Genomic DNA, 144,179 nt, shown 5'->3' with positions numbered 1-144,179 from the left:
GGCACCCTCTAGCATCTGAAAAGAGGCTAACTGATATGGCAAGAAGGTAGTCATTGGGTGTGTGTGTGTGTGTGTTTCTATTTTATTTATTTTAGTTCTTTTTCAAAAAATATATTTTACTGATTATGCTATTACAGTCATCCTGACTTTCCCCCCCCGGCCCCACCTCCACCCGGCATCCCTCACTCCCTTCAAGCAGTCCCCACACCATTGTTCATGTCATTGGGTCATGCATATAAGTTCTTTGGCTACTCCATTTCCTAAACTGTACTTTACATCCCCACGGCTATTCTGTGACTATGCATTTGTACATGACCCCCTCACCTCTTCACCCATTCCTTCACATTCCATTCCCATCTGGCAACCATCAGAACGCTCTCTGTATCCACGATTCTGTCTCTGTTCTTGTTTGCTTAGTTTGTTTTTTAGATTCAAGTGTTGATAGATATGTATTTTTTGCCATTTTATTGGTCATAGTTTTGATCTTATTTTTTTAAAATAAGTCCCTAATAATTTCATATAATAATGGTTTGGTGATGATGAACTCCTTTAGTTTTTTCTTATCTGGGAAGCTCTTTATCTGCACTTTGATTCTAAATTATAGCTTTGCTGGATAGAGCAATCTCAGCTTAGGTTCCTGCTTTTCATGACTTTGAACATGTCCTGCCAATCCCTTCTACCCTGCAAAGTTTCTTTTCAGAAATCAGTGACAGTCTTATGGGAAATCCTGGTAACTAACGTCTTTTCTCTTGCTGCTTTAAGATCCTCTATTTATCTTTAAACTTTGGCCTTTCAGTTATATGCATCTTGGAGTGGGCCCCTTTGCATCAGTTTGGCTTGGGACTCTCTGTGCTTCCTGGACTTTCATGTCTATTTCCTTCACCAAATTAGGGAAGTTTTCTTTATTATTTTTTCAAATAGATTTCTAATTTCTTGTCCTTTCTCTTCTTCTGGCACCCTATGATGTGAATGTTGTGTCTCTGAATTTGTCCCAGAGGCTGCACTATCCTCATTTTTTTTGGGGGGGGGGGGGGGGGTTCTTTTTTCTTCTTCTTGTTCTGATTGGCTATTTTTTGCTTCCTTATGTTCCAAGTCGTTGATTTGATTCTTGGCTTCATCCAGTCTACTGTTGCTTCCCTTTAAATTATTCTTTATTTCAATTAGTGTATCCTTTGTTTCTGACTGGGTCTTTTTTATGCTGTTGATGTCCTCATTAAGTTCCTTGAGCATATTTAAAACCACTGTTTTTAACTCTGCATTTGATAGATTGCTTCTCTCCATTTCATTTAGCTCTTTTTCTGGAGTTTTGATCTGTTCTTGCATTTGGGCCATGTTGCTTTGTCTCCTCATTTTGGCAGCCTCCCTGTGTTTGTTTCTATGTACAAGTTAGAGTGGCTATGACTCCCTGTTTTGGTAGCATGGCCTAATGTAGTAGGTGTTCTGTAGGGTCCAATGGCACAGCCTCCCTATCTCCCTTGCTGGGTATTTGAAGTGCACTCTTTGTGTGGGCAGAATATACCCTCCTTATGTAGTTGAGCCTTGATTGCTGTTGGCAGGCCAATGATTTAGAGTATAGTCATTGTTTATCATAAAATGTTTCTTTCCCTGAGTAATGGACACTCATTCATTCAGTGAGTTGAGTTACTGTTCCATTTTAAGTACTGCTCTGTGGTTCAGCAACGAGCAAGACAGGGCAGAGACAGTGAGGACAGAGACATGTGGATTCAGAGAAGGGAACTTCAGGATATAGAAGGAATCAAACCTGGTGATGGAAGGGGGTGGAAAAAGGAAGAAGTCAAAGATAACACCCCAGTTCTGAGTTTGGCAGCCGGGTGGGTGGAGTGAGAAGACACTGTTCTGTGATGAGAATGCTGCTGTGAGCTAGACCCAGGCCAGAAAGAGATGGCTTCTCATAAGCACCTTAGAGACTGTGTGGTCATAATTGATACTTTCTTTCTGACATAAACCAGAATCTCTCCCCTGTGTCCCACAACATGCTGGTTCCTGGAACAGGCTGTTGACTCGGTCAAGCATGTAAGACACTTTCCCGTACCTGGGGCTGATCATGTACCAGTACCCCTATCTGTCCTGCCTTGTTCTAAATAATTCTTTGGCACCTCTCAACCTATGCAGAGAAAATTCACTTTGTCTTGCAGTCATCCGAGATGCACCTCTTATGAAAGTTTCCCTTAATAAACTCTGTTAGTTGTCAGACTGATTTGGCCTTTCTCTTTCTTCAGTCTTTCCCTACCCTCTGTTTATGGAGATAGATTTTCAGTCTCAGAGATTTTCCCCGGGGTCTATGTATACTAACAGGTGCTGTTAATATTGCCTATAATAGAGTACAGAGAAGGAAGCTGGGGCAGTGAGAATACATTCAATTTGAGATATTCCTGACTGGGTCATCCCGTGGAAATTTCCAATAGCAGTTGGTTATATGGGTCAAGACCAGAGGGCAAATTAAAAGGAGTTAACTGTGGTAAACACTACTGTTTTCTGTTGTTGCAAATGTAGTTCTTTCCATTATGAAACTGTGTACCTCTTTGATCACATCAAAGAATTACCTGATTCAGCTCTTCATTTTTTTCTTTACCTATGTAGCCATTAGTTCCTAAGCTTAAACCATCCATTGCTCACCTTAGCACTCAGAAAATCGGCTACTTTTCCTCTTCAGTCTATGGAACCAGGAACTGAAGATAATGCCTTAGTATGTAGCCAGGAATCAGCACAGAAGGAACGAAAACAGTCATCAAAAAAAATCTATGACAAGTTAATGAAGGGGTGAAATGAAAGAATTTTAAGAAATTATTAATCCAAAAGAAGGAAAGGAAAAACTTTAAATGGAACATAAAGCAGATGGGTTGATTAGTAAAACAAAGAGTAAGATGGTTTTTATAAATCCATCTATATCAATAATTAATATAAATTAACTAAATAATCCAAGTAAAAGGCTAACATTGTGATGTTGGACAAAAATAGATACATTTTAAATATAAAGAACAGGGAAAGATAGAAAGCAAGAGGATGGAAGAGTCACCATGGAAGCATTCACTACAACGAGCTAGTGTAGCTATTCAATATCACACAGAATAAATTGTGAGGCAAGACACATGACTGATCAGGGTGTCAGTCCAACCAAAAGAAAAAGAAAAAGCACAATCTCAAATCCTTATATATCCAATAACTTCACTTCAGAATATAAGAGTATAAAATTGACAGATATGAAATCCACTGAAAGAAGTCATTGATTGAGTTCAAAACTTATCTGAAGAGTAGGTTACTACTAATTCTGAACTCATTATTGCAAAGCATCCGACTTGCCTAAGCAATTGCCTCAGGGAGAGTCAGGAAGGGGCAGCAGCTGAACGGTGAACTGCATCCATTCCACTAGGTCTCTTGTTCACTGAAGCCTTTATAAAACATCTACAGGCACGTCAATTAAAACACTATGTGTAGCTGACCAATGTGACTCACTTCATTGGGCATCATGTCACAAAGTGAAAGGTCACTGGTTTGATCCCCAGCCAGGGCACACGCCTGGGTTGTGGGTTTAGTCTCTGGCCAGGGTGCCTACAAGAAGCAACTGATTGATGTTTCTCTCTCACATCGATGTTTCTCTCCCTCCTTTTCCCCTCCCTCTAAAAATAAATATATAAAATCTTCTAAAACACTGTATATATTACACCTTAACATGAGACTTGCATTCCATCTGCATTTTTCTAAATGAGTTCTAATTGATGTCCCTGGAAGATGAATGATGGTGAAGCCAGCATGGCCACTGCTAGCCTTTGGTGGGAGAGATTGTTAGAGGTGCCCCGGCCCCTAACGCGTGCTGGACCATTCATTCATTCATTCATTCATTCATTCAAAAAAACATTATTGAAGCCTCGTGCTATCTTAGATTCTTGAGATACAGAGATCAAAATGACAGGTTCTGCTCTCAATAAGCCCACAGCCCAGTACTAGATATGGTTCAAGAACCAGATTACAGTACAGAATGATCAACACAATGAGAGAGGTGCATAAAGACACGGTAGGGCCCCAGAAGGGTGAACCTTTGCAGAATGTAGAGGGGTGAGAATAATGGGGAGCAGCAGAGGACAGAAATGAGCGTGCAGAGAGAACATGAATCTCAAAGCAGAGACTTTGCAAGAAGGTGTGAGAGTCGCTGTCCAGAAGCGGACAGTGGGAGATACTGATGGCGGGGGATGAGCAGTCTTCACATCAGGGTACCACACCGTCTCTTTCGCTTTCACCTTCCCTGCATCCCAGACCCTAAGCCTTAAACTGGGGTGTCGCCACTCTGGCCTGCCCTACCCGCCAAGTACTCTCAATCCAACATCTTTTAACCCTATTTAAATAATCACCCCTGCAACTTAGCTATCTATTAGAATACAAACTAATCCGTACCATGTGAAAGTCTTACAGTCCTATTGGTCCCATCACAAATGCCTTTAAAAGGTGTTTGTTGTTACAGATGTATTTTCTAAAAATAGCTGCAAAATATTTCTGATCCTATATTCTTATCCAGAACTTTGTTGTACCTTTTTTCAGAGGTGGAAGCGTGTCCTTTCCCTCAAAATTGGCTTGGCCTTTCTGACTTCTTCAATAAAAAACAGCTACCTGGAACCACCCACCTGTGACCCCTCACCTACCCCCATCCATGTGTGATCCTTTTGGGCTGTCCCCTCTCCCTGACACGGGGCTTTGGCCCTGGAATGCAACACCACATCTTCTCCCAGGAAGCACCCCCTTGCTCTTCTTTAGTCCCTGGGGAATTCTTTTGGGTTCTAGCTACTGCCCTCTCCCAAGACCACCCTGTATTCCTGCCTTCTCTGCAGGATCCCTCATAATCTACCTCCAGCGGTTCAGGGGATAAACCCAGCCTCTTTTTTCTATGGAAGCAATAACGGGCAGGTTGTTATTAGTGAACATGGTAAGATAGTGTCTTGAGATGTTAATCTGTGGGGTTTTCTTTCCCTCCTTCCCCGTACAGTGACCAAGTGGCCTCATGGAAGAGTAAGGTTGATAGAGAGGAATTGAAAAGGGGTGAAAAATAGTCAGTGCTGAGCTTTGTGACTCCCAAACAGTTTTAGAGAATCAAAAAGTGAGGCTTGGGGCATGAAGCACATGAAGAATAATTATCTGAAATGAAATAAATTTGGCTCAAAAGCACATGAAATAAATTATCTGTGTACACTGCATGTCTTAGCTGGGAAAAATATTTACAATAATCACAACAGTGTTAACTTTTGATTTAACCAAAAAATATGATATGATTACAGTGGAAGAATGAGGAGAACAACAGTTGTTAAATTCTCATCTTTCATGGGAAGAAGTCAAGTTTATATCTAAATCAGAAAAATCAACACGGAGTCACGTTATTTAGACACATGGAGAAAATATCCACAAGAAGCAGCTAAGCCAACTGAAAGTGAGACTCTCGTTTCTCTGATGAGGAGGACCACGTGGGAAATGGAAATGTCAGACCACAGGGAATTGTTCTGGTCAAAACACCCCCGACTTTTGTGATTCTTTCCCCCTACTTTGGTGGGTTCAGCCAAAGTCCTCCCTTGAGGATTGCCAAGTGTAAACTCTAAGGAAACAAACAAACACATGCAATGAACTTCACTTGAACTTTGTTTAGTTCTTTGTTTCTAAGCCAAAAGTGTCAAAACAAATAGGGAAGGAGCCAGAGCCCACATGCTTATAGCACAGAGGGTCTGTTCCCTGAGCCTCTTGCATTTACATGTCTTACTATCATGAAGAACTGCGAGTGGGTAAGAGACAAGTCATCCAACATACAGGCACTCAGTACATGTTTGAATGAACAAGAGAATTATGAACAACAATGAACCCATTAGTTTTTACACACCATGGATGCTTAATAAATGTTGGGACCCCACAGTTTGCCTTTAGTGCTTCTTTCTGACTCACATAAAGATTTAATGGCCCAGTAGGTATTTTGCTATAGATGAAGTAGGGATCTCTAATGTGCAAGGGGTGTCCCTTGCTTCAGAGAGCTGCAGCTGTGTTTGGGAAGGCAAAACGTGAATAAAGGAGAAGTTAAATTCATGATCACAGGCAGTTGAGGATGGGTGCAAAGGAAAAAGTTATTGTGGACTTGAACCCATAACCTTAATGAGAGGCTGGTGCTGGGAGCTGTGACTTCCCCACACTGCCTGCAAAGTCCCTAGAGTCTTCTCCAACTATTTTGTTCACAGGGAGGATGGGAGAATGGAAAGAGATTGTCACACCAAAGGACATTCTTGTTGACAAAAGTCAACAAAGAGCAAATCTGTTGGCTTCCCACAAGCATTCTCATGTTTACCTTAGTGCTTTTACTGTAAGGCAAAGAAATCAGAGTTTTCTGGTGATGAAATGTCACCAGCCTTTCCATCCTGCCAAGAGGGCATATCAGTTTGCATGGACATTGCCTCAAAATTTGTAATTAATCCCCAAATGATGTAAGAGCTCTGCAGGTCAATAGACAAGAAAATAGAAATGAATATCATAAAGTATAGATTACTCAAGGTATGGCCCAAAGCCATATGCCCTTGAACTTTGTGGGATCATGTTCCTGGGCAAAGTAGAGTTAGGGTTGGAGAGAGCCCAAACAAAATGCCACCCAACAGCACACAGGGGATAGCAGGACATGGTAGCTATGATTTCGGAGGCCTCACATCCCTTGAGTCAGTAATAATAACAATATTTAGTACTCCTGAGGTGCTTTTGAAACCTTGGAAGCCCCTCAAAGCCCTACCATAGGCCCAGGGCACTGAGCTGCTGAGAAAGGCCATTGCTACAAATATCATGTAACCTGATGTCCTCCGTGCTGGTGGACTGCACGGGGAGAGGAGGAGCCAACACTGAATGCCCAGTGTCACTGTCACACCCTCCTCACTGAGCTCCCAGCATCCACACGTGCCTGTTCCCATATGTTCACAGCAGGGCAGCCAGAGTGTCCCTATGCAAACACAGCCTGATCACATCATGCCTCTGCTTAAACATTGAGGCCTCATGTCCATCTTAGAACAAAGACCAAACCATAATAGGGTCTTCAGGACTTGGTGTCGACTCCTGCCCAATGCGCCACCCTCACCTTCTCCTGGCTGTTCCTGCACGCTGGACTTCTAGAAGCTCCACAAGCATTCCATGAGGGCACTTTGCCACCACGGAGGACACAGGCCATTCTTCTGTCAGGAACTCTCTGTACAGACTGTTCCCTCTGCCAGGAACTCTTCCTCCTCTCCACCCCTTTGCCTGACTCACAGTCATACTGCAGGTCTCAGCATAAAGGTCTGCTCCTCAGTGAAATTCCTGCCCCCACACTAGTTTATCTCTCCCAGCACCAAGTACCTTTCCCTCGAGAATTTATCACAATATGCAATTATGCAGTCATATGCAGGAGTATTTGATTAACATCTTCCTCCTCCACTGAAGCTGCAATCTCCCAAAGGGCACGGCCCACATCTGTTTTGCTCAGAGTGTTATTGCCTAACGCCTGGCACAGGTGCCTCAGAGGCTCTCATTAATGCTTGATGCATGAACAAATGGTAGCATGCTGTCCGATCCTTTATAAATTTAATATTTGGGTTCACTCCCACCTCTCTAGCACAAGGTATAATCAGCATGCAAATCTCTATCCCAAACACAGTAAAGATTTACTCATACCTTATTCTCTATAATTTCATAGTATTTTAATTACTTGAATTCATGCATCTCAATCCTTCCAAAAGAAAGAAAATCATCACAAAGAACATATATGCATAACTCATAGACACAGACAACAATGTGGTGGTAGACCGAGGGGAAGGGTGGGCAGAGGCTGGGTGGAGGAGGGCAGAGGGGGGGCAAATGGGGACATCTGCAATAGTGCCCGCATAAAAATAAAGAAAAAAAAGAAAGAAAGAAAATCAGCCCTGACTGGTATGGCTCAGTTGGATGGGTGTCATACCACCAAGTGAAAAGTCACCAATTCGACTCTCAGTCAGGACACATGTCTGGGTTATGGGTTTTGTCCACCAGTTGGGGTGCATAAGAGGCAACTGATCAATGTTTTTCTCCCTCTATTTCTCCCTACCTTCCCCCTCTCTAAAAATAAAATAAAATCTCTTAAAAAGAGAGAGAAAGAAAGAAAATTATCAAAGACTGAGAGTGCTAAAAGCGACTTAGTTATTTTGACTGAACAGTTTAAACATCAGGTCAATGTTAAGCAGTCTAGTAGAGAAAACTGAGCTTCCTAAATTTTTCTACTGTTAGAGATCTTCTCCTTGACCAAGAAGCCCAAGCAAAAGCCACTTAAATTTGTATTTGCCCTAACAGACAAAGAAAACTTCTCTTTGCTCTTCGTGTACTCTCCCTCTGACTGACTGCCTCGGACACAAACACCAACCATGTGTGGCTACAGTACAGCCCTCATTCTTCACAGAGCACTCTGCAGAGTGGATGGATAGTTGGCCCCCTTTCCTCCGAAATAAACTACTGCCATTTCTGGCTTAATTCCTTTACGTAAGATAGTTTATCTTCTCAGCTTCTGAGCTGTCATGAAAAAACAAGTTTGTTTGAAGAGAAGAGTGAGAATACACTGGCTCTTCCAAATAGTAAATACATTTCAAGGCTGTGAGGAACAAGGCAACTAATGCCAAGACTCTCATTTCCATAGCCACAGTCCTTTGGGCAGAGCAACTGAGAGAAGAATATGAAATCCCCAAAATGCAAATCCAGGACAGAGGCTATTCCGGGCTAAAGTCCACCACGGCTCCTGGGATGTACTTCACCCACCTGAGGCTGCCTCTAGGCGAAGGCCCCCATTTAAGGATCATTCTCCCAGCTCCAGGATGCCTGGATTTTCCTGTATTTCCTGGCCTCCCTTGTCTTCTGGCCATTACCCCTTCTATCTGCTGAGCCAAAGCCTTGGTCTCTTCTCTTTCCTCACAGTATCTGTCACTGGCCTATTGGGAGAGTTCTCAGTCACCTCAATGGTGAGCCCCTGTTGTTCACCACTGACATCAGCACATCAGCGCTCTAGTGCGAGTGGTGCTCACTCTTCATCAAACCCAGTAGCCAAATCTTCACTCCAGGGAGAGAAGAGAGAGGTTGCCTCTCAGCTCTGGAGAAAGTTGCCTTCACACCCAGAATAGACCAAACAGCTCTTTACCACCCAAAAAGAGAAAGACAATAAAAGTTGAGCATTCATTTAAAGAGAAGGTTTATATCCTTCTCTTTATACAATAATTCATTTAATACTTACAAATATCTTTAGTACATACACATTAAAAGGTGATTATATTCTTTATATTTAAGGAACTCCTCAGAGACAGGACACTCATTGTTATTCATATGTTGTATAATGTTCAATTTATCAAACCTACAAGTTTAATAACCAAAACTTGGAAAATCAAATTTTCTTATCCATTCGAGCAATGATCATATACTTAAAGGACCTTAAGTCATTTAAGCTATAATTAAAATTTTAGTGTAACTAATTTTTGAATACTTCAAACGCAATGACTACAAAACTCTTAAAACTATTCTAAAATATCAACCCAATTCATTTTCTAATTATTTCTATACTTCTGATGCCTTCTCAAGGCTATGCGAAATGCAGCACTAGACATGCCGATGCCTTCCAAGTACCACAGAGATATCCCCGGCCAAAGGAAAAGGCTGGCAGGGTCACTCAGTGCCCCATCGGGAAATCCAAACCCACTGGGGAATGGGACTTACTATGAAGCTAGAGAGACAAGAATAACCAGCGCCAGGTATTTATAAAAGGATGAGCCCAGATGGGCAAACAGACCAAAGAGAACATCTGGATGCAGCTTCTCACACACAGGAAAACTCCCTTTATGGCAAAAGTGGCATTACAATGTAGACCAATAAATGGTGCCAGGACAACTGGGCATTGATTGGGGGAGAAAAATCACTTTTCACACACATATCCAAAATTACTGATGATAAATACCCAATGTGGAAAACATCATAACGCCTTTAGAAGAAAATAAGAGGGTATTTTTATGACATTGGAGTAGGAAAGAAATTTCCTAAATAAGATTAAAAAAAAAAGCACAAACCATGAAGGAAAAGATTAATCTGATTACATCGAACTGTGAAACATGTAGAAAAAAGTCAGTACATACGAAGCAAAAAAATAAAAATAAACAATCATAGATTGAGTGGAGACATTTGCAGTATATATCATTGACTATAGCCCCAGGACTCGACCTCTTGCTTCTTCTGGGTTTGTCAATGGAGATGCCCATGGATTGGAGGCAGACACGTGCAGGGAGTCAGGACTTCTATTCTCCTCACATCCATGGATGCCTCCATTGTGTCTGTGACTATCAACCAAAGACCAGAGCTCTTGAAAGAGTCCCTCTCAACTTAGCCTTGTTGTTAGGTTCCTCCTCTGTCCTATTAGCCTCATGGTACAATGGTCCCACTATTGGTAGTTCTTATGGCTTCCCTAAACCCTGCCCACACCTTTATTACACTTATTCCCAATTCCCCAATTTAAATTTGCCATCTATTCTCTCCTGGGGCACCCACTGGTACACCCGGTACAAATTCTGCTTTTAACATGGTATAAATCTATTAGGCAGGTTACTTAACCTGTCTGTCTCCAATTACTTCATCTCGAAGGGTTGCTGCCATGAGGACTAATTAAGATGATCTTTATAAGCTCCTCAGCACAGCACCCAGCATGGTGAGCAGTCGGTAAATAGTTGCTAGTGTTACCATGATGGTGGGGGTCATTATTGTTCTTACTACTGATAGGTCTTCATTGCTACCCAGTGATCTGAGGAGCACCTAACCACAGCTGGGCAAAAACCCCAAAGCAAAACCTAAGACAGGATAACTAAAACAAAATTTGCTATCAGACTTAAGGAACACCCAGAGTTTTCTTAAGATCACCATTATAGTAACTGTTGAATACCCTTTACCAAGTAGCAGTACAACACACAGAGTTGTCTTCTGTCCACTTGTAATGAATGGGCCAGTCCAGTGTATCCCCTGCAATAAGAGAAGTCTTCATTGTTTTTAAGTCCAGGCCACACCAATCACTCACAGTCCACAGACACCTGCAGGTATGTCAGCCACAAAAGTCAGTGATAGGCTTGCAAACGCAGGTCTCCCTACACAGCAGCCAACATAAACCAGCAGTGGAGCCTGGCCACCGCCCACTCCGGCCCCTGTGTGCCCCTCTGCTGCATGCACACCTCAAGGGTGAGCTCTGCCGGCCGATGACCGTGATGTTGGTTCTTGCACACCTATGACACTCACGTCCAGGCAGATTGTGCCCACTTAAGTTCAATTTTACACACATATTATTAAAATACTACAAGTTACAATACAGAAGGATTTAATTGGTATGACATACTAAAGTATTTAATGAAAAATAGGCAATGGGAATTGTGGGAAAATAATGTATCAATAGTAAACACTTGGTCACCAGTCCCATGGAGATGGAAAATTTTAAATTTTTAGGTACTTTCAAATCATGTATATCTGCCTTATTTTATTTTTATAAAATGTTTATTCCACCTCAATTACATGTGAATAATGTCTAAGACCCGTTGGAGTGTATCTGAGCCTTAGACCTTGTGAAAGGGAAGGTAAGCGACCTTCCCGGGGTGAGCGACATGATCTGCATCTTGACTGGGGTGCTGGTGACATGAATCTGTACATTTGTCAAAACTCGTGAAGCTGTCCATGGAAGACCTGGGCCTGTCTCTGTAGGTGTTACCTCAATTTTGATGGCAGTATAGGAACATGCAGAGGAATAAAAAAGGTTGAAAACAAGTTCTAAAAAGTTATGTTTAAAGGTAACTGTACCCATTTCTTTATGTGAGAGAACAAAATCTTGAAACACTAAGCAAATTGATCCGAACACCCCAGGAGTTTGCTAAGTAATTACTGGTGAGAGGCGCTGACTCCCAGACCTGCCGGTGGCAAAAGTGAGTCACTTGAAGATTAAGCCTTTTCTGTGAGTAAACTGCCCACGGAACTACAAGGTCAACTTCAACTATCTGTGCTCATTCAGAATGGGGTTAACTCAATGACACCCTAGACTTTCTGGAAAAGGCTTTTGCCCCTGAGGGACCTAGAGTTTTTGTGGGCATGTGCTCAAAGCCTCTGGAGTGGCCCCTGAGGGCCAATCACACTTAGACCTATCTCTACATGGATAAATCAGAAAACTATAAATTATTGATTGAGAGCTTGATGTTCATCTGAATGGGTATCCCAAGTGGTGTGCCCCAGGGCTCTTTCTCAAACATTGGAATCATACAGTTGGGATGAAGGTGTAGAAGACCTTCAGAATGTTCAGAAGCCACACACAGGAATGAGAACACCAGGAAGATGGGCTACAGGCTCACCATTGCATCACTGGAGCAGGAATAATAATTGCTGGGCCCAAGCCCAGGAGTTAAAGTAGAGTAAACTAAAAATCAAACTGCCCTTTGGTCAGAAGGCCAATTGCCAAATCCAGGGTGGGAATGGTGAGCCCCAACTTAACAACAACAACAAAAAAAGGCCCCGTTGTTCTAATTGGAGCCAATGGTCTGTGGTACAGTTGGTTAAAAACAATGCATTGACAGGCATGTCTATTACACTCCTCATTGACTACCTCTTTTGGTTCTAGATGCTTCATTTTAAGAGTAACATTGACAAACTGGAGTGTATGCCAGACAGGAGGCCCAGGATGGTAGGATATGTAGACATCTCATTCTACAGCAAACACTTTAGGGAACTCATTGTTTAGCCTCAAAGAGTAGACAGATAGAGGTTAGGTGACCAACCTTCCTAGTGTGCTGAGGACTGAGCACGTTTCTAGACATAGAGCTTTCACTTTTAAAACTGGGACAGTCCCAGGCAAACCGGACCTGTCACCTTAGCTTGAGATGAAGTGGGGTAAGAGGTGCCAAGACATATAACTGCTGATTTCCAAATGTTGGAGGGGCTGATTCTCAGTTGCACTAAAGTGGATCAGGGCAACAGTAGAAATTACCCAAAGGAAGTGCTAACCTCAAGGTAAGGAAGGACGACGCTTCCTGAGGAGCTTTCTCAGAAGAATGAGCCGCACATGGCCGATGTAAACACACACCACACATGCAGGATAGGTCAGCACAGTCAGAACCTCCAAGTTCAGGGATACTTTCAAAGGAATCCCTATTACATAGGATGGGGCAAAAGTAGGTTTACAGTTGTTCATATAGAAAATAATACAATAATTAATAATAATATAAAAATAAACTCTGTATTTCACATATTCACAACAGTAATCCTACATTCGCCCCACCCTGTACTAATCACAACAGCATCCTGATACACTTGGAAAAGGGGAAACATGTGATTTATTTTCCTAGAGAGAATGCTCGACTGCCAGTGCTCTTGTAAGTCCTCTGATTCCCACCCCAACCCCTGCCCGCTTCCTGAGCTCAGTGAATTGAGCTCAGGCCTGTGAGCCAGGGGTTCACCGGTTCAATTCCCAGTCAGGGCACATGACTGGGTTGCGGGCCGGATCCCCAGTGAGGGGTGCCCAAGAGGTAATCGCACATTGATATTTCTCTCCCTCTCTTTCTCCTTCCCTTCCTCCCTCACTGAAAATAAATAAAATCATTTTTAAAAAAAGATTCCTTTCAAATCCTAGGTTTTATAATTTATAAATATTGTACATATTTTTCCTTATAATTTATATGTAACTTGACATTGTTTCCCTCTTATGTTTATGGAAGAGTGTTTTAGGTGTGCTAGAAACGGGCATCAGAGACAATGAGGAGGCCCTGGCCAGTGTGGCTCAGTTGGTTGGAGTGTTGTCCTGTACACAGAGAAGTTGCAGGTTTGATTCTCCATCAGAGCACATAAGGAAGGCAACCAATTGATATTTCTGTTTTACATCCATGTTTCTTTCTTTCTCTTGCTCTTCCTCTCTCTCTCTCCCCCTCCATCCCTCCCTCCTTCCCTCTCTGAAAGCAATGAAAAAAGTGTCCTCAGGTGAAAATTAAAAAAAAAAAAAAAGACAATGAAGAGGATAAAGTCTACACAGCAGATGTGTTTGCAACTCTGAAAAATGAAGCTCTAACAGGGGGGTGTCCAACCTTTCAGCGTCTCTGGGCCATACTGGAAGAAGAGTTGCCTTGGGCCACACATTAAATACACAAACACTAATGAAAACTGATAAGCAAGAAAAAGGTTTTAAATACATTTACAGTTGTGTGTTGGGCCACATTCATAGCCATCCTGGGTCACAGGTTGGACACCCCTGTAAGAAGAGAAGGTCCTGAGCCTACTCTCATTCTGATGAGGAAGGCAAAGGAGGAGAACATAGAGAGGAGGGCTCCTGGGCCCCACCCTCAGCAGGAGGAAGTGCCACTCCACAGAAGCCCAGGGGGCAGAGGGTGGCTGGTGAGAAGGCAGGAGGAGCTCACAGGGTGGGAGCATTCCCAGGCGAGCCCTGGAGAAGTGGCTGCATCTGCCAAAGAAGGGGTGGGGGGCGGTTGGCAGGTCGAATATCCAGCCTCAGGATGGGGGGTGTCTTAGCTCAGGCTGCTAGAGCAAAATACCATAGACTGGGTGGCTTAAACAACAGGCATTTATTTCTCTCAGTTCTGAGGCTTGAAGGCCAAGATCAAGGGTCTGTTCCTGGTGAGGATTCTCTTCCTGGCTTTCAGACAGCCACCTTCTCACTGTGTCATCACGTGGTGAAGCGAGAGAGAATGTGCTCTGATCTCTTCCTGGACTTAGAAGGACCTTATTCCAGAACGGGGGCCCTACCCTCATGACCTAATCTAAAGCCAGTCTCCACCTAGAAGTTCCACCTGCACGTACCTTCATACCATCATATGTTAAGGCTTCAACATGTGCATTTGGGAGGGACACAAACATTCAGTCCCTAACAGAGAGATATAAGCCTTTGGAGCCAGGGCCATGAACTTGGAGACCTGACTGCAGACACCAATGGCAGAGGCTTTGAGACGAGAGTTGGAGGGGCTGAGTCATGGTGAGTGGTGGGCATGCCTCAGAGACCCAGGTGAGAAAGCAGCTCCACCACTTAGAGTCCTCATCTGTGAAATGATCTGTCCGGGACCTAGGGCGAGCTCTCGGGAAATTTGGGTTCATGCTTGCTCTTGTGGCAGGGAGCAGTCTCCTGTCCTCCCCCAGCCACTTTCCATCCTCGCCAGACTCCACGCTGCCTGGAGCTGGCAGAGCTCGCAGGAGTAACCAAAAATCTGTGGGAGGCCTGCTGAGTAAGCAGATTGTTTCCTCACATAAGAGGAAGCCTGGAGTTCAGCAGCTGCTCCGGGAGTCAGTAAAGAGGAAGCCTTCCTTCTTTCTGCTCCGGCTTCCTCCGTGCATAGCTTTTGTTGTAACAAAGTGGCTGCTGCCCCTCCACACCTAGCATCTGAATCCCAGGAGGGAAAAAAGTGAAGGGTGAAGGGCAAAGGGCGATAAGAGCACCCCAGCGGAGACAGTCCCCTTTCAAAAGCCACTCCCAGGAGCCCTTGGATGTCATCGGGCAGTGGTGCGGCAGGCATTTCCAGGACACATCGCAGCCCTGAACGACACTGGGGCTGGTTCCTAAGGAGGGCGAGGGCAGCGGATATTGGGTAGGTAGAGAGCAGTGTCTGCCTCGGCGGCCTCCTCTGGGCATACACACCGGTCACACCCCCAGCTGTCATGGCTCCTCTGGGAACTAAGAATCCACCAGAATCAGCCCTAACGGTGGGCCTGAGTGTGCCGCCCCAGACAGGAGAGCGGGGACATCGAGAAGAGAGCACGTTTGGGGCGCTGCTGTGTCTGGGCAAGGTGTTCCGTGACTCCCAAAGCAGAAGTGGTCACGGCACACACGGGACCCAGGAAATTTTTGTTTATCAAATGGAAATGGAAAAAGGATGGAGTCTTTTTTTTCTCAAGAACTTGGAGAAATTGGCATAACTGTTCAAAAGAATGTTCTACTAGTACCCTCTGTTCTCAAAATAAAAACAAAATGACTGAAGAATGGACCAAGAGGAGGCCAGTCTTGTACAGAGTGGTTAATATTATGTGGTTTATGTAGCAATTAACAAATACAGGCAAGCCTGGTAAAAGATCACAATTCTGACCCTCTTGCTTGCTGTCCGCCTCTGCCTCTAAGGTGCCAGTGGGCATGCCTTCCAGCACCCCACACACAGGCACCCGGACGAGGAAGTAGATGACAATGGCCATCCATCACCCCAGACACAACTTTCTGAGGCAGTGTCACTTGAAGTCTGGTCCCTGGACATGGACCGGCAGCACCAGCCTCACCTGGGAACTTGTAAGAAATGTGAAACCTCAGGCCCCTCTCTGACCTGCTGGGATTCTGATATACGCACAAGTTTGAGAACCACTAGCCTAGGTCAAAGTCTAATAGCAGGGAAATAGTCAGTAAAAGTAACCCGTCTATGGTTTTCTAATATGTTCACAAGAAAATTATTAAAACCAGTAAAAAGTTCAGTCGGTCTTCTGGACTCTGTACTATTTACACTTGATGTTAGCCAAAAGGCCAAGACGCAATGGGCTCTGCACTATTTAATACATTCAGAGAGAGTTTAGGGTATGAGATGAGTTGCAGGCCTGCAACTACATTTAAGTTTCTTAACTTTTTTTATTCTAATCACAGCATCTCTTTATACTTGCCTTGAAGGTTATAGCAAGAAATAATTTATTTGCAGAAATTAATCTCCTTAGAGTTCTGGCACCAAGTATGAGGATGATCTGTATCAAAAAGTTCTGCCTATTACTACCTTTATTATAGCCCCAACTGGTGTGCTAGGCCCCACTTTTAACATATCTGTTATGGGCTGAATTGTGTCCCCCAAACTTCATATGTTGAAATTCTAACCCCCAGTACTTCTGGCTGGATTTGGACATAAGTCCTTTAAAGAGGTGATAAGTTAGAGCCCTAGCCAAGTATCTCAGTTTGTTGGAACGTCATCCCAATACGCTAAGGTTGCAGGTTCAAGCCCCAGTCAGAGCACATAGAAGAACCAACCAATGGATGCACAAATAAGTAGAACAACAAATCAATGTCTCTCTCTCTCTCTCTCTCTCTCTCTCTCTCTCAAAATAAATAAAATTTTCTCAATAGATGGTGAGCCCTGGCTGGCGTGGCTCAGTGGATTGAGTGCCAGCCTGCGAGCTGCAAAGCTGCCCATTTGATTCCATTAAGGGCACAACCCTGGGATGCAGGCAACTGATCAATGTATCTCTTGCACATCGATGTTACTCTTTCTCCCTCGTTTCCCATCTCTCTAAAAATAAATTTTAAAAATCTTTTTTTCAAAAAAGAGGTGATGAGATAAAATGAGGCCATCAGGGTGGGCTGTAGCCCACTGTGACTGGTGCCCTTGTAAGGAGATCAGGCCACAGACACGTGCAGACAGAGGACCACGGGAAGACACAGAAAAGGTAGCCTCCGGCGAGCCAGGGAGACAGGTCCCAGAAGAAACCACCCTACTCCTCCCTTAACCTCAGATTGCCAGCCTCCAGAACTGTGAGAAAGTAAGTTTCTGCTGTTTGAGCCACCCAGCCTGTGGTACTTTGCTACGGCAGCCCTAGCTGACTAACACAATATACAAAAGACTCAGGACAAGGAGTCTCTGGACAAGCCATGATGAGTAACAAATTGCTATTTTAATCCCTGAGGTTTAGGCATTGTTCATTATTGCAACATTTCCTAGCTTATCCTGGCTGCTACACCAGTTTACTTACCATTTAAAATACAAGTCATCTGATTTATCAAATTTCAGCCAATAGTTTCATTTAATTCAGATATCAGGCATATTAATTAAATGATTGACCTTTTTTTGGTTTGAATTTTTAAAAAACCTTAAAATACCTGGTGATAAGGCCACCTGTGATATGATACCTGCATGCTGATAACAGGACACCAGGCCTCTTGTAGAAGGTGGGGAAATCTCACTGAGATCGGTCCCAAAACAACAACAACAAAAAGGCAATGTAGCAAGCTGTTCCGCACTGGGCAGGCACAGCTGAAGGAGAAAGTAGCCACAGTGGCCCCCGCTGGCAGTTCTCTCTGGCCATCGTCCCACACCCAGAATTTTTCACAGAAGAGACTGATGCCAGTTAGGGCTAGAATGGACCCCATTCCTCCCGCTTCCCAGACCAGAGCCCTTTGCACTATACTGTAGTTATTAATCTTTTAAGAATGAAAAGAATTTCATTTTTGCCAACAACAGTACCTCCTTATCCTCAAGCCTGGTCATAATTCTGGTCTGTATCAGCAAAAACCAGTTTTGCACTAGCACATGTTTTCAAAAAATAATGTTCATACAGTTCACCTCACCTGTGCGCTGCAAACTCCCTTCAGTGCGCAATTACTTCTGAGGACCCTTGTAGAACAAAGCCCATTTCTGGGCTTCGGGGTCTTCCAGTTTCTTGCTTCACTTCAGGGAGCCCCTGGCCCCTTCCAGTCAGCCTCCCTGCCGCCCCGTGTTTACTCCTCCCTATAATTTATTCAGGCCACCCCTCTACCCTGGAACAGTCTGCCCTTGATGTTCTCACAACTCGCCAACTCTTCTAATCCCTCCACGATTACAGCCTTTCATCCCAATGTGAGGATCCACCCGCTGCGCTGTTACATTCCAAGGTACCCAACCAACCTCAGGACGTATGCAGGTTGTCTAGGAGATTGTGTCCTCTATTCATCAGTGCTTTGTTCTCACTATTAGACACATGCCACATCATGTACCCTGTGGAAACAATGGTGAGGTGGGAAAAAAATACGTGGGTTTTCTAACACACGGTCTGTTATCTAGGCTGCCGATTGTGGGCAGATGCCTTCCTCTGTGGTGTGTGCAATTGGTTTGGGTTTGCCGTGATAACAGTCTCTGTGCATTTGACTGGTGAACACCAGTGTCATCAACTGCATTTAATTAGTCAACCACTCCAGGAAGTTCATGGTTCGCAAATATTAACAACTATTAGGGTCTTTCCTTTGAAGAACATAAAACTCTAAGTATCATTGCCAGAAAAAAAAAACAACTTTAAAATCCTTAATTTCACTCTGTAGTGAATATAGCATCTTCTCAAACAGGAAAGAATAAACTGTAACTTTAATTAAATATTCTTTGCTTGGGAAATTATAACAACCCCAATTTGTAATTTATTTTACATCTCAGTTTATAGATTACCAAGTAGAATGTTAGTTCATTCCTGGAATAGCAAACATACTCTGAAGTAATTGATGGAAAAACAAAACACCATGCCAAATTCACCAGAAAATGGATAATTGTTCTATAAAGATGTTGTATTCCTAACCAGTAGGACATGCCAACAATGAGGGCTTACTGTGGAACACTGCAAACTCCAATGCGTGTAATACTGACCATGTTCATTTCATTACATCTAAAATAAACCATCTGTTGGCAATTATGTGTCAAAATGGGCCTGTCAAATCTGCAAGAGAAGAAATTTTTCTCAAAGCCCCACAATCAAAATTACTTTTAGTTTTAAATGTGAACACATGATGATTTTACAAGACTTGCTTCATGATCATAGATAAGTAGAACAAAAGACTGTATAACAGTTGTAGGCTTCTGCTCCAACTTAGCAATAGCTCCACATCAAGAGTAGGTGAGCAAATAGACTGTTCACACTGTCTACTGTTGCTAACGACCAGTGTTGAGATCACCAAATAATTCCAATATGGCCTTTTTCTTTAGAAGCCACCAGTTTCTGGCTAGCCCAAATACAACTGGTGCAGGGTCCCAACACCCAGGCAGCTGAGTTTCTTCTGGTCCAGAGTCAGCCTCATGTGGCCTGAGGTCCAACCTGGCTCACTGGGTTGTGGAGAGAAATGTCCCCACATCAGAACCAAGGCTTTATTACATTCTTCCATGTCTCCCACACTGACCAGAATAAAATGACACTTTAGCTAGTGGTCACAGAGAAAGCCTACCATTCCTCTCTAAAAAAGTAATCTTTCAATTTAGTACTAAAGATTGAGTGGCTCCTTCAGTATTCTTCTCTTGAAACAAAATAATCCCAACTCCCCTAACCACAAAGTTGGGTTTTCGAGCCCTTAATTGGCTTTGCTGCTGTAATTTAACCCCTCTGGTCCATCTGGAGTGTCTGATAAGAACAGATACTACATTTGACCTTAGCCAAAAGGGCGAGAAACGATGGAGTGTCTGGTTGTAGAACGTGAAGACAGTGCTTGCAGGAAGGGTGGCCAGACCTGAGTGTGGCTTCCTTCCCTGTCCCTGACTAGTGATGCAACCTCGGCCGGGTCACTTAAACTCTCTCTGGCCCCCAGTTTACTGCTCTACACTGTGGCAAGTAAACAAAGTGACTCTGTTACAGAAAGCACCTAGCATTCTGTCCAAAACACAGCTCCCCAAAATATTACTTTTTCTTTCTTTCCCCAAATCATTGGTGAAATTAAAAGTCCATTGTCTGTATCATGCTGTCTAGCATGGGAATCACCAGCTACAAGTGGCTATGTATATTTAAATTAATTAAAATTAAATAAAATTAAAAATTATGTTCTTCAGCTGCTCTGACCACACTTCAAGCACTCACTGGGTAGCCAGGTGTAGCTAGTGGCTACCATATTGGATTGTGCAGACCTAGAACATTTGCATCAGAAAGTTCTATTGGATAGTGCTGGTTACATTATTCACTGGGATTTCGAGCCTTCCAAACACATCCCTGTCAGTCCCTACCTAATAAACTATGTCATGTGAAATCTTTCCTTGGCTACAGGATAAATGCAACCACTCTGTTTCCTATCACATCTTTTTTAGAAGGACCCTTGTCTCCACTTCTGCATTGCAAAGAAGTCAGGCTAGAAATGCTCTCGCCACCTCCTCACAGATTCAGAAAACTGTCCAGACCTGCGTTCTAGGGCCCTGGGAACTGCTGGCAGTTGAGAGTCAGGTGAGGTGCAGACATGATGCTAAAAGCTCCAGGCCCTGAGTCTTATTCCCAAACCAAAACACCATCTTTGGGGACCTGCTGCAGCCAGCAAGGGCTTCGGGGAGCTCATGGGCCCAGGGTTTAGGACGCAGAGAATTCCCCAAGAGCCCCAAGCACCAGTCAGGAAATGGGATGTTCTAAGAAAGTAGCTCACTCATCAAGTGGGGCCTCTGTTCTTTCCCTCAGGGGTTTCAGGACAAACATTACCAGCCTCGGACACAGCATGGAAGATATGTAGGTTTACAGGGCTTGCTTAACCGAAACAAAGGCAGAGCATGCAAGACACAGAGCCAAAGAACCAGGCCAGCTGCATTTTCTATCAGCGTTCCTATTCCACGGCCAGGAGATAGCAATCGCCTTGGTCACACCCGAGCCAGGTGAATCAGCCTTCAACAGTCAAGGACTGATTATTCACATTCTTCTCTCAATCCCACCTACCTTTCCCCCTGCCAAGGAGAAGAATAAAAAAGGACTATAGACTCACATTTTCTGACTTGCTAATAGTTCCAATAAAAGACCAGTTCAAGGAAGCTAAAAGTAATAGCTAAGATTTTTATTTAATGGCCTGGCCGTTTTTAGTTCTTACCATCCCCTCGTATCACTTGTGAACAAAAAATCCACAGCTGATTACATTCTTTTCAAGATTACACCTATTTTTTTTTAAGTTAATAGCAATACTGATACTCACAATCACATACATAGGCATTACCACGTGCCAGGCACTGTCCGAAGCACTTCCCATGTGCAGAGATATTGGCGCCCCTGAACCTCACCTGCGACTGAATGAGGAAGTTTTCCAAAGGTGTGCATGTGGGTAGGGTGTGCAAGGTGTGTGTGTGTGAGTCACCCACCTCTGCTCACGCTGGTGGAGCTGCACTTCAAACTGCGCAGCCCAGCCTTAAGTCCACGTTTTGGCCCGCTGTGCTACCTGCAAATGACCATAGGAAAGAACCACATACTTTCAGAGTGAGCCCCTCCCTGCCTCAGCTCCCTTCAGGAGACAACCGCTTTCCAAGCCCCCATGGGGGTGAGGTTGGGGGGGGCGGGGCGGGGGAATGAAAAGTCTTCAGTGCGGGGAACTCCAGCCTTTGCAAGATAATCCCATCCACTCCAGGGATGTTGTCCTCTCCCCTAGATCTGCCTCCGAGCCACAGCCCAGGCTCTAGTCTCTATCTTAAGGATTCCTTCTCCTCCTGCAGGGTTGGTTTTCCCCTCCTGCTCCCCTTGACCCTGCTCTTTTCAGAGAAGAGCCTGAGAGAGTAGAGCAGTCACTTCTCATTGGGGACTCATGGCCAGCGCGGCCCCTCTGTCTGCTGAGGTTCTACAGCCACGGCTGGGAGTTGTTTGGAGAGGGAGGTCTTTCACCCCCTGGTTCAGCCCAAAGTTGGTAGAGTCTGTCAATATGGTCTTTTCAAAGTAGAGGCAGCTGAGGTGTCCCCAGTACTGGCGCAGGCAGACCCAGCATGGGGCAGCCTTGTATCTCTTTGGGTCCTGCCAGTAGTATCTGCTTCAGCGATCCATTAGGACTTTTTCATCTGGTGTAACAGAATCATGTGGAAGTTGGTTGAAACAATAAACTTGGCTTATCGGTTCTCATAATAAAAGTCTAGCTAGAGCCGACTTCAGGTAGGTTGTGAGCCAGCAAGTGAGTCATATCCCCAAGGACCTGGTTTCTCTCCCTGCCTCATCTCTGCTTCATCCTGAGCGCTGCACGTGGCACCAGCAGCTTCTGGGACCAGAGGCTTCCTCTCAGTGGCACGGCCACGGAACCTCATCTCACACGGTGGTGTGGTCTCAGGGAATGGCTGAGGCACAGGGGGGCTGCGGCCCCTGACACCTGCTCCTGAGTCCTCACCTGCACTCTCTGTGAACCCGGAGAGCTGGAGACAGCCGTGACAGCGCCGTCACTGTGCCCTTGTTTCTCCACACATCGTGGCCCAGTCCCGTCAGGCTTTGCCCCCTTGAGCCTCTGGCATGGGTCCTTCATCCAGCCTCTGTGTTCAGCCACCTCCTGGGAAGACACATCCCAGTTCCTCCTTCCCTGGAGGAGGGGAAAGAATAGCTAATGCCTCTCAAAACCCTCCTGCCCAGCTCTCTGGCCTCTTATTACTCAACAGGTAGCAAGGGGCAGGTGTGGAAGCTCGAGGCTGCTGAAAGCTTCTACGTAGCACACTGAAAACTTGCCAATGCCTGCAATCTATTCAATCAGAACTCAGTTTCCTAGGCTCAAGGCTTTTTCCGTATTTAAATGATACTATTTCTAAGAAGAGCAATGCAGTGAGCCTTGGCAGTCCTTGACAACACAGTGTGATTAGTACATCAACACCTTTCCCAGGCTTTTAATGTGGGGAAACTGACTAGGCCTGAGGTGAAAGAAGAGTGTGGAAAGGTAAGGCTCAGAGGGAGGAAGACCAGCCTAAATGACTCGCTAAATAAGCCTGCGGGCAGGCCAGCCCTGGCCTTGTGAAATGATAAAGTTGTCAAGTCCATTAGAAACAGTGGGTCTTCCTCCCCAGAAAAGAATGGATATGAAGTGCATTCATACACACCATTTGACTTTTTTAGTTATTTAGAATGGGTACCATGCGTGACAAAGAAAATAACCACCACAAAGGAGTATGTGGTGAAAAGTATTTGTTAATTTCTTATAAACGATCTCAGAGACATCTTTGCATATTTCCAAAGGTATGTATGTGTGCTTATGTGCATGTTACTTGTTTCTTTTCAGATAAGCAGTAGCATACAATTTGCCCTACACTACACTTGCTGATTGTTAACAACTTATATCTCAGAGATAGTTCAGCGATGACCAGCCTGGATCTCACCACTTCTTATTGGCTGCATAATATTCCACTAGTTGGAAGTATGACAGGATAGTAATAAGCTAGGAAAATTCTTGGACAGATGGGATGGGGAAACTGGGGCAAGAAAATTAAACAAGACCCAACAGTTTGAACAACTTACAGTCGGCTGGTAAATTGCAATATCTTATCCCCCCTAACCAAGGACATTGGAGGGGGAATGGTTTATATCTCTCCTCCCCAACCAGAGCAGACACAGCCCAAGCCTCCTTGGTCTGGAAACTTCCTACGATTCTTCTCCTTGCAGTTGTGACAGGGCACAGGCGTCCGAGGAAGGGAGGAGGAGGGGGCACCAGGAAGCTGGCTACAAGCATCAGACCCCTAAGAAACACAAGATAAACAATTATCTTTTATTGAGCTTATTCCCAGGCCTTTTAGAAGGAGAAAAACAAGACCGGGGTGTGCCTGCGACTGGGGTGGAAATTACCACGACCATTTGTCAGCACCCTGTAGCCAGAGAAGCTCACACCAAAATGGAGGCGCCTACTCCCAGTCAAACACCTGAGCGTCACACGCAGGCACGACGTTCTGGTTCTGATCCCCAGAGCATCTGCCCTCTGCAGAGCTGAAATAAAGCTTACTCTCATGATTGGCATCCCCGAACTGAATTCTTCTATTTCAGGAGACAAGAACCCAACTTGGTTCTGGGTTTGGTACAGTAACAGAGGTATCATAATTATTCAACTATGGAACTTAGATTTTTTTTTCCCCCAGCCTTTTACTCTTCATTCTTTCCCCAATATTATGTATTGGTGCGTATGGTGTGCCGGGCGCTGTTCTAGGAACGAAGAACAGGACATGAGATATTGATATCTGAGAAGTGTGCAAACCACATGCAGACATGAACACTCTCATGCATGCTTCTTTGTGTACATGTGTGAATTTATTGTTACTATAAACTCCAGAGGTAGAATTGCTGGGTCAGAAGGTATGTACATTGCTAATTTTGATGGACATTGCAAATAGCCCAAGAAAAAGGCTGTGCCAATTTGTTCTCTTACCCTCTATACTGAATATCTTTTCATATTATTAAAAGTCATTATAGTTTTTTATACCAGTATGTTTCTTAAACACAAACCATGTTCTCTGTATAAAAATGATCGTGATAACCTGCACAGTGACTAAGGAACTAGGAAACGTGACACATGAGACACACTTGGTGGGGATACATCTACCTCTGCTCAAAAGCCGGGGGCCAGCCCCAGCCCAATAGGACCTTCCTCTCTGCAGCAGGGAGGCATCTGCAACAACCCAAGGAGGGGAGACCAGGGCTGGAGGCGGTACACGTGACCCAAGACGCCAGGCCCTCTGGACAGAGGGCAGCGCAGTCAGTATCGCCCGTGCACACGGCACTTGGCGAGGTGGAACAACCCGCACTGCAGACGCTGTATATGGACGGAGAAAAAAGCATCAGTGATACCCATGGCAGACCAAGGCCGCTAGTATTTCAAGGGCTTCTGCAAATCAATTAAAAATAGCAATTACCCCACAGATAAGTGGGCAAAGAACAGGAGACAATTCGTAGCAAAGGAAACACTCTCCTGTATCCCAGAAAATGTTCATAAAATGGATGCTATAATTTAAGAATATTTCAACATGTTTTAAATTATAGCATCCCTTCTATGTTCCTGACCAACATTAATGGCCCCAGTGGTAATCATTATTGCTGCGTAAAACACTGCACCTTGGAGGAGCCCCCGTGCTCAAGTGGCAGCATGTGTTCGCCTGGCGTTTCCTATGCATCTGTCTTCCCTCCCGTATATGACTTCCGGGATTCTCACCACCTCGTAGGCCCCAGTACTCCCAGGAGCCACTCCCACACATTCCCACGCCTTCCCGGCCTCAGTGACGGAGGTTGCTACTTGCCTGCCACCACCCACTCTCCCTGCAGCTACCCCACGAGCGCTCTGCCTGGATCCCCGGGACCCTTCCCCTGGGTTCTGACCCTACCATCTGGCATGCTTTTGCTTCCAACCTGAGGCACCAGGGACTCCTCAGGAGGTCTGTCCTTGTGTCCTTCTGTCTCTTTGTACCCACATGAAGAGAGCCTGAAATGCCCAGGCTTTGTCACCCAGGGTGGCCCTTAGCAAATCACTGACACACATAGAAGTATGCAAGCCCAGATTCCCTGCCTGGGGTTGGGGACATCTCTATGGCATAATTTATTGCATTATGAAGCTTTCCTGAAGATCAAGTGAAGTTTCCCTGCATGTCTGAGATCCTTGTTTGCTACCCTTCTTCTACTGATTTCTCCTCAGGGTGTTTGCTTCTTACACCACCTGTGCACAATCTTTGTCTCAGGACCTGCTTCAGGGACACCAACGTAAGACAAAGTCTTCTTCCTTAGTAACAAAATCCTGACTTCTATCCTAGCACGTGGCTTCCTGGAACAAAGGCTGCATTTCCAGCCTCCTTTTCAACCAAGAATGTAACTCGTTTCTTGCCAATGAGATATAAGCAGGACTGCATTGTGGGGCTCCTTGGAAGCCCATAGCTGATAGCCGGAGCTCATCTTGGACTCCTAAGACGGGGGTACACCCTTGGGGTGTGGGAGCAAAGATCTGGAAAAAGGCTGGGCCCCTGACAATTTTAGGGACCTGGCAATACCAACCACAGATGGACGGCCACCCCCACCCCAACTTCTTTTATGTGATAAATTTCATCTCTTTTTAAATCTAGTGTCATTTGATTTTTTGTTTATGTAGCCAAACTTACAGTCCAGACCACCATTATAGAGGCTGAAAAAAAAGGCAGATACTTGCTTTCTAGCCTCCCTCGCAGCTAATTTTTGCCAGAGTGACCCAGTTCCAGCCAATGAGATATAAGGGAAGGTCTGTTGGGGAGAAGAGTTGCAGGGAAGAGGTTGTAGAAAAAAATTTTCCCAGATGCTAAAAAGCAAAAACAGGTGCATGACACAGAGCTCTCTTCCCCCCTTGGCAACCCACTCCCTGCCACCTACCAGATGCGATGTCTAGAGCTATGGCAACCATTCTATAATTGTGAAGCAATAAGTCTTATGAACAAAAAACCAACAGCATAAGGATGTGAAGAAGGTTGGAAAGAGCATTAACCCTTCCAAAAACCACCAAGAAACCAAACTATCCCTGTGACCTCCCACCCCACACCACTGAATAGTCCACGGTGTTAACTGGTTTTCCTGTTATTTGCAGCTGAAAGCGGTCAAACACAGACGGCAAAGCACTAAAATAAAAAAAAATTTTTTAAAAAAGGAAAATTTAATCTTTGTAAGACCTGAATGTGGTAGATTCTCAAGAAACCCGCTATCACCACCTCTTGGAGAGGAAGACGATGGATGGCATTTGGAGGAGATAATTATCTGTGTTAGGATATGATTATCTCCGAAGGCAAGAAACAGAAACTTCAAGGAACTCAGTAAGTAATAGGCTCCAGGATCCGTTGATTTGGGTGCTCAACAATGTCACCAAGAACCCAGGCTCCTCCCCTCTCTCTGCCCAGCCATTCTTTAAATGGGCTTCATTCCGAGGCTGCTAGCAAGTTAGGTGTGTTCTTCCAGGTGGCACACCCAGATGTGACAAGGCCTATGGGGTCCCGCAGGATCTCCCCACCCCCCATGATCCCCTGACTTCTCATCCTGATGCTCTTTCCCTCGTATTCTCCCTCCAGCTGCACTTGCTCGCCCTTCTTCAAACAGGCCTGGTGGACGCCCGTCCCAGGGCGTCTGCACCTGCTGCTCCTTCTGCCTCCGGGGCTCTTCCGTGCCTGTCCAGCTGGCTGCCCATCTCCTTCAGGTCCTTACTCGGACAGCACTTCCCCAGTGAGGCCTGCCTTGACCGTAGTATTTAAAATGATAACCACCTCCCAACTCCCCATCCCTCTGTGGGCTTGAATTTTCTCCACTGCATGTGGCTGCATCCAAATCCAACACAGGACACATTTCCCTGCCTGTGTCACTCACTGTCTGGGCCCCACCTGCCTAGAAGGTGGACTCCAAGATTGTCCCCCCTCATTGTCCCGAGGGCCTAGCAGAGTAGGTGTCCCATAAATATCTGCAGAAGCAAGGAAAGACAGGAGATGGTCCACATCCATAGGAGGAAGTGGGGGAGGAAGGATATTTTCAGAGATGGCACCCCCATCCCCATCCATTCATCATCGCCCAGCCTTCCCCCAGCATCTCATCCACAATGACACACGCGGGGTCTAAGGGAGTCCCAGGCAAAGAGAAGAAACTCCCCTTAGCTCCACGGTGGCGCGGAGGAGTCAGCGGGTGTTGGGGAGCGGTGGACCCCTTAACAAAAAGGAGATGGAAAAATGGATGCTGGGAACACCCAGCAGCACCAGTTCTGCCCTCTAACCTCTGCTTCTCCTGGGCGTTCTCCTTTGTCCTTGGGTTAAAAACAATGGCCATCTCATCCCTTCACTGCCACTTGTCTACAAAGAGCTGTCAACATTTCCCTCCTGCCTCCAGTGCCCTGAAGCCCCATCCACACCTCACACCTCTGGAATCCGCCAGTCTTTAAATCTGCTTCGCACCAGGGTTATCAATGACCCACTTGTTTCCAAGTCCGATGGGGCCTCTTGGTCCTCACCTGACTCTGCCCCGCTGACAACTTCAACCTCCTCTCCAGCCCCAGCTCTCCAGCGACCTGTCCCACTTCCATGGTCATGGTGCTACAGTGACCCCCTCAACGCCCCAATTTCATCCTCTGGGAAGTCACAGCGCCAGGCCTGGAAGAACTGACAGTGAAACCCTAAATTTCAAAATCGCAGCAACTGCATGGCAAAAAAGTGGGTCCACGAGCTGGGCTGGGGGCGCGGCGCGGGGCGGGGTGGGGTGGACGCGGCGTGCAGGGGCGCCGGGTGGGCTGCGCTCCTTCGGGGGAAGAGTCTCCACTGCCAGCTTCGTCCCCGTGCCTTCGTGGCCCGGCTCTGACACCTCGGCCCCGCGCCGCCAAGGCGCCGCCGCCTCCCGGCTCCCAGGCCAGGCAGCGGTCGCCCAGGCAGAGCGGGGCGGGGTGAGGGCCCCACGGTCCGCAGCAATTCCCGAGAGGGCGCTGTAGATCGGGACCGGGCTCCCTGCCGCAGGCCTCTCCGGGGGTGGAGGGGAGGGGCCCGCTGCAGCCTTATTTCTTCGAGCGACAGCAACGCCCGCTCCGAGCCTGGGTCCGTCAAGCGCCACGCCAGCCCGCCCGCGTCCATGCAGCCCCGCCAGCAACCGTTGCCCGCGCCTGGGCCCGGGGGCCCGCGGCCCCTCACCCCGCCGCTAGCGCTGCTGCTGTTGCTCGCCCTCCGGGGGGCGGGCGCGGCACCCGCGGGGTCCTGGGAGCCCGAGGACTCTGGGTGGGTCCAGGACGCGGAGTTCCCGAGCAGGCTCCTGCAGCAGGCGGCGCGCGCGGCGCTGCACTTCCTCAACTTCCGCGTGGGTTCGCCCAGCGCCCTGCGAGTGCTGTCCTCGGTGCAGGAGGGGCGCGCCTGGGTGAGTGCGGGAGCGGCGCCGCGGGCGCGATCGGTGACTCACCGCACACCGTGCGCGCGGTGACGCCTGTGCGCGCGCGCCTGTCCGCCCAGCCGCCCGTCTGGGACGGAGACTGCGGTGGTGCTTTGGGGTCCTTGAAGTATCCAAGGCGTGGAAGGTGCGCGCTGGTGTTCACAGTTCACGGAAAACGAGGTGGCTCTTTCCGGCATTTGCGAGGCCATAAATTTTTCACAGGGCATCTCCGATACCGGGAAAGAGATGTCTGGGGAAGCTGAGGACAGGCCCAAAAGGCAAGGCTCGATCTTGCCTGGTGGTCCTCAGAAGGTGGTTGCTGTTGGTGGGCGCGACCCTCCGGTGATTCCATCAGAAGCCTTGGGTGGGATTTCCAAATTCAGATTTTAAGCCAATTCCCACGTTGGGCCGGGGACAGACTGGCTTGTCAATTGCGGGCCACCGTCCAAGGGCTTCAGGATGTGGCTGGAATTGACACATCTGCCTGGGTGGGAACCGTGGTGATCCCGGCATCTGCTTTACTCTAATGGGAGTGAGTGAACGGGGGGCTGTTTTCTAAGTGAACAGACTGAATGAGAACGTTCCAGCTGGTTGGTTAGTTACCGATTACAAGGCACTGGCTGTAGGCTTCGTGTTCTGTCTGCCCAGCTGCATTGCTCTCTTCATCGAACAGAAGATTAGAAAAGTTTCAGAACTACACCAAATCTGTCCCAAAAGTAACCATTCGCTTTCCACTACTTCCCAAATATTGCACAGAGCCCGCAGGCTCAGCCTCAAAGAACCTAGAATTGAGTATAGCGTGTAAATAGGTAGAATTTTAAAGAGGGCCAGTGGGATTTTAGCTGAAGATTGTTCTCTACCGGGTGTCAGACACAGTCGTGGGGTAGGCCATTTGGGGGCTCAGACTTGGTCCCTCAAAGACTTAAAATCTGCAGCTAGGATGGCTACATTTACTGAATTGTCATCATTTTGTTCAACAATTTGAAATCAAATCGTTCCTAGGAAAAGGCAACCTATTTTGTCACTTGTTTTAACAATCCTTGCTGTCTCAGGGAGAAAAAGTTCAGAAAAGTGGCTAAACGGAGTTTTGGAACTTAACTATCAAAGTAGGTGAGAGCGCCCCCACCCCCGCCCCGCCCCCACCCCCAGCCCCAAGAGGGCGGGCGGTCCTGGGGATCTGCAGCGGGGTTGTGGTGGGAGGGTTCCCCCCACCCCGCCCCCCCGCCGGGAACCCAGCTCGCATGCCTAAGGCACACACCACTTTTCAGATTCCAGGAATTTTTCTTCTAAGGCTATAAAAACAAAATAAAATACTTGGTATTTTCATGCATTTAGTCACTCCGTGAGGGGGAAAATATACTTGGCATCTTTCACAAAATAAACTAGCTCTCAAAACCTAAGTTCCAAAAAAACTCCTTTTCTCTTCCAAAAAGAGCTCAGTTACTGTTCTGTTTTTCCTATTGATCAATTCTGTTTTAGTTAATCTTTATGGGATTTTTTTCCATTACCATTTAGTCCCTTATACCCCTGCCCCCCAGCAATCACCTCACTGCTGTCCATGTCCCCGAGTCCTTTCTCCTTTTTGCTCAATCCCTCCCCCACCAACACCGCCTCCCCCCTCACACACAAGATTTTCCGTGTTGGTTAAGTTTGTTCATTAGATTCCACATGTAAGTGAAATCATCTGGTGTTTGCCTTTCTCTGACTGGTTTATTTCACTTAGCATAATGTTCTCCAGGTCCATCCATGCTGTTGCATAGGGTGAAATTTTCTACATTTTCACAGCCAAGTAGTAGTCTATTATGTAAATGTTCCATAGTTACTCTTTTTCATCTATAATAGTAGACACTCATGAATTTTAAAGGATTCCTCTTTGGGGGCCAGAGCAAGAGGATTGAGTAGAGGGAATCAGTCAACAAATTAGAAATTAATACATGGAATTAAATATGTTTGGACTTCTACTAAAAAAAAATATCTAAAAAATGAATTAGAGGCAGGTATGCATGAGAGGGAGGCAGAGTTAAGTGACAGAATCCAGGGCATTGACCCTAAGAAAGGGTAATTCCATGGTTATCTGGTTTACCTTTGCATTTCCTCCAAAACTAGTTATCTTTTAAAATCAAGGAGCCACGGAAGAGGGCTTAGTAACTTTCAGGGCCAAGAATCTCTAGAGAATAATAAAGTGGTTTCAGTTTCTCCCAGAAATGCAGTGAAATTATTTTCCTCAATTTTTCTGTCTTCTCCAAGTATCACTCCTGAAGAAGGGCCCACGTCCAAGGGTGATCAAGGCAGCCTGGGGCGGGGTGTATCTTAAACCTGTGACAAAGGCATGCCAGGGTCCTCGGGGCGGCAGGAGCGGAGGAAGGGGTGGCAGCGAGGCGAGTGAGTGCTGATTCCTGTCGGGAGCGGCTGTGGACTGCCTTTCCAGGATAGAGGGGACCAGCGGGTGGGGTGTTGTAGAGAGTCCACAGCCCAGCTCCTCACTTTGCCTTCAATGAGCCACACGACCCGCAGAAGGTCATGTAAATCTTCTCTGGATATTTCCATATTTGTAATGGAAATAATTCATGTTCTGCCAACCATGCCAGTTATTCTTAAGAGTCATCAAAGGTGATAATAAAAGTACCAATTGTAAAGTATAAAAATGTTAGTTACCATTATACTGAGGGGCAGTCCATTCATCCATTAGCTATTTCTTGATCACTTACTGTGCGCCAGGCACTGGGCTAGGTATTGTGGCCCTAATTCAGATTGGGGTGGGGTCATCAGGAAGGCGTCTGAGATTCACTCAGTGTAGCAGTCCTTCCGCTGCTCTAATGAGGAGCAGAGACACCACCTGCGTGAAGATTTCAATGAAGTGACTTAGGAATTTCTGCTCAATTACCAGAGCAGTTATAGCATTGATAGGTGAAAAAGGGTAGATCCTCAAAACTCAGGTTTGTATTCTATATCCAATCGGTACATTTTCCAAGTTAGTGCTCAGCTGCTGCACGATGTCTGTCGTGCATCCAAGACTGACCCCAGGGCGAGCAGGTGGCTGGGCGGGTGAAGGAATATAGCTGGTAGGGATGCCTCTCCGTCTGGGTCGGCACGCCCCTTAGTAAGATGAGAGGCTGGGACCGAGTCAGAGTTTTCAAACTAATGGCCCACTGTGGGTTATGAAATCGATTTAGTAGGTTGCAGTTGTTTTGTGGGGGTTTTGTTTCTATTGCGATTGTTTGGAATACAAACTGTTAGGGTCCATTGCAGAAGTAAGGGTAAGCAGTGCCGCGAAATGTTTCAAATATATGTATGTATGAATTAGGTCATCATGAAGAATGCAGCTCTTTCTGTGGGTTTCAGTGAAACGAAATTGAAAGCCAGTGAACCAAATGATTTTTAAGATCTCTCCCAGCTCCTAAATTCCTTGATTCTAAGTGACTTCTTGTTTCTCCCTCATTTTACAATAGAAACACGGTTGCCCTCTAGTGGTGAAATGTAGTAATTAATGGCTGTGGTGCGAGTGAGTATTGAAAAGAAATCAGGTCTAACTGGTCAAACAGCAAGGGACCATTCTGTTTTGTTTTGTTTTGTTTTGTTTTGTTTTGTTTTGTTTTGTTTTGTTTTGTTTATTAACTGTAGGGAGAAGTCACAGACCCCAGATTCTGTTCCCTCACCACCCCTGCCTGATGTCATCTCCCTCCTGGCCATCCCCTAATCCTCCATGCCCAAGGAAGCTGCTACTTTTGTGGTCTCACATGGCACAGCCTCAGGATCAATGGTGGGAGATTTTGAGTGGTGTTGAGAGTTCTTATGTTGCCCAGAGCATCCTGGGTCAGTCCCACTCCCCGCTACTCAAGGCTGCCCCTCACACTTAGACAGGTCTCCTCTGGCTACTCAGTGAGTCCTGGGACCACTGGCCCCTGCCCTGAACAGCCGGTGAGAGGCCACCCCTTTCCTGACATGCAGAGACTGGCTGAGATCTCTGTGAGCACACACTTCTTTATGTCAGCCCACTCAGGAGTTGGCCGGTGTTTGGGGATTGGGCACTTAAGGAGAATGAATGCTTGGCCTGGACTAGACCAGTAGTTAGACACAGAATTGAAACAACTAACCAAAGTGTGGTGGAAAGTTGTGTTCATACCCTAATTGCTTCAATTTAAATCAAAATCAATATAAGTGTAAATGTATTACCTATTTTTTTTGTTAGAGGGCTAAAGCTATTTAATTGGCACTCTTTGCAGTCTTTTTAGCAAGAAGACACACCCATGAGAATCTGTGGTTTGTGTTTTGGTTTACTTATAGCAGAGGGAACACCCATGAAGAACACAGTGCATCATCCTCTGCTTTTCCTTCTTTTTTCTTGCCCAATCTTTTTTTTTTTTTTTTTGTATTGATTTTAGAGAGAGGAAGGGAGAGAGAGGAAGGGAGACATATAGAGAGAGAGAGGGAGAGAGAGAGAGAGAGGAACATCAGTTTGTTGTTCCACTTATTCATGCATTCATTGGTAGCTTTTATGTGCCATCACTGGGGATCGATGCCACAACCTTGGCATATTGGGACGACGCTCGAACCAACTGAGCTACTTGGCCAGGGCCTCCTTGTCCAATCTTGACTCAACCACACTCAACTCAATAGCAAAAGCTTCAGAGACTTAACTTTACCAATTTCTTCGACAGCATAATTTAACTTGGATTTCATGGCCATGACGTCTTTTTTGCTGCTCACTCTTCAGTTTACATAACATTTAATTATGCAACTAGGTAATAAGTAGACCTGGTTTAAGCAAGTTCAGGTGCAAAACAAATTACTTTTATCAAGAATCGGGCCTCCCCGGGGCTGCAGGCAGCAGGCTGGACTCCGGTCTGGATTCCTGTGGGCGCCTGTCCTTGTGGCTGACGGCAGACTGGAGCCTGCCCTCTGAGCCACAAGGCAGTTAGGTGACCACCTACTCTACTAAGAAAAGCCTTCCTTTATCACCTTTCAATCTATAAAGCACTATAATGCCACGTAATTCATCTAATTGCTGCTCTTCTTGACATCATCTCTCCATTAATGTCGATAATTCAAGAGATGATTGTTCGCAAGAATAGGTAAGCAATACATTAAGCAAAAACTGGAGAATGGAACAGGCCGCAGTGAATATGGAGGGGGATGATCAGTAATAAAATACTAAAGTGCAGTAACCTTTACTTTCATGCAAGCAAGACTCCTAAGTGCTTTTACAGACCCAGTGAAAGAATGGCAGTGGGGGTAGGGGCTGCAAGATGAATTCCGACCTTTCCTAGCCCTCACTGCCCTGGGGGTGAAACCTAAATATCCTGAAAGCACCGAAGGGACAGGCTCTGGCCCTCCTTCCCCCCGGCCCTGCTCCTGTGGGCGCAGTGCAGGTGCGCCCACGGCCTCCGCCCTGCCTTCCGCCACAGCACACACCTGGACTGCAGGCTCCAACTGCAGAGTCTGGGGGCAGCATGGGGTGGGAAAGAGGCCACGTGACCCTGCGGGTAAACATCGGGCTCAGCCTCCTTGGCACTTCGCCCCAGTCGCCCAAGCCAACAGTTCCTGGATGAGCTAACAAGTAGGAATGCCTTCAACCAGCTCTTAACAAACTGTGCTTGAATGACAAGCATTTTTTACCAGCCTACAATGTTTCCCACTTGTCACATGTGGTGTCATAGCCAAGGGTGCGTGTGATCACAGGGTATTAGTAGTGGCCCCCAAAGAAAGACCACTGGTGATAGGTTGTGAATTGCAGCACCAGGAGGCAGCTTGGCAGTACACTCTTCCTTGAAGGACCTAGGTGGTTCTGCTGAAGGGCAAATGTAAATACTCAGCCCTCAAATGACTGCTGTTAACAAGACATGGAATGCTACACACACACACACACACACACTCTCCCAAAGCCAACCTGGCCCTTGATCTTGACATATTGGCAATCATTCCCTCTAGAGATTTATGCAGCTGTGGCGTGTTTGCCTTTGCGATGGTGCCTGAGCGGAGCGGGTCCCACAGTGTGGTTGGGAGAGTAGCCATAGCAGATCTCCACTCTGGTTCCCTATGGTTGCTCGGGAGGTCTCTAGTCAGAAAAGTCGAGTTATGAAAGGGGGTCTTGTAGCATTGCTGTGTACCAGATGTATGCATTCCCCGGTGGCCCCAGGGGATGTGCCCACACAGAACAGGACATTAAGGATTACAAGGAATTTCCAATCTGTATTAGTTTCACGCTGTAACAGATTACCACAAGCTTGGTAGGTGGAAAAAAAAAACCCCACATATTTCTTCTTATAATTCTGGTCAGAAGTCCACAATGGATCTCACTGTGCAGAGACCAAGGTGCTGGAAGGCTGCATTCCTGCTGGAGACTCTAGTGGAATCTGGCCTTTTCCAGCTTCTAAAGGCCACCTGCACACTGTGGCTTGTGGCTCCGCCCCCACCTTCGAAGCCAGCACGGAGCATCCCTTGAATGTAACACTAGTGCTTCCGTCCTGTAAGGACCCTGGTGAGTCCACGGTGGATAATCCAGGACACCCGGCCCATCTCGAGATCCTTAACTTAATCACACCAGCCAAGTCCCCTGTGCCGTGTAAAGTAACATTCACAGGTTCCAAGGACTAGGACACGGGCACCTTTGGGGCTGATCACTCACCCACCACACCCAGCTCTGGGGGCTGTAAGCTCATGCACAGTCCCTGCTGGACAAGCAACTGCACCCAAGGATTGGCAGCTCTTGTCCCTCCTCCTGCCTGGCTGATCTCTGCTGCCCGGGGCATCTCCTTACCTCTGAAAGTGCCTGCCCTCCACACCCTGTTCTGGTGCTCGGCCAGGGGCTGCTTTCTCCTCGCTCCTCCACGGCCCATTGATTTCCTCTCTGCACGTGCACCTGCTTCTCCAGTGCAGAAGGCAGCACGGCTCTTTATCTGTTCGCCTCCTCTGCTGTACTAGCATAGGGTCCTGCGAGAGACAAACAGTAAATATTTTTAAATGAAAACAAAGGGAGCTGGAAGGGACCACTGGGCACCTGGAACAGCAGACCAGGCCAGCCCTGGCCATTCCCAGCCCTTCTAGAGGCGGGAGAGAGTCAGCTCTGCGCATCCCTCTTACCATCAGCCTTTTCTAATTAGCGGCACCCTGAGCTAGAGGCGCAGCAGGAGAGAACACTGCCTCGGGCCCATTCCACGTGCTCCTTTCACACGGTCAAGGATGGGTACCTGGCCTCAGTTGGCTAAACAAGAGGTTACCACACTGTACCACCTCTCTCTCTCTCTCTCTCTCTCTCTCTCTCTCCCTCTCTCTCTCTCCTCTACTACTTAACTTGCTAAAGTGAAGTGTCCTTGTGCAAAGATCTCCTTGGACCCCAAAGGACGGGGCCTGATCTGAAAGTCACTGACTTGTGTTGCATAAACTCTGTTCCCTCCATCTGGCGCTGCCCGAGAGAAGGAAAATGCAATAAGATAATTCTGGCATATAATGTAATACACTGATGCTCTCTCTGCCTGACACGTAAAAACAGTGCAGCCTTTTTTATCCACGAATGAGCTGTTTACTGGTCTCCAACTAAGCATGACTCATAAAACTAACCTTATAAAATGAAGTTCGCTTTTACTGGAATGGCGTGACATTTATGTTTTCTTACCAACTGTGACGGCTAGAGGGGACATTTAGAAGCTAAGTCTGGTAGGCCAGTGAAGCCCAGCGCATAAGGGAAAAAAAAAATCAGTCACCTGGGAGCTCTTGACTGCTAGAGTTGTGCCCACCACTCAGCCCCCGGCCTGCGAACATGAAGTTTAAAGTTGTCACCACCGGCTTGTAAGGCAACATGATGGGACAGTACCTAGGAATCAAGGGCAGAACAAGGGCCAGCATTTCCCCAAAGCACAACATCTTCTTTCTGTAGATTAGCTGGTAGAAGGAGTGTGTCTTTGGAGACTCCAGAATCACAGTCACATCGGTTCTGTGGCCTCTCTCGCTGCTGCCAGCAGGGTTCCCCTAGGACACCATCCTAGCTGTTCCGATGGCTCCTCGGTTTTGAGTGAGTCTAAAAGGGGTGTTATCTTCTAAAAGGTGCTCTTGGGATAAGTAATACCTGTTCTCCATCCCTCAGCAAGTTCCTCATGTTTATTTCCAGTAGTTTAATGACTTGAACAAACGAACAAACGTTGTATGATATCTAATATAAAGGGAGTCCAGATAGGTGTCGGAGGAGAAATCTTTGATCCATTTTCATGGAAACAAAGCTTTATGTTTTATAGGAGACAGCTTTGTACTGAAAAGAAGACATGACTTGGTAGAGTCGCTATTAGAATGTGCAACTCTAACTTTCTGGTGTGCATAGAAATAGCTTCATATGGCAAGATAGCTGTCTGTGGAACAGGGAGTGAGGAGTGACTTTTCTTCACAAGCTGGTTTAGCCCAGACGGCCTCCTTCAGGTGTTTCTGCCTGAACAGAGTACATCCTACATCATCGCGAAGTTTCTCGCCTGCACCCCCGGATGCAGAGGGCGGACCTGCTGCTAAGTTTCTAAGGCGCTGTGGCCTGATTTACCAGCGACTCCAGGTCACCAAACTTGGAGATAATGTTCCTTCATTTAATCTAGTCCTCACAGCACCCTAAGGCATTCAGAGAGAACTAATTGTCATGTCCTCATTCAGCTGAATTCCAGTGACTGTCACTGGAGCGAGGTGTCACTTCCTACCCCACCCTCAGAACTCCAGACGTTTCACTCAGCATCCAGAGAGAATTTCTCCAAGTGTGGTCCTTGGACCAGCAGCATCAGCATCCCCTGGAACTTGTAAAATGCACATCCCCAGGCTCCACCCCAGGTTCACTAAGTCAAAAGTCGGGGTGGGGCCCAGCACCCTGTTCCAGCCCCCAGGAGATTCTGCTGCAATTCAAGCTTGAGACCCACTGCTCTAGAATCAAGTCCCTGCAGGAGACCCTCTCTAACATGGCCCCCGTCGTCCACCGCTTCCTCAGCTCCAAGTCTCCCCCTCCACTAACTCGCTGATCCCTCAGCCTGGCTGCTTGCCCCCTTGTGCCGAACACCGCCTCCCTTCCTCTCCGCTTGTCTCGGTCCTTGTCTCCCCGGAGATTTCCCCACCTGCACTGGCTCGTGTTCCGCTTCACGCCTCGCCTGAAAGACTGCATCGCGGCGCCCCTTCCAAAGTCAGAGATCACCTTCATTTCCGTGCTGCTGTGGACTGTGCCCTCCAACAAACGCATTGAAAAGTACAACCCCATACCTGGAAAGATGACCTTACTTAGAAATAGAGTCTTTGCAGATGTGACCAAAGCCAGAGGATCAGCACGGGCTTCATGACTGGTGTCCTTATAAGAAGGCCACATGCAGACAGAGAGAGAAGCATGCCATTTAAAGTCAGAGCCGAGGTTGGAGTGAGGCGGCTGCGGGCCAAGGACTGATGGCACCAGCCACAGGGGACACGCAGCCCCGACGGCACCTTGTTTGCGGACATAGGGTCTCCAAAGCTGAGAGAGAATCTGGTTCTGTTGTGTCAAGGCTGCCGGTTTGTGGCACTTTGTTACAGCTGCCCTAGGAAACTCATACCCAATATAGATGCCCTGCCCGGCTATCTCCCTCTCAGCGGTTTGGTGTGGTCTTGTCTACACGCACGTGGTGCCAATCACAATCCCCGCCTACCCCCCGCAACACACACACACACACACACACACACGCACACACGCCCTCTTAGAGAGGCTGCTGCTGTGTAAGGGGAAGGCGGCGGCTCTGGAGCCTGGCTTTCTTCTCACCACATCTGTGACTTGGGGCAATCCTTTCACTTTGGGGAAGTGCCTCAGTGTCTTCCTCCTTAAAATGGGGAAGGCAGCAGTCTTTACCTCCAAGGGCCTTTATGCTGTAACTAGTGATACATGGACACTGTGCAAGAGCCCCGTGAGGCACGTGAGAGAGCTAGCAGGACGCTTTATACACAAGCAGTGAATAAACGTCTACTATTGATTGATAAAGATTTGAGGAGCATTTTTTCTACCAAAGAAAGCACATATACACAGTGTGATGAGTTCAGTCCTTTGAGGGCATTCCCTTATACACGTTCTCAAACAGGACATTAAACATGGCCTGTCTCCTCCTCAACTCCCAACTGACTGCAAGCCAAGCCCCAAACCAAAGTGCCGGCCATTCTCCCAAGGAGCCCGCTGTGGGCGCGGCGTGCAGGAGGCAAGCCTGGGGAGGGCCGGGGCGCGGCTGCAGTCTCTCCGTATTCCTGGCCAGTGGCAGCAAAACACATGACACCTGAAAAATAAATGAAACACATGAGAAACCAGGTTAGAACTTAAACCACGTCATTCGAGGTCCCTGACTGCCGAGCATTTAGCTCTAGAATCTCGATGGTAGTACCTATGTCCTCTCTTCTACAAACAGTAAAACCACCTCGTCCACAGCGCTGCTCTCCCTGGTTTCAGTTACCTGTGGTCAACTGTGGTCCGAAAATATTAAATGGAAAATTCCATACATAAATAACTCATAAATTTTATACTGAGTGCTCTTCTGAGTCACATGATGAAATCTCTGCCCAGGACATGAATCACCCCTTTGTAGCTGAGGACACTACCCGCCATTAGTGACTTAGCAGCCATTGCGGTAATCAGATATTTTAAGAGAGAGGGAGGAAGAGGCCACAGTCACGTAAGTTTTATTACAGTATATCATTATATTTGTTCTATTTTATTATTAGCTATTGTTGCTAATCTCTTACCATGCCTAATGTATAAATTAAACTTTATCACAGGTATGTATGTAGAGAAATAACATAGTACATACAGGGTTCAGGGGATCCACCGGGGGTGTTGGGACGTACCCTCCTCAGATAAGGGGGGACAACTGTAATTAAAAACAAATCTGTAGCAAAGAGCTACTAATTCATTCCTTTGGGTTATGTAATCACAAGGGCATTTGCTTTGCTTGCTGACTTGCTCTTTACATGGAGAGCCTTATTCTAGAAGATATTCGAACAATGTGCTGTGCCTGTGGCTGTGTTTTGAGAAAGGGATGTGCTGCTTCCGAGTCTGGCTGGCAGATGCACAGGGCTGGCCCCCGGGGATGGAAGGAGCTCGGGTTATGACCTACTGGTACAGGAAGACCCCTCATCTCAGCGCTGTCTCCCTCTCCAGCGCCAGGTTGGCTCTTGCAGAAATGTCTACTTAGCTTCTTGTTTTTTAATAATAGCCCTGCACCACGTGGCTGCAGCCACCTGTGTACAAGGCTGAGCGAGGACCACCTGACCTTGAGCTTCCAGATTCAAAGCCACCCAGAGTGAGCAGTTTCGCTGCATTCCTCAAATCTAATCAAACTGACAATGTCAAAAACAAAGACACGTGTTTAAGATGTGGGGTGGGGACATCCGTACCGAGTTTCTTGGCACTTAATATGTTTTTAAATGACATTCTATCTTTTTAAAAACCTGTTGGTGTGCTTGTTGGTTCAGGTGCAAAGCCGAGGGAGCAACTTTCTGGTTCACGTCCCTGGAGGCTCCTCTCTGCTGTTTATGTATTTATTCTATTTTATCTTTTTCCCATTCACCCCAACCTCCCAGAGGCCACCACTGGAAAAGGTCTAACGTATATTATTCTGCCTGTAAGCGTTCTTATAAAAGGTATTGTCGGTCTGTGTGCAAACTTCAATTTTGAAAATGTCTGTAAGTGATACCTCTGCCATGTATGTGGTTGCTTCTGTTTTCACGCACAGCGTCTGAGGACTGTCTGGGCTGCTCCACATGGCGCTCTGTGGCAGGCGCCCCCCACCCTCACCTGCCCCCACCCCCAGGGAGGGACCCCAGGCTGCGTCAAGGAGCACCCTCCTCTCAGTCCCTTGTGAGCCCCTGCATCACTGTCTCTGCAGACACGCCCCTAAGTGGGGTTGCTGGATCGCAGAGGCAGGTAAGGAGAGCTGAGCCGGTGGGCCAGACTCCCACCAGCCCGCAGGAGCAGCCCCCCAGCGCAGCTAAGGACGGCCCTATCCCCTCCCTGACGGCCTGTCGCGCAGTGGGACAGGGAGGCTCACTGCTCCCTTGATTTGCATTTCTCCAGTTGCCCCTGAGCCTGAGCAGGCCTTCAGACCTCTGCTAGTGTGAAGACGACTGTGAGGGGCTCAGAGCAGTCCCCACCCAGGCCCCAAGGGCTGGCTGGCTGGCTGGCTGTCGTTCTGTAAGCACAAGCATTGATTTAATAATATTGTCTTGATATGAAACTTGTATTCTAGTGATCATTTCTGACCTTGAATTACAAAACTGTTCATGCATACCTTCCGGTAGGACTCCTCCCTGTCCACCATATAAACCTCTCTGCATTTCCAGTCCCCACCTTGGTTCATCGCCTCGACGACTAGCCTCCTGCGGCCTCTGCACTCAGCTGGGACACCTCCTCCCTCCAGCGCCAGTTCTCCCTGCTCCTGCTCCGGGTCTTCTCCAAATCCCCCCTCCCTGCCTGGGTCTTCCCCTTTCTCTCAGGATAAAACTCTCACCGTAGCCTGCAGGGGCCACGCTTGCCCACCTAGTCTGCCTCTTCCTGATCCTGGCTCCCCTCTTTCTGGCCCCTCTGGCTGCCCTTCTGGGCTTCAGCCCCTCTGTTCCTTCGTGTGGAGTGAGTTCCCAGCTCCCTGCCCCCAATCCCCCGAAGTCAATTCCTTTTTAGTCTTCAGGGTTCAGCTCACAAAAGTTCAGCTTAACTTCCCCATCCCTAGGCCGGACCAATTCTCTAGTTGTCCTTTCATAGTTCTGAGGTCATCCATGACCAAATAATCAATTCTGCAGTGATCTATTGGAAGTCCTTCTCCCCACATGACTGCCCAGAGGGAGGCCTGTTTCTGCTTTGCTCCTGCACCAAGCACAGTGTTTCCAATAGGTAGCGGCTCTGTTATCTTGGAATAATGTCAGTTCACAACAGAGCAAGACACTTTGTCCCAGATGGAGGCCCGCAGGGCAGCGGCTGCCGCCTATCTTGGGAGACCCAGCAAAGCTGCCTCAGGGGAACGTCGGACTCAGTGGGAGATAAAAGGGTTGCGTCTCGATCAATGATAAAGTACAACGACTAAAAATACAAAAATCTTACTTTGAACAAAGTGTAGACACTTTTAAGGGTGTCGGATTAAAACAAAACAAAATGTAAATGCTTTTTAAGAGTGCCTAATTAAAACAAAGTGAGGAAATCAAATCAGAGGAAAACAACACTTCAAAAGGCCAGGCTGCATCCTGACCCAGTTCAGAGGCTTTGCTACCAGTTCTTCCCCAACACACAACAGGCATCGCACTGGCTTCCTCGTGTTTCCAAAAAACTATTGAGTCCAATATCTTAAATACTTCACTTAAAATATGCACAATGGTATCCTTAGTAAAAAAGACTATTTTTGTTGTTGACCTAAGAAACATCCAGACCTGTAGAGAATTGTTACGAGAGTTGACCTGAGGCAAGCTGCTGACATGCTGGGGAGCAAGATCTCACATGCTCTGGAGAACAGCCCTGTCTTTTATAGGTTTGGAACTAAGGAGGAAAGGTGAGCAAGGTTACAAGGAGGAGAGAGAAAGCACGGCGGGGATTGGATTACAGGATAGTTAACAGGACCACGTGCTCTCTTGAGGGTGGTTATCTCAAAGGTCTGTTACCTACATGCAAAAACAATGACTAGACTTGCTTAAGGCAAAGATAAATCTTTAACTGAAAACTTATATGCCTGGGGCGTGACTGCTCACTATGACCTGCCCAGTGCGGATTTATGATCAGATCTTTTTCCATCCACATTGTGAGCCCTCGTGTGCAGCCAATAAACATGATGCATTTTAATATTGATGTGATGGTTGGTGGTCCTCAGAGTTTTTGGTGTGTACATCTTCCCCTGGAGATTGCATCAAATTCAATGGCTTCAGCCACTTTCATGAAACCAGAAAAGTCAGGTTCCAATGTTTGTGTTGCTTGTCATTACCAGAACCGATACGTAGAGACAAGGATTGAACCTTTAAGGGTGCTGTATTCACCCTCAGAACCACCTTAACACTTCATGTCAAGCCAACCTTTTCATAAGGAGAAGAAAGGGTGGGTAAAGGGTTTGGAAAAACATTAATTAGATAGAAGGGTAGATAAGGAAGGGGTTTAGAAGAAAGGCTAATTGGATGAGTTGCGGTACAGCAGCAATTTTTCTAGTATTTCTTTATCTGTTGATCAACAATCCTTTCTCTGCCTGGTAACCCTCCCTGGAATACAAGGGCTCAGATACCACCTCCACAGCTTGCAGACCCCTGGGGCACAGAGCTTGCATTGCTTGTCACCCTCCAGGAGTTGCCTTCCAGTTCCTGGAAGAACAGCTCTCCACAGGCGTTAGTCATTGAAGCCTGTCAACTAAGGCTAAAATCTTTAATGACTCCGGAGCTACAGCTTTCCATATTCATTAATCACTTATGTCCATCAGCTAAGACTAAAATTTTAATTCCTGAGTTCCCCTATCACCTCCGCTGAATCTGCTTCTATCCATCCAGCTGCCTCCTGGATGGCTCTGATGTCCCCCAGCACCAAAGTGTCCCTGCCACCTCCACTTCCTCCTCCACGTCTCAGGAATGGCCTCACCACTGACCCCTGTCACCCTCCACCTGGCAGACTGAGGGGCGTCCCTGACTCTCGTGTAAGAGGCCTGCACTCGGGTGCTGGTCCTGCACGCAGTAGGCGGGAGGCCTCCCAGGCTGGTGCAGCCAGCAGAGCAAGGCATAGACCCTGCTGGCACGTGGAAGGGCTGCCTTCTGTGAGTTGAGCTGTCTGTGGGGGCCGCTGTGGCCGAGGGCGTCACGGGCAGCAGGCCCGTGTGTTCCTCTAACTCGGGCAGGGTAGTGAGGACACCGAATGCCAGGAGATGGGGACAAATGCCTGGGGAGCACCTCCTCCAGCCACTGTCGCGCAGGCCGCATTTTACACCCTTTCCCTGGGAGCCTCAGGAGTAAACCCAAGTCTTAGACAGGAATCTGCATTTTCATTTTCCCCTCAAACCAGGGCCCGACTCTGGTTTCTAATACAGTGCCTTCTCCCCGTCATGTCCACAGATTTTAATAATGATAAACACACAGTGAACGGACATTGGACTTTGACCCTGACCCAGGCTGTTTAAAGCGGTGTGTCAACTCTTCATTATATTAGCAGCAGAAAAACGGCACCAGGTGTTAATCTCGGTTCAGCAATGACAGTTCTGGAGTTCCGGACACGAGAGGGTTTCAGAGCCAAGACGCATGATATAAGAGAAAGTTACTTAGAAAGTCATACAGGGAGAAGTGAGCGGTAGAGGAAATGGGTCAGCAAACGAGTTACAGCAAAAGAAGGGCCCTCAGAGCTTCAGAGGTGGGGAGAGAGACATGGCCTTGAGACAGGGGACAAGATGGAGGGAGGCCAGGTTCAGGCGTGCTGGGGGCATGTGTGGGGGGAGGGGGAGAGAGCGCAGGCATCCCCTGTGGAAAGAAGGGGGAGGGGACAGGTGCTGGCATGCTCCCTAGAGAGGGTCTTGCTGTGTCCTCCATCTTAAGAGCTTTTATCTGAGGTCTCCGGGGAGGATCTCAGCAGAATATTCATCAGCTTTCTGGGTGTGTCTCCTCAGAGTTGTGGTCTCCACTGATTAGTCCTGGGCCACAGCATTCCTGCACCTGGTTTTGTGGCTTCTCTAGGCCTGGAGCCTAAACACAGCTGAGGCCTAGACATCCTCTCCAGGAGTTCATGCCTAAGGGAGCGGTCGTGCAAGGGCTTGCATTTTGGTCCCTTGCTAGGCACCCGGGGCTCCCTGACCTGGCGACACACTGTTGTACTGGGTCCATTGTCCCTCCTCTGCTCAGGCCTGTCTGACTGCCTACTACAATAACACCCTGAGTACTGTTGTCAGCTTTACTGGGGCTCCCACAGACTTTGGTGTCAAGTTCTAAGTCCTCTTCATAAAAAAGTGAGCCCTTCCTGACCTTGGGCCACATGCCACAGCCTTTTCCTAGCTTTGCTGCCTCCCTGGAGGGCCAGCCCCTTATACTCTGTCGACATAAGAAACATCCAGACCTATGGAGGATTTTTGTAAGGGTTCATTTGAGCCAAACTGACCACATAGGACACAGGGCAAGATCTCAAATGCTCTGGAGGGAATGTCAGGAAGGTGGCAGGAAGGTGGGAGGAAGCCAGGTGGGGGCTGGATTGCGGGACAGTTAACAAGATTATGTGCTCTCTTCAGGAGTAATCTGCCCTTTGAGGAGTATTACTTCTGGCATTTCAAAGGCGTGTTAACCTAGAGGCACAAGAAAATGACTTAAAACCTTTCCCTGAAGAAGTTACAGACCTAGCACGTGACCATGGCACTCCAACCACTTTGACCTGGTCAGTTAGGAATTCACAGTTAGATCCCCCTTGAGGTTAACTTTCCATAGAAACCTTTTTTCGTCCACAACTCCAATCCCATGCCTTTGCCTGGCCAGCACTTGCTTCTCGGAGAACTAGTTCAGGCCCCACCTGTTCTAGAAAGCCCCCCTCCCCTAGCGCCCTGTGCGTAGGCAGCACTCAGCCACACTGATGGGCGGCGTAGCCGGTGACTGGCCTCTTTCCATTGCAGAAGCAGGTTTCTGACTTAAGACTGAACTGGACTGGATGCTATATTTCTTTGTATGGCCTGAGGGCCTGGCATACCAGGGGGAGAACAGTGAATGAGAGAGAAGACAGACCTGCATCTATGAGTGTTGTTCATTGAAAGCAGTGTTTCGATTTACACCAGAACGTGTTTCAAGGTTGAAAATGAGCCCTATCCTCGATGCTGGGTCCTCTTACCCCCAGCAACATCTATACATTCACATGTTTAAATATTCTTTACATAAGTAACTGCCACAAAATCCTATCCCTCCATTCTTGAGCTTCCCAGAATTTTTGAAAGATTCTGTAACCATAGTGGACGATATGTGGTCTATCTAAGGTGAGATCATCCTGTTCAGTTATTGTGCTCCTGGGCTGAGGGACAACGGAGGTCAGCGTTTCCAGAGTTTGACTTGATTGGGGTCACATGACCAAACTTCAGCTCCCTGCAGGACAAAGGTCTTCTTTCTTCCCTAGAAAATATTCCTTGTACTGCATGATCATTTTGCTTTAAAAGAATATATATAAATATTTAAAAAGATGATGGCAAATGATATAAAGGACTTCTAAACAGTAAATTGCCTTAATGATTTGGGTATGCATACTCTAAAAATATCCATTGGAATCAATTTATACATTTACAAAAGCTGAACATAGGTTTCCAAAGTTCAGAAGATGTCTGCTCGTGGAAGGAGAGACCCGCACAGCGGAGGGCCTGGCCGGTTGGTAATTCGCCCTGAGACTAAGGCGAATCCACCCACTCTGCACGCTGGCAGCTCCCTCTGCTGCACCCCGGGGCAGTGGGGGGCTGGCTCCCTGCTGCCCTCAGGCCTCAGCTGGTCTACCCTCCTCCCAGGCACCTTCCCTGAGCGCCTGTTGGCCCGCCCGCCCGCCTGCAGGGAAAAGCCCTGAGACGGAAAGTTTACCTCTGTGAGGGCGGGCTGGGAAGGACTGAAAATGCAGGCCATTCCAGTTGGGCAACAAACAGAGTTGATTAAGGGACATTTACATATAAGGCAAGCCTTGGGTAGTCGAAAGGCCGAGTGGATATCCTCCGTGCCACTGGGCAGGGGCTAAGGAATTACGTAGAACAGGGCAGGATGGATGGGGGGCGGTACCAGTGTCAGATAAGGGAAACTGCCTTGCGGGCTTGTCAGGGGAAGGGCAGCAGCCTGGTCCAGCGCCCAGCACACTGCGGGGCACAGGGAGAGGGTCGATCAGCCCATCTCCGAGGGGACTTCAGGAATCAGTCTCTGTTCTGGCCCTGACCTAGCTCTCCGGTCTGGCACTGGCCGCGTGATAGAACCGTCCCTCCTGCACACCTTTGTGGGGAAAACGGTCACTTCTGCCCCACTGGTCCCTTACTTCAGGGTCACCACCTGAAATCCCATTGTTTATTACTGGGTGCGCCTGATTGCCAGACCCCCAGTTCAACCAAAATCGGCAGCGGGGAGAGGCTGGGATGCAGCCCAGGGCCCAGGGCTGGGCGTGGCCAGGCGCTGAGCAGCTGGGGAGCGAAGGAGCTCACCCACAGCGCTGCAGATGCCCGCTGTGCTCCCGGAGCCGCTCCCCCGGAGCCCGCTTTCAGCCTCAGCGCAGCCGCTTCTCTTTCTCAACCTCCTGGTTGTGAGTAGGTGTCAGCCAGCAGGCAAAATGGCATGATGAGACCCAAATAGATCTTCCCGCCTTCTGAGAAAGCACGGATGGTGCTCAGGTACAGCGGCTGCATCGACCATTCCCAAGCCATGCTCTCCCGAGCTGTGATTCATGGGAATGGAGGTGCTATCAGAGCTTCCAAGAGCTGAGACTCGGTTTCTGTATTTCAGGTTAATTCAAAGAAGGAAAGTCAAGTTGATCTGGTGTTCACCACAGAGCGCTATCACCCAGAGGTAAGCCGCCATAATTCACGAAGGATCTTATTAGCAACACTGATGAATGTATTTTTTAGAGTAAGAATATTGCCCCTGGCTGGTGTGGCTCAGTGGATCGAGTGCCAGCCTGTTAACCAAATGGTTCAATTCCCAGTTGTGCACATGCCTGGGTTGTGGGCCAGGTCCCCAGTTGGGGGTGTGTGAGAGACAACCCATCAGTGGATCTTTCACACATCAGTGTCTCTCTCCCTCTTTTTCTCCCTCCCTTCCCTTCTCTCTAAAAATAAACAAATAACATCTTTAAAGAGTAAGAATATTAATATATAGTGACATGAAGGGTTGCGTGTTTTTTTTTCCTTTGTTTTCTGTTTGTTTTCAAGAACTGAGGAGCAGAGCTAGGCAGGAACTCAGGATTTTACTCCTTTTGTAAGGCTGCGTTTAAAACAGCCCACACAGCCTTCACTCCTCCTGCCTCGGCCCCGGGGGGGACTTTCACAGCTCCCTTGGGTAACCCTCCCTAGCACCCCAGAGTCCTGAGAATGATTCACTCTCAAATGCCAACCTGTTCCTCTTCCCGTCAGCTGGTGGCATTTCTTGTTAGCAGACCAGCATAACGTGAGGCCAATTCCAGAAGCTTCCTAACATAGAGGCATTCTGTAAAACACAGAGCAGGACCATGCATGCCACAGGCATCATCAGCTTCCCTGCAATTCTTTTTTTCTCACCCGAAGACATGCTTTATTGATTTTAGAGAGAGAGGGAAAAAGAGAGAGAGGGAGAGAAACATTGATGTGAGAGAGAAACTGATCCATTGCCTCATAGTGTCCTGATTGGGGACCAAACCCGCAGCCTAGTCATGTGCCTTTCGGTTTATGGGATGACTCTCCCCGCAAACAAGACACACCAGCCAGGGGGTCTCTGTAATTCTGACCAGGCGGGCCATGGTTTGCCAATTTCCTTTCCCCTGTCCTCAGTAAGAAAGTAAATAGAAAATACAGAAATTGGAGCCACATGAACTTCCATGTGCTGGGCTAAGCTGGGAGGCAGCAACAGAGTGGAGGGAGAGCAGCCTGAATTCTCCCTGTGTGGTGCTAAGTCCAAACAGCCAGCGCAGAGCCGGCAGTGTCCAGCATTAAGGTATTGCAGGCAGCAGAGCTTCAGAAGGGAAGCCATGACCCTCAGCCTGGTGCTTTGGGGAAAGTGCTCACTCGTATTCAGAAACAAGTCCTAGCAAGACAGTAATATACTCTGACTTTGCTAATTAACCTGAGTTAAAAATTTTCTTAAAGCATAAGGAAGATGCCTTTAACTGCCAGTGTTGCAAACTGAAAGTGTTAGCTTAAAGCTAAAGAGAAAATAATTACTAGATTATTTTGACCAACAATGTTTCTCAAAAGCACAGCTAGCTAATTGAAATGTTCCATTTCATGGAGTAAGGAGAGTCCTTTCATCTTCAGACAACTGCTTTGATTCTGTGGAGCTGTTTTGGGGGAAAGAAAAGAAAGGAAAACAAAAAAGGGCGATACCTATTTTTTTTCTTCTTCCCTGAAAATGGCTTTGACATCAAAGGATGTGCCAGCCCATTTTCTGCCTTTGATAAGCCTCTTCCTGATGCCCTTCACCTCTTTTTCTTACGTTGCACTATTTATTAGGATTTTAATGCACCATGGAAATTTCCTCTCACTCAAAACTAGCACTCACAGGAGGAAAAGTTGCCCATTGGAAAGCCGATAAGCAGATTCAATTTTAAAGACAGGCTGTTTCCTTGGGGGCTTTTTAAAAAAGGTTTGTGGTGTTGTTGTTGTTGTTTTAATTGAGACCACCCAGTTTAAACAACTGAAAAAGCAAAAAGAACTCAACAGCTCAACCAACCACTTTATAACAGGAGTTAACTCGGGGCCCATGGATGGGTCTGAGTGGAGCCATGACTCACAGTGGCCCATGAACTTCCTCAAATTCTAGGCCCATTGTTGATGGGATGCACATGTGTGCATTTTTTTCTGGGACTATGTGACCTTTCTAAAAGGATAGAGAAGCACTGTCCTTAAAATGAGCCATACGTTTGATATCCACTTGATGCATCACTATGCAGTTCCAGATGTCTCTGGGTGGGATATGCAGAAGGGGACCCCTGAAAGCTCAGCATGTGCACATCTACAGTGAATGCAAACTAACGTAACGTCAGTCACACGAGGCAGCTGAATCAGCCCCATCTGGGCAATCTCTGCCTCCACTGCACCCGGATTAGATCTCAGAGGCGGCACGTGGAGTTCGTGCAAAGCCAGAGCTTGGGCATCAGACAGACATGCACTCAAGTCCTGGCTTCCCACTTCCTCGTGTGAGACATGGAGTGGCTTCCTCTTTAATCTGTAAAATTAGAATAAGACCAAGTTCATACAGCAGCAGGAAGATGTTGCCATTTTTGTTAAGAGGAGTCAGCTTCATGTTCAGGTTCAAGTTAGCAAGCTTGAGGTCCAGCGAAGCATTACATTGGTCCGCAGTCAAGAATAAAGTGCCCACTATCATAGAAGTTGGATCCAAGCAGTACTCACGAGACATCAGCGGTGTTTCTTTGAAACAGGCCAGACATTATTTTATAAGGGCAGCAGCAGCAAGCTGTTTACATGACAGCAACGAGTGAAGGACTATTGTTTGTATTCAGCTGTGAGCACAAAACTCACTTTCTACAAAGCAAAGGCCCTTAGGTTTGTTGATACTACTGATAACCTGCCAGGTACAAGGAATTACCCAACTGTGTGTGTTTGTGTATTGGGGTGGGTGGGGCGTGAGTAGGAAACAACCTATTTAATTCCAAAATATTAATTTCAGGAAGGTGAGGAGGAACCTTTGAGTAAGTGTTCTGCTCGAGTGATTTTCAAGAATGAGAAGCCCAGACCGGCCATTAATGTCACCTGTACACGGTTCATGGAGAAGAGCGAAAGACAACAAGCGGATTACCTGCTTTACAAACATATGAAGCAACTTAAAAACCCCTTGGATGTAGGCAGCATACCCGGTATGAACCAATGTCTGGAATTTCTGTATTCAGGAATGTATGTGATTATGAAATCTTAAGAAGAATCATCATTTAAATTTTTATCGCCCCAAATGGCATTTCAATCCAACTGTAAAATGTGGTCCCCCTTGATATCATGTTCCTGTTTTTTGCCTCCAGTACAAGGAGGGTGTGTGCCCTTTACATCTCCCCGCCTCCCCACCCAGACAAGGGAAAGGCGAGGTCAGTCTCCAAGGAATTGGTAGAGGTCTTAGCAACAGGTCACACATGTAGGGGTACACTTTCCCGGGTAAAATCTAGGACATGAGATGACATTTCTAGAGGTTCCTGGTGGTAGCTTTGGAAACTTGAGGGGACAAGATGCCAGTCAGGGCCTCCGCTGTGCCCGCCACGGCCCTCCGTGCCAGGGCTGAGCGAGCCGACCGACCGACCGTCTCCAGGCCTCGCAGGAGTCTGCGGTGGAGTCGAGTTTATCTTATTTTAGGGCAACAGCTAATGGGCAGCGGTGCCATCTCTCATCAGGAACGAGCCCTGTCCGCAGCTGAAGCGAAGCAGAGCCCGTTTGTCCTGGCGCTCAGCAGCGTGCGGGCCGCAGCGGAGCCTCAGTACTTACCGGCAAATTCAATTTGCAGAACCACAAGAGTCATCTCTGGACTTGCGCTTGGGTATTAGGGTTGACACCTGACCACTGCAGTTCACTCATTTGCCCAGAGACTGTGACAGGCCTGTGTCAGCGTGGGAGGCCTGTGGTCTCCATCCTGAGCACTCCATTCTGATGGGGTGACGCTTCTGAGCCCCATCAATTTACTGAGACTAAGTGTTCTCAAAACCTGGAGGTGGATCGCTGATCCTTGCATTTCTGAAGTTCAGGAGCTTGACTAACTCTTATTACGGTTTTCTGACAACTCATATTAAATCCTGTTCCAAGTAATTGTGAAGAACAACTCAAATCCTGTCGTATAGAATTTGTTCTCATGTAGCACTGCCTGAAATAAATGGGCAAATGGCAAATACTTTAAATACATAGTTATTTAGGGGTTTTTTTTCTTCCCTTAGCATTAGTTGGGGAAATAGGGTTTTATACATCCTCTTTCAAACACAAATTTTAGAAATTGTGTAGGACCTTTTTGTTGAAGATTTGCCACAATATTCCTAGATTTTGGATACTTTTTAAAAGTGCAGTTTAACTGGTTCATGTTCAATTAATAAACCCTATATGCCCACAAGGATCATTCTACTACAATCTAACTTAATATGGCTACAACGAAGCTTCAAAATATTTTTTTAATAGCGGGTACCTTTTCATCAACAAAACTTACAATTCTCCTGTCACTTTAAGTTCAGCAGAGACATTTAATGGTGCTATTTATAGCCTATCTATGTATATAAAATTGTCTATTTAAAACTGAAAAAGTGAGTTTGGTTTTAGATAAAGTGAATAAAAACCACAGACCCATCCTTGGAGTAGCCAGTTCAGATCTCAGCAGATTCTGCTCAGGACTAATCAGCCTGAGGTACTGGCTGGGGTCGTGTGGTTTCTCTCCCATTGATGAGTGAGACGAGCTAACCCGTTTCAGGACGGCCTTGCTCCACACTGTTTTTCCCTTGAAAAAGCACTTGTCTGGGTTTTATTATGAGTCAAAATTTCACTTTTCCTAATGAAGTCATAAACTTCCTACGGATGAGCCCAAGTATATGCTGCACAGAAAGGGAAGGACTGGGGACGGGCAGCCGAAGCCGCTCGTCTGGTTCCAGAGCAGCGCCGCTAGCATTTGTGCTTTCAAACGCCCTCATTATTCACTGCATTTCGTATAACTAATTTATCTTCTCTGCTAATGGGTTTTCAGTTCACAAGTCCATGAACAATTATCTCATAAATTACTCACTAAAATTTGAATTCCTAAAAGTCACACGAGGTCATTTATTAATGACTGTATCCCTACCTCTAGCGGTATCTGATATTAAGTAGGCTTTTTTTGCAAATGTTTGCTGAATTTAAAAGATTTTCGGTCCAAAAACAATGCCACAGGATAAACTCAGTTGATTCCTTCATGTGTTCAAAAAAAGCGAGAGACACGTCGCCAATACGTGTATCGGAGAAGGACAAAGAGCTGGCAGATTGGCAAAGGGGATCGCGTTGACTGGAGACCCCAAACCAAGAGGTAATGGGGGAAGATAACTGAGAGGCGTTTTGATCTAATTATAAAATGCTTCTCAACTAACAAGATTTTAGATTAACTTTGAGTATCATTTATCATTACTTTTCACTTATATAGTACAGCAAATAGCCTTGAAATTGTTTTATAATAGCTTTACTTGAAGCATGTGAATCTTAGTATAATGGAGAAACAGATACAAATATTGCTGCAGGTCTTGCTGTGAGAGAGAAGACTCATGTGACCAAGCCCTTATTTAATTACTGAAATTTTGTCCTGAAAATGAGTAATACGAATGGTTTTGTTTTTCGGTTTCTGTGCTCTCAGACAGTTACGGACATATCGATCCCTCTCTGAGGCCCATGTGGGATTTGGCCTTCCTTGGCAGCTCTTACGTGATGTGGGAAAAGACAACGCAGTTTTTACATTACTACATGGTACAGCTCAGCGGCGTGAAGCAGTGGGTAAGAAAAACTGCAAGTGAACTAGTGCCACAGGACAGACAACCAATGCCTTGGGCTTTGACTAAATTACTGTGAATGTCTAACTTCACAGCAGGAGTTTTTAACTGCACTTCATTCATTCAATAAATATTTGCGATGGGCCAGGTATCCTGTCAGGGAGAGGTACAAGCAGTCAACAAAAAACACAGTGTAGTTGCCGCAATCGAGATTAATTCTAGTGAGGGAGGATCAGAAAGACAGTGAGCTAATGAACAAGTAAAGATGTATCAAATGATGGTAAGTACTATGGAGGAAAATTAAGCAGGGAAAAGGGAATGCGGGGTGTTGGCAGAATTACTGCTAATATAGCCTAAAGCAAGGCCAATTTGAGCCGAAGGGACATTGGCGCAGAGGTCTGAGGGAAGTGAGAGACGGGAGAGCGCTCCAGGCAGAGGGCACTGAAGCCGCCATGTGGCTGGTGGGCGGGAGCAATATCGGTGCAGCTAGTGTGGCTGGAACAGTGACAATGGGAGAGTGCCAGGAGGGGCCAGTTCATGGAATGCTTGGAGGCCATTAGACGACCCTCTCTTACTCATTACGGGGTTTTAGCAGGGTGGTTCTGGCCGCTTTCTTGAGAACAGATTGCAGAGACACGAGGTGGAGGCAGGAAGAACAGTAAAGCGCCGCAATAACCCAGACGGGGCCAGATGGCCGCTCAGACCAGGGGCGGTAGCAGTGGATGTGGTGAGCAGTATATGGATTCAGGATATATTTTGAAGATAGACCAACGGTATTTGCGGGTGGGTTGGATATGGATAGTAGAGGATGAGAAAATTTAAGGATGATTTATAGAATTTTGGCTTGAGTAACTGGAAAGGGAGATTTCATTCACTAGTTAGAGAAGACTTCAGGAAAAACAAATTTGAGGAGAACTCGGCTTGATTTAGAGCATATAAAATTCTATACCTAAGTAAGAATATAACATATAGTCATCTGCACATAAAAGTCTTGCGTACAGGAGAGGTCTGGGCTCGAATCATCACTTTTCGGGGGTGGCCAACCTGTGGCCCTTGGCCGCACGTGGCTCCGGATGGCTAGGAATGTGGCCCAACACAAAATCGTGAGATTACTTAACACATTATGAGATTGTTTTGTGATTATGTGTCTCAATGTATTTCACGTGTGGCCCAAGACAACTCTTCTTCTTCCAGGGTGGCCCGGAGACACCAAAAGTCTGGACACCCAAGTATGTAGATGGTTTTTAAAGCCACAAGGCCAGCTGAGGTCACAGAGAATGAGTGCTGCAGAGAAAAGTGACAGAAGAGTTCTGGGATACTTCTAACTTTAGATGTGGCAGTTTGAGAAAAGGGTGTTTCAAGGATAAGGATTGACTCGCTGTATCAAAAGCTGATGGAAAGTCAAGTGAGATGAAGACTAAGAATCACCCATGTGGTTTAGGCAGTTGGAAGTCCCTGGGGAGCTTATGAAGAGCCACCTCCCTGGCACAGTGTGGGCAAAAGCCTGACACAGGTCGGTTCGGGAGAGAGTAGAAGAGGAGGAGGGGGGCACTCCATCTCTCTCCAAGAATCTGGCTGTGGGGGGAGTAAAAGAAAGTGAGGAGGCTTAGCTGGAGGATGGATCAGCATAGCATTAAAAGAGGGTTTGTTTTGGCTGCATTTTTAGGTTGGGAGATTTAACGGCATATTTATACGTTGATGAGAAAAATCTAGTAGAGGGGGCAAAGTCGGACTTGTAGGAATGAGAAGGAAGAATTGTTGGAGTTAATATAGTTGAGTAGGCCAGAGAGGACAAGACCAATCCACGGAGGATCTCAGACAGGAATATGGAGCACTCACCTGAAGGGAAGGCAGAGATGAGGAGCTGCGATGCCAGTAGGAGGGTGGACATCAAGGTGGTGGCCTGTAGAAACCCTATTCTAATGGTTCCTGTCTTCTCAGTGGTAAAGGAGGCAAAGCCGCCCCCTGAGAGCCAGGAGGTTTGGGAGTGCGGGGACTTGCGCGTCGTGCAGCAGCGAGGCCCCCTGGACGCCCGTGGTCATGAACACGGTGGGGGGCTAGGCAGTCTCAACTATGTGGTGCATTTAGCCGGACAAGTGTGACGCAGAGAGAGATGGGCATTTCCAGAGCAAACAAAATCAATTCCGAGAGGGGCAAGCTAAGCCAACCAGAAGGGTAAATTCCTAAAACTCATTTTCCTTATGGACGTGTGAAGCAGTACACTGACCCACGGATGAATCGGCGGGGAACACCTGGGAGGCGCGCATTTGCCCAGCCTCACGTCAGCCTTAGCGAGGCCCTTAATATTTCACTGTGCCTTCCAAAGGCCCCTTGTAAATCAGAAAACTACACATGTAATTTTTCTCTTTACTCATCAAAGTGAACACATTTCTTTCCCTTTAAAGAGTGCTTTTTAGTAGAAATTACCATCTAATGGATTGTTGCTACATAATGTGATAAAACTTGCTCCCTCTTTCCCTCTGTCTCCCTCTCATCCCCCACGATGGCCATCTCCTCAACAAGAGGCTTTTCCCTGAACCAAGAAATTAGAGGAAATGTTTTGTTTATAGAGTAGAAGGTGGTGTCAAGATAATGAATGTGCAAGAAAAACTCTACAGGAGCAGATCAACACAGAGATAACAGAAAAAATTTAGGGTCTTTTAATGCCAGTGTTTTCCTTTCTCTTAGTTTTACATGACACATTGCCACACGGGCCACCAGGACACACTACAGTTCAGAGACAGCGGCCCCTCTTCTCTCTCCTTCTAGCCAGTCCTTCATCTGTCCATTAATATCCCTCAACCAACCTGCAAAAGGGAAAGCAGGAGCAGTAGAGGTGTGGAAAACAAAAATGCTGATTTTTTTACACTGTGGGGCTTGGGTTTTAGATTAATAATAAAAGAATATGCAGCTGACTTGCTGGGTCACCCAAGGCAAATGCCTCATCTCTTAGGGCCTATTAAATGAGGATTAACAAATTCACTGAAGTTCTTGCAACTAACATAAATCTGAATCACTGACATAATTGGGGAATTTGGTTTCAAGGTTAATACACATTTCAGCTTAGTGTTCCCTTAAAGAAAAATGTGCACATATTCCCAGATTTTCAAATCCTGTAATTTTGTAGCTACTAAAGATACCTGTGATCTTTCAGCAACAAGAGAAAAAACGATTTTTAGAACGTCACCGAGATCGGGAAATCTAGGTACTGCTGTCCCGGGAGACCAGAAGCAAGGCGGCAGGGCCGACAAAGCCAAGGCTGCCCAGCACACACGGGAGGGCCCTGGAGGTGCTCGGTGGCCCTAGGTCGCTCAGGAAAGAACAGGGATTAGTTTTTCCAATTTCTCCCTGGGTGGGAATTACTACCTTTGCACGCAGGGTTAAACTCACCTTTTAATGTAAGGAAGTGCAGGCCTATAAACCCACAGCTTCAAATGATCTAAGCTTGAGGGAAGTGTGGGCTACGAAAGAGAGCACTGAATGCAAATATGACGTAAGACCCGTCTTACTGGCACAGTTACTGCTTTAGAACCCAACGCGGACATCACCCTGATACCATACAGACTATGACAAGGGCAGGGGAGGCAGTGGCTGACTAGAGGGAAGAAAAAGATACAGACTTTCCTTACACTCGTAGCCTTTAATAGGAATTGAGGAAAGTAGAACTGAGCATTGTTCTACTTTCTACATTGACAATATCAATACCAGATATTGTCAGCACCCCAAACGATCCACCCTGCAGCACATCACTATCGATCTGTTCAAGTCCTACCGTAACTGGAGGCCCCCATTGGCCAAGGGTATGTTATAGAAGCCATCTTACTTTTTCAGCTAAGAAATCTATTTTTGATAGCACATATTAATAGCCTAAGCTAACTTTGTACTAAAACCACACTGGTTCTGCAAGGGATCATTCTCTCTCTTTTGTGAGGGTAGGGACGAGATGGGGGTGGGGCTGGAGGGTGGGGTGTGTAACGAGTAAGTAAAAGGAAACAAACAGGAACACTTCCAGTCTGTCTCTAGGAAGACTAAAGTGCTGAGTTACCAGAAAATGTCACAGTAAATCATCATCAATTTGGACTATAATAATTTGGCACTTATGACGGTTTGAACAGAAGCCAAGGAGATTATTTCTGAATAATATTAAAAATAATGACTTCTTGGCAGAGCGCGATTTGGTGAGGACAGTCCAACCCTGGAATACCTTGCCAGGTTGGGGTGTACAATGTCCCCTCTGTAGTCTTTAATAAGCCCTGCCTTTTGCTTTGGTTGGAGGGGCTTCTTCCTGCAGGCAGAAGAATCCATAAAAACAGAAATGCAAGTTTCAATAACTTTACTGAGGAAGGTCTTCATTAAGAGGTAGAGGGCTTCTAAGCATTACAATAATCCAAGTTTTTGTATTAAAAATGGGAAACCCTGTATTTAGCAGAAGAGTTTGTCAAATGCAGTTGGAATCCCATCGTTTATTTCCAGCCTTGCCTTTTTTTTTTTTTTTTGCCAAAAATCTAGACTGCTGTAATTTCTTTCAGAAATGCAATTTTCAGAAAACAGAATAAGAAGGCATTGACCTAACAAACCCTTTAAGTTTCTAAGTAAAACCAGCTTTTTAATTACAGAAAAAGACATGGTTGCTAGGCCTTGAGAAATAGTGCAGGCAGCACAAAAGCTTGAGAGCAAACTCAGGTGACACAGCTGCCTGCTAGGGCAGGCATTTTAGGTAACACTTCCTTCCCAGTCAAGGTAGTCGCCGAGTGAGGCTCAATACACCCTCCAACCCAGCAATGCCCGATCGACCCCTGGGGCCTCCAGAAGCTGTTTCTTTATCAAAGAGACACCAAATTTTCTCTCATAAGTCCTCTGACTTTGCAGCTTGTGCCTCGGATACTTGCTTTGAGCATTCACAGGCACGCTGCCAGGCGGCGGGAGGGAAACCTACCTAACAATGCACCGACACTATAGAAAAGCAGTTAATTTCGGACCAGTCCAGGCCCCTCTTGTATCCTCTCCCTCCAGCATCCTCCTGGCCGGCTCGAAATTTCATGGCTTGTAAAAATCTCCATTTTAAGCAAAGCCTAATATCAAGTCCTTTTGTTTGCCTTTATGTTTTTATATTCTGTGATAGTCTCAATAAAAGCCTGGTAGATAAGAAATATAACCCAAGTTGAATTTACTTTTTTATTTCTTTTCCATTTTTACTAGAAAGAGAACGAAATAAGCACACTAAACCCCCCTCATCCTGGAAAAAAAAAAAACCCCAGGAAGTGTCAAAAAAATTAGGAAATTGGTTTAGTCAGTAGTAAAACTTACAGAAACCAGCAACTGAGAGCGTGAAGAAGACTGCCCACCTCCCTGTAGACAGACACACAGGGCCTGGGGTTTGGAGGCAGTGCGGCAAAGCGTGACGCATGTGGGGGGAGGGGTCAGTAGGTCTGGGTTTAACCCCCATTTATCACTTACTAGCTATAACCTCGAGTTACCGCCCCTATAAAACCAGGCTCACGATACACACCCTTGTAAGGCAGCCAGAATTACATGAAAACGTGAATACAGAGCCCAGCACAGAACCTGGCCCACGTGGCACCCTGAAAGTGCTGGCTGCCCTGCCCCTTGCCTTATTGCCTAGCATATCAAGACTAACATATCAGCTTGAACTACATATACAGCATCAAGATTCCCAAGGCTGTCAAAGGATTCTCCTTATTCCCATGGACCTTAGCCTCCATCAAAACCCGTATTAGAGAAAAACTGATAGAAAGACATTGAACTTGATTTTCATATAACTCAATGACCAAACAGGAAGAATCTATGACTTCCATATCTTGATGTAAGATCCTTCAAAGGGGAATGAGACTAAACTCCAAGAAGCAGGAGATTCAAGGCATCCATGCCTTCCAAATAAGCCTTCCAAATTCTGAGCAATATAAACCTGCCTATTTATTACCCTCTTTTTTTCCTTCCTCTAGAAAACAGATGATAATGCGATTGACTTTGATTATACTGTTCTGCTCCATGAATTCTCAACACAGGTAAAACACAAAATTATATATAGAATTGTTTTTACCAGAGATTTTTACAGACCATAATATTTTAGAACTCTTATTTCCTAGGAAATCATCCCCTGTCGTATTCACTTGGTCTGGTACCCTGGCAAGCCCCTCAAGGTGAAGTACCACTGTCAGGGGCTTCAGGCACCAGAAGAAGCCTCTGGAACTGAGGAAGGATCTGCGGTGGCGCCAACAGAACTCAGTAATTTCTGAAAAAAAAATCTGCTTATCCCAAAATTTTAGAATCCCAAAATGACTGTGCTAAATAGCCTAAATCATTATTCTAGTAAAATAGCTAAGGTATAAGGCTTTCCAATAATTCAGGAAAGCCTGTGATGCTCAAAAGTGAAAAGATGCTGAGATTTTTTAAAAGATAATAAATGTATTTCAATGAATGCAAATTGTAGGAAAAGTGTTGTATGTTTAAAAGGAATTTTACTACTTCTTATGATTTCAAGCAAAGTATTCTTATAACTTGATAGCTTTTAAATAAAGGCTTACATTTCTAAATAAACTGTGTTAAATGTGTAGAGGTTTGTCCATGTAGGCAAATTTTGTGTTAATGTGTAATTAAATGAACTCTTCGTATTGTTTAATTCATATCTTACAAATAAAAATATAGGGTCTCACAGATAAAGCCGTGAGTCCACAAACATGTATTAAATGGAACAGTGATGTAACTGAAAGTATTGGGTTGGCCAAAACATTTGTTTGGGTTTTTTTCCCATAAGATGGCTTTAGTAGTGTTTGGTTGTCTTTAACTTCATTTGAAACAATTTTGTTAGATTTATTGTGACAGCTGTCATATCAGTGTGCATTTAAAAAAAAAACTTACCAAAACTGGTGAATTTTTGTGTAGCCATTTTAATATTAAAGATGGAAGAAAATAAGCGACATTTTTTGCATATTATGCATTATTATTTCAAGAAAGGTAAAAATGCAACTGAAACACAAGAAAAGATTTGTGCACTGTATGGAAAAGGTGCTGTGGCTGATTGAACATGTCAAAAGCAGTTTGTGAAGTTTTGTGCTGGAGATTTCTCGCTGAACAATGCTCCATGGTCGGGGCAGACCAGCTGAAGTTGGTAGCGATTGAATCGAGACATTAAGAACAGTCAATGTTATACCATGAGGGAGATAGCCAACATACTCCAAATATTCTAATCAATGGAGTTATTGGTGAAAATTAAAAATGTGTCTTTTATTTTGCAGAAAAAACTAAACAGACCTTTTGGCCAACCCATTTATCAAGTATATAGAATTTTCATTTTTAAGGACAACTTGGACCCAGTGTTGGCCTATGTAATTTCCAAGAGCAGACACAATATGCACCCTGATCCGACCCAGTGGAGTGCTCCCCAGGGCACGCAGAACTGATCCAGGAAACGTGGCCATCATTCACCTCTCAAAATTAGTTATCATTTAATGGAACACTCACATCTCTGTGTAAAAACCTTTAGCCAGATTCCTTGGCTAGTAATTGGTTAGGAAGCATTAGCCTTAAAATATACCAAAATATTAAGTCAGCACCATTATAAAATTGGAAAAGTTTACACAGATGAGAAAAAATTTGAAGACATGGAGTCTTAAAAAATAAAAGATGGATGACACTGCAGCTTTTTGGATCTAGTTTATATATTTTTATATTTGAAACCGCAACACGAAGCGCTGGGAACAATCATTTGAAGAAAACATCAGACCTCCCATCTGTGTCATAATGCAGAGAAAATGCCTTTTCTAAAATATCGATCTACAATGACGAAACCATACCAAAACAAAAGGATGAACTCCTCTAACTGAAGTCCCCTAAAAAATCTTCAGAGAAGGTGCCAAGGACATTGTAATGGCAAATTCAATGTCCTCTGACCTTCAAGCACTCTTGCCGTGTCACATTGTGCTAGAGAGGGGTTTCAGTTTCCCAAAAATCTCACCTCATCCTTATAAAGGCGTTTTTAATTAGTGAGGTTAGACTCATGTATTACCATAATTCATTCATCAAAGGACTCTAAGTTGACCCTGTAGCAGATTTATTCAGTCTAAGAGATAACGAAGGGGAATTCTACACACACAGACGACATACATACACAATTACTTAATTTATAAATTTACAAAACCCGCAAAAGTTAAACCTACTAAAAATTTCTCAACATCACTGTCAGAACATTTCTGCACACAAATTCTGAAATTGCTGATTTGATTTTACTAATATTTTGCTAGCTTAGAGCATAGAAAAATTACTTCCATCTGCTTTGATATAACATGAAAAATCCTAAATTCTCTAAGACCTCTTTTCATGACGTCTAAATTCTTCTAAATCACTCTGCACCAATGACAGTTACATACAAGCATCGCGTTCATTTACCCGGCCTCTTTCAGAATTTTAAGCCATACCCAGCAGTACCGGGATTTTGTCTACATTCCGTTTGATTCTACTCATAGTGTCGTTTTTATCCTACCTGAATTATGAATTGTTAGAAGTTCTTTTGAAAGTCAGTTGAAAGTTTCTATATTTGCCTTTAAGTGATAGCTCTGCATGACATGAGTTTATTATACCCATTTTTCTCAGCTTAGATCCTGTTCCAACCTTTTCTGGCTTTCCAAATGCTATAGCACCTAATGCTGCCTGGCACTTGTTTGAATGAATGCTCACAATAAATCGACTTGAACACAATTAACTATTTCAATGATACATCCCAGTGTTGAGATACCTTAAGCAGCAATTAAAGCTTTAATTCAACAATTCATAGTTTTAGCAATGCAAATAGCTGCCTTCTACAAAGAAATGTATTCCTTCATATCAAAATTTACTACTACCCGGTAGCCATCTAATTTTATTGGCATCAATTTTGAGACTCATCCATATTTCAAAACTGTTAAACTAAAACTTCAGAATTGATTAAATTCCAGTGATTTTACAGCTAAACAATCTGAGAGGGAGCAAGGAGGAAAATGATAACAGAAAACTGATTGATTTCTTTAAAGGTAAAGTTATCACACTGAGACCCACTTGCCCAAATACTACCATCACACAGAAGAATCTGTTTCAGGTCTTGAAGGTGCAGACACCACAGTGGTCTTTAACCTTACCTGGATGTTACCATCACTTGGGAAACTTTTGATCTTGGTGCAGAGAGTCAGACTGTCTAGGGGTTGGCCTGGTGCTTCTTCCAAAGGTCCCCTGGTGGTTTTCAAAGTGTAGCCTGGAATGGGAATCAGGATGCTACTGCTTGTGCTGCAACCATTCTCCAACACAAACAATACTATCTTTCTTTAAATGAGTCAACAATTATCCTTCACAACAGTAGTATTAAAACTCATTTATCCTCATTAATTTCTTTCTTGCTACAGACTTTGGCCGGTATGTGGTTTTTACTCACTATAACCAAACTAGGAAGTTAGCAAGACATGTGGGTTCTGGTCCTGGATCTGCCCCTTTATGATCCCATTCTAGTTACTCCCACCAGCTGGCCCATGTTGTTGTCCGTGAAATGCTGGTGTTGGACTAGGTAACTACGCTCTTTTCTGGCACTGGATCTTTATAGCCAGAATGTTTAACAAGCTAAAAACATCAACATTTATCCATCTTAGTTCTACTTTTCCTGACTGCTGGCAACAGCCAGAGGAATTGTGCTGCGTTCTATGAAAGTAGTTCTGCATCAGGACAATATTCTAAGTGACTCTGAATACCATGAGATGCCGACAAAGTGCCAGTGCAACATTTTTCAGGCTTGACAGTATTGTAGACAGAGACATATTCATGTGGAAAATGCATTTGTAATGATAATCAATCAATTTAAATCATCAATTGAAAACTAAACACGCTGCATAGTTTTGGACAAGTGATTTATCTTCTCTGTGCTTTCACTTCCTCTATTACAAAATGGACACAATAGTACCTACTTTCATAGGGGAGTGAAAACTAAATTAGATAATGCATTGAAAGCATTTAGCAAATGCCTTGAAAACATGTGCTCAATACTTTTTAAAAACCTTTTTTCTAGAAACTGTATGTTATAAAGCCAAATCTACAAATCGAGAAAAAGCAATTTATAAGTTATTTCTATTATTCACCAAAGGAAGGAATTTGGATACGTCTGTCACATGAGCTGAGTTTTGGATGAAGCACTTGTGAACAACACAGTGGAACTGCTGGGGACGTCCGGCTTATGCCAAAAACAAAAGCTTGGTATTTGTTCTTTGACATCCTCAATGAATACAATATGATGAGTCCCAACAGACTCAAATTCAAACAGCATTTAGTAGATGAATGGAACTGACTAGGCAGGAACTCTGAAAATTATAGTTTATTATTTAGAGCTGCAGGAACCTTAAGATGAACATAAACAACTGCGCATGCAAGGATGGGTCTGTTTTCACATCGCAGGTCCTCCAGAAGGTAATATTTATACTCCTAAAAGGCGACAGCTACAAATTTGCAGAACCCACAGGATGAAGCAATCAGCTCTACATAAAACAGCTAGAAATTTAGCTGGCATGTGAATATCCCAATGAAGAATCTGGAAAACATTCTCTATTACGATCATAGGGAATCTGCTCTTAAACAAAAAAGCCTGCTTATTAAAGGATGACACTCCAAGAAGGGTCAAGATATATAAAATTCACTTTCAAGTGTTTAGCAAAACAATAATTTTTTAAAAATTAAAAATATAAAAGCATGAGACATAGACATCAAACACATAAAACAATTATTATAAATTATTTGAATAACAAATTCTTAACAAAGTTGTTCATTGCTGACACTAGATGGAAGGTATATGGCTATTCTTTGTACTGTCCTTTCAGCTTTTCTGTGTTAAAAATTCTATGATAAAAATTTTGAAAGGAACGTTATACACATTCTAAGCTTAGAAGTATAACTAATATGTCTCTTCCCCCTTAAAATAAATATTAATATACTTTGGTAATAATCACATTTTATTTAAGGTTTTCCAGTGAACTATAAAACCAGTCAACAGAGTTGAGACATACATAGAATTAACTTTGATATGATAAGAGCTTCTGAATAAAAGACAAAGGGCTTCTAAAATTCCTTGTTTCTGCCTGAATTCATTCCACTGGAAGCCATTAAAATATTTAAACCCTGCAAATTCAGTTCCAGTTAGTCAATGTGAGATAGGTCAGTTCTTGGCTTTTCCTTTTTTTACAGGAAGTTGACCCGTAGCTTCCAAATACTTATTAATGAGGTCCTCTTGTGTGGATGGCGAACATGGCTGATATCTGCAGTACTCCATCGTGTACTCTCCCTTCCCCTGGGAGTTAAGGGAAAAAAAAAAAAAAAAAAAGCAGAGATTAAAAACAAATTTTTATAACTATCAAGCAAAATCATGCAAAGACAAGATTTCGCAAATTTGACCATTTTGTAGGACAGCCTCTTAGAGGAAGCTGAAGGAAAACTTAAATACATGCTTACCTCTGTGCATGACCTAAGTTCAGTGGAATAACCAAACATATCATTTAGAGGGACCTGGAAACAAACACAGCAGATACTTTAGCAGTGAAACGCATTTGAGAAAAGTACAGAGAAGCCTTAGCCATTTGAGTCCTTTAGAGTTAGGTTGCTACTAACAACTCTTGATTTAAAAGAACTAAAAGCCAAAGAGAAACATAATTTCGTTTTACTGCAAGTAGAAACTCTATTTGAAAAGAACTTCATTTGACATCACAACTGGAAAGCAAATGTCTCTACTTCCCAGAGCAGACCTCACTGACAGCCTGCCCTCCTCGCCCCTACTCCGCTCTCTGGCCGAGCTCGGTGCTCAGACATGTTTCTTCTGTGGAAATGTTAACATAACATGCCTTTCCTTGGACACCGTAACGATGTGCTGAGAGCAGTGTCTTCTACGAAGCCTTACCAAATGTGATAATTTACTGTCTCTTTCGAGATTTAAGTCAAGTAAGGTACAGGTAAGGAAATGAAATATTATCCCAATAAATTGGAGATAACATAATAAAGAAGCTATGCAAACAAAGCTGCAACGAGAAAGATAAGTAATTATCTAAGAAAATGATATATTCACAAAAGGCCTACATAAAATGATTCTTATTTTTAGCTTTTGCATTTAAGAGTTGCTCTAACAGTAAATTATAGAAATTGCTACCTATCTATAAGCCACAGATTCAATACCCAAATTGCCTGGAAAATCTGTCAGTTTGCTTTGCAAGCTCCCAAAACAAAGGCTAACTCTAATTTCCGGCTGTGTTTAATGAAAACAAGACTGGCAGTAACCGACAGCGCTTACCTCTGCGTACAATGTAAAATAGTCCTCAACCCCATCCTGTCCCGTGATCACCCCGTGGCGCCGGTTAATCCCTGCAATCACCGGTCCCTGAAATTCATTGGGGGCCATCACTTCCACAGACATAATGGGTTCAAGAATACATAATGTTGCATTTGCCAAGGCTGGATTAAAAAATAAATAAATAGTTTACGAATCTTTAAACAAACTGGAACACTTCTCTATCCAGATATAAAAAAGGGTAGAAGGTATTCTCCCAAAGGTACACACACAAATGAAGAGGTTAAACTATTTACTCTGGACTCATTTTTCTGTAGCAATAACAGCCATTCTTCAAAATGGAAATTTCAAAAAGACAGAACTTAGTTTTATTATTAGTATTTCCATTACTATAATTTTATCACTAAAAATCACTAAGCTGCAGAAGATAATATAAAGAGTCTTAAAATCACTTTCAGTCCAATCCTTTACCATTTAAATTATGCAGTTGATAGTTACTTATTCTTTTCTCTGACAATTCTTTCTTGTTGGTCCCTGGCAGACAATTATTTTTAACTATACAAAAACAACTTCTATCAGAGGTGCGAGCAGGGAGGAGGGTACCCTTTGCGTACTTGGAGACAATAATCAAGTCATGTCTGAGATCCATCTTTCCTCTTCTAGGTTGAACCATTTCAACGTCTGGTTAAGAATTAGGAAACCAAGTTCCTAGTTTCTACTCTGCCTCTAATAAGCTATATGCCTTTTGGAAAACAGAATCTGTCCACGTCTTAAGTTTCTTCACTTAAAAATTAAGAGACATTGGTCCTGACTGGTGTGGCTCAGTTGGTTGGGCATTGTCCTGCAAAGTGAAAGGTCACTGGTTTGATTCCCAGTCAGAGCACATGCCTGGGTTGCAGGTTTGGTGCCTGGTCTGGGCACGTAAGAACCAACTGATTGATGGTTTTCTCTCACATTGATATTTGCCTCCCTCTCTTTCTCCCTCCCTTCTCCTCTCAAAAAATAAAAAATAAAAATAAAGAATAAAATCTTTATTTATTTTTAGACAGAGTTGGAAGGGAGGGGGAAAGAGAGGGCAAGAAACATGAATGGACGGTTGCCTCTTAGGCACCCTCAATTGGGGACCTGGCCTGCAAGCCAGGCATGTGTCCAGACTGGGAATTGAATGGATGACCCTTTGGTTGCCAGGCCGGTGCTCAATCCACTGAGCCACACCAGCCAGGGCAAGAATAAAATCTTTAAAAAAAGGCATCGGACTATATATTAAGGACCATTTAAGCACTAAAACCCAATGTGTATGTCCATGTTTGTTTTTTTTAATCCCACTTAATACATAAACAGAATACTACTTATTGTGACACATGCTGATTAAGATTCAAATGTAACAATGTGGAGAATATAATAAAACTTCAAACACTCATACTTAATTTGAATGTTATGATAGTGTGAAATAATACTTCAGCTTCAGGCTGGGAGAATTATCTCTACATAAAGACTTGAAGCAAAACACAGAAAAGATGACAAAATCATTCATTTTAAAATAACTATGATTTCCCAAACATCAATTTGTCTATAATACACTAATTCATAATTATTCTTGTATATTCATTAAAACACTTCTAAAGACACTATTAGCTTAAGTGCAATAATTATTATAAGAGCAATTTAATATACTTGCATTTCTTCAAAATATTTTGTAACTCAAATCATGTCCTACATCAGACCTTCCTTTGACTAATTAGTCCTAATTAGTGAATTCTGCTCTGAAAAGAGGACTAACTGAACACTGTAGAAGCCAAGCTTCCTTAGCTAAGCCCTGCAGAAGTCTGCACAGACATCTAAAGCAGCAGACCAACAATTCTAGACTGTGGAAACAGCTCTCTGTATTGTTACTTAGTGGGTTACCACAACAGCAGAGCCTCCTTGGCTCTAAATAAGAGAGACCTCAGTAGAGGAGATATAGTAAGATTTAGTTACATGCTATGTAGTGTTTTTAACTGGTCAGTAATATAAAAGAGCTAGATTGTGAAAGGGTCATTTTAAAGGGAAAGGGACCAAGTACACAGTACGCATCACTCAATAGTTGAGAACAGCCTGTTCAGTTGTTTCATATTCCCTCATCCTGCTCCTTTCCTTTCAACTTCCTCGTTTTCCTAAATCTACCTTCTGACTCACTTCCTAAGAGCCTTGATACTGCTCACGCCTTCCTCTAACCCTATTCCATGCGCCAAGACTGCGGAACTAATTTACCCTGCCATTTTCAAGTCAGATGACAATCAAGGCCTATAAACAGTTTTTCCTCAAGCAGATCCACGTGGTCTATTGTTTTTTAAGGTAGAAAGTAAAAATATCAACATCATCGCAGGTCGGACCTTTTACACCTGAAGCGGTGGGTACAGCTGGTCAGCCCCCTGGGAACAATGCTGACATACCAGGCTGGGCGCTGAACACTGCGTGAGGAGGTGGTCAAGGGCCAGGGCTTTGGTCTGAGTGCAACTCTCAGCTCCTCCACTAACCAGCATGCAACTTTGAGCCATTAGATTAACTATTCTGAGTCCAAATTGTCTTAACTGTAAGGTCACTGTGAAGGTAAGATACGATAATCCAAGTCCTCAGCCCAGCGTATGAATGCCATTATGACCACTCTGAGACCAATGGCCGAGGGATGGGTGACACGGCGCAGTGCAGTGCCAGGTCAAAGGGAGCAGGAAGGGAAGCGAGATTAGCATTTACTACGCTCAGAGGTGTCTGTGCGAGTGTCTTCAAGTGCATTCCCATTTAACGTTGTGAAATTCCTCCCGCCAAGCATCACCCTCGCTGCCATTGCTCCTCTTCCCCAGGCAGCAGGGAAGCTGTTCTGAGGAGGAAAACGTGCTGGAAGAACTCGGTGGGACTAATGGTTAGAACCAAGGCTTGGCAGTTTTATGAGAAGCGTCACGTTGCCGTGACACTGCTTTAAACATTATCCAGAAACACTTTTGTGAGAAAGGAGAATATGCCATATCACCAACTCTGCACCAAGCTCATGAATTCCTGAGGCAGTTAACAAACAAACAAACAAAAAACCCAAGTTACAACTTCCAAACCAAGGACCAAACCCTAAAGGGTAACTTCTTTAAGAAGCAACAGCCCTCTCTGTCTTGGTGCCCCCACAGGTGTAAAGCTTTTGAAACTGAATGTTAATAAAATTTTCAACAATTAAAAAACAACAAAAAGGTCCCAATGACTTGCCCATTTCCGTGCTGTAAGTATGAAGTAGCGGAACCAGGATTCAAACTCTAAGCCTGACAAGAATCGAGCAGGAGATCAAAAAGGGGGCCCTGCTGAGTTAAATGAGCTAATCATGACTCTGGGTGGGCCTTTACTTCTCCTGTGGAGTGGCTACACGCTCAGTGTTTCTGGGAGACCAAGCATAGCGCTCTTTCTCCAATTTGGTCCTAGAAAGTGATGGCAAGGTCACATCCAGAAGGTAGAACGTGCCCATAACAAACATTCAATTGCACCTTTCAGTTTCAGTTACATCACTGATTACTCTTAGGGTCAGAGTTTAGTGACTGAAAACAGTTTCAGTTTTCATTTTTTTAATTAAAAACTGGGGCCCTGGCCAGGTGGCCCAATTTATTGAAGTGTTGTCCTCTACACCAAAAAACTTGAGGGTTCAATCCCTGGTCGGGGCACATATGAGAGGTAACGCATCGATGTCTCTCTCTCTCTAATTCCCTCTCTCTCTTCTCCTTCCTCTCTCTCTAAAATCAATAAACATATCCTCAGGTGAGGATTAAAAAGAAAAAAAACACATGGAAACTTAAAACTATTTTTCTTCCAATTTTGGTATTAGAGAACAGCTGATAAGTACAAGCTATTTTAATACTAAGCTCATTCATCAGTATTTCCACCCTAAAATTCTCATATGGCATTCAGTGGAGAGGTATGCTTAAAAGATGATTTTCTTACTGAGCTTGGCAAAAATTTTCTTTACCCTTTCTATTTCTGTCTTTTGTTCATGGAAAAATAAGAATTAGATGGAGAAACAACAAAGTAATTCATTTTTCGTGCTAGCACTATTCTTATTTGCACTTTTTTACCTAGCAAAAAAAATCCCCCAAACTTCTTAATTCAATCATCATCTAGTGCTTTTCCTTTGCAGGCCAAACAGGCAATTAATCATACTTAATAATATTTATAGACTTAAATAATTAAAAATTAAATGGTACTTTTTGAACTGATTAGTTAATATTCATACATATACAGATTTTTCTCATGGATGCTTATGTGTATATTATAAGCAGATACATCTATATTTACTTATATTTCATCTAGGAACAATAAAAAAGGTGACTCTTTGTTAATTGATAACCATACCAATTCTCTTGCTTTATGTAACCTCTAATCTCTATCTCCAGGAAAGCTACCAATTTCCACTTGAGAACCAGCACTGAAGTATTGGTGATTTCTAATTTGTTTTAACTGTATTTTTAAAAAGTATCACTATGTATACATTAACCAAAATCATCACATTGTAAACTTTAAATATCTTACAATTTTGTCAATTACACTCCAATAAACATTTTTATTCAAGTGTCATCCTCTACACCAAAAAGGTTTCCTTTCTGAAAAGAAAAGAATATGAAGTGATGACAACTAATGTGTCAGTTTAAGATCCCAGCGGATCTTAACACTTGGAGGAAAAGGGACAGGTGTTTTAATCTCAATAGCGCATAATAAAGTCTATCTTTGTGACTTTATTTCCCTGTTTTCCTATTAACGTAATCTTCAGATTGTGACAGGATTTCTAGATCATAGATTTCAACTGCATTTTTAAAATATGCATATTGATTTTAGAGAGAGGAGAGAAAACAACACCGATTGGCCAACTGCTGTATGCGCCACAACTGGGGATCAAACCCACAACCTTCTGGTGTACGGGACATGCTCCAGCCAAATGAACCACCTGGCCAGAGCTCAACTGCATTTTTAATAGACAGTTGGCACAAAGCCAATGGAGGATACTCTCTCCCTTTCCCAGCTGAGAAACAAGAACAGAAATTACTAATGTCTCCCATTAGTTTCAGTAAAATAAGGAATTGGCAAACTGGTTAAGTTATGGACAACCTTTTCCAACCATTGCCCCCACCTGATCACAGATGCAAACAGACCAAAAACAACGTAAAGTCCAAAATTCATACAGGCTCAATAAAATCCTGATTTACAGAATGCTTTAAAATGTGTTGATTAATCTAATTTTCTACTGTCTATTTTGAAATGAAATGTTGAAAACATTTCTGAAATGTTTTGTGAATCATGGTATAATTCTCCTGAAGACATTTACAGACACCACTAAAGATACTTACAAATTAACATACAACAGATATGGAAAAGATGACAGAGAGAATGAGCTTTCTGGATGCAGCACACCGCTTTGAAGTTCTTTTGTTAAATAACCCTGATGTCAAACTGCTGCAGTGTCATTTGTTTCCTCTCTTAAAAGCAATGAACCAGATATGTTTGCAGTGGCTTAGGGCTCTGTTCCATAAGGGTTTTTAATATACATATCATTCTGTGTGAAAGAGGCTGACAATTTTAGCAGTTCAGCAAGAAGTCCGCACTGTGACTATGGTTTACTAAATTCTTTCAAAATACTTTGCCATTCTCAAAGCCTAAAAGCTTTCAATATCCTACATGAAAAATTACTTATAAATTTATGGATTTCCTGACATCTGAATAAATCGCAAAAAAAAGAATGACTGTAGTAATGTTTCTTTGAAATATTTCTTGGAATTCTGAGCATTTGTCTTTCCTATTAAAAACAGAACTTACAGATTATTTATGATTTTAAATACATAAAAATTAACAAATAATTTAGAAAAGGATAGGCTCTTAATTTTACAAGAAAGAGAACAGAATAGTTTGCCTTCCCTTCGCTTCTATGAATATTGGCACAGGACGAGCCACGTTCCCTGGTGTGCCACCCAGTGCTCGGGAGGGAAGGCCAAAACGGCCCAGGGAAAATGGTCACAGTGATGTGGCCTGCGCTAGGACACAGCATACCTTGTTTGAGAGCACCTTCTCCTGCGCGGATGAAAGAGATTTCATTGGAATCAACCATGTGATGTGCTCCATCTTGCAGAACAAACCGGAGCCCAGAGAGTTTGTGACCAGACAGAGGGCCCTTCTCGCAGGCATCCAAAAACCCCTGTTAGTGAATGAACACCATTTCTGGAGTGAGTGGATTTGACTTGCAGTTGCCTTACCAAGAACCTGCAAACATTTCGGTATTCAGATGTTTAACATTTTTATGTTTGCTATATTTCACTCCTCAAAAAAAGTTTTAAAAGTTGAACAGCCTTACTGTTTTATTTATTGTGGCATCTGGATGAGTAATGCCTTGGAAAAGGATATTAGTTAAACGTGTGAGCTGGTTTGAAAGTGATGCTGAGAATAACAATCACTTTCCAAAAACCTCATCTTCAGGAATTACGTAAGACTCATAACCCACGATAGAGACAGCATGATATTAATTTCACAGGCAGGAAACAGGGGGAAGTCAAATCTAAACAACTCCCTAAAAGAAAACCCCTACCAAAACAGCTGTGTCTTGAGCTCCTACTATATACCCAACACTCTTTCCCTAGCAACAGATCACTACATTATAGCTTTAGTGTTACACAGTTAGAAAACTAAAATGAAGAGGTACTTTTTCCAAATGCAATTCTTTTTAAAAAATAGCTTCATTGAGGTATAAATGATACACAATAAATTATTCATACTTAAAGAGTACAATTTGATAAGTTCGCAGTGCTTTTTCATCGAGTTACTTAACATATATCTGTAGAGTTTTTAACAATTCAAGTTCATTTTTCTTGGCAAAATAATCACATGACTGCACATATACCACAATATATTTCTGTTATTTCAAAACGATAAACATTGTACGTTAAAAAAAAAAAAAAAAAAAATCTAAGCTCTCAGCTACAGCCTCTATCTAATTTTGGAGAATAGAAGATATTGACAAGATACTGTCTTGAAATAAAGTACAATCAATAAAATACACCAATTGCAAGAAATGCTGTCACCACTGAAACCAAAATTATAATCCACTAATAAAGATTTGTAAGTTAAAAGGTTAAAAAAACAACTAAATAGGTCTTTCAATCTATAAAAAGCTGCTAAAAGTTTACAAAAGTCTTAAAGCCAGTGATCTAGGAAACAGACAAAACACTAACCACTTACATATGCAAAAGCACTTCACAATTCCCAAAGGAAAGTCAGTCTTCTCTAACCCTGTTTTGTGAGGGGCTCTGGTTTAAGTAATTTTACTCCCACTTTACACATAAAGAAGCCGGCTCTGAACACTGTGAGTTACCACAGAGCACATAAACCAGTAGCAGATTTGACAGCAGCACTCAGGTGTTGGGATTCTTAATTAATGAGCATTCTACTACAATAGTCACCTAAAATCTTCATAAATCCCTAATGACTACTTCAAATTTTAATTGCTGAGTGAAATCAATGGATTAGATAAATACATAACTTCATCAATTTACCAAGAGAAATAGCCATGATTAAGAACAGAATGATTTCCCTTCATTGTCATACTATGTATTTACAGCTTTTGAGCTTACCGAACTGAAGATTCTTAATTGGATGGAAAGCTTAACAGTTATATAAAGAAGCGGCACTGTAACTAAAATGAACCATGGAAGGCAATGTGATAGAAATGTGATTTGACACCACCTAAAAAACTGTTTTTGATTTTGCAAAATGTATTATGTATACATTTTTTTTACCTTTTCTACAGCAGGCACAAATTGCTTTGGAACATTTGACCCGAAAGTTTCATCTGAAAACTCCAGCTTAGTGTAGTTCTCTGGGTCCAGGGGCTCCAGGACACCTATCACTTTTCCAAACTGGCCTGCACCACCTGATTGTTTTTTATGTGTAAACTCAAACCTGAAAGTAATTTAGGAGGAAAAAAAAAAAAAAATCAACATAGCATTATGTAATTACCAAAATGAAATCACTCCTACTAATTTAAATGAAAAACCACATTTCATTATTTTTACTTTTTCTTTGAATATGATGGTCTTACTATAAAATTTTAGTGTAGAATTTACTTTAAAAGGAATTCTCTCCTTTCTGTTTGTACTAAGAGATGAGGGTAGGGTATACCACCAAAATAATCCATGGCCTCAATTCTGCCAATTCTGAATTTATTTCCCAAGTAGAAAAGAAGAAGTCAAGTGATTATTAATAAAATAAAAGTCTAAGATTCTTGTCCCAGTAACCTACATTCCAAAGAGCTTACCCATTTCTTTTGAATGCCTCCCTTTCCCAGGAGAGTGCTCTCTCCTTAAGTCTTTACAACTGAGGACCGTTATTTGAAAATGAGATCTCTGCAGGTAATTTATTCAGAGCTACTCCCTAACTTTACTACCATGGACATCATGGACAGAGGCAATATGAGAGGGGAGTTTCAGGTGGAATAATTAACACCCTACAATGATTAATGGCAAAATGATGATGACTAAATATAAGTCATTCAAACAGACACATATATAGACACAGTTCAGTATTTACTTCCAATCACCAATGGTAACATAAATAGAACAGGTTGAGCATTTTACATACATATTAAGCATATGTAAACATAGGCTATTTCATTGAAAAAAACATTTCATGAGTATCTACTGTTTGCCAAGGCATTTCTTCCTTTAAAATGAAACTTCCTCAAGACCATAAGGTAAAAGAGACCTAAGTAGCATCTCCTACCAAAATTGATATATACTTCTTCCAAACCACTCTGGGTACGGGGGCCGGAACACACACTCATTAATGTCCATTTATCTGCAGTTATCCGCAGACAATTTTAAAAGGAGCTCTTCCACCAGCTTTGGAAAAATGATTGGAAGTAAACACTGAACTGTGTCTATATATGTGTCTATTTGAATGATTTATATTTAGTCATTATCATTTTGCCATTTAGGCTCTTTCATAAAGAGTCTGAGTGTGAATGTGCCTGATGAAATCCCCTTAAGTAATCTTCCAGCAGTCAAGAGCTTCAGGATGGGCTGGGAAAAACAAAATGCTGAAAGGTTAATTTTCCTGGGAGGGATGAAGTCATCAGAACAAAGAGAAGGAAAGCAGAAGATTTCTGTGCCAAATCACCACAGAATCACTGAAGGGATTCCAAAACTGGTTCGCTGACGTATGGTCAGGTACGCACGAGCTTTTGAGACATTTTAAATTGTTTTCGATTTGACAAAAATATAACATCTATGCAACATACTCTAGAACTGTGCTGTCTATATGGCAATCAGTAACCACTGATATTTACATTTAAATTAATTGAAATTAAATCACATTTAAAATTCAGTGCCTCAGATGCACTAGTCACATTTCAAGTGGTTAGCAGCCAAACGTGGAGAACGGCTCCTGCACAGGCGAGCACAGACAGCACGTGCCCATCCCTGCTCCGAGTTCCACTGGACAGAACTGCTCTGGAGGAGCAACTCGCAGACAGTCGTCATCCATGAAGGTTCAGGGACCATGTTCCAATTTATAATCAAGTGGATGCCAAATAACAAAACACTGCTGTGCCGGATTTGTACCAAGCACTTTTTATGGGTTGTCTTACTTGTTCTATACCACAAACTGATGAAGTAGGTATTATTTTTTACCACCATTTTACAGATGAGAAATCTGAGGGTAAGAGAAAGTAACCTGCCAAACATGATACAGCTCTTACGTGGCACAGCCAGGGTTTGCACCGAAGCCAAAGCTCATAATCAAACATTTTTCTAGAATGCTAATAAGCATATAAACCAATTTATTCTGCAAATGATGCATTCACTTCAAAGCTGTGAGATGGTGCTGCACAACTAGGTTTTACAGTAGTTTAAATGGAGAAGACGTGGAGGCGGACAGGCATGCTGGAAGCGAAGGAGCCCACGCTCCTGTGGTCAGATCACTGAAATGCTGTGAAAGGCAATTTAGTTTTGGCAAAACATCACTTCTCACATTAAAATTAATGTTAATTAGAATTGTATTGGTTTTATTGTTTACCTCTATGCTGTAGATTCATTTGACTTTATAGTTGTACCAAAGTTGCAAGCCATACATGTTTCTTCTTAGTTTTATGTTTATATAGTTACATGAAGTTATAATTTATCTGATCTCAGAGGCCAATAATAATTTTGTTACTTTCAAGAAAACTCATACATTATTTGAGGACAATGATCTCTTGACTAACCATAAAGCTTTAGTAAGATTTCAAGGACTCAAATACAGGAATGAGATTCTCTTAATGCAGTTTAACATTTAAATAGGCAGTTAAATTTTTTAATGTACTTACATTTTATAAAGAACCTAAATTGGTATGTATACTTTTAATAAATGCCTGCTACTTCCTAACCTATATAGTATAGGTTAGTATAGTATCAGCCTTGATCTACAGAGATAGCAATTGTACTCTTAAAGCTTCCAAATGGTGGCCTTATCTAGGAAGCGCACATGTTATACTTCTAACAACTCTAGTAATGACATATATGTTAACTAGCTATTTGTGAAACTTTAAAATTCATTATCAGCAAAAAGCTCTTTCTGCACCATGAGATACTAACAGCCAACTCTCTCCTGGACACGTTCAAAGGAGCACACAATCCAAACCCCGCCCCCCCCCCCCCCCCCCAAGAGCTTGGCTGAATGACTCATAGGCCTCCCCATCAAAAGAATAGCAACCTTCAATTTTTTAGAAAGAGCCTCGAGGAGAAACTAACCCTTTCATCCTCTGGTTACTTCACCGTTGTTGGCTAATATAACTAGAAAGTATGGGAAATGCCTTACTTCTTACTATTATACATTTTTAACCTTTTTAAAGTACTACTACAATACATGTCTAGGAAATAAAAAAAGGAAAATCTTCAAAAACCCAGTTTGATAAAAAGGGGAAAAATTCTTTATTTCTAAGCCAACAAGCTAAAGCAAAGGTTTGACAACATATCTGATGAAAAGAAGCCTTAGCTTCTGGACCTAGAGAAAATCTGAACAGCCTATGTTGTAGCTCCTTTAAAGGTGACCCAAGAAGGTAATAAAGAAATCTAGAGCGAAAATGCACTGCCTACTAAAAGTTTGGGCTTGCTCAGATAAATTAAGCAACTTAAAAAACAGTGGCTCCGTATAAATTCATTCTTAAGTATTTAATCCCCACAGTTAAATTTTGAAAGTGACTGAGCAAGTGGGAAGCATAGTACTATACCAAAATCTCATCCTTCTAAGTGAAAGGAGACGGGTGCAAGCGCATTTTTAAAAATCTGATTCAAATTACATAACCCTCCAAATCGATGCTATAGTTTGCAGTCTCACAAATCCTATTTGAGCAGAACTGTCCAACCCCACAAAAAGTGGGGGAGAGCAAGTCTGTTCCTGGACCCTCACAAGAGGAGTTAGGAAGGAAGAGGAATCTAGGTACGACCGGCTGCTTCTCTGCACTTTGTCCTGCGTGTGGCACTCCGGGTGGGGAATAAGGAAGTTGCGCTCCAGTCCGCAAGGGAAGCAACCGAACTGCCTTCCACGGAGAGGAAACTGGAGGCTCCAGAGGAGCCACTCCAGAAGGGCAAAAGCCAAAAAGCCCCTCCCGCGCTCCTGTGAGGGCTAATGAAAGGAAGGATGAAGTGCTAATCAACCCGGCCCACACTGCGACCCGACCCGTCCAGGCCAGGCCCAGTGGCTCTCCAGCTCTCTAGCCCTGCGGGAAGGTGGGAGTAAAAGTGCCGGAGCCGGGCGGGGCCGCAGCGGGGCGGGTAGGAAGGAAAGAGAGGGCGGAAAGGAGCCGCGACCCCGCCCACGCCCCACCCAGCACCGCAGCCGCGAGGCAAGCAGACTCCGGCGGAGCACTCGTGGCGTCCGGTGAGGCTGCAGCAGGCTCTGGAGCGGCCCCGTGCTCCCCCAGCTGCCGCCACCGAGCATGGAAATCCCACCGACCCACTACCCCGCCTCCAGGGCGGCCTCGGTGGTGGAGAACTGCATCAACTACCAGCAGGGGACCCCCCACAAGGTGTTTCTGGTGCAGACGGTCCAACAAGCCAGCATGGAGGTGAGTCCAGCGTGAGGGCACCGGCCCTGTTTGCCCCCTCCCCACCTCCCCACCTTCCCACCTCCCCGCCCCTAGCCGTTTGGGGATTGACTGTTGCTCTTGCCAGGTCTAGAGAGGTGGACATTTCCAGGGATAGCTCGGGTCTGTTTGTGATCAAGGAACGGCAGAGACATGATAGTTTTTTATGGGGACTATTACAAGGAAATGGGAAAATGTTCCCAACGAAAGGCAGCATTTTCCCCTCTCTCCGAGTGAAACCTGTAGGAACCATTCTAAAGAATCTTAAAACTGCTATGACATTTCTCATCTACTACTCCACAATCTGGAACAACCAAGAGCTCCTGTGTTGCAAACGGGATTCTTCATTTTAAGACCAATCCTTCTCAGACCCTTTGACCAAAATGAAAGGGACAACAAAGAGCAAGAGACACTGACAGCCAGAGTCAGCGTGGCCAGAGCCAGAAGCTTCACTTTAGCCACCCCAAAGCACCACCACAGCCGACTGCCATAAATTATGTGGTTTAGGGCTTAAATTAAATGTTTAAGACCTCAGCGATCACTAAGCCTGTTTCCATTTTACTAAAATCTAATGGGTTTGAGACTGTTCATTATTTATCTGACATGAGTTTAACTGCCAACAGTCTAAAGAGCTGACAGGGAGCATATGTTAACCAAATCACATAATTAGGTATAAATGCTCAATTGTATCTTGATTCAAAAGTGAAATACCTGAATGTTTGTCTTACTGTTATAAAATCTGTTAAAGTTATCAATGTTCAGGTCTACCACTGTACAAATAAAAAGAGAACTTATTATGTCTACTCACTTTGCAGTAATCTGTCTCAGAATGGAATTCACCTTCACCGAACACTTTCTGGAGGTTACACGGGGCTTTCTGAAATTTTTTTTTCAATGATGTAGACCATTTGTCCTCTTTAGAATTAAAAGCTCTTTCAAAATTTCTTATTACAGAATCTAGTATCACAGGCCCAGAGGCTGAAGTCCTTTGACTGAAAGTGAATTGGAGTCCATTTTATTTACATATGCTTTTATCGCACCCCGTGTTCTCATCCAAAATAAACCTGACAGTCCTGCTAAGTTAGATGCTGCACACCTGGCAGTATGCTTTTAAGGTCCCAAGGGTATGTATCCCCACCAGTTAGCCACCCCCTTCTCCAAAGAAATGAGAATGGATTCTTCTAACATCACAGAGAACTGAGTTACTGTTACAGTAACTCATCACATTTTCTTAATTTTAGGATATTCCAGGACGAGGACATAAGTATCGCCTTAAGTTTTCTGTGGAAGAAATTATCCAAAAAGTAAGTGAAATGTCCTTTGTTATTAAATAAATTTAACTCTTAAATATTCCAGATCACCTTTGCTGATCAAATCATAGGATTAATTTGTATTTTTTAAGTTGTGAAACTCTGCCTTGAAAAAAATGATGACCATACAAGGGTCAGTTTTTACTTCCTTTGGGTATTCTGAGACACATGAAATACTTCTAAGTGGTTAAAAGACTCTATATTTCAGTTCAAATAAACTCCCTTTGTAAACATAGGCTCATAGGGCAGTCTGAACTCTATTAACAAGTGAAAGAAATTACTCCCCAGTCATCATCACTTTGCCCTTTTCTCATTCTGCCTTTGATTTCTTTTATTTAAAGAAAGCAAGTGTTTTTAAAAATTTATGAGCAATAGAATGGCTAGCTGATTATCACCATGTTCAGATAAGAATCTTTCAATAATGGTGGAGGGAAATTTTTATATGTGTCGAGTTATTAATGAGACAAACTCAAAAATAAGGAATTACAAGTTATACTGTAACCATCTTGAAATTTAAAAAAGCTTGCCCTTTTGTTGAGCATAATTCAGAAGAGATATAGGTAAAAGTAAGGAGATGCATTAAAAGGCACCTGAGCTGCTAGACAGTCATCTTTGTGAAGCAGAACCAATGTTACCATTGTTTCATTTTACATCTAGATACAGATAGCTGTATCTGAGTTTGAGAAATTACTGTTATTTCTTGAGCAGAGAGTAAGAGTAATGGAAAGAATTAAAAAGTAACCAGAGTCTGGAGTTGGTATATAAAGTGAGACTAAAATCTGGCCTTGAGAATGGGTACCCCATTAACACTGAAATATATCCCAAGTTTTAAGATTAATTTAAAAGATTATGAGACCACACAAGTTGTAAAATAAGCTGTCTGTTTTAGATACATCTGAGAAAACGACCAGGCCCAATTAGATCGGTATGAAGCAGGCACTGAAGTCAAGTCAGAACCACCACCATTAGGGGCCAGTGCTTTAAATAGCATATCTCAAGGAGCAATAGTTAGTAATGGATGGCTGCCTACATGTAAAGATCTTTTGCAAAATGTCTCAAACAGCAAGTGACAGTGAACTGCACAGCTGAAGTACTTTACCCCCCAATGGGACAAGATACTGCACCAGAAGTCAACTTCACATTTGAAGGAGAAATTGGAAAGAACCCAGATGAAGAAGATAACACATTTTATCAAAAACTCAAATCCATGAAGAAACCACTAGAAGCACAAAATATTCCAGGTATATAAATATGGCATGGGGAAATATAGAGTTTAAATTTTGTAAAAGGTAATGTTGTATCTATAAAGTAATTCCATCTATCATGTTTCCGTCACCAGACAGTTTTGGAAACATACCTCCAGAAATGAAGCCAATTCGGCATTTAGCCTGGGTTGCCTGTGGTTATATAATATGGCAGAATTCTACTGAAAACACATGGTATAAAATGGTAAAAATTCAAACTGTCAAGCAAGTGGTAAGTAATGTCTATAAAATACACTATTAATAGGGTTAATGCTTACTGGAAATATTATGAGTCATTAGATAAATACTGCCCCATTATTAATTTTGTATTTAAAAGAGTGTACTCAGTATTTTGAAGAAGTTGGTTACAATCAAGGCCAGAAAAAGTGAAGCTGCAGTTTCGAGAGAGCAAAGTCTTACATTGTAAATAATCTGGCAGTCAGTTTTTGTGCTCATCTTAATACAGATTATTTCCTTTGGCAACCTAAGTTTTATGTTCAAATTACTACAGTCATGCAATATTGAAACTACCTCTGCTTTCTTCCTCTACTGAAATTGTAGTGTCAGAGATCCTTAGAAACATGGCTGCCATTTCCCCCCCGAGGTGAGCCAGAACAAAAATATCAGCATCTCGGGCTTTATGAAGCTTTCTGTATATACTTTTCTTTCATAACCCATTGAGTCACAGTTTACTACCTCATATCTTACTTGTTGCTAGCCTTGTGTTTTCTTAAATCTGATATGCCTATTTTGAACTGCTGCTTTTTAGAACTGAAAGAAACTATGTCAACTAGTGGTATCTAATGAAGAAGGAAGGTAGTGTGCTAAGAAACTGCAACAGTTTTAGTCACCCCATAAATGACAAAGACTTCCCAGCTGACTTGTTACAGCTTGTGGATAACTAACTGCACGGCAGCACCTGGAGCGCCTTTACTCCAAAGGCTTTTGCAACCAGTTATGAGATACCTAGTGGCACAGGCAGGCAGGATACCCAATTACAATACTTGGGAGTGTGCTGTCGAATACCTGACATAAACATGACAACAACATTTTGAGAAATAGTGCCTTTTCCTAATGCATTTTTGTAGACATCAGTCCTGGTTACAACACTCCTATAGGGGTACTCTGGCCTCAAATAATTGAGTAACTGGTCCATGATGCAGAGGCTATGCAATCATGATCATGATCTTTCAAGACATGTTTTAATAGCAAGATATACACAAAGACAGGGCTAGAAGCTTTATGAAAGAAAACTCCTCTAATCCTTCACCAAACTGCAGTTTTAAAGCACTAATGAAAATCTCAACAGAAGGGTTTAACCACTCCTTCAGGTTATATACAGGGTCCAGCACAAGTAACCCCCCTTTTCTATTACAAAATCATAAGCATGTAATTCTGTAACATAATAGTGTCACACTCAACCACACCATATGACATCTGAGGTGAAATGTTCAAATTAAAACTGAAAATTATTACCCCACCAACCACTCTCAACCAGGTGTTACTTCTGCCGGACCCTGTACATTACATTATCTTTACCTACGAAGATCCAACATGTAAGAAAGCTTACTACTGATTTTTACCTTATCTTTTAAAGGGCATTCTTCATCGGTATAGTCAAAGAAAGATTACTTCACGCTACCATAAGGAGAGAATAGTATATTTTCATTTGACCCTGGAGTCACATTTATAATCTCTTTTAGCCAAAGGAGCCACAGGAGTTTGTGCTGCTGCTTGAAGTCTAGGGCTTATTTCAGTGCATCGATTATGTGCCTTATAGAGCCTTGTGTCTGGTGATTGTGGTTTTAAACCACGTGGATGCAGTATTTCTGTGTAGCTGATGGTATAAATACTTTATATGCACAAAGCAATAAGCAGCATAGATCAAACTCTAATTACAAAATCAGATAACTACATTCACTAAATTTTACTATTTTCAGTTTTTTATGGAGAATTTCTATTATAATATTGGTTTCCTTTAATTTAACACTCATTTCAGTATTTTATCCCTTAAATTATCCTTTTCTGAACTATGTAAACATTAAGGAGTTTTAAATGGCCAACTGTAGACTGTAGAGCTCTTAAGTAGCTACCACAACTCAAAAACTAGAAACAGAAAGGGAAATAATTTTTAGGGTAACAAATGAAAAATCATAATTTTAAGTGGTAATTTGAAAAAAATTTATGAGAAAGTTTTTCTGACAGGTTAAATAAATTATGACATTCAATTTTTATTTTTACTTAAGTGGAAGTATTATAATCATCTACTAATGAAAGCTGATTTTTAAAATTAAAATATCGTTTTTGCCAATGATATTATTTTACACACCATGTCTTTATTTATTACAGCAAAGAAATGATGACTTCATTGAGTTAGACTATACCATTCTACTTCATGATATTCCATCTCAGGTGAAGTATCACTTACCTTTCATTTGATGCCACTTTGAAAATTGAGACTCGTTTTATAGCTACTATGCCTTATTAATTCTGACTCTAAATCAGAATTCATGTAAATTCAAATATGTACCAGGTTGAAGTACATTACATTTGTCGCAACTGAATTGGTTTTGTGCTATTCTTTATGAGGACTATTTTGTTTCTAACAAAATATAAATCCGATTCTGTTCTCTTAAATGTTTTCTGAATTTTATCACAGCATTAGTTTCCTTTACTTGCAGGAGATTATTCCTTGGCAAATGCAAGTTCTATGGCATCCACAGTATGGTACTAAAGTAAAACATAATAGCCGCCTGCCAAAGGAAGCACAAGTGGAATAAACGAACACCCAACGCTTACTGATGATGTGTACGTCACTCTTCATTGACATCTAGCGTAAGGGGCCAAATAAATCCTACAGTGTCAGTGCTTATAGCACAGAACTGTATAGCTTCCACAATAAAGAGTTTCATGATATAACAGTGTCTTAATAACAGTCATAGTGCTGTGCATATCCCCTAATAAAAAGCTTCAATTACAGCCTCATAGTATGTTCAATTGTGTTGCATACTTACGGAACAGGGGCAGTAATGGTCTCTTTGAAAGCAACTTTAGGCTTTCCTGTGATACAAGGACAGCCATATTCTCTTTCCATCCTCTACAAAGAGCAGGGGAAATAATATTTTGGTATATTTAAAATTAAAAAAACAAAAATAAAATCCTAAGAAAATTATTAGAAGCAGTTATTTAAATATAATAGATAAGCAAATGATCAATCTTAAATCATTTAAATATCTTACAAGGATTAGATACATGATATTAAACAATATAAACTGTTTTTATACATTCTGTATAAGTGAATTCTAATTTAGACTGATTAATTTATACTTATATCCATTAGATATATCCACTAAAATGTCATCTTTATTCCATCTTATTACATATTCACTGGAATAGTATATGAATCTACTGTCAGAATTTTATACTGTCTCAACTTCAAAGATAGGATCACAACCAAAATTTTAAATCTTAAGTCACGTATCTTGTTTCCATTCAGATGTACATAGGACGTTTCCTCGGAAAGTACGTATCCTATCTACCCATTCTTTTATCTGTATTCTAATGATCTCCAAGAACTGACTTCAGAATAAAATAAGCAGGAAATGACCCAATGTGTGGGTACTGGTGGGCCGACTTTCTCAGCCAGCTTCTCCCAGCAGGTTGCGACCCAGATAAGGCTGAAAACCCAACTAACCATGACCTGGGGATGGACGGATGGTCTTTGTACAGATCCCCTGCACCTTGATTCTAGAAGTCTGCAATATTTTACAAATAAAAAGATTGATAGAGCAAAAATAATTAATTTGTAATACATAGTAAAGGAGGCAGTATACCACATCTAGATACAAACCAGAATGAGTTTGAAAAACACATTGTAGTTTATGGACATTATACTGACAATTACTGACTTTTGCTCTTACCAAAACACAGACATACATGAAATAAATTTAACTTCCTTGTTATTCATTACCTGAGCATAGATTTCCAGGTGTAATTCTCCCATTCCAGATACAATTGTCTCTTTACTCTCGGTGTCAAAGTGGACTTTAAATGTGGGATCTTCTCTTGTAAATCTGCCAATACCTTTTGAAAATTTTTCCAGATCATTCTTTAAAAGAAGAAAGTCATTACACATTTTACTAATCATGATAAACAATGGGACTGTTGAAAGAACTTTACTGAATGAAATTAAATATATATGCAGTTAAGAAATAAAAATGACTTACCATCTAGTTCCTAGGCCATACTCTTTAAATATCTGCACTTGGATACCACACAGCCAATAGAGCTGGAAATAGCTAGCTGATAGACTCTTCCTTCCATGCCAAGATACAAGAGCCCAAGACTTAATTAATTCTATGCCCTCTACTATTATACTGACAAAAACTGTCCATTTGTGGAAAACTGCCCATGAAGCAGAAAGTAAAATCTGTATTACTGTGTTATATTTCAGAAATCCTATACATAATTAAATGATTAAGTATGTTTACCAAGACTACTGCAGATTCAAGAGGACAGTTAAGACTAACAATAAGGCAAATTCCATACTGAGACTTTCAAAACAAGCTGTTTGGACGTGGTTTCATGCACCTTCATTCTCCTTCGATGTAATTTCCTTATGTGATAAGCAAAATAATGGGCCTCTAAGGATATGTGCTAATCAACCCCCACACCTGTGAATGTTGCGTTACATGGTAAAGGGTGCTTTGCAGATGTGATTAAGGTTACAGACATAAGTAATTTGGATGGGCCCAATGTAATTACATAGTCTTTAAAAAAAATGGAAGAGGAATGCAGAAGAGGTCAGAGAGATGTGAAGAGGAAAGAGGCAGGAAATATGCAGGGGTGTCCAACCTTTCAGCATCTCTGGGCCACACAGTAAATACACAAACACTAAAGAAAACTGATGAGCAAAAAAAAAAAAAGGTTTGAAGTAAATTCACGATTTTGTGTTGGGCCGCCTTCCCAGCCATGCTGGGCTGCATGTGGCTTGTGGATTGGACCCCCTGCCAAAAGCATGAGAGCACTCATTCCGCTGCTGCTGGCACTGAAGACAAGAGGAAAGGAGGCAGCCTCTAGGCACTAAGTACAGCCCTCAGGTGACAGCAAGGAATGGGGACCTCAGTTCCACAACAAGGAACTGAATTCTTCCAACAATCTGAGTAAGCAAGGAAATAAACTATTCCCCAGAGCCTCCAGAAAGGCACACAGTCCTGCCGAAAATCTTGATTTTAGCCCATTAAGAACTGTGTCAGATAGCTCACCTACATAACTATAAAGTAACACATTTGTGATGTTTTAAGCCACTAAATTTGTGGTAATTTCTTATGGCAGCAACAGAAAACTAACACACCCTGAATCACCAGTACTAACAATTATTACATGGGCCAAGAGCTGGGTGCTATATATTCTGTGTATGGTGAGGAAACTGCGTACAGACAAGTTAGCTGACTTGCTCAAGGCCACACAGACAGTCCACAGCAAAGCTGAGAATGAACCTGGGGTTAGTCTATCTCCAGAGCCTTTATCCCCTTTGCCCTGCACTTGCCAGGTACTCTCAGCTTACTGGGAGGTCATCCCTGCCTCCACTCCTGAAATGCACAGCTTTATGGAGTGATTTAATCATTCATTTTGAATTCATTCCAGCAAACAAATAATCCTGAGATACCAAAAAGACCCTTTAGATATTCATGCATTTGATTTCCCTCCATTACTGTGAACTATCAAGACAAAAGTCTTACATAAACTCTGAATTTAGGTGAGTTCTAGCCAGGTGTATTCTGAAGGGAAAAGCAAACAATTTAGCAAAGTACTTGGAATAAACTGTGACATCTTACTGTACTAAGATGTAAGATTTGCCTTTCCTCAGATTTCTGAGATGGAGTAAGTTAATGTTTTTTTGCCACCCCAACCTTCTTTTTTCTATAAAGAGATGGGTCTGTAGAATCTCAAGTTCCTCAGAACAGATGAAGTAGTAGCTGTTACTGCATCCACAAGACAAACCAGGATACATTCAGATGACAAGAGGTCGTAACTGTTTACTCTGTGTGTGAATGAGTTCATTTCAATACCATATTAATGTGACTGCTATGAATGTCAAAGCAATTTAAGCACTGAACAATTAAGATTCAAGATCGGGCTAACTCCAATGGCAAGCTAATATGAATGCAGAACTTACTCAAATAATCTTGGCTTTGTAAAAAACTAAATGGCATCATACCCAATCATAAACTTGTTATTTTTGAAAGTGAGGAAAACAGTCTTGTTTACAGCCTTTCCATGTTATGATCATATATTTACTTTATGACTACCACAAACCCATGAGGCAATTAATCTATGCAATATTCTAATGTACTTTACAGTGACGTTTTCCACAACTTAGGACAAATGTCCCTGTTTCCCCTTTCTCATCCTCTTATGATCTGAACCTAGAAGTGACACTTACCAGTCTGGAGGAAATGTTACAGTTTTACTTAGTAAAGAGTTATGAAGCACCGTCTTATGAATATCATCAATTTCTTTAAATACACTGAGGAGTAATTACTACTAACTGACAGGTAAATTTTAAAAGGTGATCTCAACACCAAAAGAGGAAACAGACAATAAGATTGCTGGTTATCACAAGATACCATATGCATTAGGGAGACAGAGGAAAGAGAGCTCAAATCTTTATTGTGATATACTGAGCATTAAAACAAATTCCTACCTTGTTAGAAGGCTTCATTGCTATTGAAATGACAGGATCAGGAACATGAATTGACTCCTAAAATATTTTTTTAAAAAACAGAATTCAGATATAGTACTGTATGGGTCAGAGTCAGGAATGGGTTAATTTCAACAGTCTACCTCACAACAGAACAAAGCTCTAAACATCTTTAGGTTAGACAATATACATCCTGGAATTAAAAGCATTCACTATATGCATTAAATGAATGAAAATATTAATATATTAATAAAGGCATCCATTTATATGATCTCCTTCCTCTGAAAACAACAAAAATAAAGTATCTATTTACTTAACTATTTATGACCCTTCAGTTTATCAACACTTTCAGTTTAACATAATCATTGTAATGAATTCAAATGCTGAGATGTAGAATTCTTATTGACTGGTGGCTACATTTACTGTTGCCATCTTCTGATAAGTTATTTAATCAAAATTATGATCAGTGAGAAAAGGAACAGAGAAAGGACACTGGATTCTTTATATATGATACTTCATTTAAGCAACCACAACTCTGAGAGGCAGATATTATTAGTCCCATTTTACAAATAAAATCTTAAAGGCATGGAAAGAAGAAAAAATTATGTGGCCAAAGGCCAGTGGGCAATATAGGCAGAGGTGAGACTCTAACCCAGGTCTACTTGCTTCAAAGCCTGAGCACTTGCCACAACCCCTAGCCCTTCCTATTGCTAATGACACGCATGTAGAGAAAGTCTTATTAATCATGCTCATAAAGCAGTCCTCTTAACCGGAGCTCCCAAAAGCCCGTACAGATTTAATTTTTGTACTGTCTTAAATCAACATTAAAACCAGATATTAGAGAATATTTTATACAAAACACTGTATTATAAAATTATATGATCTGGGAACTATTACAGTGCTCATCTGTGAGAGCTGGACCAGCTCTTACATAAATGACCCACTGTAAATTTGTTCACTACAAATTACCTATCCCCTAGGCAGTCATATTCTTTATTGAATTCAGTGAAGAGTCTTATTGTATGTGGACAGTCTGTTCTCTTACACGGACAGAAATGGGAAGTGAGGGGCAGAGGAAAGTGGTGGGGGGAAGGCAGAGACAAATGTAGTTGGAAAAATTAATTAATTAATTTAAAAAAATGGGAAGTGAGTGAAGGGAATTCAGAGGCAGGAACTGCCCAAGCATGAGTAGAGGGGAGAGACTATTCCATGATGGGACCACTGTCTGGACCATGAGCTGAACCTGGGCCCAAACAGAGAAGGCTTACCACAAACACCCCTCAGAGACTGTCTGATTGTAACTGATGTTCACTCTTACATAAATAAAGCGGCCTCTCTTGTCTCCTGCTATCAGCTGCTCCCTGGAACAGGCTAATGTCCTGACATGGTCAAGCACGCTAGGCAATTTCATGTACTAGTACCTGTGACTATTCCCCCTTTTTCACCCTATATAACAATTCTTTGGAACCTCCTGGGAGGGCAGAGACTAGCCATCTCATCTTGCAGCTGCCCAAGATGTGCCTCCTCTGTAAGTTTCCCTTAAAAATCTGACAGTTGCCAGACTGGAGTGGCCTTCCCCCTTCTGCAGTCTCTCCCTGCCCTCCATTTACAGAGGTAGACTCTCAGCCTCAGGGCTTCCCCAGGCTCTGTGTGTACTAACGGCATGCTCGCCCTTCAGGGTCCCTCGGTGATGAGAAAGGACCTATCAGTGCCACAGAGCAGGCTGTCCAACTGTTTAGCTACACTTTGGTTCCTTTCTGTTATGTTATAGCTGAGTCTAGTCTAAATGTTAGTCTGGTCTTACAGTTCTTGAGGGAAGAGTCTGCTCTGGTTGTTGAGTTACTAAGGAAGGAGCACTCCATTGGGACCAGGCTGAGAAAAGTGACAGCAATTAGAGATGTACCCACAACGGGGAGGCAGAGCTCAGGGTAGAGGAGTCAGAGCTACACAGTCCAGGTGTATTTTCCTGTGTAGTGGAGATTTCCCTCTACATTAAAACCCTGGAGGATCATGAAATGACTTTACTAAGAAAAACCAGATAAATTGGCTTACACAGAACACTTGTCTAATGGACATTTAAAGAGCCACAACCAATCTATATTTGATGTCTGCAGCACTACTCAACAAACACATTTGTGGTTGTTTTTCTGAAGTACCAAATGTACTACATAAAAACATAGACTTTTGAAACTCAGGGGGTAAACAGCTTTGAAATGAAATGACTTACCATAGAAAGTCCACTATTGTCTTTGTTTGTGAATGTGTCTCCACTAGCACAGTCAATGCCAAACAATGCACAGATGTCTCCAGCAAATACTTCCTCAACGTCCTAAATAAAGAAATAACAAGTAATACAAATCAGAACAGGGTGGCTAGAGAGTACTCACACAATAAACCCATTGAATGTAAACAAACATCGCAGAATCTCACCATGAATTTTATGGAGAATGAATTAGCTAGAACCAATGCAACACCAACAATCACCCCTGGCAAGACATACCTTAGATTGGGCCCTTATTTAAACCACATTTCAACAGACAAGACTGTACTTTCAATGGAAACTCAGAGCTATGGCATCATTACTTGGAGGACCTGTAGAACTGATAGAACCCAGAGCCTCGCACTTCTGAAGTTATTTCCATGGAATTAAAACCATGTTCTATATGTGTTGCCACAGTCCAACAATGAGATGTGTCTGACAAAGGTGTACAAGAAAAACCTACAGAGGAAGTTTTGAAAACAAAGGCAGGAGAATGGAATCCATTTTACTTAAAACAATCGTAATTTCTCACAGATGCATACAGTTAAGAAAACAGGAAATCTAAGAACAAAACATTGGTGGCTCTAAACTTCCTTGTTTTTGTCCTTTTATATTGACAGTTCATTCGTAACAGCTGTGGCTCTGAATGAACATGTGCGTGCATGTGTCTTACTTTAATGGTTACACAGCTGTACAATTCTAGTTTCTGGCCCATAAAACAGCTGTGATAATCATTAATCCCTCTAGCTTGCCCCCTGCTGCCTATATCTCAAAATAGCAATTCTGTCCGATTTTGAAAGATGGCCTGTTCATTTTTCAGAAGATACAAAAGTTATGACCACCAAAAATTACTGAACATCCTAAGATTTTTCTTAGACTAATAAATTTCTCCAGGAATACAGAGCTGAACTGGGAAAGGGTAAGAGAAGGAGACCACCTCACACACTTGGTATTCCTACCAAGGCCTAACCCTAGGAGTCAGAGGAGAGGCTAGGACAGATTCAGAACCAAGTCAAGAATTCAAGCCAAAATTTATCTCCCAGACCAGACCTTTAGAGGTTTTAAATCTTCAGATGGATTCCAATACCACTATGGCTGTTCTTGGGGTTGGTTCTATGAACGCAAAGCTCTAGCATTAAACAGAGCTTTCAGACCTGCCACATTTCAGCAAGTATTTTCAGTGAACGATATGGGAAAATCTGTGAATTTACTACTCTCACCTTTGAGAAGCACAGTTCCATGGTCCTAAAAACATACTCTTTGTAATGACAGCTCTTGAGGATAGTGCTGAATCTGTGTTCTGAGTTTTGGGGAACTAATTGTCTCTTCTCCTTAACCTTGGTCACTGAGGAAATATAGTTAACTCATGAATAGCGGTATAAATTGTGTGTTCTTAACATCTGCTAATGTAGCCTATACTAAAGTGCTACATCAGAATTGTAGCACACCTCACTAAAAAGGAAGAAGTTAGGAAAACACATTCAACTACAAGTAATTTTCTTGTGGGGCTTAGGGTACCAAGAAGGTAGGCCTATTTCACCTGCAGGAGAGAAATTTCGGACCTCACGGCAGCCGGGTACTTGCCTCCATCATGTCAGCGTGCATGCGCACCACCCGCTGCACCCGCACTTTCTTTCTTGTCCTTGTATTATAGATGGTGTCGCCCTTCTTCAACTGTCCTTGATAATTGCGAACATAAGTTAACTGTCCAAATCGACCTGCCTAGAAGTCAAGATTGGGTAAGGGCAGACAGAAAAAATAACAACATAAAAGAATCAAAATCGTGAGGAAAACTTCACAACTATCTAAGGTTAAAAATGAAAGAATGACTAAAGACAAAGACTGATCAACCTAACTATGTAAATTTTAAAGTACAAATAGTTTTTTAAAAATCAACGTTATTAGAGAAAGCTCATACAAATAAGTAAAAATTTTTGACACTAATTTTTTTAAAAAAGAGGCAAATACAAACTAGAAAATACAATTGCATAATAAATACAGTAAATGAAAAAATATTCTTTATCATTAGGAATTAAGGCAAGACAAAAATATTAAAATAACATCTTTCATTTAGGAAGTCAGCAATGATTTTTACTAATCTGATAAAGATTCACTGAAATAATCCAATATATTAATTCTGAGTATGAAAGCAATTTTGCAATACAAACCATTAAATATTAATATATTCCATATCTTTAACTCTATATTCATTATTCTGGGGATCCTAACAAAATATTCCTAAACACGTATTTTTAAAAGCTTTATGCATAAAAACTGTCACTGCAATGCTATTTCTACTTTTTAATTTAAAATTATTTTTTCTCATTTTAGAGATAATAAAAAGTATACTATAAAAATTTTAAAGTAAAATTTTTGGGAGGCTGTACCTAGGAGTAAAAAATTTTGGAGGCTAGGAAAAAGCCTCCAAAATATAATTTCGTCCATAGCACTTTCAATGTATCCACCTTTCTTTCCCCACATTAAAAAAAAAATGAACAGAAGTAAAGACACCCCAATAAAAAGCATACCCAGTGACCATATCTTGGTTTTTAATACCATTCTCTTTGTTAAAAAGAACCTGGACACTAAAGAAATGGCTAATTCTAGGGCTGGGCAGGGAATATACACGATAAGCCTGGAATATCCTGTAGTGCCAGACAGGGAAAGCAGCAGTCAGAAAAGCAAACACTGGAGCATGTCAAAGAGACACAGGAGCCAACCAAAGGACCTACAATGGCCAAACCTGGTCAATCTAGGCAGCAAAATAAGCAATGTACTTACTACTGGATTGTAATTCAAAGTACAAAGTACTGTATTTTGCTATGTATAATGAGCACTTTCTGTCCAAATTTTTGAGGACAAATAAGGATGTACATTATACATGGGTATAATGATGACATACCGCGGGTATAAGAAGTCCATGTATAACGCGCACAAAAACATGGTGTGCATTATACACAGGAATGCGCTATACATGGCAAAATACAGTATCCGAAAGTCCATACTGATATAAACAAGTGACTAAATACATAAATAAATGTGGGAGAAAAGACAAGTCTCCTATACAGAAGAATCCCAACTAACTTAAGTAGATTTGTTCCCTCAAGGAGGTGGAGCCTAATTTCCACTCCTTAAGTGTGCGCTGTGCATAATAACTTCCTTCTATGTGGAAAGGGAGCGAAAAGAGTAACATCAGAGAAACCTATAACCGAATATGTCAAAAGGGTCATTTTGTAATAGGAATAAAAGCCAAAGGAAAATTTCTACATATAGCAGTTAAATACAATAGGAAGCAACTTACCTCCAGTTTAAAAGCCAGGCCTACAAATGGGTGGGAATCATCTCTTTGGGAGTTCATTAAGATTTTGGGTTTGGTTTTCTCTTTTGAGTCACTTAAAATAAAGCAAATATAACTCTGTGAGATGCAATATTTGATATTTTTTAATGTGAATTTGTTTCATCAAAGGGTATTATCTGAGAAGAGGCACATGTCCCAAACACTCTGACTTCACACTCAGTAGAGTTTCACTGAGAGAGATCTGTAAGAATAACTTCTATGGGCTTAGTGACAACATTGTGACAGGACCAGAGGAAACTAAAAAACCCACAAAAATGGTCTGATAGAGAAAGAGAAAAATGCAAGGTCTGTCCAGAAGGCATCCAGCCATGTAATATGAAAAACAGAGGCATTTATTCAAGATACAAGAAACACTGTACCTAGGACAATGATGCCCCAGTCCCCTTCCAAGTGGGCACCTTGGGGCCTCACACAGTTCTCCCAGTTACCATCAGCTACCTTGTCATATTTTCCTGAATCTCACTGACGGTCTGAAATCTCCTTTCAAAGGTGATTTTAGTTTTTGAAAAAGCCAGAAGTCACAGGGCACAAAATCTGCACTGTAACGGGGGTGAGTCATCTGGATGACCTGATGTTTTACCAAAAAACTCTGCATGAGATGCAATGCATAAGCACGCATGTTGTTATGATGAAGCTGCCAACCACCAGATGCCCATACCTGCAGCCTTCTGAATCATCCGAAGTTTTTGTGGAGGACTATTCAGTCTTAATGAGAAATCTGATGCAGATTCATTGCTCTACTCGCTCAGTCATTTTGAATGCTAAGCCCACACAGCACACATGCTCACTCAACAGCATCTACAGCCCCACTGACGAGTATAAGTGAAGTTGTCATTGTTCACACACGCACATTCCACTCTCCTTGGCTGCCAGGTTATATCGATGTTGCACAAACCGTTCTTGTTATATTAACAATGACTGGACTTTTTCTGGAAAGACCTTGTAATCGATGAGAGTTTAAAAAAAAGTTTGCTTCTTGAAGCCTTTTTTTTAATATGACTGAGAACAGCTGGTCCCAAATGAATTTTCTAATGATGTAAAACCCTGATGGATAATAAAACAAATAATACATCTAACTCACAAATATGGGAACTGGGATAATAAATATTTTTGTATGTGCCAAAGTTTTTACCCAAATAGAAATGGTGATTGTTTTTATAAATTATGAAAAATAACAAAAACACAACTACAAGAACTATTCTTACATTCTTTCATAGTGCATAAATGATAAAAGTATTTCTGCATAAACTAAGAATCAGTTTCCAAGACTTACTCCTCCTGATTGAGAACAGCATAATTCTGGACTTCAGCTGGATTTGGGAGGTATTCTAAAACAGCATCTAAAAGCGGTTGAACTCCTTTGTTCTTCAAGGCACTTCCCAAAAAGACTGGAGTAAATGACCTATTTAAAGTAGCTCTTCGGATTGCAAGCTACGAAAGAAAAATAAATTAATGATTAGTCAATCCTAAAGATCACACTTTGTGTTTCAGATCAATTACAAACTAAAAAAATGAAAGAAATGATTGGTAGTCTTTGGAGTACTGGCTCTAGTGGAGACTAGAATTAGGTCCTCTATAACTTAAGGTCAAAATACAGGATAAAGAAAAAAAAAAAAGCTACTTGTTCAGGGTTAGGAAGCTGCTTTCAAGACTTTTGGAATGTCACTCATTTTTAATTTGATAAAAAAAAATGCACATAGAAGATACACACAGAGAACACTATAAACAGTACACTAACTGCTTAAAACAGTAAGTTAATCGTGTAAAAGAAAGGGGAAAGTTAATGTGTGTGTGTGTGTGTGTGTGTGTGTGTATAAAAATCTCTTGAAAGATACATCAGCAACTTATTAACTGGTTACCTATTTTAGGGAGGGTGCAGAAAACGATGGAGCTGTGAACCTTTGCATATTTTTTAAATGTTTAAACCATATGAAAGTATAATTTATTAAAAATATTTAATTAACTGATTTATTTTTTTTTTTAAAGAACATACATACTTACTGCCATGAAATTTCTGTATTTATCTTCTCTCTTCTTAATAAAAACATACTCAAAAGGTTGGCTGTTTAAGTGTCTTTTTCTCTAGAATAAATTATGATTCCTTTCCATTTTAAAATATTATGTAACTCAAGTTATATAATATATAACATATAACTCAGTTATATAGAACTGTTATATAACAGTAAATGCGTGCCAAGTATATTCTGAAGAATTATGTTAAATATATTTACTCTAATTTCATTAATGTTAATTATGTTAAATAAATTTACTCCAGTTTCATCAATAACACCCATGCAGCAAAGCGTCATGTCCAGGTCCATCCATGCTATCACAAAGGGTAAAATATCCTTATTGAAAAAAAATGTTTTTACGGCCAAGTAATATTCCATTGTTTAAATGCATTAAAAAATAAATAATTCAATTTAAAAATGAAAAAAAGGTATCAGTTCATTGCCTGAGAAACAAAACTTTCTCATTATTTTTGGTTAAAAGACTTATTTTGAGAGCACTTGCCTTTAAATCAGAAATTGAGGGGACTTTTTCTTCCAGGAACATCTCACCAAGCTGCTCATCTGAATTAGCAATGTACTCAATCAGCTCCTGCCGGTGGTCAGCTGCTGCTGCCCTGAATTCTGCTGGAATCTCCTCATAGCGAACGATCTGACTAAGAACAGAAATGGTTTACTTTGGTACTTTGAGGATATGCAATCAAACATATAAAGCACCAGTGAAAAAGTTAATCTAATAGCAAATCTTTTTAGATAAGAAAGGGCTCTGATATATTTGTATTAATATAGCTAATAAAACTAATGGGTATCTCTAAAATTCAGACAGCGGGCAAAACAGGCAAAGCAAACCACTCTAGATGGTGCTACTAGCAAATGGAAGAGCCAAGTTTCAAAGCCAACCTGACTCCAAAGCCATGTGAACACCTGAAAAGTCTATTAACCAAATTAATCAAAACATCACAGTCTCTTACAAGCAGAATTAGAGAGATCTGATTATTCCTTCCCGTTACGAAAAAACCCAATCACACAACTTCTAACACAGAACACCCCATTTTATGGTGAAAAGGGTCACTAATACAACAGACTTGTCAACCTTGGCACCAGTTCTCTATTCCTCTAGAGGCCAAAGAGATAACAGTCACAATAAAATATATACAATGAATAAGCAAATATACTTGATATTTAGAAATAGTAGTATAAAACTTTTCAAAGTATTTTAAAAATGAAACTAATGGCAAAAGAATAATAATCTTTTCAGAAAAAAGTAACTAAATAAAAAACAACCAATTGCAAACAGTTCTAAAGATTGTTCTTCAGTCTTTAGAGCTTCATCTCTTTGTTTCTGGCAAGCTCTCTGGTTCTTTGACTTTTATGTCAGACTCATCAAAATATACAAATCCAGTGATCTAGGGCTGGGAAAGGAGCAGATTTACTAAGAAGTTCCATCTGTGGTTCTGATGTACTACAAAGTTTAAAAGTCTCTACTTTAAAAAACAGAAACTTGTACTCTGGTAATTCTAGGGAAGTGCATTCATTCATTTATTTACAAATTATTTGTTGAGTCCCTACTATGTATGTACCAGACAGCTCTCGGGCTGGAATAAACCTGATAAAAATCCCGGCCCCCTGGGCCTTGCACTCACTGGAAGGAGAAACAGACACACTGTGTTGTCATTACTGAGTTGTCACACAAGTGCGAGAAACACCTCGTCTGCTGCGCAGCCCCGCCTTTTCCCTGCCTACAAGAAGGCTGGCAAAGATAAATTCTCCATGTAACTGATCCAGACACCCTTTTACCCGCCTGCCAGACCAGCAATCCCTGTTCACAGCAAAGGAAGGAAACTGCCAGGCTCTTGGGGCCCCTCCTCCAAGCAAAGGGTCATCTGTGACTCCCCGCACTGACTAGACTAGTGCCACTCAAAGTGTGGTGTGCAGACCTGGAACATCATCGTTGGGAGCTTTCCAGAACGCAAATTCCAGGCCCCACCCTGAGATTTACTGAATCAGTCTCTGGAGGTGGACACAAGAGTGTGTGTTTTGACAAGCTCCCCAGGCGGTTTCCCTGAAGGCCATGGCTTGGGAACCACTGAGCGATGGCAGTGCTTTGTATGCTGAGGTCACCCAAAAGCTGACTGACAAACCAAATACCATGGAATACAGGTACCAGTTTGCTTCTTTTATTGTCTACACCACATGTGTACAAATTTTAACTGCTTTTTACATATTAATCTTTCTACCTTTGTAATGCCATGAATTAGGCAGAGGAAATTATTATGATAGCAGTTTTTATCACAATACCCAGGACACAGCTGCTCCCTAAAAGTCTGCAGAATGAGTGAATGGACGGACGGATGTGCATTACGTTACTAACCCAAGCTGAAGGCCTTCTACCACACCATGCATGTCATAATGCGATGTAAATATATTGCCCAACAAGTAACATACTCTCCCTTTGAATGAATCCTAAGCAAAAAGGATTAAAGCCATTAAAACAAAATAATCTTGGAGGATATTCTTCCAGCAACATTTCAAGAGAGGTGTTTATGTTTAGAGAATTCATTCTTTCCTTCTTTTTAAGATAAACTCTTTTAAAATATAAGAGTTTAATGGCTGATTTATAATACTTACCCAAAGTCCCCATCAAAATAGATGGCTCGTTCTTCAATAAGATCTATAATACCTTTAAAATCACCCTCCAATCCAATGGGTATCTGCATAAATGCTGCATTATGGCTTAGTTTAGACCTAAAATAAAGATAAAAATAAATCAGTAGCAGATGTGTAGACCTGGGAGGGGTGTCATCAGCAAGTCAGAACAGAAGGGACAAAGCAGCCGGGGACAGACTGACGGCCAAGCTCATCACACTCGGGAGGCCAGGACCCTCCTGAGGCAACAAAAAGAACTCTAGAAGGAGGGTGGGGTAGCTATGCCGCATCTCAGTCCGGAATCCGCCGACTCCGGCCAGGCAGACTAGAGCTGTCAGGAGAGCAGCTCTGCGGGGAAAACTCAGAGCAGTGTTGACATCGGATGCGTACCATCAGCCTGCAACCACCACCAGGCACAACCGCTGAATGGGAATCACACTCACAGGCAGCGAGTCTCACTTGAGAAGAAACACTCTCTAGCTCCCACTGTTTGATATGGACTCCACGTGCCCAGCTATACTTACGGACAGATAACGAGACATCACCAAATATTTGTGGAAACCAATAGTCTGAAAGAGCGGTGTGAACTCAAGAAGTAGTACTAACCTCCAAGGAGAGACTTACTAGAAGAAATAACACGTAAAGGTCTGAGAAGTAATGACCTCTATTAATAAGGATATTGCAATAAGAGAGAAAGTTTATGTAAATTAACTATATGTAATTGCTGAAATTAAAAAGAAAAAACAGGCTAAGTCACTGCAGGGCTGCAGATGAACCACAGACAAGTGAGCTGGGAAATTGACTCGCTGCCCAGGGCAAAATAGAGCCGGGAAGCAGGAGAGAGTATGGAAGGAAGGTTCAAACACAGAGACTGGATCCAGAAGTTTCAAAACCTGTTGAATGAGAGTTACAAAAATGATAAAAACAGGTAAAAAGGGAGTGAAACAAACCAAAGTGGTCAAACAGATGCTAAAAGAGAATAGTCCTAAAATTTAGAAAAAGACTTGGCAGAAAGAGTCCCTGTACTGCCAACCACAACTAAAATATAATAAAAAGTGAAGAAAACGTTTCATTTTACCATGAAAATATTACAAGTATCTAATAAAGAAAAATTTCACGCTTATATTCCCAAATACATCCCTTCATCAAAGCGCACACAGCAATATGGCCACTTCAAGTTCCTCAACACCATCTCCTTTGTCATCGGACGCATCGCTCTTAGCCTTCCCACCATCACAAACTTTGCTGCCTATGTCCATCAGCTCTGCCTTGTGTAACTTGACTAGAAACTCTACAGCTCTATTTACGTATCGACAAGAGGTAACGGGTGAAACTTTGACTCTTTTCAAAGACTATCTGAAATTACACAGAATTGTGCAAAATATAACATGCTATAAGACCACTGGGTTCTATCTGGTACGGAAAGGAAGAGTTACTGTTCTCGTCGCAGGTATTTTACCGTATGAGAGCAAGGGAATACAGTATACTACTTCAGGGCACCAATTAAATTCCTCAAGTAAACGTTAGACTGAAAATGATCCTCTAGATTTGTCTAAATAAATGCAAAGTACTTTTAGAATCTACTCAAGATTATAACTTCTCTAATTACAGCAAAACATAAATTGCCAGATTGTTTTCTGAATGCACCTTCAGCATCTCTACAACTTAGGTCCCATTTCCCCCATTTCAACGAGAAGGCAGTTGATGAGCTCACACCACCAACCAGACTCCTGACTTCAGTGTTCCATTTCCTAAAGTAAGTCACCCACATAAAAACGTTCTAAGAAGGGGGAAAGTGTAAGAATAAAGCTCAATGATACTGAATTAATTGCCCTAAATCCAAAGTTTGTTATCAGATCATCACCCTCCCCCTGTGTCCTTTCTAAGATTCAGCACCTCATTTGCTGCAGCGCCCTGGCAGGGTTGGAGCCCATTCGGTCCAGTTTGTTAATGAAAGTTAGAAATGGCACGTTGTAGCGCTTCATCTGCCGATTTACAGTCATGGTCTGGCACTGCACCCCGCCGACCGCACAGAGAACAAGGATTGCACCATCCAACACTCGCAGGGCCCTTTCCACTTCTATTGTGAAGTCCACGTGCCCTAAAGGAGACAAAGAAGTGTGTGATGGTCTTCAAGAGCAGTCTGAAAATAACATGGACAATTAAAAGTTTTCATATCTCTGCTCATCACATAAGTCTTCTAATTAGAATGCAAATTTTTTAAATTACCAATACCATTCACTCACCATAAGGTCCAGGGGCCTCATAAGATCACTTCAAAGAGACACAAGGGCACTGGAACCTTTGGAATCAGCTGCCACAGGTAAAGGGTACAAGCCTTCCTATTCATAATTTACTAGCACTATGTGGGAAACCACAAAAGGATGAGGTGCTCTAGGTCCCAAGTCAAATTTCTCTAATAGGGACTCAATCATGTTTTTGAGTATTACTTGATACTTAAAAATGAGCTGCGACATGGTAGCTAAATGTGCTTTTGCCCAAATAAGCCGCAATAAAACCAAGAACTCAACCTACCAGGGGTATCTATAATGTTGATATTGATATCTTTCCACATGGTATAGGTGGCCGCTGACTGAATAGTGATTCCTCTTTGTCGCTCTAGTTCCATGGAATCCATGACAGCACCAACTCCATCTTTACCCTTCACCTAAACACAAGCACAACAATTCAGACTTCTCTGTACTGGCATTCCGAAGAGCAAAGAAATCTTTACTGAGATGTAGCCAGAACAGAGGTAGTTACCTAAAGTAATTTGCAAAGAAGCCTAATTTGCCAACCACATCATCTCATGAAATAGAAAGCATTACAGATTTTGCCCTCTATTACTTGCCTAACCCTTTTTTCATTGCCATTCTCAGCAACTGCTGCCACAGGTCAATCACCCAGTCTCAGCGCCGCCCTTGCTCCCTCTGCGCTGCTCCTGCACACCAGCCTTGTCTTAGTCTGTGAGTAGATGTTCAGAGAGCAGAATTTTCCCTGCTCTGCTACATATGGATTTGGAGGCCCAGATTCAGCTTTTAAAGTATATGATTTAAGAAGATGATCTTCATCTGAAGAAATATTTTTAAACGGAGAGTTAAGTTACTCAATGATACGGAATTTCTTCAGGAAAGTTTCAAGGTTTTCTTAAATATTTTTTCTGATGTATGTATTTTTTTCTTTTATTGATTTTAGAGAGTGGGGAAGGGAGGAAGAAAGAGAGAAACATCGATTTGTTGCCTCTTGCATGCACTCCAACTGGGGACCAATCCTGTAACACAGACATGTTCCCTGACTGGGAATCGAACCTGCAGCCTTTGTGTTTGCAGGATGATGCCCAACAAACTGAGCCACACCAGCCGGAGATGATATTTGTATTTTTTAACTATTAGGCTCATACTATATATCATTTTAAAATCCTTTTTTCCACTTACCATTATAAACATCTCTCGATAACATTAAAAATTATGTAAATGAGCCCTGGCTGGGTGACTTGGTTGTAGTGTCGTTCCACACACAACAAAAGGTGTCGGGTGCAATCCCCAGGTACAGGCCTGTGGGGCGGGGGGCAACAGATTGATGTTTCTCTCTCGCACTGATGTTTTTCTCTCTTTTTATAAAATCAATAAACATATCCTCAGGTGAGGATTAAAAATATAGTAACAATTAAAAATTATGTAAATACTATTTTAATGGCTGCTTAAGAGTACACCATATTGACTTATCATTCTCAAAAGATAATCTACCAGTACTCAGTACACTTACAATAATGGTCGCTAGACAGATTGCTTAGAGCAACACTTCAAGCCTATCTGAGCTATCCACTTGGTGATATGAATTTGATTAAAGATCCACTGTTACCATTCTTTGAACCTTTCAGGTTTTGTGAAGTTTATTAAATCATAACTACAAAATAATTAAAGTCAAGCTCTAACTAATCTGGAATCAACATGAACCACATACCTCATGCATCTTTGCAATTCTGCCTGTGTAGTAAAGCACTCGTTCTGTTAAAGTTGTTTTCCCAGAATCGATGTGAGCTGAGATTCCAATATTTCTTATCCTTTCATTAGGAATCACCTCCGAAGAACACCATCGGCAGACCTTCCAATTAACCTGAAAGAAAAAAAAAAAAAGAGAAGGAAGAAAAGTTCAATTCATTGCACAACAGGGAATTAAAATGGGTTTGGCGGACATCTTTCCTCCAAGGACTCTCAATGGACACAAAACATCATCCAAAATAGCCTGGAAAGGCAAAAGAGTAAATGTCTCAACCTGCAACCCTTGGAATCAAAGGACAGACAGCCAGGAAAAGACAGAAAAAAATATAGTCTTAAAAATAAATCAAAATGATATATTTAAATAAATTAATTGAATAAAAGGGGCAGATATTTTTTACTGACGGTTACAGGTTTGAAAATATACACTGGATCTGATAAAATCAGAAGGCTCCCAACAACTACTTTAATTGAGAGTTGTTTTTGGTTTAAATTTTACTTTGATTTTTTCCCCCCTCCCCTTTATTGTAGTTCACAGCGAGCAAGACTTTTTGAGGGCTTATATACTCTATGCAGTTGTGCAATAGCTCTAAGGCAGCCTACAAAGGTTAAAAATAACTTTATTTTAATCGAGGAAAGGAGGGAAATCTTGCATTTTTATGGAAACGAGAGACAACATAAACCTCTGCAGCCACTTCTGCGAAAAGGAAAGCAAATGACTTTGGAAAAGGTGGGTAAAATGTTAAATGGAATCTGGGTGGTGGACGCTTAGTTGAGTCAATGCCAGGGACACGAGCAAGCAAAACAAACCAGGTTTGCATGATAGGAAAGACCAACTCCTACCTAACCCTACTTCATTCTGAGCTCCCCCCGCACAAGGCAGAAACAAGATCACGGAGAAGTAACGGGAGGTTTGAGCGCCAAATCAAATTACCCAGGGTCGTGTGAAAGAGAGGTCAGACCAACGACGCTTTGTAATGAAAAGAGCACCTGATAGTGAACAGAAGCTCTGGTTTCGAGCCTTAGACACACTAATTTTTCAATTGTTTTCCCCTTCACTTCAGTCACTTCTCCTCTGTAAGGTATACCAAAAAGAAGAGGCTTAACCATAAATCGGAGGCATGTTCAACCTCCCAAGGCACCGAGACGCCGTTCAGGAAGAACAAGTAATTGTGAAGGTACGATGGGCTTTTCAGCACAGAGGCACGGCGCCTGTATTCAGAGTGTCAGTAAGGAGATGCCGGAGAGGGGAGGGATGTTACTACCTCCCTGGCCCCGGAGGGCCACATGGTCTCGGGGACAGTCCCGGTTCGGTCTCGCCTCGCCGGGCACTGATAAAATACCTGCTTCCCCTGCCAGCCCAGGACAGCAGGGATCCGCGGGAGCGGCCCGCGTCCCAGAGCCGTAACAGCGGCTGCGCCCAGCAGCCTCATGGCAAACGCAGAACAGGTGCGGGGGTCCAGCGACTCCGGTTCTGCTGAACAACCAGCACCACGGCCAGACTGTTCAAAGTCACGCCGGCAATCAGTGCCAGATGAGCGCTTCCGGGGCGAAGGACGTGAGGGAGGAAAAGAAGGGAAAGAGGGAGGAGCTACCGGACCTCCGAGCAGAGCAGCGCCCTGTGCTGCCCGGGCGCCCTCTGCCGGCTTGGAAGAGGAAGTGTGGCCACTTTGCGACATAAATCGAAATCGGGCTTTTGCAAACTCCCAGAAAAATGCAGCGTTTAAACCTGAATGTTTTGCCGCTATAGCAATGTGGAGAAATTAATTAAATTAAACAGAATTTAAGTGAAAAAATGCAAAATTGTTATCTATGCTATTACAAATATTTTTCAAAAATTCTCTGTAGGAAATGACCTGAAGAGAACGTGGGAAAATAACGAACTATCAATTATTTGTGCGTTTTCTCGTTACAGTATGTTCCGTCATTGTTTGATGTTAAACGCTATATACCCAGTCCAAGGAAGACAGTACTCTTAATGATTCCACTTGAGTCTCTTAGCGGCATCTCAAACCTAGTATGTCCAAAACGGGGAACTTCTGATCTTCCTCCCAAACCCTTCTGCAGTCTTCATTGCATAAATGGGAACAACGTTGATAACTCATACCAAAAGTTAGTTACTTTGACACTCCTAATCAGTCAGCAATCGATATAGGCACTACCTTCAAAAACAGATCCAGAACCTGCTCCTTCTCCCCACCTCTCAAGCACTGCTGCCTCGACAGAATTACTGTAATAGTCCTTGCTGTTCTTTCAATTATCCACACAGTATTTAAAGGATCCCTTGAAGCCAGATGATGTCATTTCATGTCAACACTCCATCCAGTGAAGACATTGTTGCCGTTATCTCTACTTTTGTGTAGGCTTGAAATTTTTCATAACTGATTTTTTAAAAATGTGTTATGACTTCCCCCTCCAGTCAGAGTAAGCACCTCACCGCAGGGCTCTGCTTGAGCAGCTAAGACAATGTAGCTCGGCTTCCCTTGCAGTTTTGCTCCAGCCACAAGGGCCTCTTTGCTTATCTTCACAGGACCAGAGTCCTTGCTCTGTCCCAGATATCGGCATGCCTCTTTCACTTACGTTCTTCTCTCTGTTCAAATTACCTCTAGAGTGGGATGTTCCCTGACCAACTCTTCTAAAACAGCAAGTTTCTCCGTCTTCTCATGCTACTTCATTTCCTGCAGAGCATTTTTTAGATATATCCACATAGTTAGATACCTGATTATTGTCTGACAACCAATGAGAATGTCAGTTCCCTAAGATCAGTGATTTGGGTTTGTTCATTGCTCTATCCGTTGCATGTGCAAGGTGCTCAATAAATATTTGTTAAATGAATGAATGAATGAGGCCAAACGAATAGAAATCAGAGCAAATTACAAGGGAGAAGAAGAAAATCAAAGTCTCAATGATGAATTTTGAATGTACTTTTTGCATATCAACCATGTATTAATTTGAAGTAAAGGGTTTATAAGCTGCTTGGATAAATTCATTAACATTGACTATAACTTTAAATAAAATTTTTCATTTATACTTTTAAAAAGTTAGTCTTTATTAGCCTTTATATGTATGTATCTAAAATATATAAATTACATAATTATGTAAATGGTATACCACTTAATTATATTAAATAAGTATACCGATTGCTCTGAAATTACCACTTTAACAAAGTTTCCTTCAGTAAAAATTCATACTCATTGTTTTTCTGTAATTATTATACCAAGTATATTCTGAATTATTTTTATTAATACCACTTTTAACTGAGGTAATCCACTTTTGTTTTCTCTACATAAAAAACTGAGACAGAAAATGAAGCACTGTTTAGTTCAATTTTTATGAATACACATTATAGATTCTCTTTTAAGTTATAAAAGGATAAACTATAAATACATAATATCACCACCTATTTGCACATTGTGTTAATTCATAGTCATTTTATAACATATAAAAATAAAAAATTGAAACTATCTTTAGTAACCAAAGATTTGTATCACTTTTACATAGAAATTGTCTAAGTATCTAAGGGTTAATTTAACATTTCTAAGGTTTTAAAAAGGTAACTGAGGATCTAAAAAATTAAATTCAGCTAAAATTTAGCTAGAGCCAGCTTTACATAGTTAAAAGATAAACTGAGGCATATTTTTGTTTGAGCAAAATTGATTGCAACGGGCAGCATCAACCTGGAAGTGATTAGCAACTCCCCACCAAGAGCAGCTGGAGAAAGACAGAAGTCTTTCTTATAAAAGTCTCATAAGGAGGCAGAAGCAAAGCAAGGAAAGTCTTTGACTGGCTGTAGCTTAAGCCGTTGCCTTATTTGGGAAAGCCTATTTGGATCTTTGTGATTGGGTGTCTTTGAGTTTCAATTTCTTCACTTTGAGACATTCCAGGCTTAGATTTTGCTCATAGAGGCTGCTAAGACATTAAAGCCACCTCAATCTAATGGTCTCTTTGTTTAATTAATAATACAAATATGAAAGTATTCATGTAAAAGTTTAATTACCTTCCCTCTTCAAGAAGAGAGTTTAAATATAAGCTGTATAGTTAGAAAGCCCTGAAGTATGAAAATAAAAGATAGGAGGCTTCAACATAAACAAAGTGTTCTCTTTAGATAAATGACACAAAGGCGTTGCTTGTGTTTTTTGGTGCTGTCTTCTAATGTGCCTCTCAAGTAAAAGTCTTCAACGCATCACAGTTCGCTAATGTAGTCACTACAATTCCTTGCTTAAGTTATGCCAGAGGTAATACAAACCTATTAACTGACAAACCCATGGAAAATTGCCTGATGTTCTACCAAATTTAAGGCATTGCTACATCTGTGCAGGCTGATTACTGACCAGAGAAACATGTGGTTAGAAAGCAACATGGGTGGACAGAAAGATTCTCCCAAAGCAAACTTCTTATGCAAAGGCAAGACTGAGGTAAGTTTTCATGGACAAATAACATGAGATGGTGGGAAAACAGACAGAAAATAGGAGATGGTGTTTAAAGCAAAATTCACCAGAGGACACCAAATCTGATCAGAACCCCTAAACCCCAGTGTGACATTGGGACCAAAGAGATAATTAGAATGCAGATGACGGGAAACCCATATAATCAGGGACAAAGGGGCCTTCAGGGGTATCAGATATGTACGTTATTACCAAATTGAAGATCCTATTCATTGCAGTCTGGGTCAAGCCTCAGCAGAATCTCCAAACTGTCCTAGCCTGATCACCTAAGACGACAGTCTTACTTCATTCAGGCTGCTGTAACAAAAATACCATAGCTTGGGTGGCTTATAAACAATAGAAATTTCACATAGTTCTGGGAACTGGGAAGTTCGAGAGCAAGGCCAGGAGATTTGATGTTTGGTGAGAAAATACTTCCTGGTTCAAAGGCAGTAAGTTTCACTCTATGTTCACATGGGAGAAAGCAAGGGAGCTCTCAGGGTCTCTTTTATAAAGTCACTAATCCCATTCATGGGGGCCCCACCCTCATGGCATAATCATCTCCCAGTGGCCCCACCTCTAAATACCATCACACTGCCATATGCATGGCACCATCGGATTCCAATGTGCTCCTGGAATTGCCCTCTGACAGTAAAGGGCAATGGAGTCATAAAAGTAACAAAAACTTACCACTGGGACTGCCAGCCCCAGGAAAATCGCATGGCAAGGAGCCTAAGTATGCCACTTGGCCTTATTATCGAGGCCACATTCACAAAATTGTTAATATCCTTGCATTCCCAAAAGACCCAGAGTTCCAGAAAGATCACTGTTGCCCATTAAGGAAAAATAATACAATATGTGAGTAGCAAGCTACACAGAGCCTTCCTTTTGATACTGGTTGTCTGAAAAGACAATTTCGGCACCATGTGAACATAAAGATGTGCCTGTGAATTCTCAAACTGCTATATCATGCACAGAAGTTATACTGTTTTAAGTACAATTATTTATTACAGTGTTTTCATATTTGAATATAATGATTACAGTTATCATGAGTATAATGATTTAGGCCAAAGGAGAATAACTACATTGTCTACTCTTGAGGTTTTGCTCCTATCAAATGAATTTATACAAAAGTGTTCTTTACAATTTATGCCTTATGACAACCACCCAATATATTATAGTATGTTATGTACACTAAAGTATGTAAAAAAGAAAAATTTTTAACATCTTTAATTCTTGAGTACTTTTGGGTATAAAAATTAATTGATACACATGCGTCTTAGTGACTTATCTTGGTGACATTGTTTCATAAAGGCATGAAAAATGGCTAGTAAAATTAACAGGAGATATTAGAAAACCAGAAGAGTATAAGCACAATCACATAAATCTACTTCCAAAGCAAAAAGAAAAAAAAAAGGGGTGATATTGGGATTATAGAGCAATAGTGGATTTTCTATTTTTCCCCTTGAAACAACAAAAACATTAAGGGATAAGGTTTTATATTCTAATACAGTTCAAACCTAACTTTTATAAAAACAAGTTAATGCTTGAATTCTAGAATAAAAATGCTAGAGCTGAATTTTTAAATGGTATAATTAAAAAGGGAACAATTGAATTATTAAATACCTTGCTCAAACACACTCATCACCTGTCTAAGAAATTCTGAGACAATCAATCATTCAGGTTTGCAGAATACCAAATGCATTTTTCTAAATGTCACAAAAAGGCTGAGCAGAGTTTCTCCAAGGACACTTCCAACTTTAGAATGTTAGCCGTGGAGACAGATTAAGCTGTTTGTAAGAAAGGAGAGTAGAAAGATGCTACCTTGAGAAGTTGCACAGAAGGTCAATGTAAAGTCTAATAAATGTTAAGAACAACAAAAAATACTATATAAAGAAACTGTAAGAAGAAAATTCATGTACATTAGCAATTGAAAGTATTTCTTTAAAAACAATTTGTCTGTTCTTTTTATCAAAATAATAACTAACTTCTCACAGACAGTACTAGTACAGTTTTGCTTTATTTTTTTAAAAAATCTTCAAGCTAGCTGGCTACATTACATGTTATAAAATTTGAGTTAAATAATTTTAATCTTTATTAACATGATTCTAGTGTAGTGTTAGTGAAAATTGAGACCATTTTTAACAATTTCACATTCTTATAACTAATATAGAACTAGCTCCACAGTTAATATTGTAGAAAAGAATGCCTAGCCAATGGGAAAACCGCTGGGAAAGCAAAATCAAGCATGTGAACTTTAAAAATTAATATGTTTTAAAGTAAAGAGTTTCACAGAATGTTTAACAACATTATCATGTTGTTGAAAATCAAAGTTTTATTCCTCAAGTAGGGACAATATAAAGCTAGCATTTCCATTACATTGAGATAACAGAAGAGAGTTGTGAAGTACAGTATTGATTTCACAAGAGATTGGTCTTATGTGTATTACCCAGCACCATTCTTTTCTCTGTTAAAACAATCCAAACTAAACACATCGAATGCAAGGCTATTTATTTTTTGTTGATTTTCACAGGCGATCCTTTGATGTTGAGTTTGTCCACAAAAGCACTTGATCTTCTTCCATGTTCAATGGCTGGACTTTGATGAGGTTTCTCCCTGAGAAATGTACAGATGGACATATTAATACCAATTTTTAAATGGTCAATGGTTTACAAATCAATGCAAACATGTTTAAAACCACTGTAATTTAAGCAAAGATTTATCTTAACAGTTCCTTAATAGCTTTGAGAAAACATGGCAGGTTATTTCACTTAACATTTAAGAAAGCAGCAGCTGCTTTCCTGAGGCAGATTCCACTATTTATGGTTTAACCACGCTGCCCAACATGGTAGCCATATTATTTATACTTAAATTAATTAAAATAAAAACTTAAAACTCAGTTTCTCAGTTTCACTGGCCACATTTTAAGCATGATTCGATAGCTACATGTAACTACATTTTGGGGCAATACAGATATATAACATTTCCATCATTACAGAACATCATTTCACAAAGTTCTATCACGCGGTACTAGTTTACAGCAAACGCCCCTGGGAGGACCATAGATTTATAGGTCAGTTGTAAAAAACATGCTTTCTTTCACTGGCACCTGGATTTCACAGTCAATCTTACTACTGTTAGGTTTTAATCAATAAACTTTTCAAAGTGAGACAAATATTATCTAAAATTAATATGGGAGCAGATTTTCTATAGAAAGTATTAGGGCTCTAAACTCCTAAACAAGTATTTTAAAATAAAAGATGCTAGCACATAAAATTCCACACAAATTTTCTGGTTTACTTAATACCCCCTTGTCTACCACTGGTTCTTTGAAGGCTTCCGCCTTCTGCAGCAGACACCCACTTGTACACCTTGAACGGATTTCTCTCTCTCTCTCTCTCTCTCTCGTAATTTCAATAGGAATTATGCATTGTTCTCCATTCCACACCGCCCCCCAGAGAACCAAATTAAATTACACCTCTAGAAAATACACTAAATGCCAAACATTTATATACTGAACATTTATACTTCATAGCTATTCCAAAGGTAATTTCATAGGACGATTAAACAAGTGTCTGAAAATGCATTTACTATTAAATACTGATTTTTGACTTAGGAGGAAAGTTGTGTTAAGCCTTTCAAATACAGTCCTTTATCATCTCTCTAGATACCAGCATCTTTACCTGACATGAGATGTGACTTCTACCTACTACATATCCACATTAGAATCTGTTTCACAAGAATAACTACATTATAGCATGCCACTGCTCCTTAGGAGAATTTAGCCCCTATCTTCTGAAGGATAATTTGTTAGTGAGTTACTAATCATGGAATCATGAAATATTATTGGTTTTAGGTATAAAATTAAATTTGTGTGGTATACTCAGATATAATGTAAAACTACATCTTTCACAAAAGATATGGACAACAGCTAGGATACTGAGAACTTCTTGACAACAGAGGTACAATCACGTAACCTTTTTCCTAAGTCTTCTTAAAACAACACAATTCATTTTAAAAATAACTTTTACCTTTTTTTAAGTTCTCGGGATCCTGAATTCTCATGCCCAACACTCCTCATCCTGGTGTTTTCTAGATTGCGCCACTGTGCCCCCGGTTTGTACTTTAAAACCTCATTTTGCCACTCGTCATCAAAAGCATGAGCATCACCTGCATTAAATATTGAAAACAAAGGTATCAACTGTCAGTAAATGCCTTGCTCCCCGCACACTTCGTTCTACCCTGATGTTCCCACCAGCCTACCTGAAGGCAGAGGCAGGAAACTGCTTCAAATATAAAGGTCTCTGACTCGGGGTAATATTGCCTCTTCTGTTTGTTCCTCTCCTATTCTTATTGATAATTTTGTTGATGATCTGGTTTTTCACGTACCTTCCTGGATGTCCTATTATTCTACCCAGTGGACCCTTTGGCCCAATTACGCTGCCTTACAGTCTTCCTTACTGGGTTCTCCACAGTGATCATCCTTTTTCTCTGCAGTTAAACGTGTCGCCTACGACGAGCACCTCCTATTAACCTCACCATTTTCCTATGTCACTTGGCCTCACAAGCTTCTGTTGTCAGTTTCCTAAGGCAGATTATTCATCTCAACTGTCAATTTATGTTGTTGTGAAGTAGGTCATTTAACTTCTATAATAACAACAATAGGTAAATGACAACACAAATTCTTTCAGATTGCCTTTATACTATTGTATTCCTTCACTAAATTTTTTTCAACATGTTAATTATTGTCAAGTATTCTGTAAATATTTCAAATGACAATGTAAATATTTAAAATTTCAATACGACAAAATTATAAAGGTTAAAATTAAAGAAAGGTTAAGATGTTGTGACTTCCACCTCATTGCATAAGAATAAGTTTATCCAACTCCAACCTTAAGAGAAATTCTTTTTCTAAAATTATACAACAATTCAAACTTGTCATCAAAAGCCTTCTGCTTTTTTTATATTTATTCAGAATGTTTTCTGAAAATAGAAGATAAATGTAACTTAAAACTCCAATGAGGAGAGTTAGGAGACGGGAAAGACTTGAATTCATTAAAAAATGAATATAAAATTTAAACAATGAAATGATTTACTTGATACATATATGATATATTGTATATTATATAATATATATTTCTAACAATACCAGATATTAAAATCTTATCTATATAAAAGCCAAAATATCCAACAATATAGAATGTTTTAAATAAATTGTGGTCTATTTATGATAAAACCTTTAGGTAACCATTTAGAATGTTTTTAAAAAACATCATAGATGGTTGTTCACAATTATAATGGAGAATTAAAATAAGCACAATATATATTATATAGATAGTAAAGTATTAACTGAAAAAAGTATGTATGTTTATTTATACATCAAATTATTAATAAGAAACACATTAAAATATTCCTAGTAATTGAGATTACAGATTTTAATTTTCTTCTTTATGCTTTTTTATACTTTTCAAATGCACTTCTTTGAAAATCATAAATATTTAAAACTCATTTTGCCCACTGAATCTTACTAAATAACAATTCAAAATATTCCATTTCCCAAATAGAAAACAAAAAAAATCAATGATACTCAGTAGTACCAATAATCACTGTAAAGAACAGATCTACTGTGAAATTATGAAACTACAATTTATTACTTTGATAAAGTATTTCCTAAACATTCACACACTACCTCCAAATGACATCTTATGAAATGTTTCTACAAAAACATTTAAGTTCCACCAGTACGGGTGCAATTTTGGCTCTCGGAGGAAGAACGCTCTCCTCTGGGGTAACTCACTTTCGTTCATGTTGATGAACTCCTGGTTGACCTCTTCGTCTCCAGTCTTGCTGTTCTTCGATTTTTTAATGACATGAGCCCGGTCATGGAGATGATGGCCAATGGACATTTTTTCTAGTCCACTGTCAGAATCTCTCAACGCTTTCCTAGTTTCCTTTATCTGTAAAAAATAAAAATATATAAATAAAAATTAGCTACTATTTAAATATATATAGAATGAATATAATTCTAAACTCCCTGAGTTTACAATAGGGATAAGGCCCTCTAGTAAAAATAAACAGTCACTCGACTGGTCTGAAAATAATGAATACTCAGTTCCACTACTAACTTGCAGTAAAATTATGGTATTGGTTCTCTGACATATCCTGAACTGCTTGAAATTAAAATGTCTAGGACAAATAGAACCAATATAATTTAACCTGTTTCAAAATTGTAATCAAACATTAAAACAAAGAATAACAATTATATAAAACTTAGTGCTTTCAATGCTACCCTTGAAAATGTTGTAATAGAGGGGAATATATGCTAGCATTCCTACAACTAAGAGCAAATAATCACTCAGAAGTCATGTTTGATGGAATTGAATCTCATGACTCCCACCTATGAACTCTATGGGTTATTAGAATATTTATGATAGCCCAAAACTACTAACACGGTTTGCTGTGGGACATCCCATGTATATTCTGTTTATATGTAAGATGCACGTCACTTACAGCAAGGTAAAATGACATCTGAAGAATTAGCTGTACTTTTGCAAAAGCATCATTAAAAGGTATGCCTTATATGTAAGAACTAAAAAGTGAACCACTCACACTCATTAGAAAGGCAAACCTATTTTTTTTATTTTAAGTACTAACAAAGAAATGGAGAAATGGGAACTCTCCTATCAGAGTGTGTGGAAGCTGTTTCAATCACTGTGTGATAGTAACTTAGTAATTTCTAATGAAAATGACACAAATCTCCTACAAACCAACAATACCATCCATAGACCCTTGGTACAAAGAGCCGTTTAAATATGAATAAATGAAAAATTAGAAATACCTAATTGTTTATTAGTAGAAAAATAGACTTTAAAACTGCGTTATATTCATATTTTGGATACTATTAAGAAGGTAAAATAAAGAAACCAGAGTTACTCACATATCTACTTGAATAAACCTCAGAAGCATATTACTGAGTAAAGTCAAGTAGCAGAGGACACATGTAATGCAAAACCACTTATGTAAAGTTGAGAAACCTAAAGCTAATTCCTTATATTGTTTATGAAGCATACGTAAGTGATAAAATTGTAAAAGCATGCATAAGAATGATAAATTCCAGGTAAGGAAAATGGTTCTCTTTGGGGGAGGGAGGAAAGGAAAAGGGACTAGGAGGGGGAGTGCACTGGAAGCTTTAACTGCATCTACAAAGGTTTCTGCTTAAATAGAAAAGAAAATAAGAGACCATTTAAAGCCAATAGAGAAAAATGTTGTGATCTGACTAAACTGGGTGAAAGGGATATGGGTATTTACACTATTCTTCCTATCCTTTCTGTCCACTAGAAATATTTCACGAGTTAAAAACATTTATTTACTTTAAATATAATAACTTAAAAGTAGACATTTTTTTCATGAGACAAAGACTTCTTTCAGTGTTTATGTAACTGTCAACATGCAAAGGTAATAAACATCAATAAAACATCAATGAAAAAAAAAGCGAGGTGGGGGAAACAAGAAATGCCTTATTGTTTTTCCCAGTAACATGGGTCTTCTCCCCTCCACACCCCCACAGTGCCAGGTCAAATTTTAATAATTATCATTTGGCACAGGTGATCTATCATCCGACAATTTTATAAAGCTCTCAGAATGCTAAGAAAATACTTACTCCTCCTGGAGCCCGACGGGTTTGAGTTGAGGCCTGGAAAACCTTTGGCGGTTCATCTCCTACTTTGGAATAAGTCATAACTGAGGAAGAAGTAAACGAATGTCCATTTGGATCCATTGAAAGGTGATCCTAGAAATATAAATTGTAAATCCAGAGAGTTTAGTCAAATATGAAGAATGAGTGTCAGAAAACTCAAGTTAGTAGCAAAACTAAGCAAAAGTTCCACTAAGGACAGTGCGCTGTCAGCTGGAGTATCCAAATGGCGCCCTAGGGAAGGCCCTGACTTCCTTCCATTTTAGCCACCAATTCCCAATGTCCTTGTGAGGAATGATAAGCAGTTTACTCAAAGATCCTTAAAATCTTTGGGATCAAAGACTTTCGGCTTAGATTTAAATATATTGTAGATGCTGTGATACTTTGAGTTAATGGTTGATGCTTGTGTGCTAATTTGCCAACATTGAGCCAATCAGTCAGTTAACCATATACCAAGACTTTTATACCTCATATGGGTACCAGTTTGGTACATTGCTAAAATCATTCTGAAATGATCCTTAGATTTCAGATTGGATGACTAAAACAATATGGGCCTTCTTCATACCAACTCAAGTCACTGTTTTGATGTTAATATTATGAGTAGAAAAGTAAGACTATTAGTACTAGTTTGTAAGTATTTGGACCGTATGAACCTAATCCAATATCTAAACATCATTCCTGAAATTTCTATTGTCATATTTTTTTTAAAACATCAAAACTTAATGTCTTAGATGACATAATTCCTTTTAAATAGACAAGTTATAAAATAATTTTTAAAAATCTAAATTCATTTAAAGTGTTCATTTACAATAGTGACCTTCAGCAGAACAAATTTTTTTGAGGTTGAATTGTTTTCATTTTGAAAGTTAATTAGTGCTATTTTTTTCAAACTTGTAGGCTGCAAAATCAATATTGTGCGTTGTGACCAGGATTTTAAAAATACGAAATAAAATAGAAAATACCAGTACATATTGTAAACAGTATGATCATTTTCTCATGAAACTTTTTTTCAGGTATATTATACATTATATAGTATACAGGTATTGTGTACTGGATCATGATATAAGATGTGTTTTTCAATCACTGTGTACTTTGGTTAAAAAGAGTTTGTAAGCCACTCTAATGTCAGGTACCAGTAACTGAAAACAATGTTCTCACCAATTTTTCTAGTACTTACAAAGTTTCTTTGTAATTCTTGCATACTGTTACGCATATTTAACATCATTCGGTCCATTGCCTGAAAAGGGTTGACATCTGTACGCTACAGGATATTAAGAAGTATGTTGTTAACTATAAGTATAACACAAAAGAAACAAATCAACCTTGCCAAATTTTTTTCTCAATTTATGAAGTAGGATTTCATGCAGTAATCAACCAAACAAAGATAATTTAAGGACTACACAATGAAAATGATTCGTTAAAGAAAAAATTAAAGGATATTCAAAATCCCAAACAGCCAATATATAAATGATCACGTAGCCATAACACCATAAATACAAGCATACATACATATGTGTGTATGTGCACACACACACACACACTTGTATCAAAACAGCGTTTATTCCTTTATTATTATTTATTAATTATTGCATTATTTTCCATAAGAACTGAAAACCTACTCTTGCCCCACCCTGTACATGCAAGAACTTATAAATATACACATACATATCATTTGTCAATCTGCTCAAAACATAATATAGTTAATATTTAAACACAGAGTGATGTGTTCTGGATTGGGGTAGCTCCATCACAGACTCGTCTTCAAATCTTTGCTTCTTCCCTCTCAGTACCTCACCACATAAAACTTGGGCCTAAGATACCAGTGTCACCTCCTCCAGCACCACATGGCTGATAGAAGCTGAGTCAGCTTCCTTTACATCATAGTAGGGTCCACGTAATAGAAGTTAACTCACTCTGCTAACAGACCTTGAATTTGCTGCCTACCATCGGAGGCTCAGTAGTGCATACTGCTGAAGCATGACATAACTCCTTTAGGAGAAAAGCTAAGAATTTCCCTAGAACAGTGGTTTCTCAACCAAGAGAGATTGTGACTCCAGGGGCATTACTCAGGGACATGCTCAGTTTGGGTGTCACAGTGGACAAGAGTGAATGACTGGCGTGTAGGGCACACGCCAGGAATCCTGCTAAACATCTCACTCCTTTATAGCCAAAGGGTTACAAAGCTGTTTTCCATCTGTGCTCTGACAGCCTGTTGAGCTTCCTATCATTTTACTGATAAGTGTGCTACAATTGCTTCTTTTCTTTGTCATTTGATCCACTAAAAACTTAGGTCAGAAAGGACAAATGTTATAGGTCAAACTTTAAGGAGACAAATGATTGAAATCTGGCATGAGAGAACTAAAAAAATTTTTTTTCATGAGAGTGTAGATGCATCCATAAGAAATGTTTCAAAGCCATGTTATTCTCTGCTATTCCTCAGATCGCCTTTAAGTGTTTTAGAAACGAGCATCACAGAAAATAGGACCCGAGCCCAAAGAAACAGGTGGAAGAAAAGCTGGTTGCAGAACGGGCATATCTGGACATGGGAAAGAAAAAGTAGCACAAACAAATTGCCAACAGAAAGCAGACGATCTGAGCTTCTCCAAATGTGCCTGTCTATCTACAGTCTGCTATTTTTTCTCCCTTTGGAAAGTCACTATAAGCATGTCTCCAACTTTCAATCCCTTTTGTAAATCAAGTGAATGTTCATCCATCTATTAAAACGTACTTTTTATTTTTGAAAACTGATTTTATATAGGTTAATAGGACTTACTTTAGAAAACACATGCTGAAACACTCTAAAATAAATTTAATACATGAATCAAGTTTCCAGTACAAATAACTAAAAAGCCATTATAAAAGTGAAATTGCATGCCAATTAAATTTTCCTGAATTAATGAAAAATAAATATCTCTTAGAAATATTGCTACAATTGTTTGTGTCTAATGATACTAACCATACCACCAAAACTGCCAAAAGGCACAAGAGAACTCATTGCCTAGGAAAAAAATCCAATTAATTTTGGTTATAATATTTATTATATAATAATCCTTTAAAAAAGAAAGAACTGCACTACATATAGTTCAATGCTAATAAAATTACAGAACCTCTTAATCAAACAGAACTCAACATATATTTTTTCAATTCTCTGCTCATAATTCATCGAACAGCCTCATAGGAACCTGGCGGCCAAATAGGGGAGGCCACATGTTACTTTTAAATATGACTAGTCTAATATTTATTAAAGGCAGTTGAAAAAGTATTTGCTAAAGATTAAAACATACATTTTTCAAAGGAGAAGCAAGTTCACACCAATATTAATTAAAACATAATGTACAATGATTAAGATTATATCATCTTTGCTTAGCTATTTCATATTTTTAAAAGGTCAGTTAATCTTGTCTACAACTGATTAAAAATAAAAATTTATCTACATTAATAACATTTTAAAAGATTAGTAGAGATATTAGACAAAAAAATTTAATAAATACCTCCTAAGAACTAATTTGTGAAGTAAAAAATACAAACCAGAGAGATTCACACACATGGATTTAAAAATATTTAAGTTCTTTGATAGGCAAAAGAATGTTAAGTACAATAGATGGGATAATCAAAAATAATAGTTCAAAAATTATATTCCTCAATAGGTATAGATGAATAAAAATAAAATTTTAAATACATGTATACAAATTAAAAGCTTTCATTACTTGAGAGTTTCAAGTGTTGAAAATAAATTTTGAATTTCTGCGTAAAAGCTATATATAGTCAGTGATAATTTTCTTCTTGTGTAACTTATATTGAAAAATAGAGAAAACTGTGTTTAAATAAAAACTTATATATCAAATGATTTACACTTATGTTGCTTATCTACAACAGTAAATTCCAAACTGTCGTGGATGCACCAGTAAAATTCGTCTTTTTATTTCTTTTTATTGACTCTGGCACCATCACTCAATCTAAATGTTAGATGTTCACACATCACATCTTCAATTACAAATTGCCTGATTAAATAAATTTTAAAAACTTCCAGTCAAGATGGTGTCATAGTTAAACAGCTCACCTCCTTGCACAACCACATCAAAATTATAACTGGATTATAGAATAACCATCACTCAGAACTGGCAGAAATCAAATTGAATGGAAGTCTGACAACTATGGAATTGAAGAAACCACATCTATCCAGAGTGGTAGGAAGGGTGCAGATGCGGAACAGGCTGGTCCCACATACATGTGTGGTGGATAAAAATTCGGGAGAGATATCTCAGGAGTGGGGAATCCCAGATCCACACCAGGCCCCCCAGCCCAGGGTTCCAGCTCCAGGAAGATAAGTCCCCGTAACTTCTGGCTGCAAAAACCAGCAGGGATTGAGTTGGTGGAAGAAACTTCTGGGGTCCCAAGCAGTACCTCTTAAAGTACCCATATACGAACTTAATCAGACTCACTCCCTCTGAGCTTCAGCACTGGGGTAGCAGCTTGAAAGGCACTAGTGGCACAGAGAAAGGAACAGGAGTGGCTGGTATCAAGGCAAGACCTGGGGAACAGGTTTCTCTAACAGGTTTCTCTGGCAGGCAGAGCCACAGAGCAAGAGGTAGCTGCCATATCTGAGACTCCATCAATCTGGCTAACACTGTTTGCCCAGCCATGGGAATCCCTGGAGGATCCATCCCACCCAGCTTAGGGCTATTAACAGTAGTTTTTCATATGAACGGGTGGTCTTGGCTCAAGCTTCACAACTTCCTATATCCTTTCAAACAAGCAACAGCTGGCCTCAGCGAGGCCTCAGTGATACAGCAGCCCCCATACCTTTTACTAAGTGGCCCCAGACACGGCACTAGTAGAGCCAGCCTAGATTCACAGCTTGGCTTTGCCTGGGAATCTCCAAGCCCAGCACAAGTAATTGCCATCTCAGAGTGTTCTAAAGCTCAGGCAGTGTGGCTCCAGAAAACCACAGGTGGAGGCTGACCTTGACCTGCACCACCTGGGGAAAACCCAAGGGCTGTGCATCTAGTGGACAGCTACACACCATGTCAGAGTATCACGGCCTTGCCCCTACATAGCTGACCTTCCACAAAGACTGGAGGTTGGTGGTCAGTGGTCACAGTTAATCTTTGTAACTGACTGGCCTGGGTAAATCTCTCCCATTTACCTGACAACAGCAGCCAACGGTCAACGACAATAGATACAATGAGTACTGAGGTTGGGGTGATATGGGAGGCTGTGCCAATGGACCCTACAGGAAGACAACTACATTAGGCCACAATACCAAGATAGGGAGTCATAGCAGCTCTATCTAATACACAGAAACAAACATAGGGAGGTTGCCAAAATGAGGAGACAAAGAAACCTGGCCCAAATGAAAGAACAGATCAAAACTCCAGGAAAGGACCTAAATTAAATGGAGATCAGCAACCTATCAGATACAGAGTTCAAAACACTGGGATAAGGATGCTCAAGGAACTTAGTGAGGACCTCAACAGCATAAAAAAGATTCAGTCAGAAATGAAAGATACACTGATTAAAATAAAGAACAATTTACAGGGAAACAACAGTGGAATGAATAATGCCAGGTATCAAATCAATGATTTGGGACATAAGGAATAAAAAAACAACCAATCAGAACAAGAAGAAGAAAAAAGAATCCAGAAAAAAATGAGGATAGTATAAGCAGCTCTGGGACAACTTCAAAAGGTCTAATATTCGCCTCAACGGGGTGCCAGAAGGAGAAGAGCAAGAGCAAGAAATCGGAACTCTATTTCAGAGAATAATCGAAGAAAACCTCCTTAATTTGGTGAAGGAAATAGACATTGCAAGTCTAGGAAATACAGGGAGTCCCAAAGAAGATGAATGCAAAGAGGCCCACTCCAAGACACAGCATAATTAAAATGCAGGAGGTTGAAATTAAAGAATCTTAAAAGCAGCAAGAGAAAAACAGTTACCTACAGGGGAGATCCCATAGGACTGTCAGCTGATTTCTCAAAAGAAACTTTGCAGAGTAGAAGGGATTGGCAAGAGATATTCAAAGTCATGAAAACCAGCAACCTACAGCCAAGATTGCTCTATCCTGCAAAGCTATCATTTAGAATTTAAGGGCAGACTGCTTCTCGGGCTTTTGGCTAAGATCAAGTCTAGAACTGAAGGGGAGATAAAGAGCCTGCCAGACAAGAAAAAACTAAAGGAGTTCATCATCACCAAACCATTATTATATGAAATGTCAAAGGGAAGTATTTAAGATCAAAACTATGACCAATAAAGTGGCCAAAAAAATACATATCTATCAACAATTGAGTCTAAAAAAAAAAAAAAAAACCAAAGCAAGCAAGCAAGCAAGCAAGAAGAACAGAGACAGAATCATGGACACAGAGAGTGTTCTGATGGTTGTGAGGTAGGAAGGGGGTATGGGAAAATGGGCAAAGAAGTGAGGGGATTAAGAAATACAAATGGGTAGTTACAGAATAGCCGTATGGATGTAAAGGGCAGTATAGACAATGGAGTAGCCAAAGAACTTATATGCATGACCCATGGACATGAACAATTGTGTGGGGTTGCCTGAGCCAGTGGGGGGGTGCTCAGTCAAGGGGGAAAGGGGGTAAGAGGGTAAAAATTGGGATAACTGTAATAGCATAATCAATAACATAATTAAAAATAAATAAATTTAAAGATTAAATTATCTAGTTTTAAACAAGATTAACCCTCCCCAAATGGACAACTGGCTTAAAACTAGTCCCATAAAGTAATCATGAATGAAAAAAAAAATGCTAGTTTGACAAACACAAGAAAATTGCATAGCTGATGCTTCTCCTACTTCTGTAGGAGTCTCGGTTTTCCCTCATAATATGGCTGTTAAAGATGACAAATGTCAAGACATGGGCCCAAATTTTTTTTTAAAAGGGTCAAGGTGTCTTGATCCTTTTTCATCTATATATAGATTTTCATCTACTATACTTATATATAGATTTTCATCTACTATACTTAAAAGTATCAGCATAATGGCTTACTGCTTCCCCCAAACACTCTAATTTTAAAACATAACTTCCTGAAGAGAGAGAAAAGCTTTGTGTAAATTTTTATTGAAAGTTCAAATAGACCATCCTGACCCATGTGACTAAATTCATTGGGCATCATTCCACAAAGTGAAAGGCGGCCAGTTCAATTCCCTGTCAGGGCACATGCCTGGGTTGCGTGTTCAGTCCTGGTCAGGGTGTGTATGAGAGGTAACCAATCGATGTCTCTCTCTCCCCCTAAAAGTTTCTATTTCTCTCTTTCTCCCTCCCTTCCTCTTTCTGTAAAATTTAAATAAATAAAATCTTTAAAACAATGGGTCATAAAATCCAGGATAACTAGCATGCTCAAAAAGCCTCTTGATATCTTGGCTGTGCTTTTTTCAAACTTAGCGGTACTGTCTTCCATCTTCTGCAGTCAATTTCTATTTTTGTTTTAAGCACAAGTACCCAGGAAAGTTAGTTTAGTTCTGCCTCCACAGGATGATGACCAGAAAGATTACAGGTGATGTGGATAGGTGGCCTCTATAAGAACTATACAGCCAAATTAAAAACAGATCTCCTTTCTATACTTACAAGGGGATAAAATGGTCACTTCTTGCTTCTTTCACAAATGCTATGAGTAGTTCATTTATGCACATAAATACAAAGAAAGAGAGCCCTACTCTTTATTTGCTATGGTTATAGCAGATATACAAGATATTTCAATGCTCATGTGAAAAATAAAATTTCAGAATGTCACATTTGATTTTTTTGCTCTCTTTAATAATTTTTCTTAGGATCTTATTTTTAGACATTAATGGAAATTGATAAAAGTTAACACACACACACACACACACACACATATACACATGCCACTATTCACTAATTCTAGAAAACTAACTAGAATGTGAATAATATATTGGAATAATATGTATATAAAAAAGAATGTGAAGATTACTTTCATTTAAATGGCAAATGTAGTTCTACCCATCGAACTTCTTAGTAGTGTTTAAAATATTTTGCTCTATTTAACATGATTGCAAACAGAAAATATAAAAATGTTTTTTATGGAAGATTCTGGAAGTTTTCTAATTGACCAATTTAATGATTACTGAGTTCTAAGTATCTACACTTAAACTGCAGACATTCATCTTTATTAGAAACTCCTATGGATTTGCTATCCTAGAACTACCATTCATGAAACTGAAAAAGCAATAGAAATAAAAGAAACAGAAAATAGTTAAGATATATAAATATCCTGAGGTTTGTTTTTGTGTTGAGTACGCTTGTAACCTTCTAGCTTTGCTCTCAGACAAGACTTATGAAAATACACTGCAGTTATGCAAGACTTTTGATACAGTTAAAGGTTAATCTAAGTTTTGAAGGTCTAAAACTTAGATTGACTTTGAAGAAGATTGGGTTTTCCAGGTCCAATAAAGATAAAGAATTATGTTATAGCTCTGGCTGCTATTTTAAAGTGAAAGAAAAAGTGTTGTGTGGGACTGGAAGGATATTTCTTTGCCTGTTCTAATTTAAGACATGGGAGCAATTTTAAGGTGAGAGCAAACCACATATACACATATGAAAAATAATGCTGTAAGTTTGGCTTATAATATATAACTCTATTACCCAAAAAGTTTTGGTAATAGTGAGATACTCTACAGCTAACATTTCATTGTGAAAGGAGTCAGCTTTCCATCAGGTCCTTCACCTTATAGAATAGTTATTTCCATAACATATGTATTAGCCTTATCCTATCATGACAGATATATTCTTCTATAATACCTTTCCTCAAAATCCGACAGAACCTTCTCACTAACATTAAAATAAACTTACAGTCAAGTGATTTTCCCCATCATCACGTCCTGTACGATTGCGAGCTCTTCCTCTACCATCAGAGATGCTAAGCAAGTCTCTTCCGAAAGGCTCAGAAAAACTTCTCATCATCTGTCGCATACTTTCTCGGTGAGCATTAAAAGAATCGCTGTTGAAAATACATATACTCATATAAGAATAAGTGTTGGAATTTAAGTGTTAAGTAGGCAAATACTACAAAGAGGTATTTTGAGGTAATTATTAAAGAGACAAAAAGATACTTTAGGAGAATAGAATAACCTCACAAAAGCCTACTAGTCATGAATACAATTTATAGACAATAGAATTATCTTGTAGAGACCTACTATTCGTAAATACAAAACTGTCCTATTTCTTATTCACTACAATTCACTTATGTATAATGATTAAAATACACCTTTATTTTCCCCTTGTAAAATATAAATGATAAGCACAAAGTAACACATCTCTGGTAACATAAGCCTGCACTAAGGGTAGTGGCAAAAAGAAGACTGACAAATTCTGCTGCCACGTAGAGGCCACGATGGGCAGTCAGCAACATAAATTCTAGTCAGGACTAATAGAGGATGTTGGCTTATGACTTATATTTTTAAATTAAATGTATTGGGGAGACAATGGATAATAAAATTATGCAGGTTTCAAGTGTACAATTCTATAATAAATCACCTCTATATTGCATTGTGTGTTTACCACCCAAAGTCAAATCTCCCTTTTACCCTTTACTACAGCCCCTCACCCGCCTCTCTCTCTGGTAACCACCATACTGTTGTCTCTATGAGTTTTTGTTTGTATTGTTTATTCATTTGTTGCTTTATGTCCCACATATGAGGGAAATCATATGATTCTTGATGTTTTCCATCTGACTTATTTTTTTTATTGTTGTTCAATTACAGTTGTCCCAATTCTCCAGCCCCCCCCATTGCTTTCCGCTGCCTCCATCTGACTTATTTCGCTCAGCATGCTATTCTCAAGATCTACCCATGTTGTCACAAATGACAGTATTTCATGTTTTCTTGTGGCTCAGTAGTATTCCACTGCATATATGCACCACATCTTCTTTATGCAATCGTCTATTGAAGGACACTTCTGTTATTTCCACATCTTGGCCACTTTCAGTAATGCTGCAGTAAACTTGGGGTATACATATCTTTATGAATAAAAGTTTTCAACATTTTAGGGTAGATACTAGAAGAGGGGATGCTGGCTCATATGGTAACTATATTCTTAGTGTTTGAGGAACTCCACACCGTTTTCGATAGTGGCGATACAGTTTCCATTCCCACCAGAAGCAGAATGAGGCTTCCTTTTCCTCTACGACTTCTCCAACACTTGTTATTACTTTTCTTGTCTATAATAAGCTATTCTAACATTTCTGTGACCCCCAAAAGTTCTCTCTTGTCCCTTTGCAGATAATTACCTCCCTCCAACCCTAGTTACCACTGACAGGTTTTCTGTCACTGCAGTTTTACCTTTTTAATAATTACATGTAATGGAATTGTACATTATGTATTTTTGTGTATCTAGTTTCTTTCACTTAGCATAATGTCTCTGTGATTTATCTGTGTTGTTCCATTTATCAGGAGTTCCTACATTTTTATTGTACTATATGTATATGATAATATATCACAATAAAATCAGAAAACTGTTTCTAGGTTTTGGCTATTGCAAATAGTTTCTATAAACATTCATGAACTGGTCTTTGTGTATACATGGTAAGAGTGTGTTTAATTTTATAAAACATGTGAACTGAGAATTCTAGGAGTGCTACATTCATGCTGACAGTTGGTATTGTCAATCTTTTTAATTTTAGCAATTTGAGTGATGCTGTAATCATATCTCATTGGGTTTTATTTTGTATTACTTGTCATGCATTTATCTTCTTTGATAAAATGCCTGCTTTATATTTTTAAAAAACCAGTTTGTTTGCCTTATTAAGGATGTATACTCTAGACATAAGACTTTTATCAGATATATGATTTGTATTTTTTTCACTAGTCTTGAACTTGCTTTTTAAATTTCTTAACATCTACTTGTTCAGCCACACCACCATAAATTTTTGATAGGTCTTTCGTGTTCACCAAACTATGACCTTTGTGCAGCAGTTATTTCTAACTTAGTTTTCTACATATCTTTCCTTTCACCTTTGCTCCTCTTAATTCCGGTTCTTTTTTATATTTTATTTTTCAATGAAAGCTTACATTCAATATTATTTTGTTTTAGTTTCAGGTGTATAGCATAGTGGTTACACAGCCATATACTTCCCCCTGAGATTTGAAACAAAATAGAAACAGGCTGGCAGATACAGAGAACAGACTGATGGTTACCAGGGGAGCTGGGGGGCTGGGTGAGAAAGGGGAAGGAATCAAGAGGTACACATTGGTAGTTACAAAATAGCTACAGTGATGTAAAGTACAGCATTGGGAATATAGTCAATAATATTGTAAAAGCTAGGTACAGTGTCAGGTGGGGAAGTAGTTCCAATTCTCATAGTATTTTACATATCTTTGTATGTTGTATTTGATTATTTTTAGAATATGAATAAGTAGAATTTAAAAAGTGAAGGAAAAAAATTGGAAGAGGAAGGGAGAAGTAGAAAACGAAAGGGGAGTAAGAGAAAAGAGTGATTTATGTTGATCGCTTGATTGTACCTTCTTGGATTTTCCCATCTGAAAGTTAAAAGGCTTCCATTTTTATTTTATACCTTCTGATATCTGTAGTATTTTTTACAAAATGTTTTGATATAATTGAACTTAATTGCAGTTAGGAATATTATAAACTTGATTATCTAGTCTCTGGTGGACTAATGAACTCACTAATACATGTGTGTGGTAGACAGCTTCTAAGATGACCCTAATGACCTCCATTCACTAGTGTTTATGCCCTCGCATAATCTCCCCCGCCCCCCTCCCTCCCTTAAGCATGGGCTCAACTTCCTGGCTTGCCTCTAACAGAATACAGCCGAAGTCATGGGGTGTCAATTCCAAAGTTAGGTTTTTGAAAAGACTGCGGCTTCTGCTTGGGTGTTCTCTTGGCAGGAAGGCTTACTCTCGGAGAAGCAGCTGCCTTTTGTGAGGCAGCCTGGGGAGAGGCCCACACAAGTGAGCTCAGAAGCAGATTTTTGAGACCAGCCAACAACCATATGAAAGAACTTGGAAGTGTATTCTACACCAGCCGAGCCTTGAGATGACCACAGCCTTACACACAACATGACTGCAGCTTCCTCAGAAGCTATGAGTCAGAACCACCCAAGTAAGCTGATTCTGAATTCCTAGCCAACAGAAGTTATGGCATAATAAGTATCTGTTTTAAGCTAGGCTAAGCAGCAATAGATAACAGATACATGTTATATCCCAAAGGGCAGTGTATAACACATTTAAAACTCCCTTCGTTCTAAGTGTTTTCTTTTCCTGCTTTCATCTAAAGACTGGAAGGGAAACAAATACAAATCTATAAAAATAAGTAGTCTACCTGTAGGTCTGTTTCTGTATTTTAAGAAAACATTCTATAGATATTTCACAAAATTTTGAGACTATATTTGGGATGGTATAAATCAAAATATAAGATTCTAAGGCATAAAACAAACCTTAATTGAGGGTGGGGTTCTCAGACAGACTCAGTCTCACTATAGAGCAGTTGAAAGTGAGGTACAAGAAGCCTATGGAACTGTCGACCAGGAGACACAAGTCTCATGTATGAAAACACTTGGGCCAGAAAAAAAACCAACTCTGGTGTGAATAAGCACGCCACGCCCTCCTAATCAAGAGTCACTGAGGCAGACGTTCAGAACTGCAGGTACTGCTTGCAAAGGTGGTGCTTCTCTCTGTGGCACACACCCAGGTGAGTGGAAACTTTGAGAATGGGAAAGGACTCTCCCCCAAATGATGGAGAGGCTATCTGATATACAGGAAAATCCAATACACATTTTTATGTAAACTGTGCGTTAAGCACAGAGGCTGATTACAGGTCTGGAGGAACTTACAGTCTGACAGAGAAGTGAGACTTACATGTTTTAAAATTAAGATTATAAAACTTGGACATTGTAGTTTACTATTGCTTCTGTAACAAATCACCACAAATTTAGCAACTTAAAACAACATGAATTATTTTCTTATAGTTCTGGAGGTCAGAGGCCCAGAACGGGTATTTCTGCGCTAGACTCAAGGTGTTGGCAGGGCTGTGTTTCTTCTGGAAGCTGCAGAGGAGAACCTGTTTCCTTGTCTTTTACTGCTCCTAGAAAATGCCTGTGTTCCTTGGCTTGCAGTCCCTTTCTCCATTTCCAAAGCCAGCAGCAGAGCATCTTCAAATGTCTGACTCTTTCATATTTAAATGGAGCTCACCTGAATTTCATCTGTAATCTTAATTCCCCCTTGCCACGTAAAACAATATATTAAATGGTTCTACGGAGTAGGACATGGACATCTTTACAGGGTCCATTATTCTGCCTCTTACAGATGTGTTCCTAAAATCGCATCGTGTAAAACAATTTCCAACTGTTCTTGCCAGTCTACATAAAATAGCCTTAGAAGACTGAAATGCTACAAAATATAGCCTGTGATTAACCTGGCGCTTGTATGTGAATGAGGTTTCTGACTGATGATTAAGACAGTAATAAAGAATATAAACCTGAATTAGGATAAGTCAACAGAGATTTTCAGTGTCAGCTCCTGAAGAGGCACCCACCCTAATGGCAGCACACTCTCTGCACTAATGGCCTGATTTGTAACTGTTACTTCGTGTGGTAATTCAGGGGGACTTTTGAGGTATTTATGAAACTACTAAATGATTGCAAAGTTAAAAAAAAAAGAACTTATGAACTCCATGACAATAAAAACTTTCTGTTCCTACTGTAGCAAAGTAGCTTCTACTATACTCCCCTGGCCCCTCCTCCAAAACCCATTCCTGATACTCTGAGCTATTGTCTCCTTCATCACTTAAAATAGTTGCAGTCATTTATACTTGTCCTTTACTTTCTTCTAGCTCACATTATTTCTTTACAAATCCTTTTCCTTCCTTTTGCCTCTGAATTAAAACTCTAAAAATTACCCTAACCTTCCAATTATTGGAACCCAAAGTTTCATTCCTAATCCCTGAATTCTTAGCAGCATTTTTAATTTGAGGGACAATACACTGTGCTGAACCTTGTTTTCTAAATTTCTCCTCTAAATTCTCCTTTGATAGTTCCTTTTCCTTGTCCTTGACAGAGCTTCCTGGGTTCACAGATACATTACTGGTGTTTCAAGCCAGTAATTATTTCTCAAAGTCATCCAAGTTCAAAGTTTCAGGAATGGGCTGAACCTCAGCTGGGTTTTTCCCTCTCCTGCTCTAGCTCCAAGAGAGGAGGAGGGTGACCTCTGGCTCCAGGGGAAGAATAAAGGAGACAGCAAATGCTCTCCTGCCTCCCCCCATCAAGAAGTTACAGATGGTTTACTTCTGAATTACCATTGCTTCCTATATCTTACTATTTCCTTCTTGGATTCCAACATCTTGTAATTAGAGCACAGCAAAATGAGTAGTCACGTGTCTATAAATATGTTTCACATCAAAATGAAACAATGGCTTATCTTTCTTATTTCATTTTAAGAGAAGTCTGATGACAACCTGGTTTTCATTCTTTCTAAGAAATGTATGCTCTCCGGAAGCTTTATAATTCCTTTATCTATTTTTAATGTATTGAAATTATATTATCATGGGTCCAAGCATAGAATAAAAGAAGTTACCCTGTCAATCCTCAAATTTCCCTTCTCAATATGGGTTCTATTGATTTCAGCCTTTTGTTAGAAATTATTCTTATTTCTTTCAGTATTTACTATTCTTTTTATCTGTTCCTTCTTTGTAGAACTTTTAACCCACTGCTATCTTTGCTGCATATTGGAACAAACTCCTTGGCTCAGTTTCCCAGATTACTAATTCAGCCTTCAATTGTGAACATTTGTCTTAATTTTATTCTTTAAGATAAAAAATTTAATTCCTGGCATCTGGCATCTCTGGTTAGTTGTTTTTTGTTTGTTCGTTTGTTTTTTAATGAATGCACCATCCCCTGAACTCTCTGAAGCTATTTCACATTTATCTACTTATCTAGCATTTAGACACTCTTCTTTCTTTAATCCAAGTTGCCATATGATAGCATTTGTCTTCACTAAAGAACATTAACATTTCTCATTCTGCAGGTATGCTTGTAATAAATCCTTAGTTTTTGTTTATCTAAATGTATTTTATTTCATCCTTTACTCTAAAAGAATATTTTCACAAAGTAAATGTAGGGCGACAGTTTTTGCTCTGCAGGACTTTAAAGGTGTTTGTTCACTGGCCTCTGCTGTTTCTGGTGGGAAGCCCAAGATAATTAAAAAGATTATTATCCAGTATTCAATCAATGCATCATTTTCCTCGAGCAGTTTTCAAGATTTTTCTCTTTATCCTTGGCTTTCAGACATTTGATTATGATGAATCTGGGCACAGTTTTCTTCATATTTATCCGTAGGAGTTTGTTTACAGGTTCTTGACTCTCTAAAGCTTTATCTTTCACCAAAGTTTGTAATTTCCATTTATTATTTCAACTACTTTTTATGCCTCATTCTCTTTCTCCTCTGATTAAGCTTTTTTTTGTTTCAGATTAATTTTTATTAACCTATATTCAACTTCATCTACTCTTTCCTCTGCCATCTCCATTCTGTTGTTAAACTCATCCAGTAAATTTGTTCCTTAAAACTATTGACATTGTAATTTTTGGTTTTAGAACTTCTATTTGGTTGTTTTTGTTTGTTTTATAATTTGTCATCCTCTACTGATACTTATCTTCCCATTCACTGAAAGCATATTTTCCTTTATATCATTGAGCAAAATTCTTGTCTGTTAATTCCAACATCTGGATCACTTAGGGATCAGTCTTTATCAATTACAGTATCTTCTCTAGAAAGCAGTTTTTGTATTTTATCCTAGGCATACAGGGTTATCTGCAGGAGGACCGGTACAACTGAACTTTCTTGGCCACATGACAAATCAGACTCCATTAAGATACTAGTTACATTCTCTATAGTCTTCTTCATTTCATTAGCTTTGATTCCTTCAATGTTAGAGTAGCTTCTGTTTTTCATGATTAGTTTTCCTCAAATGTTTGCAATTATTTACATATTTAGAACAAAATAAACTAATAGAAACAGACTCATAGATACTGAGTACAAGCTGACAGCTGTCAGAGGGCAAGGGGACTGGGGGACTGGGTGAAAAAGGTGAAGGGATTAAGGAAAAAAAACTCAGACAGACATCAGTATGGTAGTTACCAGAGGCAAAGGGGAGCGGAGGGGAGTTGGAAGAAGGTAAAAGCAGGGGGTAAATGGTGATGGAAGGAGACTTGATTTGGGGTGGTAGACATGCAATACACTAATGATGTGTTATAGAATTGTACACCTGAAACCTACATAATTTTATTAATAAATTCAATAAATAAAATTTTAAAAAAGGTTTGTAACATACAACTGCAAACAAATGAACAAAAATTCATGTATATATGCCTATAAATGTACAGAAAAAAACCCTAGGAGGCTATGCAGCAATCTGATCACAGTGGCTGTGCTCTGGGAGAGCCACTGGATGGTTGAGGGCCAAAGGTGGGAGGCCTTTTTTTTTTAAACTCATTTTGCCGAAACATAGCGCATACAGGGGAGTATACAGATAATGTGTATAGCTCAATGAGCTTTTTCCTCATCTTGAACATTTTCTATTTAAAAAGAAATTTTTAATTGTTGTTCAACTAGAGTTGTCCCAATGTTCCCCCCACCCCTCTCCCCCACCTCACCCATCCCACGCCCACCTTAAACATTTTTAAATGTATGGGTCAGGGGTATTAAGTACACACTCCCATCACTGTAAGGACTGTGTAGTCTTCTGTACCTTTCGAGTTTTTGCAACAGGCATGTATTATACATTTCAAAAATACGCTTTTGAAAATGTAAAACACCTTGCTGCTTCATAAAATAAGGTATTAATTGCCAGATTTTGAGTGTTACTGAATTTTAAACAGCTTTTTCCATTTTTAAGTATATGTTGTTGATTATGCTATTACAGGTGTCCCATTTTTCCCCCATTGCCCACCTCCTCCTAATACCCCCTTCTCCCCGGCAATCCTCCCCCTTAGGTTCACGTCCCAGGTCATGTATGTAAGCTCTTTGGCTTCTCCATTTCCTATACTGTTCTTAACCTCCCCATCTATTTCGTACCTGCCCATTATGCTTTTGAATCCCTGTGCCTTTTCTCCCCTTCTCCCCCTTTCCCCTCCCTGCTAACCCTCCAGATGATCTCTGTACCTATGATTCTATTCCTGTTCTAGTTGTTTGCTTAGTTTGTTCTTGTTTTTAAAGATTCAGTTGTTGATAGTTGAGTGTGTTATCATTTTACTGTTCATAGTTTTGATCTTCTTTTCCTTAAACAAGTCCCTTCATAATTTCATATAATAAGGGCTTGGTAATGATGAACTCTTTTAGCTTTTCCTTGTCTGAGAAGCTCTTTATCTGCCCTTCAATTCTAAGTGATAGCTTTGCTGGATAGAATAATCTTGGTTGTAGGTCCTTGCTTTTCATCACTTTGAATACTTCTTGCTAGTCCCTTCTTGCCTGCAATGTTTCTTTTGAGAAGTCAGCTGATAGTCTTATGGGAACTCCTTTGTAGGAAACTCTGCTTTTCTCTTGCTGTGTTTAAGACTCTCTCACTATTTTTCACCTTTTGCATTTTCATTATGATGTGTCTTGGTGCGGTCCTCTTTGGGCCTAACTTGTTTGGGACTCTGTGTGTTTCCTGGACTTGTATGTCTATTTCCTTTGCCAGCTTAGGGAAGTTTTCTTTCATTATTTTTTCAAATAATTTCTCAACTTCTTGCTCTTCCTCTTCTCTTTCTGGCATCCCTATGATTTGGATGTTTGCATGTTTGGAGATGTCCCAGAGTCTTCTTATTCTCTCCTCGTATTTTTGAATCCTTGTTTCTTCCTTCTGTACTGGTTGATTGTTTCTTTCTTTTTTATGCTTCAAATTGTTGATTTGGACCCCAGCTTCTTTCCCTTCACTGTTGCTTCCCTGTGGATTTTTCTTTATTTCATGTATTGTAGCCTTTTCTATCCTTACGCATTTGCTGTACTCAGTTCTCTGAGCCTCCTCATCACCAGTTTTGAACTCTGAATCTGATAGGTTAGATATCTCCATTTTACTTAGTTCTTTTTCTGGAGTTTTGATCTGTTCTTTCAATTGGGCCGTATTTCTTTGTCTCAGAGCACCTGTTACATTGCAAGGGGTGGAGCTTTAGGGTTTAGCTAGGGCGTGGCTACCTGCTTTGCCGCTTTGTGGCACTGTATGTGCCGGAGGGGTCAGAGAGGGAACAGTGCCACTTGCTCAGCTCTCATCCTGTTTCCAGTCACTTCACCCACTTCCTATATGCAACTGGTGCCACTCTAGCTATTGCCCTGGTGGTGGTCCCCAAAGTGGGTGGGTTTGCCTATGTTCCAGGACAGTGGGGCCCTTTGAATGGACTCTCCTGAGAGACTAGCAGTTTCTTCTGAAAACCCAACCCCCACTGGATTTTTACAGCAAGAGTTATGAGGCTTTATTTTTCTGGTGCTGGAACCCTGGGCTGTGCAGTCTGGCCTGGGGCTGGGGTTGCTCGCTCCCTTGGTGTCCCTTCTAGTTTTTACCCACCACATGTGATTTAGGACTGCCCGTTCCACTGGCCGCCACTCCCTCGCAGCCACCAGACCATGTCCCTCCACCCCCAGCTCCCCGTCTCTGCCCCTCCTATCCATCTGGATGGATATTTCTTCTTTAAATCCTTGGTTGTTAGACTTCCATACAGTTCAACTTTCTGGTAGTTCTCGTTGTTTTATGTTTTGAGGTTAGTTCTGAACCTTTCTACGGTTGTGTGAGGGACCAAATGTGTCTACCTATGCCTCCATCTTGGCTGGAAGTTCGCACCTCATTTTTTAAAGTCTTAATAGTGCATGTGTAAATATGGAAAAAAGTTCTGCAATTCTAAATCAAGGTCATATGTTCAGTCCAGCCTGTATAAATGTGTTTTTCTTTTATAATAGTAATAAAGATTATTTTGTGTCAACTCCCACCAAAATACTATTAAAAATTATGCCTATTTTTCTCACTCAGTGAAAACTGTACAGTATGTTAGCTTGTCAAACACAAGTTTTAATAAATTTCATATTTCTCAGCTGTTATTAATTAGGCATTCGTTTTAAAATATGCTAATGCAGAAACTGTACTCCAAAAACACTAGTTCTTAGGCCTTATTGCTTTAATTAAACGTAATTTCTGAAAATTGAATGGAGACATTTGGTATGCAGAATGCTTCAAATGATTAAAGTTGATTTTAGCATAAGTCATGTAAAGGTGAGTGTCTTAAGTTATCTAACAGACTTTTCTGAAACTACTGTGGTCATCTAAATTAGATTACTACTTTGCAGCTCAGAAATATAATATCTCAGCAGTGAAGTTTACTAAAAATAAAGAACACAGTGTTAATAGGTCAGCAATCATATCCAGACTTCTACTCAGAAAGCAGTGCCATTTCCTAGGTACACTTGAAGGTATTACAAAGTATTAAAACAAAACAAATAAATAAAAAGATGAATATTCTCTAAATAAATCTAATGAGGAGGCTGTACATGAGAGCCTCCAGACTGTTTTGTTCTACAGACCTATTTATTCTTGTGCAATATCAAGTGTTTTAAGGAAACTGTTAAGTAGAAAGAAATATAGTTATGAAAGGTTGAAATACATAGCAGGTCCTCTGCATACTTGACTTGATAGGATAACACCCAACCACCTCTGCATTAGGACCACTGCTGGTGGTTGACTAGTCCATATTTTTAAAACTTTTAACCGGTCAGTGCTCTTCTCCATTTGTTCTCCTGACATAAGCCGTTTTTTTTATACCAATCCACTTGGGGACACTGCTCTGACTACTTTCCAGCCTCCTTCCTGCTTACTGAAAAATTTCATGCAGAGTCGTAAAAAGAAAGAGTTCTCCAGTGACTGCAGATTAAGGATGCTCTTAGTGCAAGAGATAGGAAAATTTCAAGAGGAGTCCAGAAATTAAATTATTCCTAACTGAATTAGTAACTGATTCAGAATGGAGTCTTCAGGTGATTGTTGGGTATTAACTGGAGAAACATAGTTGTATTAAATTCACTTAGGAAATAAAATAAAGACACAAGAGCATTTGGTTTATTTAGTTATTACATTTCATATCCTTTTTAATGAGAAACATTCTAACATATTAAGGAACAAAAAAGTACAGATATTGTACATGTCATGCAGAAAAATATAAATAAGGTCATTTTCCATGACTTCTTGTGGGATTTTTAGTTTTGGATTTTTGTATTATTGATAGGAGTGACAAGCACAGAAAATTTAACAGACTACAATTCTTGGATTTCCTACCTCTTAAAAATTTAAGAATCACTCTTGTAGCATAATCACAGGTAACTTGCATTATGGAGAAACTGTAACACTTTAAAAATTAAATGGATCAATGGCACACAATCAGCAGCTTATATTTCATGGTACTTCTAGAAGACAGGAAGTTGTTTTATATTTTCCTAAGTCAAGGTCTGAAGATCAAAACTTACTTTGAAATTAAGAAATCAGAATTTGGTGTATCTCTCTACCTTTTACATTAAAAAACAAAAAATTTCAAGTAGTTCTAAGGCTTTAAGTCAGTTGTCTAAGAACGGTTCTAGTTCTTACCTCTAAAACTGGATTATTCCGAAGTATTTCATATCTTAATGATAATGCCAGATGATACCAATCAACTGGATTCTTGTTAATTTTGTCTGATATGAATATTGCATTGTGGTTATGTACGAAGATAACCATATTTTTCACAGATAGATTACATAGGGACATGGGGTGAGATGACAAAAAGTCTGGAATTTTCTTTTAATACACTTTGGAGGTAGCAGCAGTTATAGAGATGAATTAGCAGGTGTACATTTTGAAATTCTGGGTATTGGGTACACAGTATTGATATATTGTTATACTTTTGTAGTATATCTTTAAAAATTTCATAATAAAATATCTTTAAAGAATAAAAAGTAGAATTAAGTAGAGTTAAAGGAAATCATAACCACCTGATATTTTAATTTTTTATTTACTGATTTTAGAGCGAGAGAGAAGGGAAGGAAAGAGAAGATGAGAGAGATGGCGGGGGGGGGGGGAGAGAGAGAGAGAGATTTGTTTTTCCGTTTATTGATGCATTCACTGGTTGCTTCTTGTATGTGCCCTGACTGGACATCAAATCTGCAACCTTGGTGTATTGGCGCATGACACTCTAACCAACTGAGCTACTGGGCCAGGTCCCCATCTGATGTTTAAAATGAATGATTCAAAAGAAAGTCCTTTTGCTTGGAGCTCTATATTCACTGGGTATTTAGAGCTTAGAATATGGATACAAGTATGGAGATTAAAATAGTAAAATGTTCATCCTTATTAATATGCAGTTACTCAAGAAAATCAGTTAACCTTCCCTTTAGATATGTGGATGAGCTTTGTCTGCAATGAAGAAAGAGACTGTGGATAAATGAGTATTGAACAGCTATTTTGTACTGTGGGTAAATGAGTACTGAGCAGCTATTATTTTCCTATAGAAACATAAAATTTAGTGAGACTTATGTTTCCAATTGCATTACAATTGGGCTAGAAATTCAGCAACTAATTGTGGCTAATTTAAAATGTTGCCCTGGTTTCTCTGTATTTAAACAACAGTAGGTATATTTATATGTAGGGCAAATGCTTAAAAAAATCTTTATTTTTTGAGTGACATGAACAAAAGGCTGCCTGCTGGAAAAAGCATTAAGATAAAAGTGAGCTTAAAGCCTGGCTTTTGCACCTGTCTGAGCCATTTTGGAGAAATCGGCTGGACCTTTAAGTGCAACTCATGTCTACCTAGAGCAGCAACAGCTCCAAGGAAAGTCTTTAAGATTTCTCTTGTTCAAGCCTGGATTCTTTTTTATCAAAGCCAAAACTCTCTTGTGGTAGTAAACAGTTGTTTTAATATGTTTTTAATTTAACCTCATACAGAGTTTATCAGGTGAGAAGTTAATCTTTTATGTATTTCTGTCTACTCATATTGTTCTCTTTTGTAAATTGTTTTGTTCTTTCAGGAAAAGTTTACTTATACCATTATGATGGCCTTTTATACCTTTTTCAAGACCACAAACACAAACCACAGCCAAACATAATGATATTTGGTACTACCTAGAGGTTTTCCACTCCATATTATTAACCTATCACAAGCTAGGAAAAATTCATTGTTGCCCCCTCCTCTTACAAAAAATTTTAACTCTTAAATTGATTCTGGGTCTCTTAGGAATTTCAACATAAAAGGTTTTTTTTTGTTTTTGTTTTTTGTTTTGTTTTGTTTTTTTTAATTTAAGGGGTCGTATAGTTCCACTTCAGAATAAGCCCTGCTTTTTACACTCAAATATAAATATATGTATGTATGTATCCACATGCACATATAAATTTGGGGGCACAGCTTACAATTTTATTTGGCCTGTTCAAGAATATAGATGTTTATGCTTCTAAGTAAAACCCATTACATCATTTATTACACAAGGGTCTCAGAATGACCTGGCAGTCCTATTCATCCGGGAAAATTCCTTCCTTCCATTATATATAGTGTAGCAAAAGCTTAGCCAGCCGATTGTTGTGGTTCTCTTGATCTTAAAGAAATGCTCGCTAGGTTCAATGAGGTGTATGGGTCCATAAGGAAAATGACTCAGGTGATCCAGGTTTTGAAGCTAGAAATAACACACATAAGATTCCTAAGAAAATCCTGAGAGCACGGGTCATCACTTCTACAAATATATGTGAGAGTCCGGGGGGCTGAACATACAGTAGAAACCTAAGTAATACTTGAAGAATGAATTAATTGCTATAGGCAATTCTGTTTTCCCAGTGATTAGAAGCGTGGCTTAAAATGGTGGTCTGGCATAAACCTTTGATACTAAGTGAGCTGTAGGAAGGACTATGCCCCCTCCCATCCTACAAGTATGCCCTACCTTTATGTGGATATGTATAATGTTTATTGATAGAACTAAGCATTATGATATGATTAGACGCTACCAAATGGCATTCCTTAGCCCAGGAACTATATCATAAATGTGTTGTGCTCCTTAACTACCCAATGAACCAAAAAATGCCCCAAATCAAATCTACCTTAGAAATTCTTTCAGTTCAAGGTTTATAGTGCTTCATTCTATCAAATACGATATCCCAAAATACGCAAAGTTCATTTATAAGAAATATCTATATAAAAATATTTCTGAGAATGAGTTTTTAAGTGCTAAAACTCACAGTAGCTGTTAGGGGTCTTGGCCTAAAATGGGATCCTGAAAATCAAAACTTTAAATTTTAGCTGAGTACTTTCAAGCTATTTTTATTAAACAATTATAATTAGAATACTAATTAGCACCAAACTATATCATCTTGATGAAGACCCTACCTGAAACTATTATGTCTGAAAATAAATATGTGAGTAACTTCAAACATTGTTCACAAAAGCTTATCTAATAGAGTAATTATGTCTTATTTCCTGCTATGACAATATTCTTAACCAAGAAAATATCAGTCAATACCTTTCTTGTACATGGAATGCATTTACTTTCAACTCACTCAGTGAATATGTCAAAAGTAGTGTTCTCCAATTACCTCCAAAGTGCAAAATAAGTAAAATTAAAAAAAAATTAAATAGAAATTATAGAAACAAGTTTTAGCTTCTGTGGAAGCCAAGGAGAAGGAAAAAGCAACATCTTGTGAATACATGCAGTTCTTTGACCAAAGACACATGTGGTGCCCATATGGAGAGTTGGGTGCCCTAAGGAAATGCTAACAATTTGTGTTTAAAAATAAGGCTGATAGGTATGTCACCCTGCTTCTGAGTCTTTAATGTCTAAGAGCTTCTAAGTGGTAACATGGGTATTCTTTGTGGACTTGCCTGATCAGAATCCATTTCTATAGCTCAGAAGATTTATGTTTCTGTACAAAGCAGAAATTTCTAGATTGTACTAGATATATGTAAACTTTTATAGTAAATAATCAACTCTTTTAGGATATAGAATACCTAGATCATTTTCATCTTAAATTAATTTTCCTGCCAATACACACATATTTTTACTTCTAACAGGAAGGGAAAGTAGTATTCTTGATTGAAAACTGCATGCCAGGAAGTACCAGTTTTTTGTTGGTTTTTTTTTTGCCTTTGTGTTTTTAACCAAATTACAAGTATTATTTATTTACATAGTATACATGAAGGTATGTTATAAGTCAATTTTCACTGAAATAACTTCAGCTCTAAAACATAAGAAGATGCCAATATAAAAAAGCCCCAAATATATTTTTTAAAAAAACTTTAAAATATCACTTTTAAAGTTTCCCTTTAATCTTCTGATGAAATATTTACTATATGCTAATATGTGAAGGTAGGCATTTAAAATGGATATATTTGAATTCAAAACCACAGATTTTGGGTTTTTTTAACTCAGATATTTTAAGCATTTGACAATTTGATGACAGCATTTTAGCAGTCTCAAATTATTTAATAATTCTAATGTTATATCCAAGAAGTATATATTTTTCATCTTCTCACTTTTGAACACTTACTAAAGTAATCAAGAATTATTTATATTGATATCCTTGATTCTGAACTGACGGATTATTTAGAAAATTGTTGTGTTCGAATTAGAAAGTACCAATATCAACAATGGCATCTGTTGAATGGAAATAATTACTTTCAGCAACAAATACCAGATTAACTACAAGACAGAAAGTAAAAGAAACCAGATTATCATTACACAATATTTATTGAATACTATCTACATGTCAGACATTAAACCAATGACCTAACACAATGTTAGCAATCGGGATATTGTTTAGATGAGACGGAATGAATTCCTTATGTTGAATTTATATTAAGTAATGTAAAATCATTTTCTTTGAGGTTAGGGTACAAGGGGTAGGTCAAATGACATCACTTGAAATAACTATAAACTCACACTTTTTTTCTCCAACCTCTCCAAAATCCGTTTACTCCCTAAACAGTTAGAGCTAGGAAATTCTAAGCACGAACTAGTTTTATAAAGTTAATTACAATATTTTAACCTAAATTTTTATGGTACACTTCCTACACTTGAAGAAAGCTACAGAGAGTGATGACTGCAAGACCTGCAATGGAGCTGACGGTCCTGCCCATGTGAAGCACAGGGGAAGAGTGTTCTTTGATGCACGACTACTATTTGTGGCCTGTTACTATTTCTGACCCTGACTCTTGGGTTCATTGCCTTTGCTCAAAAAGAGTCATCCAAGAGTTTAAATTACACTTTTGCTAGACATTTGAAAGAAGGTACTAAGGCCATTGCTCTTTTTGGTATAATCAAGGACATAATACGACAGAAAAACTGTCTGTCATAATCTTCTTAACCCATTGTACTGATGTCACAGTCGCATGAGAACCACCTCTACGGCTCAAGTAATCTGTGGATATATTTAGTCCTTACTCTCAGAGGCTTTTTAAAGAGCAATAATACAAAATTTGAAATTTGTTAAAATGACACACTCTTGTAAATGTCCCAACAACTTGTAAGCAAGTGAACTAGAACAGCATGATCAATTTGTCTGAGTTCATATACGCCTTAATTATAATGAATAACCTTTAGAATAAAATATTAATAACTTCCTTATTAACAATTTTATCTATTCTACTGTTAATTATTCTTTCAATTATTACCTTGATGTTATTTGGTTTTCAAATAGTACTGGCATATTTAAGTCAGTATTTTCCTTTAAAAAACTCTTTGCAGTAAACTGTTAACATTTTAACCTTTAAAAAAAAGAAAAAGGATCCTTAAATTGCCTAGAGAGACAATTCAAGCGATCAAATTAAATTAGGACACCAAGTCAAAATTCAAACTGGCAAAACATGTGGGCAAAAGAACCCTGTCTCTTCCTGTCTTAGAGATGAAACTAGATTATTACTTTTATATAATCGCCAAAGGAAGAATTGAAAAAATAAAACACCCAGAAATCTAGATCATAACGAAACAACCAACTAACTTTTGGGTGTCATCTTCCTAAGGCATCGCATTATTCCTTTCACTTGGAACCGTTCACATGGTTGGCACTTGCTACCTGAGGTCTTAAATGCACCTTCTCCCTGCTTCACTACCCTTATTTGTACTTGGGACACAAAGCAGAGTCCCTTCCCAAACAAGGCTAGCTTTGTAACAAAGCAAGAAAGGAAAACAAACATTGCACATGGCAACTTCCAAGCGCTTGGAGGCGAGAGACCGCACAGTTCTCCAACTCGACTGTGCTCGCATAAAGACTTACATTATTAAAAACTCCGTTTTAAAAACTTTTCCCTTTACAAAGAACTGTCATCTTATAGGACATTCCTCACCCGTCATTTGGAACTAAAACAGGTGTGGAAAGGGTCCTGAGAGCATGCAAAATTCTCACCAGAAGTTCCACTGAGGTGGCAGTTACGATCACCTGCAAAGTCCCTACAGCTGCGAAGGCGTCACTCCGAAGGCGGAAAGCAAAGGGGGGGCACGCGAAATCTGGCCAAGTTGAGAGCAGCTTGGGTGGGGCCAACAAGGGCCGCTCGGGTGGGGGCAGGGCAGGGGAGGACTGCACCGACCTATCCTCACCTCACGTCCCCCCAATTCCTCTCTCCCACTCTCCCAGGTCGCCAAGTCCTTCCCCATCCCACGCCCCCAAGTCGTTCTCACTTCACCTCACGGTCCCAAACCCTCCTGCTTCGCTCTACGCCCCCAAATCCTCCTCTCCCCTCTCTCACACATTCCTAAGTCCTCTTCTCCTTCTCTTCTCACTCTCTAAGCCCTCTTCTTCCTCACTGGCTCCTGGAACCCCCTGAATAAGCTCTCGCCCTCTAAAACTCGCTCTTTCCCCTTAAAGTAGCTCCCCTCGAAAAATCCCTAAATTCCCGCGCCATCGCGGGCTACTGGCTCTTGACACTCACGAGAAGAATGGATCATCCTCAAAACCGTTGTTCAGCATCCTGAACATCCTGGCTCTGTCTCAGGCGGCGGCGGACGCGGACAGATTGGAAAACGGTGTAACTCGCCGCAGCCGCTGCTGGAGACCCGCCGACCTCGCACAGTCCTCCCTCTTCTCTTAGCCACGAGGGCGGTGCCAGTGAGGAAAGGCGGTGCGTGATGCAGAGCTGATTTCCCACTGGACGCTGGTTTCATTGCGTCACAAAGACGAGGCGGGGACAATAAGCCGCTGCCATGACAACTGCGATCAACAAGGAGGTGGGACTTGGGCTCTGCGCCAGCCGGGTAACCCTTTTTCAGCCTTCTGGGGGGAGGAGATAGCTGGTTCTCCCGCCTGCTTGAACGCAAAAGTTAGACCGCCCTCTACGTGACCTTGGGCAAATCGCCCTCCGCTTGGAATCCCAAATCTCTTTTCAGGAAAGTGGAGATGGGTCAACATTTGGGCTTGATGGTATCCAAACACCTGCTCACTGGCCAAGTTTTGTAACGTACTGGAGAGTCTTATATCCGAAATATTGTCTGTGGTAGTTGGTCAAAGCTGTGCGCAAATAATGAGAAAAAATATGTGCAAGAAATCTTTGAGTATAGTTAGTAGTGTACTAAGTGCTTGAAGGAAATGGGCTGGATGGGGCCTTTCAGAGTTCAACAAACTTATTTACCTTTTTTAAGTCTAAAACTCAGAGCAACATATCCCAAAGTGGGAAATGCTTAAGTTATATGCACATACGGTATTTAAACATAAGATGAGAAAGCTGCTTTCTTTTCGGTCTTTTTTCCATTCTCTATTTTCAGGGGTGTCCAACCTTTAGGATTCTCTTGGCCATGTTAGAAGAAGTGGTGTTGTTTTGGGACCACATGTTAAATACATTGCGACATGTAATCACAAAAAAATAAAATCTCATAATGTTTTAGGTAAATTTACGATTTTGTGTTGGGACACATTCACAGCCATCCTGGGCTGCATGGGGCCAGCAGTCCTCAGGTCGGACACTCCGGCAAGTCTATTTCAAGGAGCAAGTCTCACTTTGATGCTGACATGTCTTCAACACTCCTCCACCTTTCCTTAACCTAACAGACCAGGACTCAGGCAAAAAGCTTGCAGCAAGTAACCCTATCCAACTAAAATTCCATTACTATACATTTTTTGTCGTAATTATATGTATTCTTTTTATTGTAAGTGAAACTGGTTTTAAATTTAAAGCACATAATAAGTAGTCTTTAAAAATTTAAGTGAAAAGTGAGCTAATTTAAAGAAACAGTACAGGTGCAATTTGAGCGTGGGGGAGAGATAGCATGACAGTGGTACTCATATGATTGAGTTTTGTGAAACACTGTCCTGCGGGCTTCCAGGAAACTAGAGGCAGGTGGAGGAGAAGATAGAAGAGAGGACATTAAGGAAAGAATGATAATACTGTAAGAAGAGACAAATGCGCCTCTCCCATTCACCTTTAATTCATTGGACTCCCCAATCTCTCTAGGGTGCTTTTCTGTGGAGATAGAGGGTCATCTACAGCTCCGCGGGGCTTCCTGGGATGGAGCCAGAGAGTGGCACTCAGCCAGCATGAAGGAGCGTGCAGGGCCTGATTTGGAGGTGGCAGCCGTACTCAGGGGTTATTTTGGGAGCTGGGAATTTAATCCTTTGGACTTTTTACCTCTCCACCATTAGCCAAGTTCTCTGGTAGCCTCCTTTTTCTCAGACTGGTGGCATGAGGTAGAGCAAACTTCACAGCCCAAGGGAAGATAGTATAGCTGTTCCAGGGAAGTGGATTATTTTCTTCTCCTCTGGCCTCAGAAGGAAGCTCAGGAAGCATATACATATTATGAAATTTCTAAATTAGTTTCAAGAAAAAAAATTGTTTTAGAAGACCTGAATTATTTTCTCTTTAAACTAGTACAACTCAAGATGTTAAAGAGACCACACCTGAAAAAAAAATTAAATGAGATTGAGTAAGTTGTTGGTGATCCGTGATAATATTAAAATACAATGGAACCTCAGTTCTTGAATTTAATTCTTACTGGAAAACTGAGAAGTGATTTGTTTGAAAACCAAATCTCCTTTGTTTAGCACCTGAGAGACACGTGATTCTCAGGTACAGGTGTCAGCATGAAAGGGTTGTCAGGTAGAGAATCGAGACCCGAAGTTTTGTTAGACAAATGAGATATTTTTTCCATGAACAACTGGGTTGAGAACCAAATTGTTTGAGAAGCAAGACGGTCAAGAACCAAGGTTTGACTCTAGTTCTAGATTAAGCTCAAGTAAAGCAATTAGAGAGAAATTTTCCCTGGTTGTTCCCTTTGGGATTTCTCTTAGAATCACATTGTTAAAATATGAAAGCTATAGTGGCACATGTTAATCAGTGAGTTAATTGGGGCTTTTAAAAGTAGCTGGGATGTAATGGCAAATGCTTTAAGAAAAATCAGTGGAGGAAATAGAGTTAAACCTCAGGAGACTTCATCCATTTCAGATGTGATGGGGAAGAAGTGGGAGATAACAGAAAGGGTCAGTCGAGGGAGGGTGAGCAGCCAAGCAGGGGAGAATAGAGATGCAGAGCAAGACTAAAAGGGAGAGGATCCTGGACTTGTCTGTAAATAGAATCATGATAACTAATATTTATTGAATGTGTGCCAGCTACTGTTGTAGGCCCTTCATGCACATTAATTCATTGAATCTTCAAAAGATTTTTATGGAGTAGAGATGGCTTTTATCCCCACTTACAGATGATGCAGCAGAGACACAGAGTGGCTGAGGAAGCTGCCGAGGCTCACACGGCCAGCGATGGGACTGGCCTGGGTGCCTGAGCTCTCTGTCATGCGGGCGGCTTGCATGGAATATGGATGATGCGGCTGTGCTTAGAGATTCAGGATAAAAGCAGGTAATCATTTCTCACAACCATGCTCACAAACTAACTAATGGGCCCAAACTAAAAAGTAGAAAATTCAGTAAGAATATATTCAACTCAATTCAATTTTTACAAACATTGAGTGCCTAATGGATATTAGGCACTGATCTAGACATTGTGGCATTGGTGAAAAAAACAAATAAAAATCCCTGTTCCTGTAGTTTATATTCTTGTGAGGGCAGAATGAAAATAAAGGACACCAAAAGCAGTATGTTAAAAGGTATAAGGTGTTTATTAGGGGAAAAATCTGAGCAGGTTAAGGGAGATGGAGGTGTGCAATTATAAGTAGGGCCTTCTGTGTAGGCCTCATTAAGAAGGTGAATTTGAGCAGACTTACTGGAAGGAAGTGGACATTTATTGGAAGACATCCCAGGCCAGTGCAAAGGTCCTGAGGTAGCATGTGCTTAGTGTATATAAGGTACAGTCTACACATATGTCCTGCACCTTGCCTTCAGGGGAATGAGATAAGCCAAGTAAAGAGAAAATTACCTACTAGGATAATAGCTCTTGCCTATACTTGTTCCAGGCATTGTGTTAAGTGCTTTACATACATTTTCTCATTAAATCCGTGTAACAACCCTATATACTATAAGATGTTTATTCCCATATTACATATGAAAAAACTGAGACCCAGAGAAATTTGGTGGTTGTCCATTCAAATTCAAAAGTCAGTTCAAATACAGATTAGTCCTACTCTAAATTTTATATTCATTCCACCACCAAACTTTGCCTCCCTATAAAACATTAAATTAACCATTTACTGAGTGTCTGTATATACTAGGCCCTTTTATATGTACGAGGTCTGTCCAGAAGGTATCCAGACTGGTACTATGAAAAATAGAGACATTTATTGAAGAAGATATAAGATACAAGAAACATTGTACATAGGACAATGATGCCTCAGTCCCCTTCACAGTAGGTACCTTGGGACTTCAGACAGCTCTCCCAGCC

At 41.2% G+C, this 144,179-nt stretch overlaps 4 protein-coding genes across 6 annotated transcripts; 2 read left to right on the top strand and 2 right to left on the bottom strand.

The window, feature by feature from the left end:
* The first annotated feature begins 28,972 nt into the window (after window positions 1–28,972).
* On the top strand, window positions 28,973–59,932 carry RARRES1 (retinoic acid receptor responder 1). The gene is made up of 6 exons (XM_054580082.1): window positions 28,973–29,280; window positions 47,698–47,760; window positions 50,572–50,758; window positions 53,242–53,378; window positions 59,338–59,400; window positions 59,482–59,932. The coding sequence occupies exons 1-6, from the start codon at window positions 29,002–29,004 to the stop codon at window positions 59,629–59,631; spliced, it is 879 nt and encodes a 292-aa protein (XP_054436057.1). The 5' UTR covers window positions 28,973–29,001; the 3' UTR covers window positions 59,632–59,932.
* Window positions 59,933–63,704: 3,772 nt separating this feature from the next.
* GFM1 (G elongation factor mitochondrial 1) lies at window positions 63,705–102,855 on the bottom strand. Its single transcript, XM_054580058.1, has 18 exons — window positions 102,656–102,855; window positions 101,278–101,430; window positions 99,850–99,982; window positions 99,211–99,415; window positions 97,297–97,413; window positions 95,174–95,324; window positions 93,933–94,090; window positions 92,603–92,693; window positions 90,886–91,023; window positions 89,269–89,370; window positions 87,045–87,101; window positions 84,309–84,446; window positions 83,353–83,435; window positions 73,463–73,625; window positions 71,724–71,868; window positions 65,679–65,839; window positions 64,850–64,903; window positions 63,705–64,688 (listed from the first exon to the last, which is right to left on the bottom strand). Exons 1-18 carry the CDS (start codon window positions 102,743–102,745, stop codon window positions 64,557–64,559), a joined length of 2,271 nt encoding a protein of 756 aa, XP_054436033.1. The 5' UTR covers window positions 102,746–102,855; the 3' UTR covers window positions 63,705–64,556.
* Window positions 77,518–83,293, top strand: LXN (latexin). Its single transcript, XM_054580068.1, has 6 exons — window positions 77,518–77,766; window positions 79,026–79,088; window positions 80,158–80,335; window positions 80,434–80,570; window positions 82,688–82,750; window positions 83,020–83,293. The coding sequence occupies exons 1-6, from the start codon at window positions 77,638–77,640 to the stop codon at window positions 83,116–83,118; spliced, it is 669 nt and encodes a 222-aa protein (XP_054436043.1). The 5' UTR covers window positions 77,518–77,637; the 3' UTR covers window positions 83,119–83,293.
* Window positions 102,856–108,045: 5,190 nt separating the features above from the next.
* Window positions 108,046–140,448, bottom strand: MLF1 (myeloid leukemia factor 1). 3 transcript variants are annotated; one of them, XM_054580031.1, is made up of 8 exons: window positions 140,292–140,448; window positions 122,246–122,393; window positions 116,386–116,427; window positions 114,607–114,690; window positions 113,397–113,525; window positions 111,534–111,693; window positions 109,768–109,906; window positions 108,046–108,352 (listed from the first exon to the last, which is right to left on the bottom strand). In XM_054580031.1, the coding sequence occupies exons 1-8, from the start codon at window positions 140,336–140,338 to the stop codon at window positions 108,247–108,249; spliced, it is 855 nt and encodes a 284-aa protein (XP_054436006.1). In that variant the 5' UTR covers window positions 140,339–140,448; the 3' UTR covers window positions 108,046–108,246. The 3 variants fall into 3 exon arrangements, with proteins under 3 accessions (XP_054436006.1, XP_054436014.1, XP_054436023.1); XM_054580039.1 differs by lacking the exon at window positions 116,386–116,427; XM_054580048.1 differs by lacking the exon at window positions 116,386–116,427 and having other exon boundaries at window positions 108,264–108,348.
* Window positions 140,449–144,179: the final 3,731 nt, after the last annotated feature.

This window comes from Pteronotus mesoamericanus, unplaced genomic scaffold, assembly GCF_021234165.1.
Source record: "Pteronotus mesoamericanus isolate MK-2021 breed Mesoamerican mustached bat unplaced genomic scaffold, CSHL_Meso_final contig_116, whole genome shotgun sequence".
Lineage (NCBI taxonomy): Eukaryota > Metazoa > Chordata > Mammalia > Chiroptera > Mormoopidae > Pteronotus > Pteronotus mesoamericanus.
Note: the sequence above shows the minus strand (reverse complement) of the source record. Positions and strands in the feature narration are given on the sequence as shown.

Bases quoted from the DNA above. Each gene is read 5' to 3' on its own strand.
- RARRES1 (XM_054580082.1), top strand. From the start codon at position 29,002: ATGCAGCCCCGCCAGCAACCGTTGCCCGCGCCTGGGCCCGGGGGCCCG. The intron at 47,761-50,571 runs GTAAGCCGCCAT...TATTAATTTCAG, and splicing joins CAGAGCGCTATCACCCAGAG to GAAGGTGAGGAGGAACCTTT. The intron at 50,759-53,241 runs GTATGAACCAAT...CTGTGCTCTCAG, and splicing joins GGATGTAGGCAGCATACCCG to ACAGTTACGGACATATCGAT.
- LXN (XM_054580068.1), top strand. From the start codon at position 77,638: ATGGAAATCCCACCGACCCACTACCCCGCCTCCAGGGCGGCCTCGGTG. The intron at 77,767-79,025 runs GTGAGTCCAGCG...TCTTAATTTTAG, and splicing joins TCCAACAAGCCAGCATGGAG to GATATTCCAGGACGAGGACA. The intron at 82,751-83,019 runs GTGAAGTATCAC...CTTTACTTGCAG, and splicing joins TTCATGATATTCCATCTCAG to GAGATTATTCCTTGGCAAAT.
- GFM1 (XM_054580058.1), bottom strand. From the start codon at position 102,745: ATGAGGCTGCTGGGCGCAGCCGCTGTTACGGCTCTGGGACGCGGGCCG. The intron at 101,431-102,655 runs GTATTTTATCAG...TTTTTCTTTCAG, and splicing joins TGGGCTGGCAGGGGAAGCAG to GTTAATTGGAAGGTCTGCCG. The intron at 71,869-73,462 runs GTAAAAAAAATG...ATTCACTAACAG, and splicing joins TTGTGCCTGCTGTAGAAAAG to GGGTTTTTGGATGCCTGCGA.
- MLF1 (XM_054580031.1), bottom strand. From the start codon at position 140,338: ATGTTCAGGATGCTGAACAACGGTTTTGAGGATGATCCATTCTTCTC. The intron at 113,526-114,606 runs GTAAGTACTAGA...TTATATTTCTAG, and splicing joins AAGAATTACAAAGAAACTTT to GATCACCTTTCAATGGATCC. The intron at 111,694-113,396 runs GTAAGTATTTTC...TATTTTTTACAG, and splicing joins CCCGTCGGGCTCCAGGAGGA to ATAAAGGAAACTAGGAAAGC.